The sequence below is a fragment of the Capsicum annuum genome, chromosome 3 (assembly GCF_002878395.1).
Source record: "Capsicum annuum cultivar UCD-10X-F1 chromosome 3, UCD10Xv1.1, whole genome shotgun sequence".
Classification (NCBI taxonomy): Eukaryota; Viridiplantae; Streptophyta; class Magnoliopsida; order Solanales; family Solanaceae; genus Capsicum; species Capsicum annuum.
The window spans coordinates 258,133,735-258,277,913 of record NC_061113.1 but is presented as its reverse complement, the minus strand read 5'-3'; the positions used below and the strand labels follow the sequence as shown (position 1 = coordinate 258,277,913).

General features: G+C 33.2%; 11 protein-coding genes and 1 long non-coding RNA gene across 14 annotated transcripts in view; 7 read left to right on the top strand and 5 right to left on the bottom strand.

The window, feature by feature from the left end:
* The first annotated feature begins 27,876 nt into the window (after positions 1-27,876).
* Positions 27,877-30,160, top strand: LOC107861978 (probable WRKY transcription factor 40). 2 transcript variants are annotated; one of them, XM_016707397.2, is made up of 5 exons: positions 27,877-28,063; positions 28,282-28,347; positions 28,466-28,825; positions 28,910-29,026; positions 29,350-30,160. In XM_016707397.2, exons 1-5 carry the CDS (start codon positions 27,989-27,991, stop codon positions 29,812-29,814), a joined length of 1,083 nt encoding a protein of 360 aa, XP_016562883.2. In that variant the 5' UTR covers positions 27,877-27,988; the 3' UTR covers positions 29,815-30,160. The 2 variants fall into 2 exon arrangements, with proteins under 2 accessions (XP_016562883.2, NP_001311753.1); NM_001324824.1 differs by lacking the exon at positions 27,877-28,063 and having other exon boundaries at positions 28,327-28,347; positions 29,350-29,814.
* Positions 30,161-31,426: 1,266 nt separating this feature from the next.
* On the bottom strand, positions 31,427-39,131 carry LOC107861977 (probable GMP synthase [glutamine-hydrolyzing]). Its single transcript, XM_016707396.2, has 5 exons — positions 38,127-39,131; positions 33,377-33,434; positions 33,063-33,146; positions 32,811-32,952; positions 31,427-31,951 (listed from the first exon to the last, which is right to left on the bottom strand). Exons 1-5 carry the CDS (start codon positions 38,662-38,664, stop codon positions 31,580-31,582), a joined length of 1,194 nt encoding a protein of 397 aa, XP_016562882.2. The 5' UTR covers positions 38,665-39,131; the 3' UTR covers positions 31,427-31,579.
* Positions 39,132-43,603: 4,472 nt separating this feature from the next.
* LOC107861976 (photosynthetic NDH subunit of subcomplex B 1, chloroplastic) lies at positions 43,604-46,380 on the top strand. The gene is made up of 6 exons (XM_016707395.2): positions 43,604-44,294; positions 44,945-45,135; positions 45,251-45,508; positions 45,643-45,748; positions 45,886-45,971; positions 46,114-46,380. Exons 1-6 carry the CDS (start codon positions 43,680-43,682, stop codon positions 46,277-46,279), a joined length of 1,422 nt encoding a protein of 473 aa, XP_016562881.1. The 5' UTR covers positions 43,604-43,679; the 3' UTR covers positions 46,280-46,380.
* A 14,827-nt stretch (positions 46,381-61,207) lies between these two features.
* Positions 61,208-63,474, top strand: LOC107865852 (probable N-acetyltransferase HLS1). Its single transcript, XM_016712046.2, has 3 exons — positions 61,208-61,505; positions 61,706-61,854; positions 62,439-63,474. Exons 1-3 carry the CDS (start codon positions 61,284-61,286, stop codon positions 63,289-63,291), a joined length of 1,224 nt encoding a protein of 407 aa, XP_016567532.1. The 5' UTR covers positions 61,208-61,283; the 3' UTR covers positions 63,292-63,474.
* A 9,834-nt stretch (positions 63,475-73,308) lies between these two features.
* LOC124896901 (secreted RxLR effector protein 161-like) lies at positions 73,309-74,547 on the top strand. Its single transcript, XM_047408778.1, has 2 exons — positions 73,309-73,374; positions 74,014-74,547. Exons 1-2 carry the CDS (start codon positions 73,309-73,311, stop codon positions 74,545-74,547), a joined length of 600 nt encoding a protein of 199 aa, XP_047264734.1.
* Positions 74,548-79,356: 4,809 nt separating this feature from the next.
* On the top strand, positions 79,357-90,602 carry LOC107861973 (putative cyclic nucleotide-gated ion channel 8). Its single transcript, XM_016707394.2, has 8 exons — positions 79,357-79,595; positions 80,303-80,440; positions 80,972-81,554; positions 82,291-82,503; positions 83,199-83,500; positions 88,672-88,783; positions 89,201-89,437; positions 89,548-90,602. Exons 2-8 carry the CDS (start codon positions 80,385-80,387, stop codon positions 90,127-90,129), a joined length of 2,085 nt encoding a protein of 694 aa, XP_016562880.1. The 5' UTR covers positions 79,357-79,595; positions 80,303-80,384; the 3' UTR covers positions 90,130-90,602.
* An 805-nt stretch (positions 90,603-91,407) lies between these two features.
* On the bottom strand, positions 91,408-108,015 carry LOC107864743 (protein TOPLESS). The gene is made up of 7 exons (XM_016711175.2): positions 107,893-108,015; positions 106,742-106,852; positions 106,484-106,663; positions 106,067-106,162; positions 105,230-105,412; positions 104,984-105,150; positions 91,408-91,813 (listed from the first exon to the last, which is right to left on the bottom strand). The coding sequence occupies exons 1-7, from the start codon at positions 108,013-108,015 to the stop codon at positions 91,585-91,587; spliced, it is 1,089 nt and encodes a 362-aa protein (XP_016566661.1). The 3' UTR covers positions 91,408-91,584.
* LOC107861972 lies at positions 101,723-104,536 on the top strand. The gene is made up of 2 exons (XR_001671883.2): positions 101,723-101,927; positions 104,081-104,536. It is a non-coding gene; the product is annotated as an uncharacterized LOC107861972 (long non-coding RNA).
* An 8,399-nt stretch (positions 108,016-116,414) lies between the features above and the next one.
* Positions 116,415-118,618, bottom strand: LOC107861970 (putative pentatricopeptide repeat-containing protein At3g15930). The gene has a single exon (XM_016707392.2). It carries the CDS (start codon positions 118,616-118,618, stop codon positions 116,420-116,422), a length of 2,199 nt encoding a protein of 732 aa, XP_016562878.2. The 3' UTR covers positions 116,415-116,419.
* Positions 118,619-118,909: 291 nt separating this feature from the next.
* On the bottom strand, positions 118,910-123,689 carry LOC107861971 (zinc finger BED domain-containing protein DAYSLEEPER). Its single transcript, XM_016707393.2, has 2 exons — positions 123,327-123,689; positions 118,910-121,114 (listed from the first exon to the last, which is right to left on the bottom strand). Exon 2 carries the CDS (start codon positions 121,103-121,105, stop codon positions 119,072-119,074), a length of 2,034 nt encoding a protein of 677 aa, XP_016562879.2. The 5' UTR covers positions 121,106-121,114; positions 123,327-123,689; the 3' UTR covers positions 118,910-119,071.
* An 8,482-nt stretch (positions 123,690-132,171) lies between these two features.
* LOC107861969 (PX domain-containing protein EREL1) lies at positions 132,172-141,289 on the top strand. Of its 2 annotated transcripts, none has more exons than XM_016707390.2 (10): positions 132,172-132,550; positions 136,268-136,378; positions 136,668-136,766; positions 136,964-137,050; positions 137,346-137,454; positions 137,618-138,324; positions 139,098-139,262; positions 139,348-139,590; positions 139,807-140,025; positions 140,891-141,289. In XM_016707390.2, exons 1-10 carry the CDS (start codon positions 132,335-132,337, stop codon positions 141,095-141,097), a joined length of 2,163 nt encoding a protein of 720 aa, XP_016562876.2. In that variant the 5' UTR covers positions 132,172-132,334; the 3' UTR covers positions 141,098-141,289. The 2 variants fall into 2 exon arrangements, with proteins under 2 accessions (XP_016562876.2, XP_016562877.2); XM_016707391.2 differs by having other exon boundaries at positions 132,174-132,544.
* A 431-nt stretch (positions 141,290-141,720) lies between these two features.
* Positions 141,721-144,179, bottom strand: part of LOC107861967 (signal recognition particle 54 kDa protein 1) — a 33,303-nt gene continuing 30,844 nt past the window's right edge. The window contains exons 8-9 of the mRNA XM_047409892.1: positions 142,330-142,444; positions 141,721-142,228 (exon numbers count right to left, since the gene is read on the bottom strand). Coding sequence (XP_047265848.1) covers positions 141,900-142,228; positions 142,330-142,444 — 444 coding nt within the window. The 3' untranslated portion in view covers positions 141,721-141,899. The remainder of the gene's footprint in view (positions 142,229-142,329; positions 142,445-144,179) is intronic.

Below are 144,179 nucleotides of genomic sequence, written 5' to 3'. Positions count from 1 at the left end.
GATCAGGAGCATTAAGTAAGTAGCGTAAAACATGAATACCAGCCAATAGATGAGGAACCTGAGGAGCCTGAAGAAACTGGCTTAAATGTTGCACAGTAAAAGCAATATCAGGCCTTGTATGCTGAAGGAAATTCAATTTTCCTACCAATCTTCATAAAAGAGCAGCATCACATAGGGGTTTGCTCATATAGGAAGAAGCTTAACAGAGGAATCAAGGGGGGAAACCACAGGAGAAAACTGATCACACTTAAACTCAACAAGTAACTCAGAAGTAAATTTGTGTTGAGTCATAAGATAGCCTTGAGAATGCTTAGATATTTCCAAACCCAAGAAATAGTAAACATGACCAAGATCTTTGATCTTGAACTGGTCATGAAGGAAAAGTTTCAAAGCATCCAGTTCAGCAATATCATCACCAGCTAAGAGAATATCATCCACATAGACAGCCACTATAGATAATGAACCAGCCCAATATTTGGAAAATAAAGAGTAATCATTTTTACTAGCAACATATCCCCTTGAAGTCAAAGCATCAGACAGTTTAGAAAACCACTGTCTAGATGCTTGTTTGAGACCATATAAGGACTTTTTGAGTTTACAAACAATAGGAGTAGCAGAATAAGAAGGAGGAACTTGAAGACCAAGTGGGAGTTCCATATACACTTCTTCATGAAGATCAAGCATTGTTAATATCTAATTGGTACACAGTCCACTGTTTCTTAACAGCAACAGTGAGAAGACATTTGATGATGGTAATTTTCACAACAGGGGAGAAGGTCTCAAAATAGTCAATGCCCTCTTTTTGTGTATCACCCCAGATTACCAATCTAGCCTTATAACTCTCCACAGACCCATCAGATTTCCTTTTGATTTTATAAACCCATCTGGAAGTAATAGGTTTCTTGTGGGGAGGAAGAGGGACCAAATCCCAAGTGTGGTTAGCCTCAAAGGCCTAAAATTCCTGCAACATAACTTCTTGCCATGCAGGATGAGAGGCAGCTTGATGATAGAACTGAGGTTCATGTTGTGGAGCTTCAGTAGAGGATAACTTGGAAGATACATCGGAGCATATGTAGTCTGAAAGATAAGATAGGGCAGAGTGAAGTCTGGTGGACTTTCTATAAGGAATGGGAGGAGCAGTAGGTGCAGAATAAACTGGAGCAGCAGGTATTGGAAAAATAGGCTGAGGGGAAGAAGTAGAAGGAAAGGAAGGGGAGGAAGGAACAACTGGTAAATCAAAAGTTGTATAATCAAAAGAAGGGGGAGGGAAAGGGGAGGAAGGAGAGGAAAAAGAGGAATAAGGGAACAAATGTTCATAAAAAATGACATCCCTAGAGTTAAAAATAGAATGAGTGGTAAGGTTGAGTAACTTATAGCCCTTTTTACCAGTAGGATAGCCCAAAAACACACAAGGAATGACCCTTGGTTGAAATTTATCTCTACTAGGTTTAGGTGTGGCAGCATGACAATAGCAACCAAAAGACTTCATATGATTATATGGGGGACTAAAACCATGCAACTTTTCAAAGGGGAAAACATTGTGTAAAACTGATAGAGGCAATCTGTTGATGATATAAGTGGTTGTTAGTATGCAATCACCCTAATATTTAGTAGGGAGTTTGGACTGAAACAGTAGGGCACGACAAACCTCAAGAAGGTGCTTATGTTTTCTTTCCACTACTCCATTTTGTTGGGGAGTGTGTGGAATGGTAGTTTGGTGGAGAATACCATTAGAGGCAAGGAATTGTGAGGCTTCAATGCTACTACCAAGTTCAAAAGCATTGTCAGTTCTAATGCTCTTGATGTGAAAATTAAATTGAACTTTGACCATGGACAAAAAGGACTTAATAATAGAAAAAGCATTAGACTTAGTGGACAAGAGATGTGTCCAGGTTGCCTGAGTAAAATCATCTACAAAAGTAATAAAATATCAAAATCCATTATAGGTAGGGGTGTGATAAGGACCCCATACATCAATGTGTACAAGGTCAAAGGAGGGTAGAAGTGTGAATGGTGCTAGGGGAGAAAGGCAATTATTGTTGTCTAGCTAATGGACAAATGGAACATTCAAAGAGTTGTTTAGTAGATATTTGAGAAGCAATACAAGGAATAGATTTCATTTTTTTGAAAGGCACGTGTCCCATTCTTTGATGCCAGAAAAGATCCATTTTATTGCATATAGAAGAGCAATTACATGAGGGGACTATGGGAAAGGGATTCTAACAAGTAGAAACATAAGGATAATCGAAAGAGAAATAGGAGAAGAAAAATCTGAAAAACCAAGATGACAATAGTACAATCCATTTTGAGCCTTACCAATGTCTAGTGACCTCTTCAGTGAAGGGCCCTGCAAATAGCATTTAGAAATAGAAAATACAGCTGAGCATTGTAGCTGATTAAGGAGTTGATAAACAGATATCAGGTTAAAATGGAAAGAGAGGACTAATAGAACATCATGTAAGATAATATCATCCCTAAAAATTAGAGAACCAGTGGATATAACTTTGACTTTGTAACTATTTGGTAAGGTAATGAGAAAAGAGGTGGAAAGAGGTTGTAAATTATGTAGAAGGTATTTGTATGGTGTCATATGGTTGGTGGCGCCATAATCAAGTATCCAAGGATTTATACCTAACAATGAAGATGCACAAACAGAATAACCAGTAGAACTAAAAACAGTACTACAATACCCACCTGTAAAATTGGCAAAAGATGAAGAATTGCAGGATGGTCCAGCAGCTGTAACAGGAGAACTAGTCGTAATAGAGGTCTGCTTAAACAAAATAAGATAATTGTGTTATTCAGGAGTGAAACCATGAGAAGAGTCAGCTGGAGGACCACTAGATGTTTGAGCAGACTGCTGATTGCTGAATCCATGCAGTTGATTCGGAACAGATGCAAAAACAGAAGAAAGATGGTCTCCCAATTGAACACATGAAGCTGACTTTTTGCCTTTTGTGAACTTGTTGTCAAGAGAATAACCAAGAAGTTTATAGCATGCATCAATGGTGTGACCATTCTTTCTATAATATCTACAATAAAGTGAGGAATTGGTACTGTGTGGAGAAAAAAATCCTTTTTAGGAGTGAATGGTACTCTTGGTTGAAAGGATCTGACACCATTGTGATGTGTGGATGCAGAAAAGGAGGCCGAATCTCCTGAGAATCCAGAATTAGAGAACTTGGCATCCCTTTGACTCTCATCATGTTGTAGTAAGGAATAGACTTTACTAAGGGGAGAAAGAGGTGACATCATAAGGGTATTGCTCGTCACAGTAGAGTAGATGTCATTCAAGCCACTAAGAAATTGGAAGAGTTGTTGGGCTTGAATGAGTTAAGCTCATCCCAAAGGCCCCTTATTTTTGTAAAATAAATAGCTATATCGGAAGCTCCTTGAGTACAGAAAGCAATTTCCTTTTGTATCTGAATATATTTGGACCCGTTTGATTGTCCAAATCTGTCATTTATGTCTTGCCAAATTTCTTTGACAGTTGTTAGACATATGACACTGATGGCAATTTCTCTAGAAAGGGACTTAATGATCCAAGCCTTAACCAGATGATTACTTCTTTCCCAATAGGGATAATATGGGGAAATGGATTCAGGTTGACTAATTCTTCCATCAACAAGAACTAATTTGTTCTTAGCTGATAATGAGGTAATCATAGTGTTCCTCTACACAATAAACCCAGTTCCAATGAAAGGGACAGTAACTAATTGAAGTCCAGGATTATCAGACGGGTGAACATAAAATGGATGCGAGGGATCGATAGTAAACTCTGCAAATCCCTCTGTGGAAGTAGAACTTTCAGTAGAATTGTTCACTTGGCTTCCCATTGGCACAAACTATGTTAATTACACGAGTTTTAGGGTAAAAGTAGGGAGAAATGAACACTTAAGGTTGAATGCGGAAACAAACAATGAGACTAATGGGTAAAATCACCTAATGCATACAAATTGTCCAAAATATGTAGGGAGTTAGATGAGGATTACCAGAAATTCCCAGAAAAGCAAAAAAAATTGCTGAAAACCTTCATTGTAGAAGCTTCGAGACCTCGGGAGACTTTGAAATCGACAACAAGGGTATAACCGGTCGATAGCCCACGGTGAGATCTTGCTATAACCTGGCTCTGATACCATGACTGAGTCGAAAGCTTGACCACAAGGTTCGAGTTTAACAATGGAGAAAACCCAATTCAGAGGAGACGAAAAAAAAAGTGAAAGAGAAATATCTTTTCTACTTTCCAGAATGTTCTTACACTGATGGAATGAGTCTATTTATATATACATGGTGCGCCGGGTAATAGTAATGGGCCAAAACTAATTAAGCAAATAGAAATTAAAGCTAAGTCTTGTCCATTTGAGAATGAACCAGCCCAACAAAGATCGACTAGAAAATATAACATTTGGCATCTAGTTTTATTCCTACAAACACTTTAGATTGGCTTTTTCTTTCGATTAGTTACTGTTTTGATTTTCAATGGGCTTTCTTGAAGTTCTCAATGGGCTTCAACAACTCATACTATTATGTGGGGCTAAAAAATTTATGAGACCACACTTAACTTATACTACCTACGCCCTCCGTCCCAAATTTCCTAATTTGATTTCTCATTTTATTTATCTTTTTTCATTAATCAAGAAGAGACAATTTTTTTTTCCATGTTTTACCTTTTGCATTAATTACTTTTTCTTCAAATTAAAATGTAAACATCATTTAAGAAAGGTATTATGATAAACTAGGCATGTTATTAATTACTATTTTTTTCTTAATCAATGTGTCATCTCAATTTGGGACAGATAATTTGGGATGGAGGAAGTAACTAATGTTTTTTCTCGTATGAACATTCAATATTAGCGAACTTTAAGGCTAAATAATATGCTTTTTTTCGCCTTTGTATTTAGACAAAAGATTCAGATTAAAATGACCAAAAGGTTAATTAATTTTACATGCATCTCAATAAAAGTGTTTAATGTTTTATCATACTAAACATTAAGTAAAAACGTATGACGTTTAACCTTCGCAAGGCTACACTTTTCACATATGAGTGTCTAAAGCTATCAAGCTTTATACATAATCGTCCGTCTTCTTTCTCAAAGTGAGTAAACTTATAAAAAAAAAAATTATGAAGTGAATATTAGTTGAATAACGACATTAAAAGTGGATATGGGTACACTTCTCCCTTTATTGGGCTTAGACATTGAAAGACCAGTCGATTTACACTAATGTCATTTTCAGGCCATCATTTAAATTTGAGGTATTGCATTTTGAACCTGTTTTGAATTGGTCTTTATTTTTGTTCTTCAAGGCAAATATTATATTTTTTTGGGGTGGAGTGGGGGTGGGGGGCGGGAGGAGGGGGATTGTAAATTTATATTTTAAATCATAGTATCTCACAAGTCACGTCCTGTACCCTTAAAAGAGTTATATACCATTAGGCATAAGTTCGATCTCTAAGGAAAAATATGAAAGACTAACCCATGTGAAGCACAAAAATTGATGATTAGCCCATTTGAAAGACAAATCATGCAATTATATATTCAGATTTTGTCCCTATTTCTAAACATTGTGTAAATAATCCTTACAAATTTATCGTTCAAGATAATATTAGACTCATGTTTGATATTGACTCATATATTTCTCAATCTTACATGAGAAAATTATTAGAAAACAGGCCCCCCAATGCATGGGCTTTTAAGTCTTAAGAACCCATATATTTCCTTTAATAAGAAACTACGACTCACTCCAGAATGAATGTGAATATTTGGCACATTGGAGAAAGTAAAATTAAAATATTAAGTACAAACGAACAATTGGCAATGTTTCTATTTGTCTAAAAGAATATCATCACATGATTTTTTTCTTTTACAATACATATAGCGTCTTGCGGGAGCAATAGGTTTGTGCATATTATGTTGAAGTTGTGGCTCATTCAATTATTCTTCATCTTCCTTCTATGTTCAAGTATCTCATCTCCTTTCAGTTACGTTCTTTCTCTACAATTCTAACGTTTATCCATTAACATTGTTCACTATTATCTTGTTGTTTCAGTTCTTAGACTTTTTTTTTGGATTTGATACGTTAGTATTGTATAGAGAAATTTAGATCGCTACGATCCTAGTCAGTTTTAAGTATATTTTTTCCCAATTGACTTAATTTAGGCTGGTTAAGTTGTAAAACAACTTAATTAACTAGTCAATTAAAACATAAGGGGAAAATAAATTATTATTGGTTTGTGTCCTCCACTTTCTAATTCTGTAATAGATAAGAAAAGCTGTTTTGGTATATGGTTTAGTAATCATGCAAATTATGCAAACAAACCTATTTAGGTCCAAATAATAAACTTTTTTAGGTGAATTAGTTATAATTAGTCAATTTGACCTAGTCCAATGTAATTCTGTTAAATTGACTTAACTCATCCATTTGACATCCTATAAAAGAACTTGCCCAAAGAAAATATACTTTGTTCACACTCAAGCAAATTGCCAAGTGTACTTGGAAAAGTATGAGTTCTCATAAAGATAGAGATATATAGTGGACAATAATGTGTTAATGTGTCCATACTATATACTCCTTAGTCCACATGAATTTATTATAAAGCATTGCTATTGACTTGGCATTAGGTTGAAGTAGCTGCGGAGCAAGAATTTTTACGAGGAGGATTTAAAATAAAATATGTAAAGAAGTACGCACACGAAGAAGCTAAGAGGAAGCCCCTGTATTCATATAGCTCCGCCATTGTCTTGGAAAAAGCAGTAAGAAGCTAAGAGGAAGCCCCTGTATCCATGTATCTCCGCCCTTATCTCGGAGAAGGCAGTGAAACTTCTTTCCTAATTTTGGAAGCGAAAAATGAAACTTTTTTTATTTATATATATTTTTAAAAAGAAAAACACCTAGCTACAAACCACTTCTTACGATTTTTTTTTCTAAAAAAAAATATATAGGTAACATTTTAAAAAAATTAAATAAAAATTAATAGGTGAAAAATTAAACTCTCACCAACATGAAAATTCATATAGTTGACAACGTGCAAACCACAACAGACTAATTAATTTTTTAAGTGTATCATGAATAAACCACGTGGTATTGTCCCATTTCTTTTCTGTATTTTTCTATTATAAAATATTATAGTATTTTGTTTAAAGGACGTATCTTGTCTGCACAACTATTAATTTGGTGACGAAAAGTTTCAATCAACACAGTGCATAAAGATAACTAAAAATTACGTACTAAAGATAATAATCACTATCATGGAAGTTTAACCCATTAACCTTTTCCTTTTATAATCAATTATATTAAACTACACTTACACTAAAAGTACACATCAACTAAAGCAACAAAAGTAGGAGTAACAGAAACTGTATTGAATCCCCAAAGGCAAAACTTAATCCTACTGATCTCTAAGACATTCAAAATATGTTTTAATAAACTTTAATTACCAAATTCACATGTCAAAATCCTCCCCACCAACACCTAGAATATAATTTTAGCTCGAAAATTTTAAATAAAGAAGTGTGCTACAAGTCTTTCACTAAAACGTGGAGTATTGGTTGGCTGGGTAATAATTAACTCCTTTATCAAGAATTTTTATATAAAAAAAGAAGGTAAAGTTGTTGTTGTTGTTTTTTTTTTTTTTTTTTTTGATATATGTGAATTATCAAAATTTTGTTTATAGAGCTTGTCTGCACAACCATTAATTTGATGACTCAAGAATTGTAAACTTGTAATCAACACATTGCATGAAGATAATTAATTAATTATCATGTAAGTTTTATAATAAATTAACGTAGAGTAGACAATCCTTTAACCCTTTGCTTTTACAATAAAGAGAGGATTAAACTAATTCTTCAGTTGAATTAGGTGTCAAATGATGTAATCAATCAAATATAAATAAAGTTGAACCTAAAGATAATCAAGCACCTCACAATTCACTCTAATTATAAAAGTTCGGTTCTGTTTCAACCAAAAGCGATTAATCGTGATCATTAAATAAAACTTTTTTATTCTATCATGATCGCACAATCGATGAAAAAATTAAATGTGACTCAGATAGATAGACTTAGTGGATAATTCTTGATAACGGTAAGCCATTATGCATATATACAAGATGGTAAATGATAATCCTTCTTTATACCACCATACAAAAGCAAATTAAATAATCATGAAAAGCAACATAATGGAGTAATAAACAAAAATTTCATTAAATCATCAAAAGTAAGCTATTACAAACACTCAAAAATGTGCTCGACTAAAAAGCTTTCATCACCAAACATATCAATTTTCCCCCATCAACACCTCGACCAAAAAACAAACACTAACATGCTAAAACTCCCAAACAAAAAACGTGCACAAATAACACATGTAATCTTAGCTAATTATTTTGTCTAGCTAGGTGGTACCTCCAAATCAAGAATCTTTATATACTTTATTTATATAAGGTGGATTTTCTTTTTCCTATTTTTCCATGTGTTGAAAATGAATGGACCATATCCTAATACTACTATTTTATTGTATGTTCACTTGTAATGGACTTAGTCTAGCAGATTATTAATGATGATAAAACGTGGGCATATCTACGTGGTTCCACGTATACAAAAAAATGTAAGGCCATGACCAAAAGTTTCTTATTGACAAATGACAAAGTTGCTTTCTTCCTTATGTCAAACTCTTTACAGTGTATATTTCGTGTTTTTTCTTTCAATTTTTGCAACAACCAAACGTGACCTGTGTGCCTTCCTGTTCCCATTTCGGCTCTATTATTCAATTTTGGCCAAACCCATCGGCAGCCTTGAACTTGACACGATCTTTTACTTAGGCACCTCAATTAATTAAAACTTGTTCATATTTTTGACACCTCAAGTAACATACACGAATGTTATTTTAATACTTTTTACTGAATCAGAAAAATATAAAATAACTGCTTTTGTACCCAATGATGGTTACATTGAAGAGAATGACGACTTTTGGCCCTCTTCAAAGTTGTGAAGGTGTCTGGTGTGTCACTTTTGGCCCTCTTCAAAGAGAAGAAGGAGAAGCCCAGATCTTAAATGCAAGTGTCTTCTGAAGGAGTTTTTATTAGGATCAAAATGCTCTTTGCTTTTTCTTTTCCTTTTCCCTAATCTTCTACTTAGTATAGTTTGTCATGCCGTTCCATGAAAATTTCAGGCCATTTCTTCAACCCTTTTGACAGTGAGCACACTATTGGCTTTCCTTGCCAATATGAAAATTGTCCAATTGCATTCGTAAAATGCCTCTCATTTCTTCTTGGTTCAGAACTGGGCACATCACCATATGTATTTTACTGGTAATATCTTTTATGCAGACCAAACATTTAAGTTTAAAAACCAAAAAACAAAAAAAAAAACGTTCTCATTTATCCTGCAAAATATCTTTACATGTATGTTTGTAGATTTTTTATGTGAAAGTTGCTGACTCGGTTTCTTTTTAAAAAAAAATGTATGTGAAAGTTGCTGGGCGTTGGCTCGGTCTAAGTGTCTGTTGGAGATTGATTATTTTTCAAAATAAGCACTTATTTTGAAAAAAAAAAAAAAAATTAAAAAAAGAGGATGTTTGGTAAATTTACGAAAGTACTTTTAAAAATAAGGAGAAGAATTTTTTGGGAAGAAGCAGAAGTAAAATTAGAAAATATCTCTATCATACAAACACACAAATGTATGTATGTATATATATATATATATATATATATATATATATTCCGTATTAATTAATGAGTAAATGCGTAATTATACCCCTGATCTTATCCAAGATTTGCAAAAAGACACCTAAACTTTCACTTCGATCTATTACCCCACGATTCTTCTTTATTTCATTGCAAACACACCATTTTGATCATGTATACACGCGCCACAGGCGCGTGAAAGGGTTCGAATTTGATTTTTTTTGATCAATAAAAAGCTGTCACATGTAAAATAATTGATATATAATTTATATTCTTTTTTTAAAAAATTAATATTTATTTATTTTTTAAAATTATCCCTACCCTCTCTCCACCCTCCTAATCTACCCCTTTTTCTTCAATTCAATTCACCATTAAAGCTCCTCCATTGAAGTTTTTAAAAAAAAAAAAAAAATCATTCATTAAAGCTAAATTTTACAATTAAATCATATCATTTAACTACCCACCATTTCTTCTTCAACACAATGTCTTCTTCAACACCATTAAAGCTCTTCAACACAATGTCACCTTTAAAACTCCTCTATTGAAGCTTTTAAAAAATAAAATCATATCATTAAAACTCCATTTTCAGTTCAATCATATCATTTAAACTATTTTTAAAACTCAATTCAATCATAAAACTATTTTTTGAAGTGATTTGAAAAAAAAATGGACAAAAATGCTGACCGGGTGGGGGGTTAGGGGGAGATGCTGATGTGGTGGGGGTGGGGGTAGAGGGGAGCTGTTGGACGTTGGGGGGAGGGCAGTTGCTGGATGGGTGTGGGCTGGGGGAAGAGGGGGTGGGGTGGGGTGTTAAATTAAACAAAAAGGAAGATTTTATTAAAAAAATATGAAATTAAACGTATTTAACATGTGGCAGCACCTGATTGGTGCGTGTGGTCACTCTCTTTGTTGTGATTGAGATTCAGTGAAAAATGGCGTGTTTGCAATGAAATAAAGAAAAATCGTGAGGTGATAGGTCGAATTCAAAGTTTAGGTGTCTTTTTGAAAATTTTGATCAACATCAAGGGGGTAATTATGTATTTACTCTTAATTAATTAACATATCTTACAAGTTTGATTAACGTTTGATTTTTAAAATTTACATTTCATATTTACGTCATATTTTTGTATGATTTATATATTGTTATTTACTTTCACTCATTTTATTTAAATAAATTTAAAAATATCATCAATGATGATGACTAAAGAATATATAATTTTTTATTTTTTATAATTAATGATAATAATTGACAGATGAATCACGTTACAAGATTGTATTTTGACAACACATATAAATTTTTTCTCCGATATTTAATTTTAAATAAATAATCATGAAAAGTGACTCATTTGTTACAATGTAGTGTATATATATGAATATGATGATTGTTTATTCGTAGTAAATTTTGACACAGTAAGAATATATTCAAAAAACAAATAGAATTTTATTTTAAACATTTGTTATCATGTAGTTTACACATATGAATGTGATTACTTAGTTTTAGAATTGACACGATAAAAATATATCCAAAAGAAAAGGTGACAAATAACAGATATAGTCTCAGCTAGATATTTGTAAAATGTAGTGCATGAAATTCAAATAAGACATTCAATTTCTTTCACTCCAGTTTGAGATGTACAATTGAACGAATATTTGGAGTTTAGAAAAATAAATTTGCTCTCCTATGTTCAATGTCATCTTTTAAATTCGACACTCAAGTTCATCTTGTCACAACTACTATGGCTATACATTGTAGACACGTGATTTTTGACCCTCCCTGAGTGTAATATATATATTTTTTGATATTAATTATTTATATTTGTTTCGATATTATTTTAACTTTTATTTTATTTTTAATGAATTTTTAGTTGAAAAATTTATAACTAAATGAAGTTAATTTTAGGATATTCTTTTATTTTTATTCCAATTTTAAAAAGTAGTATAAAAAGTTAAAAAAATATATTTCTTTTTAAATAAATAAGTTAGTAGTTTTAGTACTATCTTGATTATATTTATTTTTGGCTATTCTTACACTTTTATTGTATTGTCTTAAATATTAAATTAATTATTTATTATTTTTATTATTTTTTTATTATTTATTATATTTATTGGTTAATATTGTTATTTTTATTATTTTTTATTTTTTAAAAGATTTAAAATTTGAAAAAAAAAAAAAAAAAAAACCCTATCCTATTCTAACTACTTTCCCCATTTTTTTGATAACTACCACAACCGTTCCCTCCCACACTCTCTTTTTAAGTGAAACATTCCAACTCCCCAAATCAGTTTTTATTTTTATGAGAGACACCACAAAGAGAAAAAAAAAATAAAAAGAGGAAAACAATATCAACACAGAACATAAAGTCACAGAAGAAGAGAGTTGTCTAAGGATTTGTGGGTTGGAGTTTGATGTTGAGGTTCTGCATCGAGTTTTTGGTGAAGACATCTTTGCTTCTGTTTTAGTTGTTTTACCACACAGATTTTTATCTATCCCTACAGTATGTATTGTATAAATTTTATTGTGAATCAAAGCGTGAACGAAAATGTTTAAACGATTTCGTGCGTCATTTAGTACGTAAAGTATCTCCATTATTGTGCTTTAGTAGCATATAACTATCTTTTATGTAGTGTTATTCATGCGGCATCAGTATTTGATTAAGTGGCTACATATTGATATGATATTTGTTAAATATATTTTATTTAAATATGCATATTTCACAGTGAGCGGTAATCCACTCAATGCTTATTTTCACTAAAATCTGTGAACAATATATTTTTATTTTTATATAGATAAGTTTAAAATAAAATTTTAGTACAATAACATGTTTGAAGAACCAATCATTTTCTTTAATTATTTTATTGTTAATATGAAATTGCATCTGTGTATTTTAGTAATATACCAACAGTTGAATTAGGATTATAATTTAAACCAACATCATTCGTTTGGATTATTATAGTCATTAGTTGCTCAATTTGATCGACTAAACATGTTTTTTTTTTTTTTTGAGAATATGAACAATTAAAAATTAATATAGGGAAGAAAAAAAAAGGGACGAAATCCCTATTTTAAGGAAAAGAAAGCAAATATTGATAATCATCATAAATTACAGTTAGAGTTTTTTTTTAAATTTCCATTAATATATATAAATGTGAACGGTTAATGAAGATTTTGTTTTCTTTTTGAATCTTCTGCTTAATGCAATTCGTTTGAATTAGTTACATCTATCTAGTGATATTCATTTACATGTTGTCTCCTAATCTTGCTTTTGTTACACAGGATTTTTCTCTTGTTTGATTTTGAATATTGAAATTTAAAATACAATAATAAAATAAAAATTTTAGTTGGGTTTGAAAGTGGACTATACTGTTTTACATGAAATAATTTATATTACAAGGGAGTGTCATTGGCATCTAGATTAAAAAATGACTTGAGTCTAAATATATAAGGTCCAAATAGTTAAATTTGATAACATAAAAAGGGCAAATGAGTTACAGATTTGTTTTAAATCCATGGCATAAAAAAAGAGTGAAAAATTAGTAAGAAAAATTATCTCGAATTTATAAAAGACACACGATTGCCTTTTAACGCTAGATAAGCTTTAGACACATTTAATAGATTTGTTTCCATTAAGAATGCGGCGTATGCATCTTTCTGAGACGTTTAAAAATAATTTGAGGATGCAAAATTGCACTTCCGCAAAGATCGTCTTAAAATTAATTTTCACTAGTTTAATATAAGAGTGTTAAATAGTTTTAGTATATTAAAAATGAGTGAATCTGGTCCCCAACATAATTATCAAAATAGTTTAAATCAAGATAAGTCAACGAAAGCGACTGTGCTAGAACCACGGGACTCGAGGGGTGCCTCACACCTTCCCCTCGGTCAACAGAATTTCTTACCCGGTCTTCAATTTTCACAGACCAACAAAGAGTCATTTCCTTTTGATTAGGGATTCAGCGAGGTGACTTGGAACATCATAACTCAATTTCAAGTGGCGACTCTGAAAATGATAAAAATAATCCCTACTAAATACTGTCACTTTAATTGAAAAAATCCTTTGACTTGATCCCTTCGAGCGAAAAAAAGGTGTGACATCTCTGGCGACTCTGCTGGGGACATGTAATTTTTGACCCTCCCGAATTTAATACATATATTTTTCGGTATTGAATATTTATATTTGGTCCGATATTATTTTGACTCCTATTTCATTTTAATAAGCTTAGGTTGAAAATAAATAAATAGTTAAAGTTACATTTTGAGATTTTTTATTTGTTTATTTTTTTATTATTTTTGGTGTTTAAAATAATATAGAAAATTCAAAAAATATATTTCTCTTTTAATTTTAATAAATAGGCTAGTAATTTTGATATTATCTTAATTATATTTATTTTAGACTATTTGTAAACTTTATTATATTTTTCTTAAAAATAAAATTTAATTAACTAATATTTTATTTATTTATTTATTTTAAATTGTATTATTATTTATTTTATATTAAAAAAATCAAAAGAAAAAATAAAAAGGAAAAAGAAAGTCTTATCCTATCCAACTCCCTCCATTCCTATCTATCTGACACTCTAACTACTTCCCTACATCTCCTTACAAAAAGGAACTTCTCAACCTACGTAGGAATTTGGAAAAAAGAAACCAAAAAAAAATAAAATCAGACACTACAAGCATCAGGAAAAAAAAATTAAAAAATAAAATTCAGTCAGAGAAAATCATCAGTCAAAAGAGAGAAAGGGGTATAAATGAATTTGGGTTCCGTTTAAAGTTTTCGGTGAAAGTTTCTTGCTGCATTATTCAATTTAATTTCTTACAGGTTCTTCTTCAATCCTGTACTATTTTTATTATAAATTTTACTGTGAAAAAATATGTATAAAAATGTTCAAGTGGTTTCCTATATTATTTAATATGTGAAGTGAATTAATTATGTGAATTTTCTATTGTTATATGTTATACGATTAAGTTACCGAATTGTTTATATTTATACGTAGATATGGAGTTAGGATCATAGATGTGTTCATATTTTTCTTAAGTTGGTATATAATTGTCAAATTATTTCAAAAAAAAAGTGGGATTAAGTAAATACTACTGCTTCATCTTGATATTGCTTGAGTATATTTTCGTAAATGTGTATGTTTAGAGTTTTTGGTAGAGAAAAAAAAATGTAACAGTTGTTGAAATCTACTTTGTTTTCTACTTTCTATGGCATCACCCCCTTTGGTCTTTGCATTTTGGTTCGTGTTTACTTAATATCATTGTATGACTTAAGCTTTGGAGAATTTTGACAATTTGCTAGTTAAACAATTAAGAGATTGTTAATTAAGAAATCACTATCGTAGCTATATTAAATCAAAAGTGGTCACTCAAACATTTTATCAAAATATAAAATAAAATATTATTTTATATGTATATAGGTAAAAAAAAAATATTTTTTAGAGATATATATCACGTAATACGAGTTGTATGTTTTTTTTTTAATTTTATGTTCGAGTTAAATAAAAAGGAAATTCGTGACTTTCTTCTTTAAAGATTTTCTTATCATTTTTCTTTAGTATACAAAAACAGAAAAACTATTTGTGTTATGATACTATCTTTTATTTAGAATTTTTTTTCTTTATTTCTACGTATACATTAACTTGGTTTATTTTATTAACCGTGTTTTGATTTTTAAAAAGTTTGTCTTCCTGTTAATTTGATAATCACGATTGGACTTAAAAATATTTACTTTTTATTAGCGTAATAAAAATATAGATTGTTGTTTTATGTATATAGACAATACATTTTTTTTATTATGTTATGGTTTTAAAATCGTTGTCTCAATTAAGAATGCGGCGTACGCATCTTTTTAGACATGTTTAAAATTCAAAGATGCAATAAGGCACCTTGGCAAATATTTCTCTAAAATAAACTTTTCACCGATTTATTTAATATAAGAGGTGTAGGCAAACATTTTCGATATAATTAAAAATGAGCGAACTAAGGCCTACTAACATAATCTGTCAAAATAGTTTAAGTTAAGATAAGTCAATAAAAGCGATCGTGCTAGAACCACGAGACTCGAGGGGTGCCTCATACCTTTCCTTCGATCAACAGAATTCCTTACCCGGTCTTTTATTTTTGTAGATCAATAAAGAGTCATTTTCTTTTGATTAGGGATTCAAAAAGGTGACTTGGAACACCATAACTCAATTCCAAGTGGCGACTCTAAAAATGATAAAAATTAATCCCTATTCAATACCGTCACTTTAATTAGAAAAATCCTTTGACCTCGATCTTCGAGCGAAAAAAGGGGTGTGACATACATAATTTCATACGACAACGCTCTCCTACTGATAAACACATTAACTATTATGCTAACGAAGACATAATCACAAGGATCGAAGAAGCAGACCAGCCTTTTGGTATACCTTCAGAAATACAAGACAGATCTCCTACTAGTATGGAGATATTGCGTGATAAAATTAGGGATGAAATCGTTGAGAAATTTTATGATGTATGAAGGACTAATTATTTTTATCGTTAATTTTTTCATATGTAGTGATTTAATCTATGGAATAATTTTTATATTCATTTTTGTTGGATGTTTTTAAGTAATATTTGAATTATTTAAGTAATGTATCAAAGTACGTACTTTTTAATTAAATAAAAAAATTTAATTAAAAATATTATAATAGATATTTAGAATAAATTTTCTCTATAAATTTATTTTAATAAAAAAAGTCTATTGATAGATGACCTTTTTGGTCATTTGCCTCAAAAAAGCACTTCTTAAAAAAAATTATCCAAACATAATTTGTTTATCAAAAGCACTTTCCAAATGAATTTACGAAACACAAACTGCTTTTTTTTAAAAACACTTTTCTGAAAAGCTATTTTATAAAAGTGTTTCTCAAATAAGCAGTTTTGTAACAACAATCCCAAACGGGCTCTAAGGCATTTTGTTTTTACAATTTAACTTAGTGCATGCATGACAATTGACATCCAAGCCTTTTAGCATATAAATAAATAAACATAAATATATAGCAACACTATAGGTAGGTTAATTAGTTGTCTTCAAATTGCCTTGCTAAAGTTTCTACCAAGTTCTTCATACGAGATTGAAATTTAATTTCTGTATATATATTATGTCAAGTTGCTCAATATCAACAGATATTTCTCAGGTCCAAAAACATTATTGTCTATAAAATAGTATTGAATTATGAATCTAGACGACTTTGTGGAAAAATACTACTAAAACCATAAGCGACGTACGTTGTTGATTGTTTGAGTTGAACTTTGACAAAAATAAAAAATGGGAGGAGACTATATAGTATAATAGTACTTATATAATATGATATCATCCAGGCCATCACAAGTCATAACCAACAAGTGCAAGTGGATTTCTCCAGTCTCTTTGGCACTATGTTTATAAATATATAAAAATTGAAAAAAGGAATTAAAACGTTAATTACTTTGAAAATCCAAAATGTATTTTTTTAAATAAGTAGTGCTTATTGTGTAGTACGTACGCAAACACAAAATCCAAAATTTGGAATCTTCTATTACTCCTTCCATTTTATTTTACTTGATTGTTATTGACTTAACATACTCATTAAGATATTAATTAGATGCCGTATCTTAAATTATTTAATAGTATTAAAAGTAGTATGAGAAAAAAGTTCTAAAACTCTCTTAATTCGTGAAAATGGACAAGGAAATTCAAACATTCATTTTTAGTATAAGAGTCGAGTAAAATGCAACAGAAAGAGATATTTTAAACACAAATATAGACAAAACAAACTCGAGGTAGCAGATAGAGAGAGAGAGAGAGATATGGGGAGAGATTAAAGTAAAAGCAAAGTATTGAGTCATCGTGAATAAGGTGAGTCATCGTGAATAAGGTGAACATTCAGATAATCAAACAACTGAAGTAGGGCATATTAAAATTCTTGAGACCCTACAGTTGAATGCATGCTGGGATAATTTTGTGTTTCTGTACAAGACCCACTAGCCTACTTTTCCCTTGTATATAATAGTCAACCGTCCACAGTTTTGGAAATTTGGTAATTTCATATTTCATATTTTCTTCTTAGAAATTAGAATAAGGTTGAACATTTGGGTTTCCACTTAAGTAATATACGTATTTGTGTATTTCCCACTTCTCTTACTTACTTAATACTTTATTAAGACAAAAAATCCACCATATTACCCTTAACCATATTAAGACAAAAAAAATTAATAACAGTAAATGATAAGAATAATTTTACCATATTATCCTTTGAATATAATAAATTTAATATTTTGAAAAATACAAATAATTGTATTTAATAATAAGAGTCAAATGGATAGAAAAAGATAAACTATCCATTGATTTTATAAATTGGACAAGTAAGTGGTATTGGACATACTAAAATAGAAAAATAAGATGGATGGAGGGAATACATGATTAATTAATACATATTCTTACATCATTAATTAAATTGATTAATTGTATCTCGTTAGATTTTATTCTACTTAGCTAGTCATATGTTTGAACAAGATTACTAGAGTACAAGAATAAAATATTCTAATTTCTTTTTATGTAAATTGGGTCACAATCTCAATATTAAGAAATAATATACTCATTCAGTATTATAATTTACAAATTTTTATAAAATTAGTAAATTTTGTCTGTCCTATGGACAAATAGAAGAACTCACTTTAGAAACCTTGCCCCACATGTTAGCTACTTGAGAGAAAAAAAAAAAAAAAAAAAGCAAATACAAAAAAAGAGAGAAAGAAGAGAAATGGGAAGGACCTTTAGAATGTTGGGATGTAACTGGAGAAGAAGAAGAAGAAGACTGTGACCACCCATAAATTAATTGAATATGCATGGTCCTGCAAGACTTTGGACCTCAAAGATAATCTATTTGCTTAAACATAGTACTTCCACCGTCCATTCTTTCTTGTGTAATAATATAAAAATTAGATGTTTATTTTTGACTCGTACAATTTATTTAATAAATTAAAAGGTAACATACATTTAGTATGTAATTCATCCTTATTACTATTAACTATAGTCATATTTCTTAATATATTTTTACAAATAATTAAGTTTAAATATTGATATAGTAAATTATCAATTTCTTTTATCTGTATCGGGAAGAATGTGTCAAATCAATACCGAATAAGCAGAAATGTACGTAGAATAATAAATTAGGGAGAAGCGTGTCAAAGTTGTGCTTTCGGTGCATAAGTTTCAAACATTGGTCGACTATGCAGCACAGTCACAGACAAATTTTTGCCACCATTTTGACTTCTTAAATAGTCCTGTACAACTAATTTAGATATTTCAGATTTTATGTGGACCAGAAATTAATTAGTGACAGACAATTGTCATTGTAAAATATTAAAGGATTATTGCTAACTTTAGCTAACGATAGATTAAAGATGGGATTATCAAAAATAATTGCTAGTTACGAGCTATTTTGCGATAATTGGCAATGAATTTCATAATCAATTCTTCTTTATACATAATGTTAAGTCTTAGTCTTCTTTTTTCCTCTTGCATGCTGGTTTAAGTCCAAAGCAATTGAGCTACTTCAATTTTGTATGATAAGGATAAAATAATCATTAAAAATGAAACGCAAAAAAAGAAGTGTTGAAGCAGATACATTATTCAATTTAGAATCGCGCTACACGTGTTGGATGGTAATTTACAACGAACCTAGTTTTTTTCTGTCACTTCTTTAAGATTTCAATTAGATACTCAAATTCTTTCACATAATGCTACGAACAACATGAACCGTTGCCTTGTTAGTTTTATTATATTTCTAATATTCTTAGTAGAGCATGAGTTAAAACCCAAAACATGTGGTGAAATCTCTTCAAATTAATATTTAAATCTCCATTACAAAACTATCACATTGGGAACGAAATATTGATACTACTATATATTTTAAAAAGGTGAAATAAAAACAAAGAATAAGACAAGAACATTCAAGTGGGGTGGTAGGGACCAACAAGGAATAGAAAAAAGATAAACAAAATTGGAGGTGAAATAGAGGTCGTAATTCAACAACCCATTTGCTTGCCAAAATTAAGCAGAATCTAATATTATAACTATATAATAAATAGTAGTCTAAGACCTATGTTTTGGAAATATTAAGCAAAAGACCGCACGCTTGGTTGAATTTGAATTTCAATCCATTCATTTATCCTAATGCATATTCTTTTACTCTCCCCGTCCGACACCTTTTTCTTTTTAGTTCGTTCCCCCCCCCCCCCCTCCCCCCTCCAAAAAATAAATAAATTTATTATTATAATTAGAATTTAGAAATAATATAACTTTGAAATTATCATTTTATCTTTACTAAGTTTTCTTTTTTTCCTTCAATTAAGAACGTCACATACGGAAAAAGTATTTATGTTTCCTTCTTCTAGTCTTGTTATTCCAAAATTCAGCAATTGAAAACCGTAGGAGTCTTTATGTGCAATTTTTAGTGCAAAATGGATATGGACGACATAATAATAATAATAATAATTTAGTTAAACTAGCTAGTTCATGAATGTTGAGTGATGTGTGAACATACGTAGAAAATTAAAAGAATTCCATGTACGTAACCAACTAATTATATGAGGGCTTCAATTCAATGAATGCTCACCAACTTAATATAAGGGGGGGCTAATTAATTAGGTCCCCGAAATGACTGAGTCATGGTTCCTGCAGGTGCATCATGCTAAATTATTAGTACTATATTTATTAAATAAGAGTCTTAGATTGGACTTAGGTTTAGTTTATATTATTTTACATTTTTTATTTCACCGTCATTAGTTCATGACCTCACATTATATGACGCATAATTACCACCGCATACTCCAATTTGAGATTTTTTTTTGTACCATTCGAATTGGTGGTATCGAAAATTTATGTATTACTTTATTCGTTTATTTTTATTTGTCACTTATTTTTAAAATAAATTTTTATTCTTATTTATCATGACATATCAAGAAAAGATAATATTTTTTTCTTGTTTTATCTTAATATTAATTTTTTATTCTCTAATTCATTTTTAAGACATAATAATATTCTCACCATAAATTAATTGGGACAGTAATGATCATATCAATACTTATTTTTTTTAATGAATATGTCAAATTAAAATATGACAAGTAAAAGTGAAAATAGGATATTAAATTGAAAAAAATGAATATACAATCTTTAAAACAAATTTTGAACTTTTTCTTACACTTGATCATGGAATTTCCCTTTATGTCTATTAAGGATAAAGGAAATTTATGGTTCAGGATTCAGTTGAACCTCCTTCCTTCTATTTTATTTCACCTTTGATTTGACAAGTATTCAAGTTTCATCAATTCATTAATTTATATTTATATAATGTACGTCAAATTATAAAAATTTTCAAACACTCTTTACGAAATCATTCTTTATTTTCTTTATGAAAATACCAATATTTAATTAAGAGCGGAGAAATTCCTAACAACCCCACAATATTTTACCTATGACTCCATTCTAAATTGAAGTTGTGCTCTTTATATTTAGATGTCTATCGGTTCACATATTCTGCTACGATGAGAATTAAGAGGTGAAATCCAATTCTTACAATTATATTTTTTTAATTTATCTCCACTTGACCATTATATAAACATTAATATACACACACGCCCAAAAAATAAAAAAGAAGGAGGTTCACACTTGCCATCATGCCTGTGATAAATCTATATTATCCAATGGACTATCCTATATTTTTCCAACAAAATACTCTTGGTCTACATTAGTGACATGCACGGGCGGATCTACGGGGTTCACGGGTGTCATCAAACTTGCAAATTTTGATCGGATAACTATATATATATATATATATATATATATATATATATATTGAATAAAATTGGTATATTATTTAAGTGTCACCTGGTGCAATAGTTGAGGAAGTAGTGTCAATGGCAAACGTGCTGAAATTTCACGTAGTATATCAGAGTTCAAATCCAGACGCCAGCAATATTTTGTTACTTTTTGTTCGTTATTCTATTTTGTATAAGTTTTTTTCCTCTTGACTTAATCTTTGTTTAACTCCTTTTTTTTGAGTAATCTTTGTTTAAGAATTTTTAATTTAAGTGTAGAACATAATTGAAGTTTCCTTCTTCCTTTAAATTTATAGTTAACCTCTCCTCGTAAATCATAATAGTGATGCTTGGCATGATGTTATAATTTCTTAACAATAGAATTGAAAATATCCATTGAATGTTGACAACTATTTTGTACTTTCGCGCTGACTGATAAGTTAAATTTAACTCTTGTTTATACAATTTATAGTAATAACAACAACAAACCCAGTGTATTCCCTCATAGTGGGGTCCGAGGAGGATAAAATGTATGCAGTCCATACACTACCTACGGAGAAGTAGAAAGGTTGTTTTCGATAGTATTTATAATAATAATCACATTTTTATTATTTGATCTATTTGTCTATACAAATTGAAAAGACATAATCAAATCGAAAACCAAAGTCTATAAAATCGATAAAATACTTGTCTTATTTGGGACAACGTAAATAGCAAAACGTAAAGCAAAAAATTAACTGATTTCTAGCTAAATACGTAAAAATTAGGTTCTTTGATAATGCTTCAATGAAATTTTCCTTCAAAAATCTCTTACTAACAAGCCAAATTCCAGTGGAACGACCATAAAAATTATCCTTTTTGAGTAGTAGCTTTAACGTTAAAACTGATATGACACTCGCAACTTCAAAATCCTAGATCCGCCTCTGGTGACATGTAAATAGATATATCTACGCAAACTGAATATTTTTTCGTCTTAAAAGAAAATAAAAAGATACACAAAAATTAAAGAAGTACTAATAATCTTTATTAGAAAGTGAAAAAGACAGGAGGTAGTAAGTTAATGAATAAAAACAAATAAAATGAGAAACAAGCGGATTAGTCAATGTCAAAGTCAATTTCAGAGTTGAAAAAACTAATTAGTAACCATAGATATTGTTATGCTCCTTATTAATCTGGTACTAATCCAATGTTTAGCTAAAACTGGATAACTCACAGAAACACGTCAACCAAAATGAATCTTGATTAAGCATATTACTAATTGATTATTAATTGAATGTACTTTAATTTAACTGTTAACCGCACTTAGTTTAAAAAGTTAATTTGTACTTATCTTTTTATTTATTTTAATAATTAAGTTCATACCCCAGCTACAGAATAAACACAACTTTGACACGCTGTTTACCATTCATTGCATCTAATGTCATTTATTTATTTAGTTAATCCCTATGAAATCCATTGTTTTTTCTTGACGATAAAACCTCGTGCTTTTAAAATGAAAATATGACTAAGTATTATAACTGTGTAAATTTCGAGATTGATTTGTATATACCAATAATACAAATTTTATACTATCACATCAAGTAAAAAACATATACAAGTAATTAAACCGTTGTTAGTGGTGATATTTATTATTTGACATATATAAGAGGTGTTATTTATCGATACATATATAAATTAGAACACAAGTCTTCACCTATTTAGTCTAGAAAGCAAAGCATTAAATTTTACTCCCACCTTTTCGGAAAGAATGAAATGTTTTGATTTGAATGAAATTTAAAAGATAAAAAGAAAAGTTTTTATTATTTAGGTCTTAAATTAAAGTTATGTCAAATATAGTACTAAAATAACTTTTAATCTTTTGGTCTCAAACATGCTACGTGAAAAGCTAAAATTAAATTATTATCAAATCAAGAAAGGGATCATTTTTTTTTAAAACAGATTAAAAAAAAAAGTAAGTCATTCTTTTTAAAATACAAATAAAAAAGAAAGAAGAGGAGAAATTCATAAGGAAAAAACTTGCACTTTTAGAAGAGAAAAAGGTCAAATATACCCTTTAACTTTGCGAAAAGATTCAAATATACCCTCTGTTACTAGTTTGGTTCAAATATGTTTTCGTTGTTAAACTTTAGGAACAAATATACCCCTAAACTTTGCAAAAAGGTTCAAATATACCTTCGTTACAAGTTTGGTCCAAATATGCCCTCGCTGTTAAAGTTTAAGAGTAAATATACCCCTAAACTTTGCGAAAAGGTCCAAATATACCCTCCGTTACAAGTTTGGCCAAAATATGCCATCACTGTTAAAGTTTAGAAGCAAATATACCCCTCTGGATGTTAAATGATTAGCTGGAAATTTACAAACCCATTTTTCTTTTTTAAAAAAAAAAATAAATTTAATTACCACGTAAACCAAATAATTGCCACATCATAAAAAATAAATTCACCCGACTCTTTTACAACTTGAACCCGATCCACCAATTTGGACCAACCCATAAACCGACCCAAATTTTGTTTTCCATCATTGAGGGCACTTTTTCCGGCAACAAGACAATATCTCTATAAGTTATCTAAACGAAGATCATTCTTTCCGTCTATCTAGTCTTCGGAGGATAAATTACGAATCTGTTCCGCGAACCTAAACTTGAGACATCAAATCTGTATATTAAAGTGATTCTACTCTGCCCTTCGAGAAGTTTGTTGTAAAAATTGTCGATACTACCCATAAACCGACCTAAATTTTATTTTCCATCATTGAGGGCACTTTTTCCAGCAACAAGACAATATCTCTAGAAGTCATCTAAACAGGATCATTCTTTCCGTCCATCTAGCCTTTAGATGATAAATTATGAATTTGTTCCGCGAATCTAACTGCGTAACTTGAGACATCAAATCTGTATATTAAAGTGATCCTACTCTACCCTTCGAGAAGTTTGTTGTAAGAATTGTCGATGCTACTTTCAAAGATTGAAACAAGACCTATTTCGGATATGACAATCCTTTTTTTTGGGGCCTGTCTCTCTCTTAGGAGCTGAAACAGCTGGAGAAGCCATGACCCTTATTCTTCTACATTTTACAACTATTTTGAAATATTTCAGTAGATTAGAGTCCTTCACGATAAAATCAAACAACATGGAAACAAACCAAAGTTTAAAAAATGCAATATCAACACAATTTTTGAAGTAGAACACACTGGTAATAAGGAAAATACAACATTAACATAATATTTGAAGAGTCATTGGACTGATGAAACATTTCGATAACATTATAAGATTGAAATTTTGATAAACAAAATTTGGGTTGGGTTGTGGGCTGGTCCAAATTGGTAGGTCAGGTTATAGGTTGTACGGAGGGTATATTTAGACCTTTTCGCAAAGTTAAGGGGTATATTTGCTTCTAAACTTTAACAACGAGGGCATATTTGGACCAAACTTATAATGGAGGGTATATTTGAACCTTTTTGCAATGTTTAGGGGTGTATTTACTCCTAAAATTTAACAGTAAGGATATATTTAGACTAAATTTATAACGAAGGGTATATTTGAGCCCAATTAAATTCGAACTTACGTACATGTAGAGCATAATTTTTACAAAGGTAATTATTTTGAAAAAGTCTTCTCGTATGAAGTCTATTGACAATTTTTGGGTTTCTTTTTTCTTTTCCCCCCTATCATTTTCAAGTAAATTCAACTTTTTTGTTGATAGTCTATCATGACGTCCATATATTCTGAATTTTCTCTATCTAATCTAGAAAAAATAAATGTTAATATAAGTGAAAATTACGTTTTCACCCTATAAATCTAGGTTTTCTTGATCAACATATCATTTTGAATTAAAATTAATTATGTATAGGATCAACCAATAGTCAAAAAGAAACAAATAATTCGTCTTCAACTTTCAAACATAGATACGAGAAAATTTTAATTTCCTCCCTTCTTAAAAGGAATTTGAATTAAGTTTTGTCAAACTAGTTTAATTAACTATATCCAAAACTTAGCAAATTATTTAAGATTAAAATAATCTCATTCCCAATGTTGCAGAAGAATTTAAATTTTATACATAGTTAATATAATAATTTTCTTATAGTCAAATTTTCATAGCAAGTCTGATATGATATGAACATACAATAATTAGAAAATATTAAAAAGTAACTTACTATAATAAGTTAAATTAAATTAAATTAGACCCGTGAAACACACATATAGCACGCGTATTGTACACATATCAATTGATGAATTAGTATTCCTGTTTTTCCAAAACAATTTTATGTTTTTTTAAATGGCAAGTCTAAAAGTTCAGACCTTACCCGTGAATTAAATAAGATAATAGTACTATTAAAAAAATGAGATAACGTGGAAAATGTTGTTGGAAACGTGACAGGAAAGTAAAGCCCACATTACCCCCACTTAAAATAAATATATAAATAACATAAATACCAATACCTTCTCCCATTTTTTTAATTACTTTACTCTCTTCCTATTAATCTATATAACATAGCCGACATATACATAACATTCTGTGTATATATTGGAATTTTTGTAATATGTTTAGGAAGTTGAAATTTTTTGTAATATTGAAAATATAAGTTGTGTATTTGTGTAATTTTTAGTTAAATAAATGGAGTATATTACTATAAACAGTATTTATGGTGTCCATTTTTTTTTTATTTTAAGATATTAAATAATATTTATTCAATTTATAAAATTAATAAAAAATTTATTTATTTCTATTCATTTTATATTTACACTAAATACTATTCATTATTTAATTCATTTTCTAAAATATTAAATTTGACAAGTAAAAATAAATAAGACGGAGTACAACTTTATACTCTTTTGTTTGCTTTTACTTGTCACTAATTAATTGAATTTCTACTTTTATTTATCATTTTTGATAAGAAGATAACTTTTTTTTTTTCTATTTTATCCTTATTATTAATTTTTGTTTTTGTAAAACTAAATCCTTATCATTAATTATTTTAAAAATAATTAATTTTAAAATACAATATAAATATTATTTCATGTTATTAATTATTTTTCTCAATAAATATATCAAGATAAAATATGTAAAGTAAAATCGAATAAAAAGAATAGTAATATTTAATTTATAAACAAGTAAGTCGGCTGACGTGACTAATTTAGATAGGAAGATTGAATCAAAATTCTACCTATTCATTTATTTATGCAGACTATTATTATCTTGTCCTCCATCCTCTGCCTATACCAAATTAATTAAGTCACTTTATTATATTTATAACAACAACAACAACAAGAAGACAATGTCATTTTGTGAGATAGGAACAAAAATAATTTTTTTTTGTTTTATTTTATATGATATTATTTGATTTAATATTACATTTAAGAAAAATCAAGATTTTTAATTTTTTTTAAATTAGATATTATTGTGATTGTAAATTATTTTATTAAATATAAAAAGAAAAATTTTAGAGTTAAAATTATTTTTAATTATAATAAAATGATATTTTTTTAAAAACAAATTAAAATAATAGGTATACATAAAATAAAATGAGAAGAGTATGTAAATTCTTATCATGAGAAGATATAAAGGTAATTCCTATAAATTTTTGGCTCAAAGAAAGATGAAAAGAGGCGGTATAATCGCAAATAGAAATAACAATAAAATAATTGAGACCAAAGAAGCAACATACTCCCTTCTAATTTATGTGGCATGTTTTGAATTTTGAGATTCAAATATACTTATTTTTGATAGAGTAGTAATTTTCTTTATATATATTTTAAATATTTTGAATTATTAATTTTTGTGCTATATAATATTTTTTATGTAGTTTTTAGATATATAAATTTTAGGACAGAAGAAGTATGTGATACTTCTGGAATGAAAAAGAAATATACTACCAACAAAGAATGTGGTGCATCCAATGGGGCTGATCCTTCATTAACCAAGGTTTCAGGTTCGAGTTCTGGGTATGAAAAAATTCTCGCTTCCCCTCGAATGAAGCCCCTACACGATATAAATTTGAATTAGTCGGACTCTGATACAGGTATCGGACATCGAATGAAAAATCAAAAAAAAAAAGAAAAGAAATATACTCCTATTTGATTATTTACTAACTTTTTATTATAGTTCTGGTTCATGCACTCGATAAGCTGATAAAACAATTTTTTTAATGAGTTTTGTCTTATGCAATGTGTTTCTTTCTTTCTAGTTTCCTAGTTTCGTTGGTGGTGGCTTGACTTTGACTAATTAGAAAGAAATTCAACAACATGATACATTGGGCCGACAAGAGAAAAGAAAGGCAAACTCACTCAATTAATTAATGACTTTAATTATTTATCCTGAATATCCCAATATTATTAGTACATCCCATCATAACTAGTTCACGTTTTTCACAACTATAAATAAGCTGTTAACAAAGGGCAAAAGCTTCAGTTTCCAAATTATATATCCAATCAGTTGCATTAGAGGAAATCAATCAAATCATCTTATACACACAAGAAGATTAAAGCAATGGAATTCACCAGTTTAGTTGATACTTCTTTGGATCTCAGCTTCAGACCTCTTCGAGTTCCTGATGATATACCGGTGTGTGGAGATCTATAAAACTATTTTACAGTTGATTATTTCTCATATCATCGCTTAACTAATAGTACATGTTAGCTCAGAAAGTCACGATTTAATTTCTTTGTCGAAGAAAATTGGAATCAGGAAGGAGGATCGTGATTTTCCACTGTATAATCAATCATATGCATGAATTAGCTAGTTTGCCTTAATGTTTTAATTTGATTTGCTTTTGCTCTCAGAAACAAGAAGTTGAGAGTAATTTCATTGGGCTTGGAAGAGATCTCATGCCTGACAAAGATGATCAGGTTTGTTATTTCATTTTATGGGATGCAGTTGGACTAGACACGAGTTTAATAAAGACGAAGTTTTATTGAAACATCTGATCTAGAGCAAAAAAATTCTGAGTTTTGTTTTGTGTTGCAGGCAGGTGATTTGTTGGAGGAACTAAATAGAGTAAGTGCTGAAAACAAGAAACTGACTGAGATGTTAACAGTTATGTGCCAGAATTACAATGCATTGAGAAACCAATTGACTGAATATTTGAACAAGCAAAACAGTACTACTAGTACTGCAGCTGATAATAATCATGATCATCATAGCGATGGATCGAAAAAAAGAAAAGTCGAAAACAACAACAATGAAATTGTGAAATCAGTTCAAGGATTACACTCAGAGAGCAGCTCAAGTGATGAAGATTCATCTAACAAGAAACCAAGAGAACAACACATTAAAACTAACACTTGTAGAGTTTATGTCAAAACCGAAGCATCTGATACTTCTCTTGTAAGTTTTATCAAAATATACTACGAAACAGATTAACGATGAATTTCGTAGCTAATTTCGATTCTTTTTGCTGTGTTGTTACAGATTGTGAAGGATGGATATCAGTGGAGGAAATATGGTCAGAAAGTAACAAGAGATAACCCATCTCCCAGAGCTTATTTCAAATGCTCTTTTGCTCCTACCTGCCCAGTCAAAAAAAAGGTATTAAATTAAGTACAATTTTATAGAACAAATGTCTTCCTTCAAATTTCTTATTTGTATAGTAGGCTGCAACTTACAGATATTTTATTGATTGTATAAAAATTTGGTGACCCAACTTTGGAAAATTCGCAGTTTCAACTTGTAATTTCTTAATTTGCAACTTGAACGTACTACGGTCTTTCGTGTAACATACGAAGGAAAAAAAAGAGCATTTGGAATGTACCTATACATAGGATAAGATTACATACACTCGTTTTGAATTCACTGGCTCTAGATCTTTAATTCGTCTTTTTCTAACAATGAGCTACGTGATGTTTTGTCAGGTGCAAAGAAGTGTGGAAGACCAATCGATTCTAGTAGCGACATATGAAGGAGAACACAACCATTCCAAAATGGATGGTTCAGGCCCCGTTACAACTTCCCCGTCTAGCCGATTAAACCCGAAAAATACTCTTGTGGGTGCTAATACTACTACTGTCATGCCATGCTCCAGTACTAGTATCATCAACACACCATCAGGACCAACCTTAACATTGGATCTTACACAACCAAAAAAATTACAAAATGACCAAAAGAAAGTGAACAGCAATACTAGTACTAGTAATGCAAGTGGTCAAAAAAGCAAATCACCAGGAGGACATGATCATCATCAGCAAAATAGACCAGAGTTTCAACAGTTGTTTATAGATCAAATGGCTTCTTCATTGACTAAAGATCCAAGTTTTCAAGCAGCCTTAGCCGCTGCCATATCGGGAAAATTCTTACAAAATAATCATACAGACAAATAAATGATGATTATAATCAAACTGTGAACTTCATTGTTAATGAGCTGTTCAATGTTTTTCAAGTTGACACATTTGAGAAATGTTCCAGAAAAAGATATATAGCCACTAGGATATGTTGTCAAGATGTAAATAATGTTCATTTTTGGTGAACGGTACGTAGGTTGGACTAGGAAGTGCACGTGGAAATGGAATGGGCTAATTTTCTATGGCAGCCTAAATTGGTTAGGTCTCAATTTGTGCCTATGAGTCTCACAAGATTGTGACTTGGGTGGCCTTAAATTGTTGAATTTGCTCATTTATGCAATTTGCGAAAATAAATACTTATAATAGTAGATTTTTGGTCTGTCCGTACTCTTTGTAGACTATAACTCCATTGTGCGTACAAACTACAAACAAAGCCTTATATAGTGCAGGAGTACTCTTAATGGTGTGAATATTTTGGGGAAACAATACGAATTTGAGTCCAAATGAATAATAAATATTATACCAAGTCAAGAATATCTTTAAACTGCTATAACTACAAACTTCATTTTTTATTGGTTTATGTCCAATTCGAGTGCATGTTGAAGTCAAAAGAAGAAAAGACCACACGTGAAACTGAATGTCTGGTGCATTAGAGGAGGGAGAGCTTATCTAGACCCTATATATGAAAATTGTGAAAGGAGGGATATTAGGAGAATAAATTTCTAGAGCTAAATATCAAAAGTAATTCTGGACCATTGTGAGATTGACTATAAATTAAAATAGCCTCTGGTTTCCAAATGTTAGCATCAGCCACTTGATGTCATCAGTAATCACAATCAATTCTTTCAAGTTTTCTATTCCAAGTAATTTCTTCTAGTGGTGGAACAAGAAAGTAGTAATTTGTAGTAATATACATAGTAAGCTAGAGAGCTCACATAACATAATTGTTGACAAGTATTAGTCAATGACCATTCCCTAAGCTAGTTTTAACTTTCAATAATCTTATACATATTGCATTCCAGTTGCCACCAACTTGATTTCCCCTACTAAAAACCTACTCCAACCTTGCCCATTTTGGCCTTGTCCTGTTGCATCAAGGGGTCGTTTGGTAGCTGAATGGAGATAGAGTAATATATGAATTAATTATGAGAATCTATTTATTATTTTACAACAACCACAACATACTCACTATATTTCCATCAAGTGAGGTCTAGGAAAGATAAATGTACTCCGTCCATACTACTACTTCAGATATGAGATAGAGATGTTGTTTCCGATAGAACCCCGACTCAAAATGTTGTTACCGATAGAACCCCGACTCAAAATAAAACAATCCAGACAAGAAATCTATATATTGTTTTATACAAAATTTAGTTATTCCACCATCTATCCCACATAAAATAATATATGGATTCACTCATAACTTATACATGTGCGTGTACTTAAATCGCAAACCTAACACCATTTGAATTATATTATATATACACGTGAATAACTCGCCTCTGACCAGCTACCAAGTGTGATATTTCGTACTTGCATAACTCACCTCCAAACCAGCTACCAACGACCCCTAAAAGTTTAATTTTTCACCTTTTTCCTCCCCGTCCCATTGCAAACGCAACTAGATGCAGATAGATTTTAGTCTAAGATGTACACAGCAATGGTAAAAATAATAAGCAAGGTCATTTGTACACAAGCACTTGCCACCCTGTCAACTGTATCGCAACCAAGGGCGCAAAGCCACCAAATCTACTAGGAGTATAATAAATTACATTGCACTACTACTGCTTTGAACACATTTCCACTACGTTGATAAATTGAAGTCATCAATAGCACTTATAAGCCCCATCTCAGTTTCATCCTTGACTTGGTTCTTCACTTCACTCTTGGTTGCAAGGCCATCATATTTATCCGTTCCATCACTTGCCGCGACACAATCATGAAATCTGAAGCAGCTAATGAGATGATCGTTTGTGATTCCAGCTACTTGCATGAACGAGTACACCACGGTAGGTCCAACTCCTCTGAATCCTCTTTTAACTAGGTCTTTACTTATCCCTTCAGCTTTTGATGTCTTCAGTGGCACCTGCCTTGCATATCGGAACTGACTAACTATAGGTCTGTTGTTCACAAAACCCCAGATGTATTTGTCGAAAGATCCAAGTTCATCAATGAGCTGAGAGGAAGATAATAAATAGCATGATATCAAAAATTGTTCTCAAGTAAAAACTCTAAAAATACTACTCACTGACAGTTACTATTAAGGAGCCAGTGAGAACTTCTCTTTGGACACTATTTAAGCAGCCAGCCAATTATGACTTTCTCTTTGACGACAACCTTCTAAGAATTGCTTTTATATTTTAATTTTAAAAAATGATTTAATACTATGATGTAGTTTGTAAAGATGTAGATTCTATTTCAAAAGATATAGAAAGCCACTACCCAAATTTACAACGATCTTTTGAGATGGGGTGCATTCTTACAAAGTACTGTTTCAGAAGCTCTTTTGACATTTAATATGCCTACTCTCTAGAATGACATACCCCTATTAAAGACTCAACTAATGCCTTATATTTTGTACGCACATTATCTGTAGTTTCTGACTTTAAAAACATACCACATGCAGCTGCCGAATATTTTGAAAATTTTGCACCCAGTACAGAAACTATCAGTTACCAGGGAAACAAAATTAGCAACAGCAAGACTTTCTGCTCAGATAAGGTCTTAGATACAATAAATGAGGACCAGTTAACCCGAAAACTTTTGAGCTTGGAATAACATGTGGTTAAGAAGCAATTTCGCGTTGCTATCTTCTTTCATTTACCTAAATAAGGTTCAACAGTCTCCTTTTGCCATGTAAAGTTGACAGCTATCTTGGTAGAACATCTACTAAGAACCGACATTTTGACTTGTGAAAAGCTCAAGGTTCAAGAGAATTTTTTATCCTAACCAATACAATTTCTCCTAGCTGTACAAGGAGGGTTTTTCTTCTTAAAGATCAGGACAACTCAAGAATAGAGAAAACTTGCACGTACCTTACAGGTTTGGCGTGCATTTTCAATAACCGCCCGCAGCTTTACCTCTGACAAAAGAGTGCTGGCAGGACTTCCTGGTGGTGCTATCTTCTTCTCATTTAGTTTTGAGACTGCAACCGGGTCAAAATTTTGAAAGACTTCTCTGCATAACAAATAGTTCAAATTGAAGCAGCAGCTTTTGTAAGGCAACCAGATATGAAATGATAACCGATTTTCTGATACTCCAGAGCATTGGTGCAGAGCTTAATGTACCTAAACATATGTCTTTTACTGAGAATTGCTGGCCATGAGAGTTCAGCTAATGCAGTGCATAGACTGAGAAGTTCAAAGAGCTTCCTGTAAATAGAAGTAACACTGACTGAGAAGACCATCACATTTAATTGCATTATTTATTGCAAGCGGCAACAGCTATGTTGCTCGAACTCTTCAAAATTGTTGCCACACCGGAATCAGATTTTCCAAGATGCACTACTTCTGGAGTATCTGACACGCACCCGTCGACATTTTGAACAGTCCGAGCAACATAGCGCAAAAGATCAAGAAAATATAAAGTAGGAATTACGTACTTGTCATCATGGACTGGAACTCCCCATTCCTCGTCATGAAAAGCAGCATACGATGGATCTTTTGGCAAAATGAAACCAATTAGCAGAGGGAACTGATAAGAATGTAATAGCTACATTATTACGATAATATATCCTGCAAAACGGATGACCATGGACCAATATAATGGAACTTCCGAAAACAGGATCAAAAACAGAAAAAGAATCCATCACAAACAATGGACTAACCCACAGTAGCGGACTTACTAGGATTAGCTATCTAAGTCTTCTGTGTATTTTCCGCTCCCCAATCTGCTCAATCCACTTTATTCCACTACCAAATTATTTGTTTTTAAGGTCAAAGTTTGGTTTTCCCAAAAGCAGCGATTCTATCAATCTTACACTTACCCATACACAGACATATACTACCAGAATAGGACTCCTGACAAATATTCCTACATGAATCCTTTGCTTAGAATCCATTACACACACGGAAAATCACCATGATCGACTTGTTGGAAGACGTACAACTTATTTCATGATGTACGACAAGAAAATGGAGTTGGAGGGCTAGATCACAGAACATAAAACATGTTTGACAAAATGGAATAGAGATATAGATGAACTTAGTTATGCTCTATGTACCTGTTCTTTTTTAATCTTAGTGATATCTAGGTCAGCTTGTGCACACCTCGACTATTCCATCAGGTACCTACTACCCCCACCAACTACCCCCACCAGGACAGGTATTGGATAACTAACCCATCAAGGCTTAGGAAGATGAAAAGAAATCACCTAGTGTTTTTTTGGTTCCACTGGAATTTCAACCTGAAACCTCATGATTCTCCCACCACTTCATTGGTCGCTAGTCACACCCTTGGGTAATTATCTACTTGTTCTTGTTCTACTATTAATCGGAAACAACCTTTCTACTTCTCCTGAAGTAGTGGTATGGACTGCGTACATCTTAACCCCCAGACCCCACCAGGTGGGAATACACTGGGTTTATTGTTGTTGTTGTCTTGTTCTACTATTAGGTATGGTGCCTAATGCTTTGACCTTTCTTGATTATATTCATTAGTTTTCCTGTCCTAAAAAGGCAACAAGATAATTCTAGTGTTTCGTCTCCTCAAAAAGGATACAGTTAATAGTAGGTTAAATTTCCCTGATTCTAACAAGGTTTTTCTACGCCCACCCCCTTCTAAAAAAAGGCATACCACAATAGTTCTTCTATCTTTAAACTCAAAAATCTCATCATTAGGAGACATACTTAGTTAAATTCTTATTACTCATTAATAATGGAGTAGATGATAATAAGGAGAAATGGACATTCAAGATTTTGGAATTCTTAGTATAGATTGAAGATGCTATATATCTAAATCTAACTGAGTACGTACGATACGTGCAAATAATATAGAACTGTAGGACTAAATAAATGGATTTTATCAACATTCTCAATAAAAAGGTACAGTTAATAATCTTACTGAGAACATTAAAAGAAGCCCCAATTGTGCTCTGTACAGCGGCTAGAAGTTTATGGGTTCTATTCAGCAAATATTTTTGGTTTAAGTTGGGCACTGTCAAGAAGTCTAAAAGGAATTTTGTCATATGGAGCAGTGTCGGAGTTGATGAGTCCATCAGAAGCACATGGAAGATGATTCCCCAATGTATTATTAGGAGCATTTGGAAGGAAAGGAATCAAAGCTGCTTTGAAGGAAGATCAACTACCATATACACATTAAAAGCTAGATGTTTACGATATCTTTATTGCTTGGAATTACCATTTTGTTGTAAATAGTTCGTTAGATCTCTTAGACTTTGTAAGCTCCATGAGCAGTTAGGGTTTCCGCTTATCAGGAGATTTTGCCTTTTTTGTAGTCAATTGTATCCTCTGGATGATTGATCTAGTGAAAGCTTATCTTAATTGATGAAAAAACAACCCCCAATAACAAGGTTTAGAAACAACTCGTTCATCTCATAATAGGCCGCGGACTCAAAAACCACTGTAGAAGTGGCAAATGAGAATTCTTAACAAAAGGGCCAGAAAGTAGCTAAGAATGCCACAAATACTAAATAGAGAGTTCTCCAATGATGGTTTGATAATACTTGGAAATAATTGTGTTCTAGAGCAGGACAGACTGGAACTTCTAAAAGGTTATGCATAGTCAATCACTTAATCTACAAATATCAAACACATGATTCCATCACTCTTCTGACCATGTTTTCACAAAACAAAAGATAAAGAGGAATAAAATTAAGAATGTTAAATGGGATGCAGGTGATGTGGTTCAAGAGAAGATGCTAATGTAAAAATGATGCAACCATCTCTACAAATATTTATCATAAATACACAATACACATATTTATCATAAATACACAATACACATATATGTAATAAGGTTAAATAAGAACCATGTAGTTTCATTGCATTAAAACCTCAACATCTAATATCTTCATTCGATTTCGACCCGTTTCTCAATAAGTTGACATTCTTTAACATCGAAGGTTTCTTTCTTTTAATGTTGATATACAAAGTTCAAAACAGACTAAAATGCCTCATGGTAAATATTGGACCTAACATAAGCATATTCAGTACTATAAGGATTACTCGTAAATTGACATGTTTATGCGGATCTTCAACCTATTCCATCCCTTTTTCTTTAGTCAGGTCTGAGATAGAAAATCTGTGCAAAGTCCAAACCAAATGGTCAAAGTGCTCAACGTGCATGAATCAATAAAGTGTTAGCCAACGTGCATGGATCAATAAACTTTTACGTAGAACCTCACCAAACCAGCATGTGCTCGTACCTTTTCTCCAGCCAACTGCTAGCTAGTCTATGTAGTAATTAGCAATAAGACACACATCAGAATTAGCAAACTCACCAGTCACCACTAATCAGTTCAAAAGAAATTCATGAAGCCAGTGGTCAGTTTACTTAAAGACTGGTGTGACGCGATGAGCCATGTGGGGATACTTAAAGAAGCATGCATGCATTGTGAATCATGGCTAAAAACTGATTGACAGCTCCACTTTTACCAGAGGATTCTCTTTAATGCCTAACGAAATCAAGTTTACAGTTCAGACATGCTCGGTAGGCATATATGGCATCTTAATAATGTCATGTACGGATGCCGATGACCTTCCATTTGGAGAAATTCCACTCTATTTCACCATTTTTCCACATCGTCTGTTCTTCACACAAAAATATTATTTCACCATTCTTTCCCATTGTCTGTTCATAAAAAGAAATTGAAGCTTAAGTGACTTCCTGAGGGCCTGAACAGGTGTATGTCACTGGTTTAGAATTGACTTCACCGTCTTCCCATACTAGGTCAGGTGGCTTTTCTTCATTGCCTCAAGCAACACCAAGAATGCAATCAAATTTAACATCATGAACTCAAGTAAGAGAAAGTTGTCAAAGGGAATGCATCCAAGTTCAGGAACACAAGAAAAAGGATGGTACATTCTTATTAAGAACTGTCAGAGATGAGCACATTCGCTCAGGTTCTTTCTTTTTTTTTTTTGTTTTTTTTTTTTTCATGAAACATATTTTCTCAGATTAATTTGAGCAAGGCAGTTGAGGAAAGCATATAAACTGTCAATAAGAAAATCTGTAAGCCCTAGTTTCTTTTTTGTGCACGCAATGATAACTATATTTGTATAGAAGATGCCAAGATGGAGTGTCTTTTGTAGAGAACCATATTTTTGCAGGTTCTCTACTTTTTTATAATCGGCTAGTATATTGGCTTTCCCACATTTTACTTTAACGACAGTCGTCTTTGAGCAGAATTGTGGAGGTTTTCCCATCATTAATTTTTACTTACCTTATTAAATAAAGAAACGACTGTCAATTAGTAACCAGATTGCTCATACCTTAAACCAACCATTAGAGTGATGACCTTAGTATCCAAAGCTTATCCATTATAAGATATAGGACCGGGATATAATTAGGCATTCAACTCTCATAAAACATCAACTTAGTGGCATAGACGTCCATGATAACTTACCAGATGAAGAAAAAGATTCATAATCAAATTAATAGCATTAATACTAGACTACACGAGGGAATAATAGATGCATGTCAACAACATCGAACATCCTCTCCAATATCAGAGATGGACAAGCAATCGAGCCGGAATCCAACAGCCTAGCGTACATAATCGATGTTGGTAGGCCTGAATGATGACAGCTTGGAGGCACGCGGATTTTCAAAATGATACCCATTGGTTATCTAATACTACGAGGTGGAATCATGCTCCCTAACTCAGTTGAATGAAAAACTAGCTCAGTCCATGTCTGATGTCCCAATGTAGTTGGGAAATCCAAGCCCTATCAACACTTTGAAATATTAATATTCTAGTAAAGACCTACATATCACAATCTTCCAGTGCTAGTGGATTAGTTAGAAGGACCAAAACTCAGCTGTACTTTCCCGTCCCTCGATTTCTGTTACTATTTGTTGCCATTTCTTGTACTTCAACTATCATATTATTTTGTTATAGTACTGTTTTTACACGCTCTCTTGTTTTTGTTACTATTTATTGATTCTTGTACTTCCATTACTATATGTTGTTCTTTTTCTTGAGCCGAGGATCTATGTTCTCTCAGAAACTACCTCTGCATACACTCTGCCCTCCCCAGTACCACTTTGTTCTGTTGGGTATGTTGTTGCTGACCAAGAACACCACTTTAACAATGTCTTTGCCTTATCATAAAACTCTATAACGGTACACACACAACAAACGAAATTCAACATTAGAGAATTACACATACCAGTATTCGGGGTCACCCAAGCACACTTTTTCTTTATCACCAAACCATCACCCGGATTAGAAACAGGAGACAAGCTCTCAACTTCACCAACAACTTTCCCAACTTTCTCAGACTTAACCACTTTCGGGCTACATTGCTTCCTTCTTCCACCCCTCGGCGTCACGCTACCCCTACTCAACTTCCCCGTGGATGCTCTACTCTGAGAAGAATCCGTGGAAGCATCCGAAGAACAGGAAGCATTCAGCGACAGATTCGGCCTCATCAGCAACGTCCTGTGGTCCTGTTGCTGCTTCAAAATCGAGGTGACAGCTCCACATTTCTTCGAAACAGCCACGGGTGACCGTGATTCATGTAAAACATCAGCTCCTTCAAATTTCTTGCCCTTAGACTCTTCAGTTTCGGGCTTGTTGTTCTTAACGGGCTTTTCAACGGGCTTTCTTAATTCAACGGATCTAGACTTGTTACCTGCCGGGCCGAGTACTGATCGGACTTCGGAATCAGCATTATTCATCAATTTAACCCTTGGTCCTCCCGACATTGAACCAATTACTTCAGCACAAAAAAAGGTACAACCATGAATTTCAAAGTTAAAACTTTTGTTTCAACTGTGCTTTGGTTACTTACTTACTAGGGTTGAGGTGAAGAGGTGTGGAAGGAAGAAGAATGAAGGTGCATTGTAACAGTGTGGAGTGAAGAGTAGAGGATTAAAACCCTAGAGAGTAGCACATTATGGGTGAGGATGAGATTGGGGGGTAAAGTAGAGAGGGTTTAATGAATGAGAAAAAATGGTGACTGTCGGATCTGGGAAACCAACGGCGACTTCTTTAAGGATATTTCTAGAGAGAGAGAGAGAGAGAGAGAGAGAGAGGAGGGGAATACTATTGTGTGTCTCTTTCTTCACTTGCATTTTAGCGTGATTCGCCACTCATCTTTTGCCACCTAATACTTTCTTCGTCTAATTTTGATTTGATATAAAATTTAAAAATAATTACTCCAAATCTTATGATGATAAATGTGTTAGTGAAAAGACTATGGAAAATTAAAACAAATAAATTGAATGAAGACTATAGTAACTTTGCAATCTCTCACTTTTCTTTTTATGTTTGTTGACTTGATTATACTTTTGAATCTAAGTTTGATTATTACTAGAATTTTATGTACTTAATTAAGGATAATATTTTAAAAATATTTTCTTCGTTTAAAAAAGAATGATCTATTTTAATTTGACATAAAATTTAAGAAAGTAAAAAATACTTTTGAAGTTTGTGGCCTTAAATTAAAATTTTGTCAAATCAAATTTATCAAAATATCCTTTAATCTTATGGTTTTAAACATGTCACGTGGAAAGTTAAAATTAAAGTATTGTCAAAATAAAAAAGGATCGTTCTTTTTAAAATAGACTAAAAAGAAAAATATGTCATTCTTTTTAAAATAAAGGGAGTAATAAATAAGGGGTAGGAATGAAGTGTGAACATATATACTAGAAAAAATATAACTAGAAATGAAGTTATTTGAGGTGAGAAGGGGAAAATAAATTGAGAAGAGTGAGACTGAGATGATTTGAGTATGTGAAAAAAAATATATAAATGTGATTGTAAATGAATGTGAGTGATTAATCATAGAAAGAGTTGAAATGATAGAGATAGGTCAAAAATGAATTTGGGAAAAGATAATTATATATGACATGATACAACTTCAATTTACCTGAATAGAAATGTATGAAAATCGACGATTATGATAGAAATTTATTAGATAGCCGAGTGTTGTGAGAGAAACAAGGACCCAGCCTCATGTCCCTCGTTTTTACTAGTAGTAGTATTTAATGGTCACGTAGTTTCATATTCTCATATGTGTATTATTGTTTGTTGCTTCATTGTGTATATCTTGATATTTTGGTATATATCTTCTTGCAACCCTGTCAATGATTTTTCTTTTGAGTCAAACGTTTATCGAAAATAATTTTTCTCCTCACAAAAATAAAAGAATACGTTGTAAAGATGGTTTTGTAATATCACCATTAAAAAATAATGACATAAATAAATTAAAATTTTAATATATAGCATAAATAAATTATTTTTAATAGTTCATTGATGTGAAAAAAGAAATTGAGCGAGTGCATTCTTTTATCCTTTTGTTGTTTCCTCTCTCTGAATTATTATTATTATTTTCATCTAATGTTCGATACCCGCATTGGAATTTGATGTCCCACTTGGGGTAGCGCTCCCTATCAAGAATTTTTTTATACTTAAAATTTGAATTTAAGACCTCTAATTAAAAAAGAAACAGTTTCATCCAATGGACCAAATCCTTTGGTGGTTTATCAATTACTATTTCTCAATTTACTTGGTAGTATTTTCTTTTGTGAAAGTAGGTGATGTTATTCTTCATTGAAGTGTCAATCATTACTTTCTGAATTGATATGCTTTGGAATAATAAAAATATTATTTGACTACGAAATTTAGAATTAAGAAAGGATATGCTACCTACTAACCCTTAAAATGTCATTTTAAAATGAGAAACATAATTTGACCAATTTGAAACAAAAAATAATGGGCAAGGAGGAAATGTCGGATTAAAACACAATTTAATTAAGGATAAGCACGAATCTAATTATGGAGCTTAATTATTGCTCATCTATTACTGCGGAAAATGATAGAGAAAATTGAATTTAAGAAAAAAATTTAGATTGAAGTGATCGATAAAATTATTGTCATATAATCCGGAGGTCACAGTTAAGGCCATGAAAATAATATTAGGAGGTCACGATTCAACCATGGAAATAATTTCTTGTGGAAATGTAAAGTGAGACCGCGTACAATAATTTTTTGTAATTTGACTCTTCCCCAAACACAGCATACTCTAGAGATTGAAGCTCAACTTTTCAAATATCAATTTATGATGGATACGTGATGGTGGAGAGGCAGCTACATCTATATTTTCTAAGCAAAATCAAGGAATGTAAAATTTTATAAATTATCTTCTATTTTTTTTTTTCATTCGGTGTTCGGTACCCGTATTAGAGTTCAACTAATCCAGATCATGCCATGTAGGGCCTCATTCGAGAGGTAACGCTCCCTATCAAGGATTTTTCCATATTCAAAACTCGAATCCGAAATTTTTTATTAAGGAAGAAGCAGTCTCATCCGCACCACATCCTTTGGTGTTCTCTTTTCTTTTGTTAGTGTTGTGGAGTCTCTTTTCTTTTGTTAGTGTTGCGTAGGTGGGGGTTCTGATAAAAGTAATTAAAATAACTTAATCTTGATTAAGAAATTAGGCACGAATATCAACAATCAAGTGGTATCTCAATCTCTATGTTTGAAGAGTTATACCTTTAAAAGTAATTAATTAATTAATTAATCACAATTAGCTTGCTGCTAAGTGAGTATCAGCCAATATTTTCACATATTAAGATCATATAAAAGGAAAAATAAATAAATAAATAAATAACAAAAAGCGCAAAAACTGATTTATAGAGAGCTTACCTTATAATTCAAAAAGATTAGTGGCATATTTAAGCTAGTTAGTGAATAAAACAAGGGCTAAGAATTCACTTTTCCCTTTTAAGATCTTGTATGTAATCTTTTTTTCCTTTTGATCTTATCATTGACTCTCTATCTAATTTTACTTTTTTGACTAATTGGAACACAATTTTATTTTGTGCGAGTTCTTTTCCTTTTCATGCATCTTTTCCTCCTTGATTGCATATTAAGCAATCTTTTTTAGGGAAGCTGTAGCTTATTCTCACTATGATGGAACAAATATAGAATTGCTATTTGCTAGCACTTTGTATTTTGACTAACAAAAGTAGTAAAAATCAAGATTTTGGTGGGATGGATAGGATCATGTGAATTCAATTGTTTTAGATTAAATAATTTGTATTAAAAAAATTATTAAATATATATAAATATTTAATTGCACATTCAATTATTATTGCATATTAATCTGAAATCGTTGTAGTAATTAATTAACTTTAAATCCTGAATTCGTCTTCGCCTCCATGATTAATTAGAAGTTTGAGTGCAAGTTCAAAATTGAAAAGAATCCTGGTAAAGAATGTTTTTCTTTAGTTGGGACTTTTTGCGATGCTAATTCGGATTAGCTAGGGTCCTAAAAACAAAAATAGAAGTAGTGAAAGACAAGGCAGGAGCAACAAAGATTGTGGTGTAGTAATAAGTTTTCCTTCATTCTTAACCAAATGTTTCGAGTTCAAATCCTTCTAGGCAGAATCGTCTTTGTTCAGGAATACTCCACCCTCAACATGGGACTTTCCGTGTGAATCCAGATTTGGTTGAGTCATCCAGATTGCCGAGTCACCTTTATTAGAGAGAGTCTTACTCCTAATATGGGACTTTCCATTGTGAATCTAGCTCTGGTCGACAGAGGCGAACCCAGGATTTTAAGTTTGGGGGTGCACTAGTATTGTCAAAGGTGCGCATAAGTTCTGAATAAAGACTCAAATTTATGTTGATCGCTCGCCTCTTTTAATGTGCAGTTTAGGTTTTAATTTATTAGATATGCTTTCAATGAGGCTTTTCTAAAGATACGAACACTAAACAATTGATATTTCACTTAATAAAAAAAACATAAAATTTTGTGTTCATATATTTGTCATTCATGCTTATATTATTAGTCTTAAACTAGACGTATGTTTATATTTTTTCCCCTTTATGCTTATTTTTGTTAAATCTCACGCTTTATTTATAATTTATGCTTAAATATAATGGATCTTGAAGCTTTTTTTGCCCTTTTTTACTTTTGCTAAGACGATGCGAATTGTCTTTAAAACTAGAACTTGGTTAAGGAGAATAATATCTATCAATTTCAAATTTTCAATTCACAAGAATCAATAACAAATTCCTACAAAATAAAAAATTCATCGAGAATATAAATAAAATTAATTATTTATTTTTAATCAAAGTCCATAAACTTAAATAGAAGCAAGAAAAAAAATATAAATAAATTTTGCACACTAACTTTCAAGCAACAAATAAATATTAAAAACATTTATGATTTAACATTATTCAAAGTTAAATAGAAAAATAAAAAAAATAAAGGAAGAGATATATACCTATTACGATCAAATGGAGAATTAAAATTGTAATTCTAGTTTTCACTTTACAGGGAGTTTGACTTTTGAGGGAATTTGGGAAAGGCCAGCTGACAAGAATGCTAGCATGTGAGTTTAGATCCGGTGCACCCAAACATTTTTTGTTATTGAGGGTGCACATTATATATATTAACTCTTTAGTAGGATATCTATACATATATATATATATATACAATTTTTTAAAAAAAGTTATCGGGTGCACGTGCACCCTCAGCTAACCACATGGGTCCGCCTCTGTTGGTCGAGTCAGCGTGAATACAAATTTAGTTGAGTCACCTTTGTTAGTGAGCGCTTAAGAATAAAAAAAGGAAAAAAGAAAGAAAGACAAAGCAGGAACAAAGGGAGAACATTGGGACCTACTTATCTAACAACCTTCACACATTCAAATCCAACGTCAGCTTCTGTTATAGTTCTCTAGCTATCTCCAGAAAAAGTTGCAGAATTTTATGTTAACACTCAAAATGGCTACTACTACTACTCTACTACCTAAGTCCATTTCTCCTAATTTTCACACTAATCCACCATATTTTTTTCCTATACCCCATGCCACAAATGTACCTTTCTTGAACAACAATTCATTGTACACCACATTTTCTGCCAGAAAATCAGGGAGTTTTTGCCTCAATGCCAAGAAAAAGAATCCATGGTTGGACCCTTTTGACTATGGTGATGATCCTGAAATGGAATATGGTTCACTTTTCTCTGATGGTAAACAGGATGAGGACCCAAGGCCACCTGATAATCCAGACAGTCCATATGGATTCCTTAAATTTCCAATGGGATATTCTGTTGAAATTGCTTCCTTGGGTTTGAAAATTAGAGGTGATGTTAGGAGATGTTGCTGTGTTCTTGATGGTGGGGTTTACGAGAATTTGCTGTTTTTTCCAGCAATTCAGATGATTAAGGACAGGTACCCTGGTGTTCAAGTGGATATTGTTGCATCACCTAGGGGTAAACAGACATTTGAGATGAATAAAAATGTGAGGTGGGCTAATGCTTATGATCTTGATGATGATTTCCCTGAACCTGCTGAGTATACAGATATGGTTGGAATTCTTAAGGTTTGCTGCCATTCTATTAACATCCACAAATACATGTAATCATACTGCACCTTAAAATTAGAGAAAACATCAAACACTGTCATTACCTTATGATCGAGTAACCTAGTTGTGTAGATATACATGTTAATCAGACCGTGAATAGAACTTAAATTATTTCCTTAATTGCCTTTTGTGACTTTTAAGATTTGCCTGGAAAAGGCTGTTGTTGTGCTCTCGATAATATCATATATTGAGTGCTCTGGACCTCCATAGTGCGGATGTTTACTACAGGGGGGTGTTTGGTATGAATTCGTACTTATTCTCTCGTGTTTGTTAAGTATAATATATTGTCCCAAGAGCGTTCAGTTATGTAAAATGGAAAGCAACCTTTTGCTAGACAAAAACAGCGAGATCATAGTAAGCTGCAATACTGTATCAGATATATTTTTCAGCAACAACTCCAGATTTAAGATACTTCAAAAGTTGAGCAAACCATGTTTTAAAAGAATCGGTTACACTAGCTTCAAGATATTAATCGACTTTTTAAGTTGGATAATGGAGATTAGAAATCTTACTGCCTGCATTTGAGCTTCACGCATCCTGCATTATAATAGAGAGTTATAGACACTTTTTTGGCTAAGTTATTTGCTCCAATGCATGGTTTGTTGCAGAGTAGGTATTATGATATGATCTTGTCAACCAAACTGGCCGGGATTGGACATGCAGTGTTTTTGTTTATGTCAACTGCCCGAGACAGAGTTAGCTACATTTATCCAAATGTGAATTCTGCAGGAGCAGGATTGTTTCTGTCAGAGACTTTTACGCCAGAAAGCCTGAATCTCTCCGAGGGTGGATACCATATGTACGTAGATGGCCACTGAAGATTCATTTCAAAATAGGGAGTTTAAAAAGTTAAAACAGTTTCACTTCGTCAAAGTTCCTATGATATGTTTAAGGATACACTTTTTTTGATATAGGTACCGCCAGATGGTTGATTGGTTGGGCAGACCAGCTCGTAAAGTACCACGACAACCTTTACCCCCACTTAAAGTTTCAATCTCAAGAAAGCTTAGGGAGGTTGTAGAGGCAAAATATAAGAATGCTGGTGTACAGAAAGGAAAATATATTGTAATTCACGGGATTAAATCAGATTCAAAAGCTTCTATGCAGTCAAAGGGTGATACTGATAGTTTGCTTCCAATTGAGATATGGGCTGAGATAGCAGCAGAGATCAGGTATGATGTCAGTATTTTATCCCTTGTCGGAAAAAAGGCTGACTACTTGATCGTCTAATCTTTTGAGTTCTCGAATTAGCAGATTAATCTTTTTCGTCAAAAACTAATGGATTCTTAACCTATCATTTGATCAGGGGAGTCAAGCTAGTATTTGTCATTCCACATGAAAAAGAAAGAGAAAACGTGGAAGATGCAGTTGGTTATGATGCTAGTATTTTGTTCATAACCACCCCTGGACAGGTTTGTTTTCTCAGCCAAATCATGATATCAATGACCGATGCACTAAGTTGAAGAACCGTAAACAAATAAATTGGTTGGAGCCAGAGATATAATGAGCATTAGAAAACTAACAGTCTTCATAAATTTCTCTGCCTTAGCTTGCTGCTCTTGTTGATGATTCTGTTGGAGTGATAGCTACGAATACAGCTGCTATACAACTTGCTCACGCACGTGGAAAGCCAAGGTAATGTCATGTACTGGGAAACTTTTGACATTTTGGGGTCTTTGTGGAAGGTCTATACACTAGTGTTTTGTTACCATCAGTTTAAGTACCTTTACGGGGTCTGCAACCATGTCTGAAATATGCTTTCGTTTTCTCTGTGCAGCGTTGGGCTATTCTGTTCTGAGGATAAGGCCAGAAGTTTTGTTCCTAACGCAGAAGAAAACAAGTGTGCAGCTATTTCATCAAAGACCGGAAAATTGGTTGATATTGACGTTGAAGCTGTGAAGAGAGCTGTCCAAATTTTTACCATGCCCCTAGCGATCTTTTAATTAAATATTACATCTTCCCCTTCTCTTCCATTTCCATACATAGTAACTACTCTTTCATTCAATTGGTAATTAATAGAAGCTGAAAGATAATTATGTTCTTATTTCTCAACTGCACATAACCCAGTATACACTAATGTGGGGAGCAATTTAGTTCCTGAAATAGTTCCCTGTTCAGCCTCTTGGAGTACTGGTTCCACAACTTTGTTCTGTAAGCAAAACTACAGAAACACGAAGCAATCCAAACAAGAAATTGCATTTAGTTATCTGCAACATTCTCGGGCTTCTGCAGCCTCTACCCTTAGAGTGCACACAAACCAAAACGCCGCTCACAAACCATACAGGTAAACTAGGCAAACCCAGTGTGACAAACTCCAATGATAGAGAGTGATAACACATACTCAATTTATGTGTTGCACTTTTATTTCAAAAGTCAAAAAATTTAATTTTAATCATAAATTTGAACATAAACTCTTTAAAGTTTTTTGAAACAAAATTTACATATTTGATATGGAAAGATGTATCACAAGTCACATACAAAAATGGGCCAGAAATAGAGAAGAGTCAATATCATTGGGCTTGTTAGTAGCCTGCTTCCACAATTTGTGCTCAATGTTTTTATTTGGAAAAATTACACAAAGCCCATATTTGAGGCACCATATTACCTAATATCCCTTAATATTTTAAAAATTACATAAAATCCCTTATTGCATATTTACTAGTGATACATATGCTATAACTTACACACCATATTTTATCTCCCCTTTTCACGTCATCTCTCTCTACAGGTTATGCATTTTTCTTCCTCCTCCCCCCCCCCCCCCCCCCGCCCCCCCACAAATTACTCCCCTAAAATCTCTCCCATTTTAGTAGATTCTGAACTTATTTCAACCATAATCGTTCATCCTTTAACTTCAAAAATTGACATCTTCTTCAACGAGGTTAGCTTTTGGTTTACGCTTTAAAATCCTTTTGTGTTAATTTATTTTATCTTTAATGGCCAATGAAGATTCACCCTCATTCAGCTTGGGGATTTCACAAATTGAAACACAAAAAAGGTGTTCATGATAGTAATCAAGTCTTGTGTTTTACTACGGGCGAATTTGATTGCACCAAATTAGGTTTTACCTAAAATCGATCAAAGCAGCGGAGCTAACCTGAAAAATTGAAATTTGAAGAGAAGATTTTGCTGCTAAAAAAAAAGTTTCCAACGTGCAAATGGTAGATCAAGGTGAAATTGAACATATCCCCAAATTTCCGTCATAGCAGGTATTATTATCACAAAGGCAAAGTCATGCGTATGGTGGTAAGTTGATTTGCAGACTTTTTTTAACTATCTGATAACATGTATCATAGTGATACATCTAGAACCAGATGTATCACTATGATACATCTGCACAAATATACCTCTACTTGAAATCTAGTTCTGCATACAATGCACAAAGATTGAGGAAATTATGTAAGTATGATTAATTAGTGATTCATATATCCGGTGATTCTATATAACTGGTGATTAATATAACTGGTGATTCAGTAATGCATATAACTGGTGATTCATATGGGTGATTCATATAATTGCAGAGCAACAGATTAACTGGTTACTTGGTGATTCAGATTTTCTTGGTGATTCATACGGGTGATTCATATGGGTGAAACATTAAAATGATATTTTAATTGGTGATTCATAGACAGTGATTCATATAAATGATTATGTTAACTGGTGATTCATATGGGTGATTCATATAATTGCAGATTAACTGGTTAATTGGTGATTTAATTGGTTAATTGGTCACTTCTAGACGCATACAAGCAAAAGACGGACCAGCATGCATTCGATGTTCACATTGTTGATGGAATTGTGTAACAATCAAGCTGCATGTTATAAGTATCATTTGTTCTTTTGAATATACTAGTTTAATCTCATGTGCCTTGCACGTGTAGCACTTGATTATTTAAAATTAAATAATTTTATTTACTGCGGAGATTTTTAATAAAGCGTAAAAGTTCAAATCATTTTTCAAAAACCTTTCAGATTTTAATATAATAATGTGAATATAAACATATAACATATAAATTTCACCACCAGAAGTTTCAAGTGGTTGATGGATCATTACTTTTGCGTTTGTCATTTAGTACTTTTTTCCTTGTTGCCACAAGCTAAGAGAGATACATCAATTTAAACTATATTTGCGTTACAATTTTTTTTATATATTTAAAACTTTCCTTGCTTTTAAATTCAAAATTTTACAAAATCATTGATTATATTCTTATTACATACTTAAAACTTTTAAAATCTATATTTCTTAAATTTTTCTTATTCTAACAGTTTTATATTTATTTCTAGATTTTTTAAATCTTCTTAAAATCAAATTTAGTTGATTTATAATTCTTAAACTAATAAAAAAAATTGTTGTCATTAATTTTGATGACTTCTAGTAAGAAAATGTTGTATCATAAATATATTTAATTAATTTTTAATTCTTAAATTAGGAAAATATAGTAAAATTCTAATGACTTATAATCAGGAAAAGTTTTATCATAAATATATTTAATTAATTTTTAATTCTTAAATATTAGAAAAAAATAGTGAAAAGACGATTTTGTCTAAAGCAAAGACTGTTAGTGAAGGGCAAAAAGTTCAAACAATATTTCTAAGACCCTTCACACTTTTAATATATTATAGATATAGATATAGATTATAGATATAGATTATAGATTATAGATTATAGATTATAGATTATAGATTATAGATATAGATATAGATTATAGATTGTAGATTATAGATTCTAGATATGTGTGAATTCAACAAACAACAAATTTCTTAGGCGCTTCACATTTTTAATATATTATAGATTATAGATATAGAAAAAATATTTTTGCATAAGAAAAGTTCTACATAGTAATTGTTATATTATATGTAATTTAGAAAAAGCGAAGAAGTAAAATCTTGGTCATTTTTAGACTTTCCACACAGCTCTAATAAGGAAAATTTAATAATTAAAATTTTCATTGATTTCAATGTCATAATTTAGTGTACCCGATGTTACATTCAAAGCATTATTTATTTAAATAATGAAAAATAAAATAAAATTTATTATATTAATATAATGATTGAATTTAATATCTTTTGAGACATAAATATGATGAAGCTAGTTGGATTAGTATTGAATATATGAATAGCTTGTTATATTAAGATACAAATATGTTAGCGGAATATATCAATATCTCCTTGAAATTGCAAGAAAATTTCATCTAGACACTCAAACGATGATATATATATTCAGTTGAACGTGTGGCCACATGATAAAGTATTCATATCAGATAATTATAATTTATATTTGCTTATTTGTTTGTTCTGACGCGTCTATTACATAATTAAGTTAACCACATGATAGCTATATCGTCAATTAAGTTTTTCACTATTTAAATGTAGTTTATGTGAAGATATTTTCAATACTAATAAATTAAGATTTAGTCCAAAAAATAAGTGCATTCAGCTTCCAAACACAAGAGATCGAACTAATACTAAGAGCAAATTTAAAGCTTGGTGCACGTCCAAAATAAGGAAGCAATTACATGACTCAATAAAATCTTATAAGTGTAGCTTTATGATAACTCAACCAATTAAATACATACTTTTCAAGTGATTTTTAATATTGCATGCAAAGCTTGGCAGTAGGTGTATGCAATTATGAGCAATTGTAGCAAGACTCTCACTTGCTCTAGACTACATGTTCCAACAAATTTTTATCCAGGGTTATGTCTATCCCATCAGAGTACATAATCGTCTTTGTATATGAGATGTCAAGAACAAATAAGAGAACTTAAAAGTAATTTTTCTCATTATAAAGTCTTTTAATTAAGGACTATAAATAAATAGATTAAACTCGATTTACAATGAATAATGTACATGATCCACCTTCAAACGTAATTAATAAACCTACAATTGAAAGAGCAAATTATAATCCTAAATTTATAGGTTCTTCTTCAAAATAAAACTCTCCATATCTTAATTCGAGATTTAACTACAGCCTTATATTTGAATTCAACAAATAAGTTTAACAAAAGATCGAACTATAATATTAACAAATGATATTTCAAAATATAATTAAATAACATAATCAAAATCAACTCACAATTACATAAAAATGAAAAAAAAGAAGAGAACTCTTAGATTTATTGGGTTGTTTTCATTCAGTGACAACATGCTTGATTCATCTAATTTTTCGAACAACATTTTTAACTGAAAGAGAAACACGAGAAATTATCAAGATGGAAGAATTCATTGAGATCAATTATTGATCATGTATAATTTATATATAATCTTTACAATTATTTATAAAAAGAAATAAAGAAAGACACAAAATATGATGATTATGAAGGCAAAAAAAGACTTGAATCAGAATCAAAATAAGAAAAAAAAATAGAAGTATACGAAGTCCTTTGTTTCTTGTTAATTTTGATTTTGAATATTACTTAAATAGCATTGAAGAGATTATTTTTCAAATAAGATAAAATTCTAATTGACTTAAAGGTGTTAAGTGTCATAATTTAGACCAATTATATTTAAAAGTACTAAATATTACTTAGTGTTCGATTTAAATAGAGAAGGAATCAACAATTAATTTTTTTTGATAAAATTATTAATTACTCACACTCATTTTGACCCTAAAAATAAAAGATATTCTACATACGTGAGGTCTAATGTTTGGCATTAAGAAAATTAATAGTTATTAATTGAAAATACCTTAAATAAATGGTTCGTTAAGTTTCTTATATAAAAACTTTTGTTATTTAAGGAAAAGTTTGAAAAAAAGTTGACAAAATTAAAGCAGGCACTCCAACATTAACTAATGCGTAAGATTTTTTTTTTTTTGTTTGTTTGTTAAAGAAATTTAGGTTCAACTATAATTGCTTCATAATTGGTAAAAAGGAAACGTAATTGTTTTTTTTAACAAAAATATTGATAACTTCAAAATTTATCAATAATTATTGTATCTTACCATATATTTTAAAGTCATAATTTCATATATTTTAGGAGACAATATTATAAAGAAATTAAATACTGATAATTAAAAAAATATGAAAAGACTATTTTGCCTATTGAAGAATATTTTAATGAAGGGTAAAAAGTTTAAATCATATTTCTAAGGGTCTTTATACTTTTAAGATATTATAGATATAGATTATTTTAAATAAGAGCTCACGGCAACACATAAAATAACTACTTTTCTGATTTTCAGGGATTGTGGCTTGTTTGTTGCAGCATAAGCTGAATTTTTAAGTGACGATATCAAATACCATCTTCAGAGTTTGATCCAAAAAAATATCATACAAGATACGCATCCTTGTTATGGTACTATGGTGTGAACAAGATATGCACTGGATATGTTAGTGACAACTAGGATCCGCCTAGGCTTAAACGCACCTTCATTCAATCTGAGGATACGGAGATGATTGATGTTGAACCGTAGTTGTGTAGTATTTATTGTGTGACAAAAGGATATTGATTTCTTATGTTTGTGAATTTTTGTTTTTATTTTTTAAGTTAGGGAATTTCTGGATATATCATGACAATGTGTTTTTTTTTGTTTTTAATGTCATGACATTTTATCTTAGAAGCAGTTCTGGTATTAGTACTTTTGTGGGCAATTTAACTTACATAATCTATCACTAATTTTCAGTTTTATCTATTGATATGTAGTATCATCATTTTGTTAACAATCACAAGTGATCTAATATGTATCACCAATATGAAGTTACGTTAATCTGTTTTTATATGAATCACCGTTTATATTATTAACCAGTTTTTATATGATTCACCAAATACCACTTAACATGTTAATCTGTTATCATATGAATCTCCGGTTAGATGAATAACCAGTTAAATGAATCACAAATCATATGAATCACCATTTATCAAATGATTAAAATGAATCACTAGTTAAAAATTATTAAAAATAAATAAACTTTAACCATTATGTTGAAAAAGTATCACCAATTAACATGTTAAGTTTAATTACTAATATGAATCAAATAATTTTTCACTAACGGTTTATATGAATCATATAATAATATTAATTTTATATATATATATATATATATATATATATATATCAATTGAAAATAACATGTTTAAAATATATCACCAATTAACATATTGAGATTAAATAGTTATATGATTCACATATCTTTAACGAACGGTTAATATGAATCATAGAAAAGTATTAAAATTTTTAATATGTATCACTTTATAATTTCATATAGGAAATGTTTCACTAACATTCCTCATGAACTCTAACATATTTGCATAGGACAATAGTACTAATAAATTATAAACAATGATATTAAAAAAATATTTCTCTTTCAATTGCAAACAGAATATATCAAGCAATGAATTTTTGAGTAATTAACTCAAATTATTGAATTCAAAACTTTGAACTATGTAAACATGTCTGATTAAACTCTAAAGAAAAATGTCACATCTCTATTGGAAAGTAGTTGTAAGTGTGTCTGTTATGGCCTTTATACTCACATTTGCCACATAGATTTGATGTTATTGAAAACTTTTCAGTACTTTTCTTTTGTCTATCTTTCTTGGGTATTTCTGGTGGGCATTTATCTTTTGGAGGCAAAATCACATCTTCTAACACCTTTGGTGGTACATGTCAGTCTCGTTTATTGGGCATTGGACGCAGCTATATTTCATAAGTCTTCACCAGTGTCTCCTTCTTGTAGTAATTTGAACAGTATGACTTCATTTTCTTTACATGTTTGCTTCTCAATACAGCAATAGCGTGGCGCATGGTATCTCATCAAGCTGAAATCTACCACAGTTGCATGTTCTATTATCCAACCGAACAATGTATTTTCTTCCTTCTTCGTACACACCATATATGTAGTTAGTTGATTCCTTAATGTAAAAATATTATTTCATGAAGTTTTTGTGTAAATCAACATAATATATGAAGCATAATAGACCCAAATTAATTAAATATAAAGAACAAAAATTCAACGAAAGGCATATTTCAACAGATGTATCAAAATGATACATATGACTCCCAGATGTATCACTTTGATACAGCTGTTATTAGATAGTTAAAAAAAGTATGTAAATCAATTTATATAAGTATAATAAATATTAAATAATTTACCATTAAAAGCGATGATTTTGCTTCGTTCAATTGAAAAATTTGTTGAAATCTATGTCCAAACTAAGTTTCCTTTTAATATCTTTAATAATGTCTCTTGGGGTGATTATTATTTTGTGGTTCACCAACTTTGGAGTTGTTATCCCTGCTACAAAAGCAATTGTTACATGCTGCTACTCAAAAACTCTGTCGATTATTGAACAGGTGTGTTCATTGTTGAATGTACGTACTATGAATGTATCAGTACCAAGCTTCCAAGACGCCTTGAATAACCAACTACATTTCGGGGATTTGCACAACAAGACATAACTGAAATAAACGTCAAAAAATTTATCACCAATATGAAGTTATGTTAATCGATTTTTATATGAATCACCAGTTAAATTAGAATTTGAGCCATTTAACATATGAATAACCAGTTAAAATGTTTCACAAATATAAAGTTAATCTATTAATCTGCAATTATATAAATCACTAATATGAATCACCAGTTATATGAACCAGTAAAGTGAATCACCATTTATATGAAACACTAGTTATATGCATCACCAATATGAATCACCAGTTATATGAAACATCAGCTATATGCATCACCAATATGAATCACCAGTTATATGAATCACCAGTTATACGAATCTGTTATATGAATCACCAGTTATTTGAAACACTATTTATATGCATCACCAATATGAATCACATGTTATATGAAACACCGATTATATGCATTACCAATATGAATCACCAGTTATATTAATCACCAGTTATATGAATCACCGGATATATGAATCACCAATTAATCATACTTACATAAATCCCTGAATCTTTGTGCATTGTATGCAGAACTAGATTTCAAGTAGAGGAATATTTGTGCAGATGTATCAAAGTGATACATATGATTTTCAGATGAATCACTATGATACATCCGTTATCAGATAGTAAAAAAAGTCTGCAAATCAACTTACCATCATAAGTAACTTATCAACTTAAACTATCAGGGATTTATGTAAGTTACTCTTTTTATTTTGGGTAACTTATCTTTAAGTGATATTACATTTTATCCTAACTATTTAGTTAATTACATCTTATCCCAATTTTTGAAATCGTGATACATATGATATAAGGTGATACATATAAAAAATTGATACATTTAAAATTGACTAGATATTTATTTAAGGAAGTAACAGATTCTCTTTTATTCTGTGGAGTAAATCACTCACAATCAGTTACACAATGAATTAATTAGATTCACAAAGTCAACAATATCCCCAATCAACTTTCAAATTTCAAACAATCGAGTCAAATTGAGTTTCATCCTTCTTTCGTGTGATACATTTGGTAAAAGTTTTCTGCCGAACTCAGCGGTATCAGGTAATTCTTCGGGTGCAATGACAACGTTTGCCGCCGGAGAAATGGAACACAATCGTCGGAACTGTCACACTTTTCATCGACGACAAGATGACAAACTCCAATTGTATTTCACGAATGTGCCACGTAGAGCATTGTATGCACTGATCTGTAATCGAGTCACTGCCGTACTGGAATCAACAATTATCGAGGCAACTTTTTTCTACTTTTTCTACATATTAGCCTTATTATAGGATTAAAAGAATGCCGAACAAATGCCCCCAAAAAATTAAAATGGAGGAATAGATTTTTCCAGAAGATTCTTTTTAGATAGAGAATTTTGATATTTTATGTATCAACAATTGTATAAACAAGTTCATTGCATTATACAAAATAAATTTTAGAAGGAGAAATTGAATTCTCATACAATCCTTTACGATAACCACAAACATCTGTATATTCGAGCAAACCACCAAATGACATTCTATTTCGTCAAACAAAAAGATGTACTAACAGTGCATTAAATTACGGACTAAGTTAACGGGTAAGAACAGGTTTGATTCTGATAAAATATACGATTAAAAATAAGATTAAGAAAGAGGAAAACAGTGGCAATCAGTTACAAGTTGGATTTCAAACAGTGGAGCGGCGCTGGTTCACCAGAATAGTGAGCTTCGGTGATGGGATGACTGCTCCATTCTCCTCTGATGTGAACAAAATGTATCACCCATTAACAACATATGAATCACCCAATAATATCATATGTATCACCATAATACCATATGTATCACCCATTAATATCATATGTATCTACCATTAAAACCATATCTATCTTATGAATTACCATAATACCCATATAATGATATCATATTTATCATTCATATGAATCACCATTAAAGAATAAACATGTATGAATAACTAAATAAATTTATACATGTATCAATCAATTTTTAAAAAAAAAAATTGGGAGAAATTTTAGGAGAGGAAATTGTGGGAAAAGAAATAGTTGCATGCATTAATGGATGGGATCAAATCGGGAATAAAGATGTTTTAATTGATTATAATTTGGGAGACACTTTAGGGAAGGTAATCTTTGAAAAAAAATATCTTGCATGAGTTAATGGTGGAGTAAAAATAGAATGTGGAGTTTTGTTGATATGTATCAAGAGTAAAGTTGAAAATCGAGATTTTATGTAAATTTTAAGAAGGTAAGAGATATTGGGTAATATAATCTTTTGAGTTTGAGATTTGTGTAACTTAACCTTTTATTTTTGTTACGTTCTCATTATATTTCCCTTTTTTTAAAGATAAAAGGGTAGGCGAAAAATTGAGAAACATGATGAGATTTTTTCGCCCTTAATTAGAATTCTTGATCTTGTGTCTTAAATATGGAGAGATTCCTGAAAGGTGAATTTTGATCCCTATCTAATGAATCCCACACAACTTGAATTTATCAGACCAATAATATTAGATATCCATATTCTAAGATGCAAATTGCAATACAGAAACTCTAGTCATCATCATAAGCACCAAATAAGTACTCGTAAAAGTAAAAAAAATCTTTTAGGATACTAAACAATAAAACAAAGAAAGTTGTTATTCCATGAATGAAATATCTTATATTACATGAAATTGGGATAATTTTGTAAAGTTTGGTGTCAGCAGTCACTAGTTTCATTTATCATCAAGCTAAAATTTGCAAGTGGGATCAACTTTTAAGAGAAAAGCAAGACATGCAGGAAATAAATAAAAGCATCATTAAGCACCAATCAATAACCATCAATTATCATCATCCATAGGGACTAAGAAACCAAAATACAAAGAAAACAAAAACATTGTGAGACAGTACTGTCCATAAATCATTATCATACGTTGGGACTAAAGTAACTATAGTATATTAAAAAAATTAATAATTAAAAAAAATAATTCTGTGCACAAAGAAGGTGTATTTACATAGGGTTCATGTAAGGACTACATCTAAGGAGTACTATGTAGACGTACAGTTTGTCTAACTACCCTCATACAAATATTATTGACTGCTTTTACCGTTCGAAAAAGTGACATTTTGATCACAAGATGACAACTTTATTATTAATTCGACACCCCGGCCCCTTCTAAAATAACCTTAGTGTAATTAACAAAAATCTTAATTGAACGCGTTTGCAGAAAACATTAAAGAAAAGGTTACAAACCATGATTGGGACATCAAAAGGTGAAGTGGCTAATTAACTAAAAGCTTGAACTTTAATTATATTTTTGGTGTTATTAGTTGTAGCATTACTGAATGAAAACTCAATAACTCCTTGATCAAGATAGCAAAAAGTCACAGGGAAAAATATTAGTAAAAATTAAAAAGACAAGATTTCAGCTTCTTCCACTTTTAGAAAATGAAATCACTCGAATGCTAATAGAATCGGATTACTATTCTACTCGATCCATCTCAATTTATGTGACACTACTTAAATTTTGTGAGTAAACTTGACACTACTTAAATTTTGTGAGTAAACTTGTGAAATGTGAATCAAATATGAAATCTTTAATTTATTAAAAAAAAACAAAATAGATTTACATATTTAAAAATTACGCGAAAATTACTTTTAAGTTTTAACCGTTGATGACGACGTTACGAGTGATGTATCACAATCCAACGACAACAACTGACACTGTGTAATCTAACAAGTACTGGAGTTTGAAGAGGATAAGATAACAGACTGTCCATTTTACCCTCGGCAACGAATCCTTCTTTTTTATTTGAACTTAAAACCGACAATATGAACGAGCTTCTCTATTCTCATTTTTGTTGTCTGTGCAATAGTTCAAAACATAATAATGGTTCAATAATCTTTAGATGAGAAAGTAGCTTTGTTACTTTACTATTATTACAATGATAAGATTCAGCCACCATTAGCATTATAAATTAAGACGATGGCTATGAGGTCATGGTATTCTAATTTTCAACTATATAATATAAACTAAATTAAAGCAACAAGTTGTACCAATGACCTAACTCAGAACATTACAGAAAAGGATGGAAATTTGAAGATCGAAATCTGGAAAAGTGATTAACAACAAGATTACATTAAACATATATATTTATACCACAGAATTATATTCTCTCTTTGAACATTAATTAGAAATACATTGAAATTAAAAAGAATATGCTTTAACCCCAAATGAATATTTGTTTATTTTACCTTATCATATCATTTCTTGATCCTGTCCTTCAACTTTTTTCTTCATCTATTAGAATTCCTTTTTTTCTTCTTCTCATTGTTTAGAGAATTTAATCTAGAATCAATTTTAGACAAATGGTTATTATGACTTATATGCATTCAACTTAATTAGAACATGCTTTTGAGATAAGATAGAACTTAGTTAGACGCAATTATACATAGGCATCATTTTTTTTTAGAGAGAAAAAGGTGGAATATATAGGATGTAGTCATATATATTATCCTCATCATCACGTGCATAATGTATACTCTTTTATATTTTAATTCACCTTCTGCTTTAGTAAATTCAAAAAAAAAAAAAAAAAAACAAACCTAAAACCCTATATTTGTATATTACTACTTAAAACTTTAAGAGTTTTCTCGTCCAGTTTAATTTATACGTGCTACTAATTAATCTTTGCTAAAAGTAAATATATATATAGTTCATCTTCTCTTCTCTTTTCCTTCTACTAGTTATCTTTAAATTATTAATAATAAAGTTTATTCAAATTATAGACATCGACAGTGTAATTCTTTTTATACTATTGGAGAACTTTAATTTGTGAAGCAGCTTGGTTACTATTTTTACCACATTACCAATTAATAAAATATTTAATTTACCTATGATTACTTAATAAGTAACTTAATTATTTAAATATTTCTACATTATAAGTGCATATGATGAGGCACGCATGGCTAATTATCTGTTTGGCGTGCTCTAACTACATAGATATCGTTATAGGCTACTCATATAACTTATATAGCCTTCTATTTCTAGGCTACTTGCTTTAATCACATGTGTATAATTAATGTTGAAGGATTAAACTTAGGGTTAGATTATTATTTATCTAATTAAAAGGAAGATCTTGTTATTGGTAAACTACCCTAGCTACTAATCCAGTAGGTTCAGATTTTTCATGTGGAGAAAATCTTTGTTTTCTAGCTAGGCGGCGTGTTATCATATTAATCCAAATGTTTAAGATTGGACACATGAAGCAATAATGTTTTAGGATAATTAAAAAGAAAGATTGGTGTGCATTGGTCGATGGATAGAGTTTCTTCATTTATAATTAAAGATTTTGAATTTGAATTCTCTGAAAAATGAAGAATACAATGATAGAAGGAGTTTCCTTTTAAATGAGTCAGGTGCGACTCAAATCTAATTAGTCGATTTGTAGGTTTTAGATTCGAGATAAATAAGTAATTTTTTTTAGTGTATATATACTTAATCTCTATTGAGTCATGTTTGCTTCTTCATACATTTTTTTTTTGTTAAATAGGATTTTGCTCCATCGTTAATCAGACACTTTATATTTCAAGTATTAGAATAGAGAGAATATTATTCCAATAGGAAACATTTCTTTTTAAATGAGTTTTGCGTGCGTGAATTTGAATTAGTCGAATCATGAATTTGAAAGACAGAATATTAAAAGGTTTGTGCCTTCTCATCCATCCAACACTTGTCCCCTTTTGGTCATGTCATTAAGGCATTATATTTTGGGCAAAAAAGGCAAAGGCGCAGAATGCAAATGGATTAATTATATAGAACATCATGTGATTTAATTATCATCTAATAAGCCCCCCCTCCACATGTTAGCCAATAAACCCCCTCTCTATTTGGCCACCATTCTCACCAACCCAACCCAATTATTGATCCAAGAAACTACTTTGTTCTCCACATCCAGTAGGAAAGTATGTCCTAGAGCTAACAATAACTTTTTCACTTAATTAAGCATTGTTTTAATCACAATTAGTGCTACACCTTTCCTTTTTCTCCTTGCTTTTCTCTCATGCTATTCCCTTTTCCTTAATTACCTTTATAATATTTATTTTATGTGTACTTGAAAAATGAAGGGACTATCAAAGATATGAATCAGAATTTCTTCATAAAGAATCTTCCTTCCAAAATTTGGAATTAATTATTTAATTTGGTGTAGAGACGGTACTAGAAAAAGGTGTTCCTTATCAATGTTTTCTCCACTTTCATCACTCGAATCCGAAATTTTTTATCAAGGATAAAGAGATCTCATATCATCACATATATCACGCTCGATGATGTTAAAATATAGATACAACATTTGATAAGAGTTGAAACTTAAATCTAATTAAACCCTATATTTCCGACTTGATATCACGATAAGAAAAGAGTATTAGATCTAGCTAACTCAACTCTAAAAATTAATTAGTTTAACAAGTAAGAATTGATGAAAGGCTCAAATCTCATTTCACTACCTATATATGATGTGGTACTCAACAATATTCATTGCCACCATCATCAAACAAAAGATGACAATCTAATGGAGAAACAATTATCGGAACACCATCCGCTAGCTTAACATTAACAATCACCATCAATTGGATAATAAAGTATTAGCTATAATATAGATGCATGCACCTCTTTACCTTTAGCATTAAGAATATATTGATCTATATTAAATCTTTTAAAATATGAATCAATTACGATATATTTTACTCTCGTTTGATCATAAATTTTGAAGTTAAAAATGAAAAAATTTAAAATTCTCTTTGAAATTGTTGTATTAAGACATGTATTTTACTTGGAAAATAAAATAAAGTTTTCTAAGTGAAAGTCCAAAAATCCAAAATTGGTCTGGGCTAGTTTTGGAACTTGAAAACTTTTGGAGGACAAATTTTTGAAATTTGATTAAAATTTATGGTCAACCAGTTATCTGAAGATAAATTTTCAAAATCTGATTCGAAATATGTAGTCAAACATATATCTAAAGATAAAATCTTTATAATCTCATTCAAAGTATATGGTCAAACATATATTTGAAGATAAATTTTAAAATCTGATTTAGAATCTATAGTCAAACAAATATTTGAAGAAAAAAAAAAATTTAAAATCCAATTCAAAAATTTATGATCAAACAGATATTTAAAGAAAAGTTTTAAAATTTGATCCAAAATCTATAATCAAACAGATATTTGAATAAATTTTTTTTAAACCTAATCCAAAATTTACGGTCAAAGACATATTTAAGGAAAAATTTATAATTTGATCCAAAATCCATGCTAAAACGCTAATCCAAGAATCAAAGAATTTTAACAAAAAGGTCCTCCAAAACCGGCGATGGTGCCATGTCATCAGTTAGCAGGTCCACTTCTTTTACTAACATGAAATAAAAATAAATAAAGGACCAAAGTATAGTACAAGCTGCAGGTACTATCTATATATATGGGATGATAGAACAAATTTTATCAGCTCAATCATCAATAGATAGTTTTATCAAACATTCCCCCCCCCCCCCCCCCCCCCCCACCACTCTATACAGGTGAATGTCTCTTCAAATCTCAGAAGAAAATTTGGCAACTTATGATGATAGTAACAAGACAACATTAGTTGTTGTGAGGCAATACGATGAAGAGAAGGACAAGGTGGCTGTGGAAGAATTGGAGGGACAGTGTGATTTTGGACAACGAGGGCAGCCATCGTTGTTCACTGACCTCATGGGTGACCCCATTAGTCGTATTCGCAATCTCCCCTTACATGTCATGCTGGTATATATGTAATTACTTTCTTCGTTTCAATTTATGTGTTCTTAGAGTACGTGGAGATACTAATAATCGAGTCTTTAAATTGATGGTTTTAATAGCCATCTGCCGTCCTTTTCTCCCTTTGGATATAACATGTATTCCATGCAAGTGACTATTACTACATGAATTCATTGCCATTTATGTTAATGATGTATATTGAACAGGTAGCTGAGTGTGGAGAAGATGGAGAAATCGTTGGGATAATTAGAGGGTGTATAAAGACTGTGACAAGAGGAAACAAAGGTTCAACTCCATGTCCAGTTTATGTAAAGATTGCTTATATTCTTGGCCTGAGAGTTTCATCTCAACACAGGTATGACACTACTTCATCACCATCTTCATGTTCTAAGTTATATACATCGTCAATTTTAAAATATTCTTGATCACTCAAATAATCTTCTTGACGCATTGTTAGAATATTTGAATCTATACTAAAAATCTCAAGGATCCACACACAAATGTGAAAACACAATATGGCAAAGGATATGCTTTCCAACCATCCCATTAAGTTCATAATCTACGCAAGATGATGCTCTTTAAACAGTATTTTATGAGAAATAATCATGTCATTATCAGAACATATTCTTTAATTCACAGTATGTTTGAATAGGTTAAATAATAAGCGTGGGCCAAATTAAAGCACCTTTAGTTTGTTCACTTTACAAACATCAATGGGAGACTCTCAAAATGACTAGAACATTGCAAAAAAAAATTGTCTCCTACTTTTTACCATATTTTAAAGACCTTTTACTTTTAAGACTTTAATTAATTATACAAAGTCGTCGTCTTAACATGTTTTAATTCCCATCACACCTTTTCTCTAACTATAGTATATTAGTATTATATTCAAAATATCTTCATTAACTATTTTTGTTGTTATATTTCCATGAACATCAGGAGGCTTGGCATTGCAACAAAACTAGTTGAGAAAATAGAAGAATGGAGCAAAACAAATGGTGCAAAATATGCTTATATGGCCACGGACAGCAACAACGAAGCTTCGATCAAACTATTCACATCAAAATGCAATTACGCGAAATTTCGTGCTCCTTCAGTGCTGGTACAGCCAGTTCATGCTCATTACAAGCCTATTGCATCTGACATTGCCATCGTTAGAGTTTCACCACAGCTCTCTGAGTCATTCTATCGACGTATTTTCGCTAGCTCAGAGTTTTTCCCTAGAGATATAGATGATATCCTTGACAACAAGCTTAATTTAGGTACTTTCATGGCTGTACCAAAGAAAACACTCCTAAATTGGGACCCAAAAAGTGGATCTTTTCCATCAACTTTTGCTATACTAAGTGTTTGGAACACTAAGGAAGTTTACAAGCTACAAGTGAGAGGCATATCGTCGCTAAAATATGCTGCTTGTCTAGGCTCTAGGGTTTTGGACTCATGGATGCCATGGCTAAGGGTACCTTCGATTCCTAATATATTTAAGACGTTTGGGTTTTATTTGTTGTATGGTATTCACATGGAAGGTAAATACGGTCCAAGGCTCATGAAATCACTTTGCGCGTTCGCGCATAACATGGGGAGAAAGGATGGAGAGTGTCGTCTATTAGTATCTGAAGTTGGACTTGACGATCCTGTTAGAGAGGCAATTCCAAGGTGGAACAAGTTTTCATGGGGAGATTTGTGGTGCATGAAGAAACTTGATGTGAGCGAATGTCATGAGGATGATGATTGGGTGGAGTCTCAAGCTTCTTCTTCATCAGCCATTTTCGTTGATCCTCGTGACTTCTAGCTAATTAGGTTTGATAGGTTTGCATGGAGTTCTAGATAAGCTTAATTATGAGTAATTGTATATTCCATCCCCCAAAAAATGGAGAAAAAAAAAAAGTGAGAGGAGGAAATGATTCTATCCAATTTTAACCAACCCAATGTCTCCGACATCATTTTGCCTATTCTAAAACGAATCTCATCTTTTTATATTAGACTATACTTTTATAAACTTTTTCATTTACCTTTAATTGCATGTTTCTTTATTGTCACAAAACCTCATGACATGTTTAAACCATAAATTCTTAACGTCTTTATTTCTTTCTTAAACTCTTGTTCAATCAAGCTTACGTTATATAAAATTATTACATAGGAAGTAACTAGAAATAAGGGCGGATATAGCTTAGCTTGTCAGTATCAGCCATCAGGTTCATATTAACCCAGTACTTTCAGCATGAAATACAAATTTGCATGTAAGAAATTGTTAAGGCTTTTCAATAAAGAGTATATATATATATGAACCCCCTAAATTTAAAAATATAATAAGTTCAACGCTAAAAATCTTGAAAGTTAAACTCATAAATTTAAATTTAGAATCCGCCTCCAACTAAAAAGAAAACTATTTTCTAAAGGGGAATCGTGCTATAAGTATCAATAAATGACATCTGATCGAGCAAGTACATTAAAACCTTCAAGTACTTGAAAGTAATGTGCTTTTGAACTTCGTACTTGTGAATCTTCACAATAGAATGAATTAGTAACTATTAAATTATTTAATTATTCATGTATTATGTTGAATTTATGTTGATACTCCAATTTTTAGGGTAATATAGCTCTATAATCAAATATATTTTTCATAGGAACGGACTAAAAAATTTAAGCACATATTAATCAATTATAAATTACATATATTTAATCAAATATCACAAGAATCAAAGTTAAAATTGTTAAGGAGATAGGTTAATACAAATGTAACAAAGGAGCTACGTATCAGTTAGTTACAAAAGTTAGTTAGGAAGGTAGTTAGTTATCTTCTAGAAGAATACTACTCTATATATACATAGGCTACATGTACTACTCAGATGAATGAAAATAAAGATTGAAAGTTTTCTTCTTCTCTCATTTCACTCTAATCTTCTACTTCTTCATCTTCATCATCTTCATACTCTACTGCTTCTTGATCACTAACTCAGCTGCTTCTTAATCACTAATTCATCAAGGTATCAGAGTCAGGTTGATTCAAATCAGTGCTCACGCTATCCTATATTCTTCTTGATATCAAGAAATTCACATTTCGTTTGAATCTGTTGAGCATTATCAGAATCTCAAGCAATGGATTCAACTGCAGTTCCTACTCAGAGCAGTTCCCATTCCTCTGCAATTCTGGATATCAATCATCCTCTGCACCTATCGGCTGTGGATGTATCTGGTAACTCTCTTTTTTCATTTCAGTTGAAAGGAAGTGAGAACTATGTTGTTTGGAGTAAAGCAATTAGAATTGCATTATTAGGGCGTAATAAATTTGGCCTTGTTAACGGATCTTGTAAGAAAGAAAGTTTCTCTGTTGAATTGGGTAATTAGTGGGAAAGGGTAAATGCAATTGTTCTATCATGGTTAATGAATTCTGTATCTTTTGATCTTCTTGGTGAAATAGTGTATGCATCTAATGCACACCTTGTTTGGCAAGATTTAAAAGAAAGATTTGATAAGATTGATGGTTCAAGAACCTATAATCTCCATCAAGAAATTGCTACTATCTCTCAAGGAGTTCAGTCTGTTTCTATCTACTTTACTAAGCTAAAAAACTTGTGGGATGAGTTTGATTTTATGGTGTCATCTCCTGCCTGCAATTGTGAGAAATCAAGAGAGTTCGTGATGTATCTCCAGAGGCAAAAATTGCACCAATTTTTTATGGGATTAAATGACACATACTCTCAAGCAAGAAGTCAGATATTGCTAATGACACCCTTGCCTACTGTTAACATGGCATACTCCATGATTATGAGTGATGAAAGTCAGAAGTCTGTGGCTTAAGCTATTAATGCCATAGGTCTTCTTGGTGTTACACCTAATATAGGTGATGCTGTAGCCATGTACTCTACGTCCAGTTACTCAGGTGGTGCATATCAGAAATGTGTTATGATTCAGACAGAATAAGCAAACCACAAGTAAAAGAAAATAAGAACAACACATAGATTTACGTGAAAACCCTTGCGGGAAAAACCACGGGCAGAGGCAGGGGAGATTTCACTATAATGGAAAGAGAGTACAATATGGAGAAGGCTGAATTTTCTGAATATCCAAAACAACACACTAAATGCACTTATATAATATGTGCATACAAATAAGTCCTAGGCCCAAAAACATAAAGGTCCATATCGGGTCGGTCGGCCCGATCCCTACGCTACCACCATAGACCCCATTGAAAATCACCAACATGGGTTGCACCGTGAAAATTTCTGGGATGGATCAGTAAAATTTAGGCCGCAACTCTAACAATCTCCACCTTGACACGAATTCTAATTCAGAACTAAAATCCATTTCAAGACAAACTCTCCATCTCTTCCACAAAAGCCCCTAACGGCACATCTTAACAACTAACACTAACCAAGTCCAAGAAATTCTAAAACTTGGCACTTGGTAATGTCTTGGTCATCATATCATCAGGATTATCATAAGTATTAATTTTGGTCACCACAATATCACCACGAGCAATAATTTCACGCACAAAATGATACCGAACATCGATGTGCTTTGTCCTCTCGTGAAACATCTGATCTTTCGTAAGGAAGATAGCACTCTGACTGTCGCAAAAGACTGTAGTGATCTGTAAGTCTTTGCTAAGTTCACCAAATAGACCCCTCAACCAAGTAGCTTCCTTGAAAGCCTCTGTAATAGCCATATACTCTGCCTCAGTAGTTGACAAAACAACCATAGTCTGTAAGGTATCTTTCCAACTAATAGCACAACCACCAATGGTGAAAACATAGCCTGTAAGGGATCTCCTTTTATCATGATCTCCTGTAAAATCAGAATCAACATACCCGATTACTTCATCTCTGTTTCGCCCAAACTGCAAACAAACATCAGCAGATTCATGTAAGTATCCGAATATTCACTAAACTTCTTTCCAATGTTCTTTGCTAGGATTTGCCATGTATCTGCTAACTGCACTGGCAACATAAGATAAATCTGGTTGGGAACACACCATCGCATACATAAGAGACCCGACGGAACTAGAGTATGGAACTCGAGACATATAGTCACGCTCATCATCAATCTTTGGAGATAACGTGGCCGAGAGTTTGAAGTGAGCTGCCAATGGAGTACTAACAGGCTTGGTATTTTGCATATTGAACCTGTGAAGCACTTTTTCAATATATCTTTTCCGACTTAAGTGTAACTTACACTTCTTTCTATCCCTCAGAATCTCCATGCCAAGAATCTTCTTTGTTGCTCCTAGATCCTTCATATCAAACTCCTTACTGATCTAGGCTTTGAATTTTATTATCTCTCTCATATCCTTTGCTGCAATCAACATATCATCAATATACAAGAGAAGATATACGAATGGACTATCACTTACCTCCTTGAAGTAGACATAACTATCATAGCTGCTCCTCTGAAACATATGAGAGGTCATAAAAGAGTCAAACCTCTTATACCACTGCCTGGGCGACTACTTTAAGCCATAAAGAAACTTTTTCAGCAAGCATACATAGTCCTCCTTTCCTGAGACTACAAAGTCCTCTGGTTGCTGCATATAGATGTCCTCCTCAAGTTCTCCATGTAAGAATGCAGTTTTGACATCCAACTGCTCAAGATCAAGATTATGAATGGCCACAATACCAAGCAATGCTCGAATCGAACTATGCTTTACAACTGGAGAAAATACATCTGTGAAGTCAATACCTGAAACCTGACTGTAACCTTTAGCAACTAGTCTTGCTTTGTACCTAGCATCTTCAACTCCCGATGTTTCTTCTTTCTTTTTGAATACCCACTTACAACAGACAACTTTCTTATCTTTAGGCAATCTCACCAGATCCCATATGCCATTCTTATGAAGTGATTCCATCTCCTTCAGCATAGCAATCATCCATCGGCCGGAATTATCACAACTAATTGCCTCTGAGTAAGAAGAGGAATCTTCATCGGAACCAATACCTTCTGCTACACTCAATGCATAAGCAACCAAATCAGCTTCAGCATACTTCTGAGAAGATCTAATATCTCTTCTAGGCCTATCTTTAGCAATAGAATATTGTGGCGCCACTGGTGGTGAAGAAGAAATAGTATCACTCTGTATCTTCGGGCTAGACTGAGAGGTAGGCACTGGTGTAGACTCTGCTCTAATCTGCAATTCAACATGGGTGCTTGAATTTTGCTGATTCATGTCACTAATCTCATTTGAGGGCGAAGCACTAGATTCGGAGGAAGCCCAAAGCATGGCAGTTTCATCAAACACAACATTCCTGCTAATTATAACCTTTCTGCTTTCTGGACACCAAAGCTTATAACCTTTAACACCAGGCTTATAACCAATAAATAAACACTTGACATATCTAGGCTCCAACTTTTCATTATCAATATAAGCATACGTAGGACATCCAAATATCCTCAAATCAGAATAACTAGCAAGAGTACCAGACCATACCTCATGTGGAGTCTTTTTATCAATCGCGACTGAGGGAGAGCGGTTAATAAAAAAACAAGTTGTGGAAGCATCTCCGACCCAAAAAGACTTGGGTAAACCAACATTAGAGAGCATACAACGCACCTTCTCCATTATAGTCCTATTTATTCGTTCAGCCACACTATTCTACTGCGGAGTATGACGAACCGTCAAGTGCCTCACAATTCCTTCTGACTTGCACAGAGCATTAAATTCATTAGAACAGAACTCTAAACCATTATATATCCGAAGACGTTTTACCTGCTTCCCTATTTGTTTTTCAATCATAATCTTTCACTTCTTGAAAGTAGGTAACACATCATTCTTTTGCTTCAGGAAGAACACCCAAACTTTTCTAGAATAGTCATCAATAATAGTCAACAAATAATTCGCACCTCCTCTAGAAGGTACTCTAAAAGGACCACAGAGATCAGAATGAATGTAATCAAGTGTGCCTTTAGTTTAGTGGATGCCTTTAGTGAATCTGACTCTCTTCTGCTTCCCAAAAATGCAATGCTCACAGAACTCCAATTTGGTAATACTCTGTCCATCAAGAAGCCCTTTCTTGCTTAGTTCAGCCACCCCGTTTGCACTCATATGCCCCGGGCGCATATGCCAAAGTTTAGCAACGTCACTTTCTGATAAAGAAGAGGTAGAAACTGCTGCATCACCTATAATCGTAGACCCTTGCAAGACATATAAATTTGCAGACTTTCTCTGTCCCTTCATCACAACAAGAGCACCTTTAGTAACCTTCAAGACTCCACCTTCACCAGTGTACCTAGATCCATTCGAATCAATGGTACCCAAGGAAATAAGATTTCTCTTCAGGTTTGTAACATACCGCACATCAACAAGTGTCCTCACAACCCCATCAAACATCTTAATTTTGATTGTTCCAATACCAGCTATCTTGCAAGGTGTGTTATTTCCCATCAACACAACATCTTTAGAGACTGCTTCATATGTTATAAACCAATCCCGATTGCGACACATATAAAACGTGCAAGCTGAATTAAGAATTCAATCCTCACAGGGTTTGGAGTTACCATTAGAAATAACCAAGAGTTCTCCATCACTTCCGCCATCTTCAACAAAACTAGCTTCACCGAACTTCTCTGGTTGGTTTCTCTTCTGTTTTGGAGCTTCTCTTTTCTCTTTATTTTGTAACTTCCAACACTCGAATTTGATGTGGCCCTTCTTCTTGCAGTAATTACAGGTTTTGTTTTTATTTCTATATTTCGATTTGTTTTTATTATCACCCCCAGAGTTTCTCTCACGATTCCTTTCTCGAACAAGGAGACCATCTCCTTGAGTCTCCGACCTATTTACAAGATGCTTCATCTTCTCCTTAGAGTACAACACATCAGAGACTTCATCTATGGTCAGGGTATCACGACTATATAAAATTGTATACCTAAAGGTCGTGTATGATGCAGGCAACGAACACAACAGAATCAACCCTAAATCTTTCTCATCGTACTTAACCTCTAGAGTCTCTAAATCAGAGATGATTTCTTTAAAGACAGATAGGTGATCTTCCAAAGACGCGCCCTCAAACATACGATGGGAATAAATTCGCTGTTTGAGATACAACTTACTTGTCAGGCTCTTCTTCATACACAACGATTCCAATTTTAACCACAACACAGCGGCAGTGGTTTTCTTCAAAATATCCTGTAGAATCTAATTGGATAAATGGAGGTAGATCTAAGATAGAGCCTTTCGATCCTTACGCCCTTTGTCCTCGTCCGTCAATGATGAGGGCATATTATCAAACCCTAATAGAGCATCGTTCAAATCTATCTGCGCGAGCACAACCCGTATCTTAACCTTCTATAACAAAAATCTGGTGTTGCGATCCAACAACGGAATATCATACTTCATGGTTGTCATCCCCAAGAAAATAATCGAACAGGCTTTGATACCAGTTTGTTATGATTTAGACAGAATAAGCAAACCACAAGTAAAAGAAAACAAGAACAACACACAGATTTATGTGAAAACCCTTGCGGAAAAAACCACGAGCAGAGGCAGAGGAGATTTCACTATAATAGAAAGAGAGTACAATGTGGAGAAGGCTGAATTTTTTGAATACCCAAAACAACCCACTAAATGCACTTATATAATATGTGCATACAAATAAGTCCTAGGACAAAAAATATAAAGGTCCATATCGGGCCTGTCGGCCTGATCCCTACGCTACCACCACAGACCCCATTAAAAATCACCAACATGGGTTGCACCACAAAACTTTCTAGGCCGGATCAACAAAATCGGGTCAAAACTCTAACAAAATGGAAAAGAGGTTATGACACAAACTATAATCCAAATACAGTATGCGATCACTGCAAACTGAAAAGACACTACTAGAGTGAGTGCTTTCAACTGGTTGGATATCCACCAGGGCATCCCAAGCATGGTGATTCCAAAGGGAATATTGAGACAAGAAATAACTATGGTCACAGACATGGGTATAATCACAGATCCAAGCAAAGAAGAACTGGTCCTAGTGCACACAATGCTATAGATGATAATTGGAACTGTCATCCACTGCAAATACAATCTCAGGATGCTACTCAAGCATCACAGTCAGCCTACAGCATGCAAAATACAAGAGTTGTAGTCATGTCACCAAGGTTCACAACTGAACAATATGAGCAAATTTGTCAAATATTTCAGAACTAAGTTGTAACACCCCGTACTTAATTACGTGCATTAGTCATTGTTATATGTGTTGGGGTATATGTATTGATCCTAAGTTAGGTATATATGAGTTTAAGTATGAGTATTGATTATTTTGAGATGGTTTCAAGTGTATAGTTTGATTATAGGTGTATAGGAATCGACTTTATTTATATCGGAATTTTCCCGTCGATGGTTCCATACGAAGGTTATTGAATAATCTTTCCAACGATATAAAGATTTCCAAAAACGGATAAGTTTCGGATATAAGCGAGCACGTTCGAAACTTTAAAACGGTGGCCGGGATGTGAACAGTAAAATGTGCAGGAAAACTACTGAGGCCTGCCAGTTTTTTTGGGTCAACTTTGAACGATCATAACTCCCTCAATATAATGAACTGGGAGGGCTACCACATATCAAAAGAAAGATCTCTGAGTCTTCTTTCCAATGCAATTGGTTTCATCCAAATCCAACATCTGAGTAAGGAGTTATACTCGTTTTACTTCAGCCTCTCAAAACAGATTTTTAGGGTCAACTTCAAACGATCATAACTACTTGTACAGGACGAACTGGGTGGCTTACTTTATATCAAATGAAATACCTTTGAATTATATTTCTAACGATACCAATTTCACCCAAATCCGATATCGGAGCAAAGAGTTATGGCCGATTTACTTTAGCCTATCAAAACAGTCCACCATGGACAGATTCGGATTTACTTAAATTTTTAAGGGCAATATGGTCATTTTCCATCACCTCTTGAACGAAAATTGGTCATTATATACATATACTTAGCCTCATATCCATTATTTATCATCCATTATTGAAAACTAAGAAACCCTAGCCAAATTTCAACTCCAATTATCTTGTGATTCAACCGTAGAAAATCCAAATTGATTCCGTAGTTGTGTTCACCGTCTCAAGGGCTTCGAGAAGCACCCCTTATTTGTGCCAACAGGACTTCGAAATCAAAAGGGCCATTTTTTGGTAAGGATGTAAATTATGTTGGTGTTATTTATATGGATATGTATATATATATGCATGTGAGCATAAGAAGTATGTTATTTGATTGTTGTTGAAAGATGATTGGAAATGATGTTGGATTATTCTTGTGCATGGTTGGATTATGTTAAATTGTGAAGGAATTTGGGGTGATGATGTGGTATTGATGATGTGGTATTGAAATGATGATTATATATATATACACACATAAACCTATTGTTCAAGTTGGTTTTTGGAATGTTTTGCAAATATTGGTAGTATGGAATTATGGAAGAGAATTGTGGTGTTGGGTTGCTAATACTAGATGCCAAACATTTCATTGTAGATAAGTGATTTGTAAAGGCGGGAAGTTGTGTTGAATTGGTATCTGAATCTACAACGAGGTATGTAAAGCATACTCTAACAATGTTCTTTGGCATGAAAACACCAATGTTCCATCAAGTAAGATTCCGAGGTTGTCCTAAAACATGTATTGTTCTACGTTACCAACGAAGTTGTTTCCATTCTATAAAGTGTCAAAATGTTTCATTGATATACCAAAAGGCTCTTATTTCATTGTTGTGATCTTGATGATTCTGAAACACATTGTTGATGTACCAATGAGTCTTTATTACATCGTTATTGTATAGAAGGTCTATTACTTGGTTCCTATTGATGTATCATTGTTTCAAAGTATTAAAAATGTGGAGGTGACCGAAATGACAATCTCAAAGATTAATGGAACTAAGTGATGGGAGTTCTTTCTTATCGGGTGGTATCCCAGGGGCATAAGCCTAGCATGGGTCGATCCCTATTTCATGTGTTTATGGGTGGTATCCCAGGGGCATAAGCCTAGCATGGGTCGATCCCAGTTGATATGTACTGGAGGCATCCTAATGGTCACAGTACAGTACAGTAATGATTACAAAGACGATAAGAACGAAGGTAAAGTGATTGAATAAATACAATGTGGTCCACTCCTATTACGACTTATTCACTTGTTTCTGATTTCTATTAAGCTCCTATATCATATGTGATTATTTACAGCTTTACATACTCAGTACATATTTCGTACTGACGTCCCTCACGGGGGACCTGCATTTCATGCTGCAGGCACAGGTACCTCAACTCATATACCGCACAAGTAGGAGCCAGGTCATACAGCTATTGTTGGTGAGCTCCAGTTTGCTTCGGAGCTTTCCGAGTCGGTTCCTTATGTTTTGTTATTGTACATGAGTCACGTGTGGGCGGGGGTTTGTCCCGACCCTAGTTATGTCATGTATATCCTAGAGGCTTTGTAGACATAAGGAATGGTAAAGTCATGGAAGTTTATATAGTAACGTTATATTTGTATATGTGGTGGCCCCGACGGCCAAGTATTATATATATATTTGTGTGTGTTGTGCTGATACAGGTAATTAGACCTTTCTATATGCAACGACGTGCTGTCCAATTTTTTTTTTTGGTGACATGTAAGTGAAAGTACAGGTATTTGAACGGGTTCTCCCGGGCCTTCTCGGCTTCGGGTGCCAGTCCGGCCCGATGGGATTTTGGGGCGTGACATAAGTCCCAGTGTATAACATGAATACTTCAGCTTCAGGACCCTCAACTAACTCTGCAAACTTGTCAGGTACTTGTAGTGCCCTGCTAGTTACAAATGATCCATAAGAATGAATCATTGACACAGGGGCTACTAACCACATGACTGCAGATATTGATCTTCTGAATCAAGATTCAATATCTGAGTTTATGCACCCTATGAAAGTGGTATTACCAAATGGAAATGTTTCACAAGTTACACACACTGGAACCAGTAATATATCTGATAATACCTCTCTCACAAATGTGTTTTACATTCCATAATTTAAATATAATCTCTTATCAGTTTCAAAAGCTACTAAACAACTTCAATGTTCAGCTATCTTTTTTCCTACCTTTTGTGTATTTTAGGATCTTTGAAGTGGAAAGGTGAAGGAGATTGGTAGAGAAAGAGATAGATTATATTTCTTACTGAATAAGAGACTACCAGAAACTAAAAGAACTAGATGCTTCAATGTGATGACTGCAAATAGTACTAATGTGGAACTATGGCATAAAAGACTAGGCTATGTTTCTTACAAAATACTGAATAGATGGCTAGGATGATAAAATAAAATTACTACATGTAGTATTTGCCCATTTGATAAACAAACTAGGCTACCTTTTTCAACTAGTGCATCAGTTAGTGAAAAGGCCTTTGATCTAGTCCATATGGACCTTTGGGGCCCCTATAGGGTACCTACTTGTGATGGTCATAAATACTTTCTTACTATTCTAGATGATTACTCAAGAATAAAACGGATCTTTCTACTCAAATTAAAGTCTAATGTGTTTGTTGTGCTTAAGCATTTCCTTTCTTACATTCAGAATCAATTTTATACTTGCATAAAAACCTTGAGAAAGGATGCTCTTGAACTCATATCTGAAACTGGACTTAGTGCTGCTAAACCAGCTCCTACACCTATGGACACTACTACAAAGCTAACCACTAGTGAGTATGATCAGCATATCAAAGAAACTGATCAAGATTGTGATGTGCTTACCGGCCAAGGTGCCTATCAAAGACTTGTAGGCAAGCTGTTGTATCTAACAGTAACCAGACCAGATATAGCATATAGTGTACAAACACTAAGCCAATTCCTACAGAAACCAAAAAAGTCTCACATGAATGCAAATCTTAGAATTGTTAAGTATATCAAGGGCAAACTCGGGCAAGGTTTACTATTGTCTAACAACAAAAAGGATGTACTCATAGTCCATTGTGATGCAGACTGGCTGCTTGTGCATTCTCTAGGAAATCTATCACAGGGTACATTATCTATCAAGCTTGGTGATTTAGTCATCTCATGGAAGTCAAAGAAGCAGACTATTGTGTCTAGAAGCTTAGCTGAATCTGAGTAAAGGAGTCTAGCTTCCACAGTAGCTGAACTTACTTGGATTATTGTCCTAATATCAGATCTTGGAGTTCAGATTCAGTTACTAGTTACAGTCTTTAGTGACAGTAAAGCTACAATTCAAATGACAGCAAATCCCGTGTATCATGGGAGGACTAAACACATAGAAATAGATGGTCACTTTACTAGAGAAAAGATTCAACAAGGCTTAATAAAGCCTGAATACATTTCAACACATGATCAACCGGCAGATGCTCTAACCAAAATTCTAAACAGAGTCCAGCATGAATACTTAATCTCCAAACTTGGACTTGGTAACATAATTGCAGTACCAAGTTTGAGGGGGAGTGTTAAGGAGATAGGTTAATACAAATGTAACAAAGGAGCTAAGTATTAGTTAGTTACAAAAGTTAGTTAGGAAGGTAGTTAGTTATCTTCTAGAAGAATATTACTCTATATATACATAGGCTACATGTACTACTCAGATGAATGAAAAATACAGATTGACAATTTTCTTCTTCTCTCATTTCACTCTAATCTTCTACTTATTCTTCTTCATCATCTTCATACTTTACTGCTTCTTGATCACTAACTCAGCTGCTTCTTAATCACTAATTCATCAAAAATAAATCCCAAAGAAGGATAAATCTATATAGTGTGCATAACTATCCCATTCTTCATTTTCATGTTATGGTTTAATTAGTTGTCGATTAACAAGTTGGGAATAATACGGAATGACTAATATGTCGTATGTAGGAAATTAAGGCTTTTATTTATGGTCCCCTCTCCATATGGCATATGCAAAAGAAATTAAAACTTTCGGCTGAAAGACCCGACGGCGCCGGGTTAAATTAATTAATTAATTTAATTTAATTTAATTAAACAACAAAATTATAGTACATTAATGTTAATCAGTAATGACTGCAGGAATCTAGCCACGCGTTAGCTTTAGAGCATATAATCATGAAATTAAAAGGCTCCCCTAGCTTAACAACTGTTAAACCATCCATTTTTATTAATTTAATCAGAATCATAAAGACCACGTTGTACCCACCTACTTATTAAATGTGTACGAATTAATCTAGCTATACACCTGATAGCGTGAACAATCCAGCCAAAGGGGAATCCAGAATATGAAATCTGGGGTGCACTAGTATTATCAAAGACGCGTATAAGTTCTGAATAAAAACTCAAATTTGTGTTGATCGCTCGCCTTATTTAATGTGCAGTTTAGGTTCTAATTTATAAGATATACTTTCCCTTGTCAATGAGGTTTTTCTGGAGATACGAACACTAAACTATTGATATTTCACTTAATAAAAAGAAAACAATTTTTGTGTTCATATATTTGTCATTCATGCTTATATTATTATTCTTGAACTAGACGTACGTTTATATTTTTTCTCCTTTATGCCTTTTTTCGTTAAATCTTACGCTTTATTTGTACTTTAATTTGTGCTTAAATATAATGGACCTTGAAGCTTTTTTTGCTCTTGCTAAGGCGATGAGAATTGTCTTTAAAACTAGAACTTGGTTGAGGAGAATAATATCTATCCATTTCAATTCACAAGAATCAATAACAAATTCCTACAAAATAAAAAAATTCATCAAAAATATAAGTAAAAATAATTATTTATTTATTTTTAATCAAATCTCATGAACTTAAATAGAAGTAAGAAATAAATAAATTTTACGCACTAACTTTCAAGCAACAAGTAAATATTAAAAGCAATTAACATTACCCAAACTTGAATAAAAAAATTAAAAAAAATGAAAGGAAGAAATGTGTACCTATTAGCATCAAATAGAAAATTGCTTCTTTCTCTTTGTTTGGGTACTATTAATTTGTAAATTGTAGTGTCCAGCAGTCCAGGAAGTTTGGAATTGGGGAAATCCGGGTTGGAAATTGAAATTTGGGGGGAAATATGGGGCTTGGGATTGGGGAAAGTCATTTTTCATTTAAATGTATATAAAAGAGAAGTAAAATGAAAAAATCAAGCGACTCGATCAAGAATCGAACACGCAACGTTGGGCTAGAAGGGCGTCAGCATTTGAGTTCCAAACTAGTGCACCCACACAAGTTTTATTACTAAGGGTGCTCAATTAAATATATTAACACTTTAGTAGGATATATATACGTATATATACAATTTTTTAAAAAAGTTACCGGGTGCATGTGCACCCTCGAGGCACCATGTGGGTCCGCCTCTGAATCCAACAAGTTCTCACTCTATTACTATGTTGCTATTAGTATAAAAACAACAACAATATATTCAGTGTAATCTCACAAAGCGAGGTCCGATATGTTGCCATCAATATAAATTGATATGAAGAGCTATCTGTTACTGTAATTCAGTTTTATCCGATGATATAAAGATTATATGTTTATCGGTGCGTAAAGCATAAATTTCATGGTCTCATTTGAAATGTGTATTTATATTGTGATCTGCACGACTGCACCATTTACTAGTCTTACTATGACTTCATAATTATATGTATATAATTCGATGCGATGCACTACTAAAAAAATAATAATAGGTTTTGGTATTAGTTTGACATATATTTTTTCTCACTTTCAAATTGTGGTTCGGTAATGTTAACAACAACAATTACAATAACAGTGTACTTTTACTGAGGGGTATAATAGTACATTTTACCCATACTTATTTTGTGGGGATAAAGTAGTGTCGGAATAACGAATTTTACTAAGGGATGTCAATTTTTTTTATTTTTTTTTAAAATAGACATTCATTAAGAAAATAAGGGGAGCTAAAATATGGAGTAGTATTTATACATAAAATTGAAATTTTAACTTAGTTAAACAGTGTAATATTTCAACTAAGGGATGTTATTTGACACCACTTAGCATGATGTAGCTTCGTCACTGGGGTAGAGATATTATTTCGGCCAATATAGACGTACTCGATCGATCCAAGAGAAGTGTAATTAAAGCAACATACAAAGGAAGTAATTGAAGACAAAAGAAGAATTGCATTGAAGTAACATGTAGAGGTAAAAACAAAGAGAATAAGAGATTAGGTGAATACCATAAATTATTATTTTTCTTGCAAAAGTAATCACTCAGACTTTCACTTCCTGCGTTATTGTGGGGTTTGACATAGACCCCTACCTTAATTATAAGTTATAATAAATAGTTATCCAATTAATCAGATTAAAGTTAATGATAAAAATGAATAATTTAGAAGTCGGAAGTTAAACACTAAAAGAAGCATAATAATATCGAAAAAGAATTATCCTGCAAATTTATGAAAAAATATTAAACAAGCAACGAGCTAATACTTGTGTCTCTCATACCTTTCTGGACCATTTGGCTAATATTAATACTTGCCTTGGAGTAACTGGTAAAGTTGTTTTCATGTGACCAGGAGGTCACGAGCCTCTAGCAGAAATGCAAGGTAATGTTGCGTACGATACACTCTTGTGATCACCAGGCTGCCCTTTATTAATTTAATATCTGTGTTTAGGGTCATTAGTCCATACGATATATCAACTCAATTTTTTAAGGAAAAAAATCCATTAAAATAGCTTGCATACTCATAGGAGATTGTTGTTTTCACAATTATGGTAGTTTTAAATTCTCTATTCTAAAATTTCTTAATATAAAATTAATTATGATAAATGTATTATCCTTTCCTTAAGAAAAAGAAAAACCCAAACATATATAGAACAAAAATCTAAGACAAAGAACATGAGTGGCATCAAATGTGTGATCAATTAGGGGTTGAGCATGTGTAATGTTTTGCGTAAGTGCATGGCGCTAATTATCTTAGGATATTTAATTTATACCCACAAATTAAATTAAACAAAACCAAATCGAATGCAGCATGAAGTGTTTAATTAATGCTTATAAATCAAATTATTCTCCAAAGATATATTTCCTTTGAGAGAGAACAAATAAGTTTTTACAAAACAATCTTAGTTTTAATATTATTATCTTTATTTTTATAAAATTTGAGATAATGATATGGACTGAATATGTTGTTGTATTTTTCTTATATTTTTTGAGTTTAATTTATTTCCACCATCAATGAAAACATAATTTTACACTAGTTTAATAGGTAATAGGTAATTACCACATTATTTCCTTAGTTATTTAGTTTTTTTCTCTCCACTCCTTTTATCTTTGGTCTTGTTGTTTTCTGCTATTCCTATTTTTTCTCCCCTAAACCAAAAATTCTATAATAACAGTTTTATTAGCTTAATTTATTTGATGATGTTTGAATTTTGAGAATCAAACGAGTTAACTTTTTTAGAAGAAATTTATCTTTGTTAAATATTTTAAATTATTAATTATCATAATTTATACTGTGATAAATTTTTAAATATACAAATTTTATTTAGAGAAAAATAAAAAGGCTTCAATGTCGTCCAATTGTACGATCAAAATTAAAAAGTTTGAATTACAAAAAGTAAAAAGTATCATATAAATTGAGACATAGAGAGAATTATATCATAGAAATTAGAATAGTGATGGTGATAGTGATTGCTTAAATTTATTTTGTTAATTGCTTTGAAGGTTGATGTTATTAATCGATTCATATTCAATGATTTTCAACGAAAACATGACGGATTGATCTTTCCTAATTAAAACATAGAGCTCAAGTTGTGTTCTACAACTATTTTTCTTATTTAATTTAAATATTAAAAAGTTAAAATAATTGAAACTTACCTGTAATAGGCTTAAAAATACTTACTTGCGTAACAAATAGTTTCCACAGACGGTAGATATTAGTTAAACTGTGTCTTTTAACAACCCCTATTTTCCCGTTAACTAAGGTTGAAAAAACAAAGAAGAAAACCAAACTTTGTCCGAAAAAAAAATTGGTTATAACAAAATTCCATTTTTCAGTTTCTTCCCTATTTGGTACACCAAAAAAAAGTTCCTTCCCTTTTTTTCCTCCCTCTTTCTCTTTCACCTTTTCACTTTTCTCCTCCCTCCAAAAGAAAAAAAAAAAAAGCTATTCTTTGCTAATTTCTCCAGCATTTTTTTATTCACTTGGTAAATTATAATCTTCAAGATTAATCAACATTCGAGTAAGTTCCAATTTTTTATTTTTTATTTCGCTTATGCTGCCACTTTTTGTACACAAAAAGAAATTGTGTCGTATAAATGCCTACAAAATTAATCAAACTTCATGAAATTGTAGACTATTTTATTGACATTTTTGTGTTGTCTTGTTACGCATGCATGCATGCATAACGTGGAGTGTGGTATTCCTTCGTCGAAAGATTACACTATATGTATCAAGCCGGAATTATTTTTTTTATGTATACATATAGCAAATGTTTAATCCCCTTGTTTCTTCACTATTTACCTCTTTATATTTCGAATCCCTTAATAAAAATCCTGGTTGCCCGTTGGTTTTGAGACCCTTTCTAATTGTCATTAATCATCTAGCTATAACTATCTATATGTTTCTTCCCTTTCACATTTGATATCAATTTTTTGGTGGTAGAGGAAATGGAAAGGGGTGCATTGCAAAAGAAAAAAAAAAATAACATGAAATTCTGAAATTTCTAGGTGTTGTAATTCATTTTTTTCACTTTTTGATTGACGAAATGCAACTCATCTGAAAAAGACCAATTGCCATAGACCGTAGTAGATAGAGAGGATGAAGGAAAGACAGAGAAAATTTGTGTTGGAACAATTGGAATTAATTAATACTATATGTTAATATGTTATGGATGGTTATTTACATATTGTTGTTGCTTTTTTTAATTTGTATCAAATTGGATTGCAGTCAAAACATAAGTGTTTGGACGTGGCTATATGCCTGATGTTTTGATGAAATCGTTCACTCCCCATGCAAGAGATTAAATACAATGTTTAATAGTTACAAATCACAGCTTATTGGAGGACAGAAAGAAAAGTTTGTAAGGTATGCATTTAATTCAAGAATTTCTTTCCACATGGATCTGTATATTCACATATGGAGGAGGACTTTTAACTAGTAATTTCACAAAATATTGTGCTTAAGAGTATTGGCGGAGCTTGGATTGCGCAAGGGGATTCATGTGAACCCTCTTTGCTAAAAAGTTACACTGTATGTATATATAAGGTTAAAATTATATTTTTATGTATATATAGTAGACGTTGAGTGAAAGTTTTAGCTGATACCTTTCTGTTCTGAGACGGACTTCCAGGAGTTCATTATGCATCACTTCCATAGTATTTGCTTGTCTCCTATAATTTCATGCATCAGTGCAAGTAAATTGCTGCATTAGGCAACTAGTGTGTTCTTTATGCTCCTCTTTAATTTAAACACATGTTGGCTGTTGCATACCGATACTTAAATTGCATCGCAGAATGTTTAAGTATTTATTTGGTGCAGTATTATCACTTCAATTTTCTTATAGTGCCTGAAGTGAACTAATTGTCTTATTATAAAGTCCCTTGTTGTTTGTTGCAGGTTGGAGGACGCTAATTCTGACTTATCGTTTAAGTCGCATATGGCTGGAAGGACAAAGTATGGCTTTAATATAGAGGGAATGAATACTGGTGGGCAGCCAAACAACTCATCCAAGTCAATAAAACTGGGAGTAAAAAAAGGATCTGAAGGACTAGTGACATTTGGCCGAACATTGAAATCTGGTGTTACCCGAGCAGTTTTTCCAGAAGATCTCAGAGTTTCAGATAAAAAGATATTTGATCCTCAAGACAAGTCTCTCCTGTTCTGGAATAGACTATTGGTCATATCATGTATTTTTGCAGTATCTATTGATCCTCTATTTCTCTTCCTTCCTGTTTTTAAGGATGAAGAGAGGTGTCTCCACATAGATGAAAGTTTAGCTATTATAGTAAATTGGATGCGGACAGCAATTGATATCTTTTACCTTATCCGCATGGTTCTCCAATTTCGAACGGCTTATATTGCTCCCTCTTCCCGTGTTTTTGGCCGAGGAGAACTTGTAATAGATGCCAAACAAATAGCAAGGAGATACATCAAACGTTATTTTATAGTCGATTTTCTTTCCATTCTTCCTTTACCACAGGTTCCTACTATATCTCTGACTATGTAACTCATGTGCACATTCAGCATTCAGCACACTTTTGGATGTACAGTTTTCTCTTTGGAACTCCCTTGAAGGGAAGCCTCGGTGTAACTGGTACAGCTGCTTTCATGTGACCGAGAAGTCACGGGTTCGAGCTGTTGAAACAGCCTCTAGCAGAAATCTCGGGTAACTCTGTGTACAATAGACCCTTGTGGTCCAGCCCTTCAACCGACCCCGTGCATAGCGGGAGCTAAGTGCACTGCGCTGCCTATCTATAGTATATATCTTTGGAACTCCCTCTCTCTCACTCACTCTGTCACAGGCTCACACACACGTGCGGATAGTGAAGCTAATATGCAAATAACCTCTTTTAGTAATTGTAACAGCAATATACACATACTATCTATTTTTCTCTATGCACCTTTTGTTCCAGCAATAGAGGCACACAAGCAGAAAGTTAGAGGGGGGGAATGCATATAAGTAGTACTGGCAGCCACAGTAGACAGATAATATCTATTCTTTTCCATGCACTTTTTGTTTCGTCGTTTGAATGCTAGTACCGTGTTTCTAAAATCACATAAGATCAGTTTCACTGTTCTTTTTATCTTATCCACATCACGAACAAAAACGTCTTGATTTCCTTAAATGGAAGCTTCAACCATATTTTACCGTAGTTTCTTTCTCCACAAGTGGTATTTGTTTGATTTATGCCTCCTATTGCATTTTTTCTCTTCAGATTGTGATATGGAGATATCTTCATGGATCAAAAGGTCCTGATGTATTGAAAACAAAGAGAGCATTAGTGATCATCATCATCCTTCAATATATTCCTAGATTTTTGCGGTTTATTCCATTAAGTTCAGATTTGAAGAAGACAGCAGGGGTGTTTGCAGAAACTGCTTGGGCTGGTGCTGCATATTATCTGTTATGGTTTGTGCTGGCTAGTCATGTAAGTCACTTTTCATATTTGATCGTCATTGCATTTAATAATACTTTTTATGTGCTTTTGCAAATTTCTCTATGTAATTTTACTTCTATGGCAAGAATTACTAGCTGTTGTTACAAGTTACTGTGAAATTCTTTCACCCGATAAGGTTCGACATAAAGTAACCAGTACATAGTAGCAAGACAAAACATCATGCTACCATATTCTAAAAGGAACCCATTTAGTATTTAGTCAAAATTCTTATTAGAAGACATCCTTTAGTGGTAGTTGATTTTCCGCTCCTCTTTTATGGTCCTTTGCCTAGAGTATGAAAATTCTGCAACAGTTCTAAATGGCATCTGCAAAATGATCATTGACAATATACTCTTCCTTTTTTTAGATTCTATGGTCCAAATAGCTCTGTGTCTCGGATAAATTCCTTAAGATGACTCATAAGACACATTTGTTATGGGCCATCATTTGGGACACTGAATTGCAATCTCTTCATCTCCTTATTGAACACGAGTTGTACATCCTTTTAGTCCCTTTTCCACTCAGCATACGTTTTATCATTATAACCTGAGTCGTATTTGATTGTTTATGGTACTAAGAGAAACTAAGGTAACTCCGGTTAAGTAATCAAAGAGTCTCAAACATGATCAGAAGGCCATCTTTCGAGAACCCAGAAATGCTTAAAGTTTGTTGTTTATGACATGTAGATATTTGGGGCCTTCTGGTACCTGTTATCTGCCGAACGCAAAAATACATGTTGGAATGAAGCATGTTCCGAGAATGACCAATGCAAGGAACAATTATCTCATCTGTACTGTGCACGTGACACAAACTTTAATTTTACAGAATGGCAGAACATTGGTAAGAAAGTTCTTGATGAAAAATGTACCAAGGACGATAACTTTAAGTTTGGAATATATGACAGAGCTCTGAAAAATGGTGTTCTTGACACGGAGGATTTCGTTGTCAAATATTGTTTTTGTCTGTGGTGGGGCTTGCAGAACTTGAGGTAAAACTTCAGCTATATGATGTGTCTAATGATATTGTTTCATTTCCCCTCCTTTTCACATTCTGTCTATAGTTAATAATTGTCTGTCTCAAAGATCTTCCCGGTTTCTGTGTGAAAATTATGTTGCTCCACATCGAAACATAGTCCAACAAAAAGTAGAAATTGAAAGCTAACTAGGTTTAATCAAAGTTTGTTTTCTTAGTATACTATTCCATTCAGTGGCATAGTATTGTGTGATTAAATTTCAATTCACGAAGATAAAATGGTTGAAGGGCAAGAGGTTTCTGTGGAAGTATGCTGTCTGTAATTCGGACAAATATGTTCTGTTGCTTTCCTTTATTGAGGTTGTTGGTTTAAAACCGTTAAAGGGAAACAACGCAGGAATTCAATTGAAAAACTAGCCACAGAAACAGAGATGGGAGTTTAAAGAAGAGAATACGCAAAGCAGTTATTTTTTCTTGTAAAAGTCGTATGTTATTGATCATCAATTAACAACTTAAATAGTTGCTATTACAACTAAAAATAGGACAAAGAAACAACCTACTTCTACCAAAATTAAAATAACTAATTAGTTTCCTACCAAAGATAGAACTCCTAATTTAACTAGGATTGTACTTAAAAAAAAACTGCCGGAGAAAACAGGAAAAACAGTTGCATTCTTAAAGCAACTTCCAACACTCCTCCTTGCTTTATGAAATGCAAACACCAATTCTTTGCCTTAGAAGCTCGAACTTGCTGATTGGAAGTGGCTTAGTGAACAGGTCTGCTAGCTGGTTTTCAGACTTAGAGTAGGTTAGAGTCACTTCTCCCTTTTGTTGCACTTCTCTTAAGAATAGAGCTTGATGTTGAAATGTTTGGTCTTCCTATGAAACACCGGATTGTTTGAGATCGCAATAGCGGCTTGGTTGTCGACTAGAATCTCAGTACCGTCATTCTGTTCCATATGTAAATCACACATGATCTTTCTGAGCCATAGGGCTTGGTTTACTGCTGCCGCTGCTGCTATGAATTCAGCCTCTGCAGTAGATTGTGCAACAACTTCCTGTTTCTTAGATGACCATGAAAAGATTCCTGAACCTAGGCTGAAACAATGTCCAGAAGTACTTCTCATATCATCAACGGATCCAGCCCAATCTCTATTCGAGAAACCAAGCAACTTGAAGCTTTGAGACTTCTCAAACTTTACACCATAGTCAACCGTCCCTTTGATATATCTTAATATTCTTTTTGTTGCTCTTAAATGTGTCTCACTTGCACAATGCATAAAATGGGATAAGTGACTCACAACAAATAGAATATCCGGTCTTGTCGTAGTGAGATACGTTAAGCATCCGATCAAGCTTCTGTAATACCCTTCATCAACTTTATCTGCTCCATCTTCTTTACAAAATTTCTCTTTTTGATTCATTGGTGTGCTCATCGGCTTGCAATCCTCCATTTGAAATTTCTTCAAAATTTCCTTTGCGTATTTCTTTTGGCAAATGAACACTTCACTTTTGCTTTGCTTGATCTCCATCCCAAGAAAATAGGACATAAGACCAAGATCTGTCATTTCAAAAACTTGCATCATTTCTTTTTTAAACTTGTCAATCAACTTTAAATTATTTCTTGTTAACAGAAGATCATCAACATAAAGAGACACAATAAGAATATCATTATCTTTGTGTTTTACATAAAGAGTGGATTCCGATAAGCTTTTTTCGAAACCCAATCCTAACAGATGATCATCTATCCTGCTATACCAGGCTTTTGGTGCTTGCCTTAAACCATAAAGAGCTTTCTTTAGCAAATAAACCTTATTTTCTTGTCCGTTGACAACAAAACCATCTGGTTGCTCAACATAAATCTCCTCCTAGAGAAGACCATTGAGAAAGGCCGACTTAACATCTAGTTGATAAAGTTTCCAATTCTTTTCCGCTGCAATGGCTACTAGCAATCTGATTGTGTCAAGGCGAGCAACTGGTGCGAAAGTTTCAGAGTAGTCCACTCCGAAGATCTGAGCGTAGCCCTTCACCACAAGCCTCGCTTTTTGTTTGTTGATAGAACCATTTGCATTCAACTTTGTTCTATAGACCCATTTAACACCAATGATCTTTCTGTCATGAGGTTTCTCAACAAGCTCCCACGTTTGATTTTTCTCGATCATCATCATCTCCTCCTTCATTGCAGCCACCCATTTTTCATCACCTTCTGCTTCCTCATAACTTGCGGGCTCACAAATTGTGGTATTGCATCTTTGATAGATATCAGTGATCAACCTCGTGCCCCTAACAGGAGGTTCATCTACTAGATCTTTTGGACCTAAATGAGTGATGATTGTTGGATATTTTTTAGGCTTCTCCCAGTTCCAATATTGGTCTTCAATAAAGTGAACATCTCTAGTTACAACAATTTTCTCCATTTGAGGTTGATAGACCTTATATGCTTTGCAAACATTACTGTAGCCTATAAAGATGTCGGGAATCGCCTTCTTGTCAAGTTTGTCGCGTTTAACCTGAGGAATGTGAACAAAACACACACAACCAAACACTTTAAGAAAATTTAGTGAAGGTTTAAACCCATACCAAGCTTCAAATGATGTTTTATCTTCCAAAGCCTTCGTTGGAAGTCAATTTTGCACAAAGACTGCAGTATTTGCTGCCTCTGCCTAGAATTTTTTAGTCAACTCCATCTCATGTAACATACACCTGGCCATCTCCATTACCCATCTATTTTTTCTTTCACTGACACCATTTTGTTCTGGTGTGTATGGAGTTGTAAGTTGATGCACAATGCCGGTCTCCTCACAGAATGAATCAAATTCCATTGAGGTATATTCCTTTCCATTATCAGACCTCAAAACTTGAATCGTACAACCACTTTGATTTTTCACCAGTTTCTTGAATTTCCAGAATACACCAGTAACTTCTGACTTGAATTTCAAGAAAAAAAATTCAACACATTCTTGCAAAATCATCAATGAAGAGAACGTAATAGATGCTACCTTTTAGTGATGGAGTTCTTTGAGGTCCGGCTACATCAATGTGAATTAGTTACAGCTTTTGTGAAGCTCTCCAAGTTGATTCTGGAAAAGGCTTTTTGTGTTGTTTACCGAATTGGCAGGCATGACATTCAGTAGTGTTAACATCCAAATCGGGTAAGTTCTCTACCATATTCAATTTCTGCATTTTGACAAGCCCTTGATAATGATAGTGCCCAAGTCTCCTATGCCATAACTCAACAATGTTTTCTTTTGCTGAATACACCATCTGCTCTTATTTCAATGGATTTAATGAGAATCTTCTGCCTCTCATTTTGACTTTAAATAGGTCTTGTCCAGATGCTTCCTTGATCAAGCAATGTTTATCTTCGAAATATAATTTGAAACCTTTTTCTAATAACTGACCAACACTTAACAAGTTCTGGTCCAAATCAGGTACATAAAGAACATCGGAAATTGTTTTAGTGCCCGATTGTATTTCAATTGTAATGGTTCCCATTCTTTTTGCTGGAATATAACCACCATGGCCGATTCTAACTTTTGTAACTTGAGTAGGCCTCAAATCTTTAAAAAGATCTTTATCACAAGTCATATGATTTGTGCATCCGCTATCGATCAACTACGACTCGCTTGAGACACTACTTGTAAAACATGATGCGACAAAGAGTTGATCTTCTTCCTGCTCATTAACAACTTGAGCCTCTGCATCTTACTTCTGCGTTTTGTTTTTGCAGATGATCGCTTCATGCCCAAGTTGATTGCATTTAGTGCACTTAGCATCAGGCCTCTTCCAACACTTGAAAGGTGCATGCCCGAGCATGCCACAATTCTTACAAGGAGGGTAGTTTCTTTTGAAACCACCTGTTTTGTTTTTGTTGCTTTGCGCTGAACCTTCTCCATCAGTTGGTTGGTACTTCTTATTCTTCTTCTTCTTAGAACGTCCATCATCGTGATGCTTGGCTGGTAAGGCACCTTCGACAGCTCCTCCTTGTCTCATAACACGTCGTTGCTCTTGCGCTTGAAAAGCACTTAAGAGCTCTGCAAGTGTGACCTTAGACAAGTCCTTAGTATTTTCTAAGGTTGTTATGGTAGGCTCAAATCTTTCAGGTGCCGTTACTAGGATTTTTTCAACGATCCTTAAATCATTGAAAGTGGAACCCAACAATCTGATTCGATTTGCTAAATTAAGAAGTCTGTCAGAGTACTCCTTTATGTTTTCACTTTCTTTCATCCTTTGCAGCTCAAACTCACGTACCAAATTCAACACTTGCGTCCCTCGAATCCTAGCATCACCTTCATACTCAGTCTTGAGATAATCTCATACCTCTTTCGCTGATTGCAGAGACATGATACGAGTAAGGATGTTAGATGAAACTGCAGTAAATAAGCATGCCATTGCCTTTGATTTTCTTGTATTCTTCTCCTTGTGAGTTTTAATTTGCGCCACCGTGGGATTGTCCGGCAAGGGAGCTATCTCATATTCAGCTTCAACAGCTTCCTAGAGATCTAAAGCTTGCAGATATATTCTCATTCTAACTGCCCAGATTTAATAACTTTCTCCATCGAAAGTTGGTGGTGCCATTGAGGAAAAATTTGCTTCTCCGTTCATGGTATCCACTGGATCGGATTGATGCAAACACTCACAGGTCCCTTAAGATTACAGCTTTGATACCAATTGTTGGTTTAAAACCGTTAAAGGGAAACAACGCAGGAATTCAATTGAAAAAATAGCCACAGAAACAGAGATGGGAGTTTAAAAAAGAGAATACGCAAAACAGTTATTTTTTCTTGTAAAAGTCGTATTTTATTGATCATCAATTAACAACTTAAATAGTTGCTATTACAACTAAAAATAGGACAAAGAAACAACCTACTTCTACCAAAATTAAAATAACTAATTAGCTTCCTACCAAAGATAGGACTCCTAATTTAACTAGGATTGTACTTACAAAAAAAAACTGCCGGAGAAAACAGAAAAAACAGTTGTATTCTTAAAGCAACTTCCAACAGAGGTAGCTTTTAAATTGTCCTAGAACAGGATATTATCGATGTTCTTGGAATCGTGATTCTCCCTGTTCATGAGAGTCAGAATATCACCCTATGGACAATGCCATTGTGAGCCTTTAACTAATCACCCTATGGACAATGCCATTGTGAGCCTTTAACTAGTTTGGTATTTCATTTTTTACAGCACACTTGGTCAGGGGCTTACAACCAGTACCTATACTGTGGAAAATCTCTTTTCGATAATATTAGGCATTTCCGGACTCCTACTATTTGCTCTTCTCATTGGAAACATGCAGGTGCGTAGACTAAAGAGGCCTTCTTCTTCGTTTTTTTGGCTGTCAGATTCTTTAGAAGATGATGCAGAATAATACATAAGTTTTCAGTGTGATACTTCATGATACTTCTTATACCTTCTTTTTATTATTTATCCTTCTAATATTATTGTTTAGTCAGAGTGGATTAAAATTTAGTCTTTCCCCACCCATATTGTTCCTAATTCAGATTGGTTCAAATGGAGGGCTTGCAACCCACCTTGTTACTTCCTAAACAAATGGGATGATTTATAACAACCTATTAATTGCTTGATTAAAGGAAATGCTTGTATATATTAAACTGCAGGAACATGTAATTTTTTAACAAGTACAGGTAGTGCTTGTTGGGTTAGAAAAATATTTAAGTTCATATTTAAAACTTTGGCTTTGTGTACCCTACAGACCTATCTTCAGTCTCTGACAACACGGCTTGAGGAGATGAGGGTCAAAAGGCGCGACTCGGAGCAGTGGATGCATCATAGAGTACTTCCTCCTGAGCTAAGGGAGAGAGTTCGGCGTTATGATCAGTACAAATGGTTGGAAACAAGAGGAGTAGATGAAGAGAGTTTAGTGCAAAATCTTCCCAACGACCTTAGGAGGGATATTAAGCGGCATCTCTGTTTGAATTTGGTCAGAAGGGTAAGTACTATTATCTTGTTGATAACCCAAAGTTCACATTTTTGGGCATGATCTGGAGTACTTATTTTATATGTTTGAAACCTTAATATTGTGAATGGCCCATGTTGAAGGTGCCCTTGTTTGAGAACATGGATGAGAGGATGCTTGACGCCATATGTGAGCGATTGAAACCAAGTTTATGCACAGAAAATACGTACATAGTTAGAGAAGGAGATCCGGTTAATGAAATGCTGTTTATAATCCGTGGTCGTCTAGAAAGTGTAACAACTGATGGTGGAAGAAGTGGATTCTTCAACAGAGGTATCCTGAAAGGAAATGACTTCTGTGGTGAGGAGCTGCTAACATGGGCATTGGATCCAAAATCTGGTTCAAACTTGCCACCATCAACTAGGACAGTCAAGGCCTTGACAGAAGTAGAGGCATTTGCCTTAGAGGCAGAAGAAGTGAAGTACATTACATCACAGTTCAGGCGGTTGCAGAGTCGACAGGTACAACATACTTTTAGGTTTTACTCACAGCAATGGAGAACCTGGGCTGCTAGCTTTATACAAGCTGCATGGCGCCGACATACAAGGAGGAAAACTGCAGAACTTCGTCACAATGAAGAAATGGAAGAGGATGGATATGACAACGATGATGGAGAAAGTGAGTCGACTCCAATGTTGTATAAAACTCCAGAGAGACCACATTAGTCTCTTCACATTTTTGCTGTGAATCCTATGTATGGAGTTCACAGGCTTCGGAACTCGAGTTCTAGAGGATTTGAGCCTGGCTTTTAGTGTCCATAATCCAGATTTAACTTCAGGAAACCTTTTTTGTTTTGAGTGTTTGAACTTTAAATATGAGTTGAGTTGTTTTAGATTGATGATGTATAAGAGATTTAGTTTTGGATTGTGTATTCAAAGTGTCTTAACTTTTGTAAAAACAACAGTTGATACAACAAAAGTATATTATTTTCTTGCCAAACGGGAACCTATATTCCCTATCGAAAAGGCAATTGCTACGTCTTCGTTACTTTTGTATTCTCTTTTTCTAATTCCTTTGATATAAGTTACTTGAGCCGAGAGTATTTCGGCAATAGTTTCTCTGCCTCATGAGGTAGAGGTAAAGTCCATGTACACTCTAGTGTCAAGCGATTTTAAATATTTGAATTTCTAATTTTGTTTCATTTTTATTAAGGTCATTGTGGTTATATTCCACTAGATATATGTTCTCTCATCTTATCTTTAGTTGCCTTAGCACTCTGTTTTGTAGGATCTCATTTTGTGTACTTTTCACTATTCTCCTCCTTGTGTGTGATTTCTTCGTACACCTTTTATGGCATTTATTTAGTGAAAAAATTCCTTCTCGAGCACTTTGCTAAAGAATTTTACTTGGCATATTTTATCAAGCGTCTAAGCAACAAACTTATATTGTAGGTTCATTAGCCCAAAATTTCAAACAACTAATTTTACTCTTTGTAATGTCCATTTGACTCCATTACTGTTCTCTAACGTTTCATCGTTTGAATCATGAGAAAATTATACAAAATATCCATTGAATCAAAATTTCTTACCCAAAATAACTCTATCATTTATATTGGCCATTTGACCCACTTAATTGCAACCAGGGCAGTTCCAAAAAAAGGAGCATCTCGTGGAACATTCAATTCATGAGTTCATGTGTGGTGTTTGCAAAGACCATTGTCACCCTTTTGAATCTTTAAGAGAGCACCTTATTCGTATGGTACCTGCCCAAATCTTTCTCATCAGAAATAGTTGAAACTTTTAGTTTAAGCTCTTCAGTATGGTATTGATATTGAGAGCTTAAAAGCTCAAATCGTATAATTCGACCTGCCGCGATAATTAATTTGAGTCTCAGATCTTCGATATCCCATTGAAGAGCTTTGAAACTCAAATTTTTAAAACTTGACCTGCCGCAAACATAAATAATTTGAGGGAATAACATATCAAAAGACACGAGACATAAAAAGAGTTCAAATCTGAAATTTGGGATTGTTTATAAGAGATTTGAGTTGATCGGAACAGAAAAAAATTCCAGCTAGTTTAGGAAGATAAACTGTTGCTCCTAGAACGAACATTTAATCATCAGTCAGAACTGAAATTTGGGAAAGATTCATGAGAACAACACACAACACTACTGTTGGCTCAGTGCCTTGTTTGCCATCTTGATGCATGACCGGAGCCTGAAGCACCAACATATGGAGCGGCTGGCATATCATTTGCAAATCCATTTTCAAGTGGTGGAGGGTCGCCACATTTTCCTTCAGATTCAAGTGGTTCAAGAACAAGAACACTATCATTCGACAGACCTAATGCAAACTGGTTTGGATCTTGTGGATGTGCTGCAACTTCAACTGGGTGGATATTTGCATTGCTGCAGAGAAATGACAGGGTTTTTGAAAAATTACTTGCAAATACCAGAGATGAAATCTGCTTGGTGAATTGACTATATCACATTACTTACTGAGCCACTGAGGGATATCAGACAAATAAATTTACTTAATTGAATGGACACAGGGATGCAGAGAAGTTGCAAAAATCAAACACCTAAAACACAGTACTCCGAGGGATATTCCAGTGATGCTAGGAATGTTAATCCTGGCAGTCAGATGCCCGCGTCATTGCAATAACATGATTTTACATCATACCCAGTGTAATCCACAAAAGTGGAGTCGGGGAGGATAGAATGCATGCAATCCATACGATTACCTCCGAGATGAGGTAGCGAGGTTCCGCTCAAGACAAAAACAGTCTAGAAAACAACGTAATAAAGGAACAAGAAACAATAGGTAGTACCAAAACAGCAGATAACAACAAAAACAAGATAATACTATAATCAGTCTACTCGAAGCACACAAGCATCACCAAAATCCAAGAACAAGACACTACAACTACTAGTATAGACCACAAAACAAAGTACTCCCAGCCACTAGTATAGACATACTCCTTCCTACTAACCTTCTACCCTAATTTGCAACCTCCACCCCTTTCTTGATAAGTTGTAACTACTCAATGTACTACCTAATCATCTTCTCCAATATTTCTTCTTCTACCCCTACACCTCATGAACCATCCATCGCCAAACCTCACACCTATGCATTGGGGCATCAGTGCTCCTCCTCATCACATGACCGAACCATCTTAACCTCACCTCCTGCAGCTTGTACTCCATCGAAGTCACTCCAACCTTATCTCGAAAAACCTTATATCTAATCCTATCTCTCCTACTAACCCACACATCTATTGCAACATCCTCATCTCTGTCGCCTCCATCCTTTGGATCTGAGAGTTCTTGACTGGCCAACACTCCACCCCATACAACATAATAGGTCTAACTGTCACTTTGTAGAACTTACCTTGAAGTTTAGGAAGCGCCTTCTTATCACACAAGAGTCCGAATGGGAGCCTCCATTTCATCCACCTTGCACCAATACGGTAAGTGACATCTTCGTATTGTATGGGGGTGCAGATAACTTATGTTTGTTGAAATGTTATGTCATAGCATTCCTTAGTTATTTGTTTTAACCTTATTAATTCTTCTATATTATTTTTAAGGTATACTATATTCTTTATGTAGTCAAGTAGATTCTTTTTCATTAGTGTTCCTATTAATCTTATTTGCTCCATATCTTTTTTCCAATATTCTAACTATTCGTAGTTTATCATTTTATCCAATTGTAGTTGTAATTTTACAAATTTTTGTGTAATAATTTATTCTAATTGTGTTATATTTGATATATAATTCTATGTGGTCAATTAACATTTGTTGTTCATGTATAGATAATTTTTCATATGGATTACATAAACTATCATTTGTACCTCCTTTTTTTTAAGGTTAGCTTTATGCCAAGTAATCTTTCTTCTAATTGTCTTCTTTCTCTTCTAAGTTGATTTCTGTAATTAATTTCTTCATATAGCCAACTTTGTCTTTCTCTAATATATTCTAACATTTTTTAATCTATATAATATCCGTCTAAATAGTAATTATCTAGGTATGAATAGTAGCTATCATCATTTAAGTGTATTTGTTCTAATTCATCTTCTATCCAATTTTCTAATTCTTCATCTTCAATATCAAATACCTTTTCCCATATAATTTTCTTTATATCTACTATCTCTATATCCTTAAATACATATAAAACAAGTATCTTAAATCCATCTATCATTTCATTAGGTAAATAATTATTCATTTTTCATATGATACTATTTTTCAAAATATTCCCTCCAATTATATACATAACAAAATATGATCATCTTAGATCACTATATACTAGATTATTCTTAAATAAAATGTTATTCGATCACTATTAGCATGGTAATCTGGATATTTTTCCCCTAAACAGCGCCTCTACTCTGGCTACTCCCCTATCGCGGCTTCTCTGCTTTACCGGCTTCACCTTTAGAATGACATAGTTCTAGAAATTTTTCTTCTTTTCCACTTTGCTAATAAACTTCTTAACATGCTATTCTTCGAATAATTCTACTATAAAATAACTAACATGAGTTTATTTTATTATACTTATGATTGTCAGGAATTTATGAATTTAGCTATTCATAATTATAAATGAAAATACCTGTTCTGGTAGATTTGACAAATCTGTGTTTTGCTCATCCATAGCTTAGTGTAAAACTGAATATCTTTATTGATTATATGAGAGAAAATTTTATTGTGTACAAGAAGGCTTTTTTTCCGTGTAGAAAGTCTTGCCTTAACTTAGCAAATGCTTCTGCTATTTATAACCTAAAAAAAGAAAACGTGTATACTATTTTATACTGTTCCTACTTTACATTTGTCATCTTTACAAAAGTAGAAAGTAACTTTACAAAAAGAAAGTCTTAAAGATATCCTACAAAAAACAAAACTAGCAATGGCTTTTCGCCAAAAAAGTCAACAAAGCTATTAAAAGCTAATAAATGTTACATAACAATTTACGTATCTAAAGTTAAGAGAAATTATCTAATTCTTCATATGTCATTTTCATAACTTTAATGCTTTGTCTCCTTGCTTTTATTATTTCTTCATCGGTCCGTGTTGCTTTATATCTTTTGTCGTTTATCTCCTAGCTGGCCTCTTTTGTTCTTATCTTCTTTCATTCTAGCTGAACTTCTGGAATCACATTATTTTCTCAATTACATTTCAAATATTTTGTTCAAGTTCATATTTGGGTTCCTTCTACCTTCTTTGCTTGTACCTGCAGAAGTAGATTGATAAACGTTATGGGTTTTTTGGAGTGTCCCAACGTCTCCTTCTATCTCTGGAATTTTATTGTCTTCCGATCGACATTTCTCTGCACACTGTTGAGTTATCTGTTGAGTTATCTGAATCATAGCTTCAGACTTCAGTTTAACTTCATTAGTCTTTAGCTTTTCTATCTCATTTCTCATACTATCCACTTTCAGTGAAAGCGTAGTTAGGATTTTGAATTTCTTTTCTAGAGTATCGTCTTCTGTAATATCAATTTGGGTAGCTTTGTCTTGATATGTAATCTGCAATAACATTCTTGTTAGTCTTGATTATTTCAATCGTAAATGTAAAATTTAATATATTCAATACTAATCTCCGAATTTCCTTCATTGTAACTAAATTTTGTACTTTTCTTGTTAACCACCATCGTACCTGTGTGTTATCTGTTCATATAATGAACTTGTTATATACGATATATGGCTCAAATGCTAATAAACATTTATATAATGAGCATAATTCTTTTCTATTTATTTCCCATTTTATTTCTGTTTCATTAAACGTTCCCGAGTAGTATCTACAATGATATTCTAATTTTTCTTCTTCATATTTATATTTAAGTACTCCTCTATAATTATATTCACTTGCATCTGCTTCTACTATATATGTAAATTTTTTATTTTCGTCTGTAAATAATAATTTTGGTAATTCTTTACAAAGTATTTTTATTTTATGTACTTGTTTTTTATCTTTTTCGTTGTAATTATACTCTACATTCTTTTATCTACTTGATAGTGTATAGATCATGTTGATATATGTATTCTAGACTATCTATTTGTGATTCTAAATATGATATTTCCTCCTTTTGTGCTTTTATTGATTATTGATTTTTGACATACTCCAACAATTATGTTATATTGTAGTCTTTCTTTTCTTATTTTTAATTCTCTTCGTTTCCCAGATAATATTTATTTTAGTTCTTTATATTTTTGGGATTGGTATATATTATTCATTAGTATTTATAATATTTTGGTGGATCTCTAAATCTAGTTCTATCATAATATGCATTCCTTAAATAAATACATACATCTTCTCGTTTTTTAAATAACATAGCTCTGATATAAGAAAATAGGTGAACATTTATATTTAATGTTAGAAAAAGAAGAATTAAAATTAGAAGATAAATTAACAGTTATGGTAAGAATAACAAAAGAAAATAAAGAAATAGACAGAAAAAAGAAAATAAAAATAATAAAACACCAAACTAAAGATGAAATACGGAAAATAGAAGAAATAGAAAATAATAGGATTGCTGAATTAGAAAAAGAACTACAAATGCTAAAAGATCTGAATGAAAAAAGACAGAAAGAAAAAGAAAAAAAAGATAAAGAACAAAAATTATTAGCTCAGACAAATCAATTTAAAGAAAAATTAGAACAAAGAAATAAAGAATTAGGAACTAATGAAATAGAAATAAATACAATAGATGTTGAAAAAACAGATAATTATGATTCGGAAAATAGTGAAACATATACAGAAATCTTAACAAATATAGAAAAACTAGAAATAAATGAAAAACAAGAAGTAATTAATAAAGAAAACTTAGAAAATACAAACACGAAAATAAACACCCTTGATAAAAAGGACGATGAAAAAATAATACCTAGTACATCAGAAATAAGAAAACCTACATATTATAATAAAGATGAGTTTAAAAAATATAACCTAAAGGATGAATATAACAAATGGACACCAAAACAAATAATCAATAAAAATTATAATTTCTTAGACTTAGACTGTGTAATAGATGTAGATAAAACGATACAATTATGGATAGGATATATAAAAAAAATTATTAGACAATGGTATAAATGCAATAGATACACCAGAATATATAGAAAGAACATTAATAAGAACAACAAAATTATGATTTTTAAATTTAACTGAAGATAGTAAAAGGTATTAAGGGCTGATAAAAAAACAGAAGGAACAACAGTAATTAAACTAACACCTATAGACATATTGAAAAAATATGAAATAGCTCTAAGAGATGAATTTAGTAGTATGGCAACAGAAGAAGAAGAACAAAACAAAGAAAAACATACAAATAGAAATTTAATGTTAAAACTAGCAATATGTAATATGTGCTATATAGATGAATATACGTGTGCATTTAAAGAATACTACTATAAGAGAGCATACAATACCAAAGAAAGTAAAGAAGTAAGAAAATTATATTTTAGTAAATTACCTGAACCATTTAGTTCAAAAATAATAAAGAATTGGGATGAAGCAAAAATAGTAGATACCCTAGGAGCAAGAATAAAATTTCTACAATAATGGTATAGAAATCTATGTAAAAAATACAAAGAAGAAATAAAAATGAAAAAACATTAATAAGAAATTTAGCATGTTGCAAGGAAAAAATAGCACCTCAATTTGAATGTGAAGAAAAATATTATAAGAAAAGAAAGAGACATAAGAAATATAAGAAGTATAGAAAGTCAAGATATAAGTATAAGAAACCAAGAAAAAGATATTATGTAAAAAAATTTAAATATAAAAGACCATATAGGAAAAAGAAATCAATAAAAGAATGTACTTGTTATAATTGTGGAAAACTAGGACATTTAGCTAGAGATTGTAAAATGCCTAAAGACCCAAAAAAGAAACAAATATCAGAAATAAAGATAGAAAATGCAGAATATATGCAAATAAATTATATAGATTACAAATTGGAAAGTGAAGATAGTATTTATGAAATTTCAAAAAATGAAACAGATAATGAAATAGATAGTAAATCAGATGAATCAAATGACTGAAGAAGATATAAAAATAATAACAAAGGAAGAATATTTAAATGAAGAAGGAACAGATCAGAAAATAATATTTGATAATAATATATTTGACGAAATAAAAGAAAAAGAATTAGATCTAAGTGTACAAAAAATATTTAAAATACTAACAATAAAAAACATATTTAGTAGATGAAAAGAAGAATACTACGTAGTAAACCAAAAAGAACATATAATAGACTGTAGATATACAAAAAGGTAAAGCTAGTATACCACCAGTAACAAAAAAAATAATAAATAAAGAAATGAATGATATAAAAAGTAAAGACCCAATAAAATACGTACACCTTGGAGGAACGAAAATATTAATAAAAACATGTTTTAGAGAAGGAATAGATACATCAATAGAATTATATTTAGCAGATGATAGAATTATAAAACCTATAGCAAAAAGTATAATAACTGTTATAAGAGGAAATTTAATATACCAAAAATTTAAATTTATAATAAGTGCGAATTTTTCAGTAGCAATAACAGATAAATCATTAGTATTATATTGAAAAATATCAGGAATAGAACTAACCCCAGGAAGTAAAATATTTACAGCAAGATGTAAAAATCTATATGTATTAACAACAAAACATAAAATAACGGGAAAAAATAAAATTAATAAAATACAAATAGAAAGCCCTTTTGAACAATTTGTAAAAACAATTGATAACAATGATTATAGTTACAAAAACATAGATATAGAGGAAGATTTAGAAATAATAAATGATAGAATAAGTACAACGAAAAGAATAGCTTTTGAAAAACCAAAATCATCAGGATCATCGAAAAGAACAAATTATGAAATTACTTCAACAGTTAATTTAACCCAATATTATATAACAGAAACAATAAATGAAAAAGAATATTTAATACTCCTAAATACAGGACAAGAAGAAAACTATATAGCAAAATACCTAGTGAAAAATAAAGAAATAAAATCTAATAGTGATATATGCCTGACCTACCAAGAAGTTTAATAATTATTAAAGATACAACTGAAAAAAATAATAATAATAGGAATTAGAAAAATAAAAATAAAATTTGAAATAAAAGAAGATATGCAAAAAGCAGATATAATATTAGGGATAAAATGGTTAGAATAAGTAAAACCCTACAATATAGAACATACACAATTAACCATAACCTACAATAAAGAAAAATTATTAATAAAGAGAGTTTTAACATGAAAATATATGTACTTATGAAAATAATAGTAGAAGGATATTATAATAGATACTATACACCTATGATAGATACAGGAGCAGAAGTCAACTTATGTAGATATAATTGTTTATCAGAAGACAAATTGGGTAAGCTAAAAACATCAATAGTAGTCAAAGAATTTAATAATGAAGGAAGCTTAATTACCTGTAAAGCTAGAAATATAAAAATACAAGTATGGGATAAGATATTAACAATAGAAGAGATCTATAATTATGAACTAACATCAAAAGATATGCTTTTAGGAATGCCATTTTTAGATAAACTATACCAACATATAATAACTAAAACACACTGGTGATTTACAACACCATGTAAACAAAGGGTAAGAGCAAAAAGAGTTATTAATAAAATAAGGAACAAAGCTGATTGGATAAAAGGAAGTAAAAAATCACACAAAAATTAGAAAATATAAAAAATATTGAAGACACAATAGAACTAGTTATATTTTCCTTAAATAAAGAAGAAATAACTATATTTTTAATAGATAAGGTAGAAATAATAAAGAAAAAAATTAAGACAACTATACAGTGAAGAGGATGGGAAAAACATAAAACTATTGTAAAAATTGAGCTAATAGATAAAAATATTATAATAACCCAAAAACCATTAACCTATAACTTTGATGATTTGAAAGAATTCGAAATGCATATACATGAATTATTAAAAAAAACAATACATACAAAAAAGTAATAGTAAACATATCAGCCCAGCATTTATAGTAAATAAACACAGTGAACAAAAAAGAGAAAAAGTAGAATGGTTATTGATTATAGAAACCTAAATGCAAAAACTATGACATATAATTATCCAATGTCAAATAAGATATTAAAAATAAGACGGATACAAGGATATAATCATTTTAATAAATTCAATTGTAAATCAGGATTTTACCATTTAAAGCTAGAAGAAGAATCTAAAAATTTAACTGCATTTACAGTGCCACAAGGATTTTATGAATGTAATGTGTTACCATTTGGATATAAAAATGCACCAGGTAGATACCAACATTTTATGGATAATTATTTCAAGCAATTACCTAATTGTATAGTATACATAAATGATGTACTACTATATACAAAAACTAAAGAGGGACATTTAAAATTATTAGAACAATTTGCACGTATAATAGAAAATTCAGGAATAAGTCTAAATAAAAAGAAAGCAGAAATAATGAAAAACCAGGTAGAATTTTTAGAAATATAAATAGATAAAAGTGGAGTAAAAATGCAATAACATATAGTACAAAAAATAATAAATTCAAAAGGAGAATTAGATATAAAAAAGAAATTACAATCATTTTTAGGATTAGTAAATCAAGTAAGAGAATATATACTAAAATTAGCAGAAAACCTAAAGTCATTACAGAAAAAATTAAGAAAGGATGTAGAGTATAATTACAACGAAGAAGATAAAAACAAGTACAGAAAATAAAAATACTTTGTAAAGAATTATCAAAATTACAATTTCCAGACTAAAATAAAAAATTTACATATATAGTAAAAGCAGATGCAAGTGAATATAGTTATAGAGGAGTACTTAAATATAGATATGAAGAAGAAAAATTAGAACATCATTGTAGATACTACTCAGGAACATTTAATGAAACAGAAATAAAATGGGAAATAAATTAAAAAGAAGTATGCTCATTATATAAATGTTTATTAGCATTTGAGCCATATATCGTATATAACAAGTTCATTATATGAACAGATAACACACAGGTACGATGGTGGTTAACAAGAAAAATACAAAATTCAGTAACAACAAAGGAAATTCGGAGATTAATATTGAATATATTAAATTTTACATTTACAATTGAAAATATTTGACAAGTCATTTATACCAAAAACACCAAAAGACCCTTTGTTTATACCCTAACAAATTATTACAAATTTAGATAGCCTAAACCAAGACAACAAAGCTTATAACCACATAACCAGAGCATATATTAAAAAACATCCAACGGATACAAACCTACTTAAACCATAAACCCAGAGCTACAAACATTCAAGAACCAAATACGAATTATATAACCTAAAAGCTACAAGGATACAATAAGTTAATTGCATTACCAAAAATTAACCCAAATCTAGTTAAAACCTGTTTCAGTTATGGACTACTCAATACTGTATATACCCAAGACGAAAGTGAATTATCTGCTATACCAGAAATATATAAAGCAATTACCACTTACAAAAAGTTAATCAAAGGCAATCTATTTTTTGTAAAGTTCTATACGGCAACAGCGGAGATATTGTATGATGAAATTAAACCAGTTATACAAATTGTGAAGATAGGAATGACCCAAGACATGATCATACCCGAAGATATTAAACAGCAAGTTGAAATACCCAAGATAGATATACCAGATTTTTATGCGAAAAAAAGAATTATTGGAATATCTACAATTATCCAGGAGTTAGCAAATAACTACCTAAATGGAAACCCAATATGGAGTTATTATTCAAGAGACCAGCTAATGATTTATTCAAATTCAAGAGAGTTAAGAAAAGCAGATATGGAAGAAGTTAGACAATGGATTATGACGTTGCTCAATCCAGAAAAACGACCAACTACCAGAGCAATTAAAGAAAAATTTATTTCAGACGAGTTATTAACCAGATACGGTAAATTAATAGGACATAAATATCCAGACCAGATATCTATGTTCGAAATGTAATGGAGAAAATAATGTGATTCCAGAAGTTCAGCTAGAATGAAAGAAGATAAGAACAAAAGAGGCCAACTGGGAGATAAACGACAAAAGATATAAAGCAACACGGACCGATGAAGAAATAATAAAAGCAAGGAGACAAAGCATTAAAGTTATGAAAATGACATATGAAGAATTAGATAATTTCTCTTAACTTTAGATACGTAAATTGTTATGTAACATTTATTAGCTTTTAATAGCTTTGTTGACTTTTTTGGCGAAAAGCCATTACTAGTTTTGTTTTTTGTAGGATAGCTTTAAGACTTTTTTTTTGTAAAGTTACTTTCTACTTTTGTAAAGATGACAAATGTAAAGTAGGAACAGTATAAAATAGTATACGCGTTTTCTCTTTTTAGGTTATAAATAGCAGAAGCATTTGCTAAGTTAAGGCAAGACTTTCTACACGGAAAAAAAGCCTGCTTGTACACAATAAAATTTTCTCTCATATAATCAATAAAGATATTCAGTTTTACACTAAGCTATGGATGAACAAAGCACAGATTTGTCAAATCTACCAGAACAGGTATTTTCATTTATAATTATGAATAGCTAAATTCATAAATTCCTGACAATCATAAGTATAATAAAATAAGCTCATGTTAGTTACTTTATAGTAGAATTATTCGAAGAATAGCATGTTAAGAAGTTTATTAGCAAATTGGAAAAGGAGAAAAATTCCTAGAACTATGCCATCCTAAAGGTGAAATCGGTAAGGCAGAGAAGCCGTGATAGGGGAGTAGCCAGAGTAGAGGCGCTGTTTAGGGAAAAAATATCCAGATTACCATGCTAATAGTGATCGAATAACATTTTATTTAAGAATAATCTAGTATATAGTGATCTAAGATGATCATATTTTGTTATGTATATAATTGGAGGGAATATCTTGAAAAATAGCATCATATGAAAAATGAATAATTATTTACCTGATGAAATGATAGATGGATTTAAGATACTTGTTTTATATGTACTTAAGGATATAGAAATAGTCGATATAAAGAAAATTATATGAGAAAAGGTATTTGATATTGAAGATGAAGAATTAGAAAATTGTATAGAAGATGAATTAGAACAAATACACTTAAATGATGATAGCTACTATTCATACCTAGATAATTACTATTCAGACGGATATTATACAGATTAAAAAATGTTAAAATATATTAGAGAAAGACAAAGTTGGCTATATGAAGAAATTAATTATAGAAATCAGCTTAGAAGAGAAAGAAGACAATTAGAAGAAAGATTACTTGGAATAAAGCTAACCCTAGAAAAAGGAGGTACAATTGATAGTTTATGTAATCCATATGGAAAATTATCTATACATGAACAACAAATGTTAATTGACCACATAGAATTACATATCAAATATAGCACAATTAGAATAAATTATTACACAAAAATTTGTAAAATTACAACTACAATTGGATAAAATGATAAACTACGAATAGTTAGAATATTGGAAAAAAGATATGGAGCAAATAAGATTAATAGGAACACTAATGAAAAAGAATCTACTTGACTACATGGAGAATATAGCATACCTTAAAAATAATATAGAATAATTAATAAGGTTAAAACAAATAACTAAGGAATGTTATGACATAGCATTTCAACAAACATTAGTTATCCGCACTATCCACACACCCCTACAATTGGTATCAACTTAAGGTACCTGAAACTACCTCTCTTTTGAATGGCATGAGTATCAAGCATCACTACCACGTCAGCCTCATGTGTCACCTCATTGAACTTGCACTCCAAATATTTCACCTTGGTCCTACTCAACCTAAATCCTTTAAACTCCAGGGTATATCTCCACACCTCCAACTTAGCATTAACTCTTCCACGAGTCTCATCAGTCAAAACTACATCATTCGCAAATAACAAACATCATGTCACCTCAACTTGAATTTGTCGCGCCGATACATCCATCACTAAGACAAATAAAAATGGACTAAGGATCAATCCCTGGTACAACCCCATCAATACAGGGAAATGCTCTAAGTCCCCTCTCATAGCTCTTACTCAAGTCTTGGCTTCATCATACATGTCCTTAATCGACCTAGTATACATTATAGGTACATCTCTAACCTCCAAACACCTCCACAGAACTTCCCTGGGACTTTGTCGTAAGCCTTTTCTAGATCGATGACCACCATGTGTAAGTTCTTCCTCTCTTTATACTGATCCTACAATCTCCTTACGAGATGAATGATTTCTGTAATCGAGCATCCTGGCAAGAATTCAAACTGATTCTCGCAAATAGCCACGATCCTCCTCACCCTCAAATCCATTACCCTCTCCCAAACTTTCATAGTGTCCCACATGGTCAAATTTTTAAAAAAATAACATGGTCTAAGAATGAAAGACTGAGAGGTTAATGAGTTTCATAGGTTACTATCTCTACTTCATCAGCATTGTGAGCCAATTGATAGACCCAATACACTACAATGGAAGTTGGGGAGTAATTGGGTTTTTTCTGTCAAAGTCCTTCTATGAGATGCTTTTGGTGAGGGAGGTGAGGCTTCCTCATAAAGTCGATTTGGATTCCTAAGGTGCTTAGAAAGGTATGCTTTTTCTAATGGTTAGCTGAAAGAGGAGCGATTGTAACGACGGAAAACCTTAGGAAAAGAAAGTTCATATGCATTAACTGGTGTTTCTTATGCAAGGAGACAGGTGAAGAAGTTGATCATCTTCTACTACATCGCAATTTGACTTCAAGACTGTGGTGGGATATGTTTAGCTGATTTGGTATGTCTTGGGTGATGTCTAGATCTGTGAAGGATACGTTAGTCTTGCTGGAAATCTGGAAGAAGCAGGAGAAAGTGCAAAGCTTGGAATGTTGTCCCTTTAGCTTTGATGTGGATTGTTTGGAGTGAGAGAAATAGGAGGGCTTTTGAAGGGGTAGAAAAATGACTTTTGGGTAGTTGAGGAGTAGCCTCCGGTCCCTTATTAAATTTTGCTGCACCCATGTAGTGTCGGGTTGTATAGAGGATTGGGTGTCTTTTGTAGAGAACGATGTCATGTGGTAGGTTCTTTACTTTTTGGTATATATCTTGTATACAGCTGTTTTGGCCCTGTGATTAATGAAACTATTAATCTGATCTAAAAAAAGACTGAATTTTGTAGTCCTCTTGTATGCTTTAAATGTTCATCAAGTTTCAACAAAGCTCATGCATTGGTTGATCTCTTTGTACCAATGGCCAAGCTTGTGAATAAGTTGCAGTTCAGACTTCAGGCTTGGATATTGTTCTGATACCAAAGTTCACTATTCTAGCTCATGGAACTATTAGAAAAATGACGTTTTTTTGTCTTCAATAGTGGATTGCAGACAACAACAACATACCCAATGTACTCCCACAAAGTGGGGTCTGGGGAGGGTAAAGTGTACGCAGTCCATACCATTACCTCATATGAAGTGGAGAGCATGTTTCCGATAGACCCCGGCTCAGGACAGATAACAGTATAACAAACAAAAAACATAAAAATAAACAACAAAATGAGATGACACACCGCTAGCTAATAAATGAAACAACACACCCCCAGAGTAATACTATAAACAGGACAGCAAAAAAATACCTAATACTGGGTGATAGATAAGCTGAGGGAATAATACGGCATCGCCTATAGAGGTTCCTTGCAGCGAATACGCACACAGTTGCATCCAAGAAACTGGCATATATGAGCTGGCTATCACATGAGAATGTGGCATGAGAAATTGGGGCAGCACTTTCACACGGAACCCACTGAAGAAAAAAATATAATGTACTAATTGTTAGATCTAACGGCATTTAACAACCAACTGCAGTCGGTGAGAGGACTTACCTGCTTTAAACATTCCAACTCAGTTGTTTCATATATTGCAATCTGTGCCTCATGCACAACCAGGAAATGAGTTTGATTATGATGAAACTGCACTCTGGTATCTGATTGAGATGTCGATCGCCCCAGTAGATGCAAGGATCTGGCCCTCTGCTTTTCCCATCCATCAGTGCTCCAAACACACAGCTGTACAGAAAAAGATAATGGTGATGAATACCAAAGGATAAGAACACAAAGAAAAGTAAATAGTTACCCCTTTAAATAGTGTCAGAAATGCTGAATTTAACTTTCTATAGATTAATGATCATTTGCGACGGATATAGGCTTAGCATTTGTCACCAATAAAAGACATTTAAAATGCCAAAAAAAAAAAAAAATTAATCGTGACTGCAGAGAGGAGATTATGCAAAATTGGAAAACCTGCAATATACTCGGCTCATCTGTAGGCTAAATATTTTAGATTTTGGCGTCTTCCAAAATGCTTGAAACACTTCTGAAACAACAAATTCATGTGCAATTTTCGGAAATTTTCAAAACGATATGAATTCATTTAGCTTTTATTTAGAGCATGAAATGATCTTATTCTTCATCTACTTTTAGATATTTTATCATCATAAAATATGACATGCAGTGAAATTACTTCTCATTCCCATGCCCAGTCGATTGGCTTAACATTGAATGGGATGGAAAGTGTATGATGCACTATATGCAAAATCGTTAGGAGAGAGATGCAATATGTCATAAACATGTATTTTCGACATTAATCATGAGAATAGTTTGACAAAACACTGAGAACTAAGTCAAATACTACATGATAGCGAAGAGTATCAAGTCATTAACCTGAGAATCGGCTCCTGAGGAAACAAGCACATTGAGCACATGAGAGAAGGCAAGGCCAGTTATCCTTTTAGAGTGTCCATTAAGCTTGCATTTAACCTTCATCAAGAGACTGACTGCTAGTCAATAACGATATATGGTACTGGCCCAAAAGCATGAAATTCTAATGACTACCAATAACAACAAAAACTTCTTGTTTATCTTTCTTTATCTTACCTCATTCACTCAGATATTAAATATCTCTATGGTTGAGTCATCCATGCCAATAGCGATAATGTTGTTATCTGGAAGAAATGCAAAAAAAGTTGCTGCTGGAGGCGGAGGCTTGATGGTTCTTAATGTCTACATCCATAAGATAATAATTCAGAATAGGATCTTTGAGTAAAGGATAGAAATAAAAAGAAGACAATCTTGTTGTACATTGAATGTCCTCATGTTGAACACGGAGATCTTTCCACCAGAAGCTGATAACACATAGCAATCATTCTTGGACAAAGAAAAGCAGGAGACAGCTTCCTCATGGATTGGTTCGCGCACATCATTTGTCATTAAGATGCCACTTGAAGGTTGCCACAATTGAGGAGAAACACTGGCTGTTGCCTAAACAAAGATTCACACAATTCTCAGAATCAATTCTGTACAAAATGGAGGAAAGCAACGATTTTGGTGTCCATTTACCTTGCCACTTGAATTTTGTTCATTTCTTCGCCACTTCCAAAGCAGGTGAATAGCATTTGATGTTAATGCTAAGATGGCATCACCAGAGTTCGTATATATTAACCTTGATATCTGGAGTAATCAAATTGAATCAAACTCAGAAACTGTATCACCAAAACAAATACAGTTGAAACAAACCAGGGAAGAAATATTGACAGCTAAACAAAATCTCACGCTAAGTATTGTTTCCTAGTGAGAATAACCGTGAAATTTTCTGTTCAATATCTAATTACAATGCCCTCGCATCCTTGCTATTCAGTCACGGAGAGTCGGAGACACAACAGCTTCCAAATTGTGTGGTAAGGGGGAGGAATATGGCTAGAACTCAGTAGAAAGCACTTAAGACGAGAACTTGAAATACAAAGCAGATATTTAGTTACTATTGCTAGACTGAAGTTGGACACTATTAAAGTTGTCAAATCATTGCACACAAACTTCAGAGGCATTTTGCTCTAATCTAGACGATCTCGAAGGCTAAAACAGAAGCATCTCTGAAGGTGCAGAAAGTGATACTTGAACGTCCACTCTTCTTTACTATAAGTTGAAAAATTTAATAGGGAAAAGAAAAGAGACTAAAACACAAATGTATAGGTGCTAGACCTCATTTAGGAGGCCTTAAGCCTCCCATAATGTTCTGAATGATCACCTTTTTTGGAATTTTAATTTCACTTCAATAGAATCACATATGGTGACCAAGATAGAGAAAAGAGACCAAACGCAAAATTAAGAGCCTTTCCCTCCCAAACAGGAGGAGAATTCATATCTTCATAAGGAAAGAGAAGAACAACACTGCTGGATCATATGGTTGATTTCCACTCAACTTAACCTAACAATTTCATTAGCTGATGGCATGTTCTGATATCACACACCTTGATCATGTCAGATTGTGCACAAAGACGTAGTGACAAACATTATTCCAACCTCAAACCTGAAGGAAAATGAGCTATGGCTTAATGAGCATCAGTTTGTATGTTCAATGGAAAAGTTTGTTATCTCATTCTATGCATGAATTATCTGCTATCACTATGTTCAATGGAAAAGTTTCCAAGTCTTGAACTGAGATAACAAATACAATTAGATATTTCATGAATCAAGAGACATGGAAATTATACCTTAGTCACTCCGAGGTTCTCAGGAAGCTTCAACGACCGGCACTGTGATGATTCACTAATTTCAGTGAGCTTCCATGGGTTGGAATTAAGCTCTTCGTTAAGACAGGGTTCTACATCCACCATATTTCTTGCATTTCCATTCTTACAAAGTCAATAGGATGTAAACTATACATTAGTAAATGATATCGACATGATAAGTAGGCAAGACTTCTAGGTGTGCCCACTTTTAAACATAACGAGTACCTATCGATCTATCTATCCATTGTCTATCTTATTCTACAAGAAGAAAGAATTAAAGTTAAAAGCTACAACAACAACATACCCGGCACAATCCCACAAAGTGGGGTATGGGGAGTGTAAGATGTGCACGACCTTACCCTACTTTTATGGGGTAGAAAGGTTGTTTCCAATAGACTCTAAGCTCAAAAGAAAAGTGGAATTCGAAGCACAATCATAAGGAAATAAGAGAGAAAAAGCGATACAAAAAAATAGAGCAACAAACAATAATACACACCAAATAACGCAGAAAACGTGTGATTCCTAAATACGATTACGAGTAAGGAGAGAAGGCTAGCCCCGTGCCTCTCCCACATCATAATATACATGAAAGGCAATAATTACCATTAGACAAGAAAAGCCTAGAAATTAAAAAGGAAAAAAGAAATTACATTATTGAGGTGATTAGGTGACGCCATTGATGGAATTAATTCAACAGGTTTAAAGTCCAATTTGGAACCCTAAAGCTGTTGAATAATTAGGAGACTCCAGTTAAGAGAAAGCAGGGAAGGACGAGGAATGATTTATGTAAAGAAATTGGGCCTAAGTCAACCCTAAAAACCACAACTCATGAGGATAGGTTGTCCAAGTCCATATAAGGAGTCCATAATTCCTTCATGCCACCAATGTGGGACTTAATACCCTGCGACATCTAGTGCTAGAAAATTTAATACGGGGACCCAACATTGGTAAATCATAAATTGAGATGGGCCTGGTCTAGTACCATGTAATTAGGTCTTGGACCTAACTCACACCCTAAGAGCTAGCTTTTGGGTTGGGTTAGGTCCAAGATTAATTTCTTTACAATTTCCCTCAAAGTTGAAAGTTAAAAGACCAAAATAGCCATCAAAAGTACGCTGGTATTGCCCTTGTGCATGCATTATAACAAATACCGTTTTGTGTAAATATGTAAATCTACATTGTAAGAATCACATGGATAAGTTCAATTTGAACTTTTGAGTTACATTGTCAAAAAAATGTAAAAATTACTTACACAAGTCATTATATATCATAAATCTTACATGCCTTTTTGTATCTCCAAAACTGAAATTGTAATGAATATAAAAAATAAATAATTTCATCGTTCAAGAAAGTCATTACATACCAACTTAAATTGCTAATAACTTATTTCCTTTAATATGGGATGAAATGATCAGCTTATATAATTGGATTTTAAATCACTACCTTTATAAGCATTACCTTTAAAGTTTACTTTCATCTAAGTTTGCTTCATCTCACAATAGGTATTTAGACAATGAAGGAAAGAGCACTAGATGGTAATATCCTAATATCCTGGATAAACAACGAAGAAATGTCATTAAAGTAGTTGTTTTAACAGGTTTATTCTGTGTTAATTCCTATTAGTATTACCATCAAATGTTGCAGTTTGTTCATCAAGGGTATGATCTAGTGGTTCAATAAAGAGGGTTGAGCACTATGAGATCTTAGGTTCAATTCCCAACAGAGACAAACACTAGGTGATTTCTTCCCATCTGTTCTAGCCTAGGTGGGCAGAGTTACCTGGTACCTGTTGCTAGTGAGAAGTAGATGTATCCCGTGAAATTAATCGAGGTGCATGCAAGCGGCACCACGATCACCAAAAGAGATGTTGCGGTTGGCTGGCAAGTACCTTCCACCCTTAACAAAATTCAGGGTTTGAGCTTTGAGAATAGAGTTATTGGTAGGAAATGCTTTACTATCAACGTGGGACTTTCATGTGCAAATTTAAATTAGTCGGATCTCAAACCAGGCACCAGACATCAAATAAGAACAATAAAGATCCTACGAACATTTACTATTCTTTATGGTAGTGTCAGTTCATTAAGAAGCACCCGCTATGATATATTTTTCCTTTAGTAATTATACATACGTTTATAATGGTAGTGAAATCCTTTGCCGTGGAATTTTCTTATCCCTCATAAATGAAAAATAAGAACAAATGACGATAAATTGTATGCACAAATACAATGGAAATATCCTCATGAGCTGCTTTTTTATGGACTCCTTATATGGACTTGGACAACCTCACTCGTGAGCTGGTTTTTAGGGTTGAGTTCGGCACAAGATTCATTTCTTTATATAAACCATTCCTCGTCCCTCCCTGCTTTCTCTTAACTAAAGCCTCATCATTCTTCAACAACTTTAGGGTTCCAAATTGGACTTTAAGCCTGTTGAATTAATTCCATCAATGGCATCACCTGATCACCTCGACAATGTAACTTCTTTTTACCTTTTCAATTTCTAGGCTTTTCTTGTCTAATGGTAATTATTGTCTTTCATGTATATTGTGATGTGGGAGAGGCACGGGGCTAGCCTCCTCTACTTATTCGTAATCGTATTTACGAATCACACAATTTCTTTGTTATTTAGTGTGTATTACTGTTTGTTGCTCTATTTTCTTGTACCGTTTTTGCTCTCTAATTTCCTTATAATTGTGCTTCGAATTTCACTTTTCTTTTGAGCTGAGAGTCTATTGGAAACAACCTTTTTATCCCATAAAAGTAGGGTAAGGTCGGGTACATCTTACACTCCCCATACACTACGAGTGGTTTAGGTCTTTTGTCTCCTGCTTCTACGTGCACATGTACCTATCTTATTGTATATAGTTGGCTTCCTATGTACGTATATACATGCATTTCTTTAGATGCATTACTAATTAATTGATTTAGATAGTTGTTTTTTTTCCTCAACCCCTTAAAATAGAGGCTTGGTAAAGAGATGAGTAATCTATGTTACTTACTACAAAGATTTGATCCAACATACTTCAAAATATATAAAGTCTAAAAATGGACACAAGGTAAGAATTCTTACATCTTCCACTATTAATTAAACTTTAGTCCTTGCCATTTTAGCTTAAGCTATTAAAACTATCCATTCACTTCTTTTCACGCAAATAAACTTTAGTATGTTAAAAGACTGGAACAAGTCAAATGGATAAGATGCTTATACTACAGAACTGAGCAAGTTTATTTCATTCCTCGCTAGAGGTGATAGCCTTATAAGAAACAGCATCTTAAGTTAATGAGCACTTTTAGGATCCACCCTTACGCATACACTCATTTAATTGATGTCAAAAAAAATCTTTTCAAGCCAAATGTACAACTGCAATCCTTAAGGCATGAGATACCAAAGAATATCCTTTATGAATACAACTTATATCATGCTCAACAACCTTTGGATGTCAACAGATTATCTCCTGTCCATCTACTCCGAAGGGAACAACATGCTTACGCTTATTAAGTTTAGAAAAAACTTTTAGGGTGAAAATGCTACAATACCCTCCAACATCTACAAATGTGCGCTCTCCCTATTATCTTATCTGAAAAATCACAAACAGGACCATAATAAAGTCATTTTTTTGTCTTGATGGCAACAAAAGGGTTTCATGCGCTTTATCTATTTCCCTTAGTCTCTTACAATCGCGCTTCCACCCCCCACCCCCCTCCCCTTCCCAGAGAAAGAGAGATGGAATTCTCTTCGGTATCATAATGGATTTAACATAGAGTAGCTCAGAGCACTGGTTATTGAAAGACCATGCTAAGATATTAACTAGTCACAATGCATAAGAACTTAGTTAATCCAACCTTCGTTTTCATCCTCAAAATCAAAGTCCAATGTATTCCTCATAGATCAGAAGAATTTGGTAACAGTACTGCCGGGAAAATAATCCAATGACCCAATAGTTATACCATCAATCTGAAAGAGTGGAAAAAAAAAGAATCATTACCAAATTCCAATAAAACGACAACTTCATTTGAACAGGTCAAATGCACATAAGTCGCAGAAGAATCTACTTCAGTGAGATTTTGGAGAGTTGTGAAAGCATAGAATGAAGTGCAACCCCTCCATGCTCAAAGAGAAATAAGATGGATGTAACTTAATCATGAAAATCATAAATTTCAATCTGGAAATACTTCTCTTCTCCCATATAACTCAACAGTATGCTTATATTTGCACAATCATCCACCATCACAGATAAGCAACAAACTTCAACAAGAGAAATGAAAGTTGGAAGCTAAAATGAGTTACTCCTTACCAAATCCAGAGCTGTTTTGAAAAACTTGGACGCCCTGTGCTTTTTAGGCTCATCAGCAAACACCTAATTTTTTTTTTGGAACTGGTAACATTTGTATTAGAGCAGTACTTGGGTAGTACTGAAGAAAATCATATTTACAAACAAACAAAAGGGAGTATGATCTTCCCCAGAGCTAAACCTACTCTAGATGGATCCTAAAACATCTAGAATTGACTCAGTCTCATTAGAATAGACATTTGTACACCAAAAACAGAACAACAAAATACATTTAAGTTTGAACTCCTGTAAGTTGTTGCTCCTATTCTCAAAACATCTATCATTTCTCTCTCTCCATGAAGTCCACCAAATACAGGCCGGAATCATCCTCCATCTGCTTCTGTCTCTAGCTCCGAAACCAGCCTCATCCCAACTGAACAAAGTATCATCAATCTTGCTAGGCATAGTCCAAGAAATGCTGAGATTTAGAAAAATCTGCCACAACTGGTTAGTCAGATCAATATTGTGCATCGAAGTGGATAAAATTTGAATAAAATCTAAACAATGATGAAGTTTTTCTTACCACATGAGCTGTAGTTTCCTTCTTCTCCCAAAGCTTCCTAATAACAGCTAGAGCAAGCTGGATATTTGCATCATTGAAGTCGTCGGATGATCCCTTCACAGAAAAAAAAACTTAAAGAATACCAAGTAGCTGATTGACGTGTTACATCATAAGCCAATGAAATGCCATTGTAGTAATTGGATGTACGCAGTGGTACACAAGGTTCATGAGAAATTATAAGAAGAATTGCACTCTTAAAATGTTAAAAGAGTTACCATAATACCTTATAAGAAGACAAGTTGCAGGGTAAGGGCCTGAAAATGCAAGCAGATGAAGGGTTAAGTAAAAAGTTGTCATTAACGAACAAACAACATAGACTAATTACGAAATGATGATGACGAAAAGCAAACCATAGAAATGGTTATATTATCAAACTTCATGAACATAATCGCAATTCAAAGGCAAAGAATTGCTAAATGCTAACACCGGCTTGAAAATCCCTTGATATGCTTTTGCTTACAACAGGATCCAAACTTGAAATTTGGGGAAAGGAGCTTAATTTAACATGAACCCAAAAATAGATTAGGACATACATAATGAGTTCCTATTAAGGATAAGGAAACCAGTCCATAAGAGCAAAAGTGTAACAGAGTACTATTTTCAGAGAAGTTGCACAGTGAGTACCGCTATCTTTTCCAATGTAAAGTACCCACAATACACCTTTTCAACATCATGCTGTGTACATCATACTTTATTGTCCTCCTAATATAATTCTGGTTGATAAAACAACAACAACAAACCTAGTGTAATCCCATGGGGGGGGGGGGGGGGGGCACCACTATCTTTAGTACGTCAATTACTAACAACAAAATTCAGCATACAACTCTTGAAAAACTAATGATAGTAAAGTACAAGTTTCAATGTTATCCAATATCATTAATTTGGTATTAATATAACAAAAGTACATCATCTACTCATACTTGAACTAGACGCGTTTTCATAATACGTAACAGGGGAATCACACCCCATTAATCAATAGCTAAAAATGAATGTGTACGGCGGCACCTGTTTCTGGTAGACCCTCGACGAAAGAATAAAAAGAGTCCGTAGCAACAAGCAAAAACAACAGCGAGATAATAAGGTAACCGAGGCTAAAGGAAAACAACATGTAGTAATGGAAATCAACAAATAATGAAAAAAACAAGAAAAATACTAATATACCGAATTCTGGATGATTAAATATGATACACATATATTAAAGTAAACGTAACCAATACTGAGTTCATTTAACACCATCCGCCTCCTTGTATAGGTGTGAAGGGGACATGCAGCACAAATGAAAGAATTCAACTTTTTGTTCCTTTCTCCTATTTTAGTCGGAGTGTCGAGTGATTTTGTTGTAAAGAGAACTACACCCCAAAAGCTAGTTGTTTAGGTGGGAGCGCCCAAGGCTATATAAACCCCACATCAATTACCTATACAACCGATGTGGGACTTTTTGCAATAGGATCATAAAAAACAAGCACTCTCCGCAGCCATGGTTGGCTCAGATACCATTGATATAACCTTGGGAGAACCACACCCCAAAATCTGGTTGTTAAGGTGAGAGAGTCCAAGGTTATATAAGCCCCCCGTCAATTACCCATATAATCTATATGGGACTTTTTGCAATAAGATCATAAAATACCACCACGCTCCACTACCATGGGTATAACCTTAGGAGACCACACCCCAAAAAGCTACATATAAGGTGGGAGAGCCTAAGGTTATATAAAGCATCAGTTCCCTATATAACCAATGTGGGACTTTTTGCAATAGGATCATACTAATATTTTGATAGGCAACAAGTTCAACTTAGAAAACAAGCTTTTTTCGCAAGGATTACTACTTTAACAGGCCAAAAAAAAAAAAAACGTAGCAATGAAAATTGAAAGCAAATAGAAAGGAGTATGAAATAGTGAAACCTAAAACGTATATTTACATCTTGAAGGACATAACAACAGAATTGGCGGAATCAACAACCGACTACATCATAGGATTTAGGCTAGCCTTGAAAATGGACATCGCCGGAGAAGGAAGGGGAGACGGGTGGCTATGCGGTGGCGACAAGGCAGCGCGTACGGCGGCCATTGATACAAATGACTGGCTTTTTTTTTTTTTTTTTGGGATGAAGGAGAAATACATTGGAGGGAGGACTAATAACAGAGTCCCTTTTCTTGGGAAGAATTAAAATATTACTAAAAATGGACTTGCAAATGGTACACTGCATCCTTGTTTCATTTTACTTTTATATCTATTTTATTTTTTTTGGGTAGAATACTTTTATATCTACACTAAAAATAGATTTTTGAATTGAGTTTTATTATGTGTTCCTCATATTATTTTTAGAATGACACGTCAGTTTCTTACCGCTTAGTGCGCTGACAGAGAAATAAATGATTAATTTCACAGCTGCCGGCTATGGGAATACTTTGGGAAACCAAAAAAAATTATCTAATTTAGAGTTCCAAAGTATTATTTATAAGGTGAGTTTAGTAAAATATATTTTTAGTTAAAAGTTTTAAAAGAGTGTGTCAAGTTAAAATGGATCAAATAGTATGACAGATAATGTACTTTTGCCGTCCAACAATATTTATCCATGTTGATAAAAATAGATGTCTATCAATATTTGTGACTATCTAAATTGATTCGTTTATGCCGATAAGCCCCAATTGCATCATAGGAATTCGAAAAAAAGGGTTCTTTCGTATACTTATAGTAACTATTGTCACTTCTTTTTTTATTTTGATAGTTTAAGTCAATTCCTTAAACGGACATTCAACTTTTAGAAGCATCCACTACAGTAACTTTTGAATTTTTTTAAACAAAATATTATCACCAAACTTATAAAAATATCTTATTAGAGTAACTTTTAAATTTTTTTGATCAATATGATCATTGAACTATTGAATTATAATTCAAAAGTTACTTTAGCGGGATACTTCTACAAATTGAACGACAATTTCAAGAATTGACTTATACTTGTCTAGCTTGAAAAATCAATGGATAATTTGTCCATTTGTGCCCGTTTTACTCTTTGATATTAAATACTATTCATTATCTAATGTATTTTTCAAAGCATTAAATTTAAAGGGTGATATAATAAAATTATCTTTATTATTTACTGTTATTTAAGTTGTATCAGATCAACAGTGGACAACTATTGTTTGTACTGCACTAGATAACTGAGCACCTCCCGGACAGATACACACCGGACCTTAAGTGGAAAAACTGTTAATTTGACAAAAAAAAGGCCAAACACATCGACGGACACCACAATTTGGCATGATCTTTCATTTTGACACCATAAGTGGACGGTGTTCATTTTAAACACCTATAGTAGCCATAAACCATGTCACTTTGAAATAACCTTTTAATCTTACGTTTAATAACAAACTTTTATAGTCGCAAAAATGTCATGTACGTATTATATTACTACAAGTTTCAAAAGTTTTATTTTCATTCATAAACTTCATGGTCGTATCACATAAAATGAAACGGACGGAGTATGTATTATTTGGAGAAATGATAAAAGTTCTTGAACTGAAAATAGAATAGCATTAGAAAACATTGAGATTCTAACTAGCTAGGGGAGGCTTTTCTTATCCAGAAAAATTTTAAACAAAAATGATAGAAGATCACCAATAATCTTTACAAGAGCATGAACCTTGTACAAAATGGTGGAACCTGGTCCTATCTCTAATAATTAGTTTCCTATTGTAAAGTTTTGATATTAACTTTGCTACATGGTGGCAATCTGTACATATTCTAAGGTTTTTCACTATCCTAATAGTAGATCCAGGTTGGGTATTGATTAGAGCAAATGCAATCGCCAACTTCTCACTGTGTCGATGAAGGGAGTTCTCTTTCTCCTCTTCTCCTATGTCGAGAGAAACCTCTGATGTATCAGGAACGTAGCCTGCAAACTTTAATTCTTCAATCAACTCGAACAACTTCGAATATATGCTTTTAGATTGAGGATGAGACTTATCCCCTGCAACGAATTCATGAACAATTCCATGCATCTCTATCAGACTACAACCTGGCGTCTTCTTGATTCCATGATCTGTCATTATTCTTCTCGTTTCGTGCAAGTTTTCCCATTTTTTGCAAGCTGCATATATATTACACAAGAGAACATAGACGGCCCCATTTCCAGGCTCTAGCTGAAGAAGTTGCTGAGCTGCAATTTCAGCCGTTTGAACATCCTTGTGAACTCTGCAAGCACCAAGAAGAGCTCCCCAAACAATTGAATTTGGTTTCACTGGCATGTTCTTTATAACCTCATAAGCTTCCTCCAAGCGCCCTGCTCGACCAAGAAGATCAACCATACAGCCATAATGTATAACATTAGGTTGAATGCCATGCTGAGAGGTCATGCTATCAAAAAAGTTTTTTCCTTCGTCTACCATACCCATATGAGTACAAGCACTAAGCACACCAATGTAAGTCACATCATCAGGTGTTTCTGAAGCTCTCAGCATCTCAAAAAACATATCTAGAGCTTCTCTTTCATGCCCATTAGTTGCAAGACCGATAATCATGGCCGTCCACGTGAATTTATCCCTACAAGGCATTGTAGAAAACATCATCAATGCCTTCTCCACATTCCCACACTTAAAGTACATGTCTATGACAGCATTAGCCAAATGTATGTCAACCTTAATCTTGTGATTGTCAATGTAAGCCTTAATCCACTCTCCAAGTTCGAGAGCCCCAAGATGTGCACAGGTGGTAAGGATACTAACCATAGTGAACTCATCTGGTCGTATCTTTGCTGCTTGCATTTCGCGGAAGAGCATTAACACATCTTTAAATCGGTTTTCTTTGACATATCCATCAATCATTGCTGTCCAAGAAATGTTATCCCTCTCTGACATCTGATCAAAATATTTCCGAGCCACGTCAACTTGTCCAACATTAACGAAACCTTTAACAATGGTGGTCCATGATATAACATCTTTATGCTTCATGCTCTGAAATAGGCCAAGTGCAACATCCATCTTTCGAGAACCCGCATACAGGTCTACTAAAGCATTGTCCAACACCAAATTAGACTGTACCTTACCGTCCTTAACATATTGATGAACTCGATAGCCAGTATCTAAATCCTTAAGCTGCGAGAGAGCTGATATAACCGAGACAAGAGTCACCAAAGTAGGCTGCAATTTCCTCTCCTCCATCGCATAAAAAAGTCTTCTTGACTCTCCGAATCGCTTGCTCCTGTTGTACCCAGAAATCATAACATTCCAAATAAGTACATCACTTTTACCACTCAAATCAAAAACCCCACGAGCCATATCAACTTGTCCACACAAACAATACACATGAATCAAACCATGCCGAACAAACTCATTTAACTCAAACCCGAATTTACATATATGAGCATGCATTTCTCTCCCCAATTTCGACGACACTTCACGAGTAAAGCCCTTGAGCAAGAAGGGAAACGTATAACTATCCGGACGTACATTGTTCTTTAACATCTCTCTGTAAAATGACACTCCACTTTGAGGACTATTCTCCCTTGAATAACCCCTGATCATCGTATTCCAAACGAAGACTCCTCGTTCAGGCATTATATCAAATACAGAACGAGCATATCTCATCTCACCTGATTCATTACCAGAACAAAAAGCTATGATCTTGGTGCAGAGTTTGGGGTCAAAAATAAGGCCATTTTGGACTATTACTGAGTGAATTTGCTTAAGTTGGTTCATGGATTTGCAACTTTCTATGAGACTGTGTAGATGAGCAAGGTGGAAAAGTTGGCTTGGATTTGGACATAGTGAAGCTTTTAAGAAAGGGAAAGTAACAGTAGCTTTATGTTTGAACATGGAAAGGTCTAACGAATTTCAAGTGGCTAACGACATTTTTATATGTAACGACAGTAATGTCGTTCCTAAATCAGTTAGTCCAAGATTGTTACTAGCTGGACATTTTCACTTGTTGCTTTTAACTTATACTCCAGATGATTATACAACTGGTCACTCAATAATAATATGACTGAAGATAATTGGTGTTTGTTTAGTACAAAGAAAATTATCTTTTAGAGAATATGTGGAAACTTGGGAATGTCAATAGCTTTCATGCAAACGTACTTTTATCGAAAGGCAACGCAAGAGACATTGGTGAAAAAAGAGTCAATTTTCTTTTTTAATGAAGTTTGGTTAAAGAATATGAATATAATTGACCTATACGCCTTTGTGTGCACAAAACTGTTGCTATAAAGGGGAGATCAAAAGAAAATTAAGAAGCAACTACACCAAAAAAAATCTTTACTAAGAAATCTAAAACTCCATTTTAACTGTTGCTGCTTCGATTCCATATGGGTTCTCCCAAGATTCATATTGAAGCCAATCCTTAGCACAACTGAGAGCCTCAATAGCTACTGGTCTCAATGAACTCCGGTGTTTATTCAAATCTCGCGGTGCAGTGTCAAACACAGAATCTGGAGCGACAGTGCAGACTGGGATGGATAAAATATCAGATGCCATTTTGGAGAGTGTAGGGTACTGGCATCTGTTTATTCTCCACCAACCCAAAACATCAAAATCCTGTGAGCGAGGCATGAGAGGTTCTTCAAGATACTGATCTATTTCCGTTTTCATCTGCTGATTGTTCATAATGTCATGGAGATAGACATCAAAATCTGCAAATGTATCACCATTAGAAAGTAAACTATCTTCCTGACAGAATTCTGATTTTATTACAAAATTGTCATTTTCATCCACAAAATTAGCCGGAGCCGGAGGAAGTGACTGCACGATGTAATCACAAAAAACTTCGTGCACTCCCTCATCGACAATCTTGATCCAATTTCCAGCTGCTTCTTCACCGTAGATCTTAATAAAACTGAACTCGACTAACTTCATCTTGAACCTAGGATCCATAACAACAGCAGCTGCTAAGACCAGGTTGCAATCATTCCAGTATTTGTCAAACTTCTCCTGCAATGGTTTCGTCAAATTTCTTACGAAATGATCCTCACTACAGGCTGCCTGCATCAGGTCAAGCTGAATTTTCCACACTTCATGAAATAACACATCGGCTGTTGAGTATGTGGGGGAAGTTAAGATGTTGGCTGCATCAAAGAAAAGCTTCAGGTATCCACAGAGGATGTCAACCTGTTTCCACTCATCCATTGTAGGTGTCAACTTATAATCAGGATCAGAAGTATCCAAGCAAGAAAATACTTCTTTCAGCTCAGAAGCGATCAGCAGCATTTGATATGTGGTATCCCATTTTGTTTGGTCATCCACAATGAGCTCTTTTATACTGGGAACTTGAAGTTGTTTCTTGAGCTCAAGAAACTTTTCTTCATGGGCATCTGCAGTTTTCACGAACTTAACACTTTGGCGGACTTTCTCAACGACTGGTCTAATGGAATCTAATGCAGCCTGTGCGAGATGGCTCAGAACACGAGCACAACAACTACCAATTATTAGCTGACCATTGAGAATATGTACTCCCTTGATCGACAGTAGATGTCTCAGGTTTTTTCTAACATTGACATTGGCAATGGATTGATCAAGAGTGAGCGTGAATAGCTTCGTCTCTAAACACCAATCTGTCAAACATGCGGCAACAGCATGATTGAAGGCAACCTCTGAATCAAGAAAAGGTACCATGATAACATTGAGAAGTCGGCACTGCAATTTCCAATCACAATCAACAAAGTATCCTGTTAGGAAGACATAGCCTATGTTTTGATCTGAAGTTCTCAAATCGAGTGTCAGGTGAACACGTCCAGGAATTGCACCAATAATGTTCAAAAGGTTTTGCTTTTCTCTGACATAAATGTTAAAAATGTGCTCTTGGATGGTATCGACACTCATTGAACTAAACAAAGGCTGAAGATTTCGCACAAACTTATTAAATCCAGAGTGTTCCACCATATCAAGTGGATAGTCATGCTGAATTATCATCTTTGCAATATCATAACAGCAACGGGCTTGATCAAATGGGATACTTGTTGGTCCTGGAGTAGCTCTATACCGCTTTCTTGATTTAGCAGTAGAACTAGCAGAACCATTAGTTCGCGTAGCAGAGTTAAATGGGGTTAATTGAGTCTTATCCTGGTTGGTCCGATTCACTGGGCAAATACCCAAGGCAATATGCCGCTTGAGGTGGCTGGTGCCTGCTAACTTTGAACCAGTAATATAGGCAAATGACTTCTTGCACTGCTTACAACAGGCCCTGGTACAATCCGCATCAATTGTTTCGATTGTGAAATGTTCCCAAACTATGGACTTCTTGCGCCTACGCTTATTCGGTAGTGCCTCTGAATCAACTATCTCATTATGACTAGTTAGGACATCCATAGTAATACCCTGCCAGCAAAGCAAAACAAACAAAAGATCTATGAAGATACTTTATCATCAGTTAAAATAAGTTCATCATTCAATGACATCCATGTATTGTCATAGATACCCAAATTAGTTGCAATTTTTCATTGAACTGTACATCTAGTTTATATAGAAAAACGTGTTAGATGCCTTCTCTTTCAGTTTCTGCTGTACATTATTCTACCAGTTATACGAGGATAATATAGAAGTAAGGTAAAAAGTTCAAAATGTTTCGGGCCATACAAATGTGTTAGAATACATGAACAAATGAAGCAACACTTCAATATAAGCAAGTCTTTCTCAGGCATAAACAACACAACAGTATTAAATTCAATAAAATAAATGAACCAACACAGCAAGGATGCAATATGTCTTAAGGGCTTAGATAAGTTTTTCTCAGGCATAAACAATACAACAGTATTAAATTCAATAAAATAAATGAACCAACACAGCAAGGATGCAATATGTCTTAAGGGCTTAGATAAGTTTTTCTCAGGCATAAGCAATGAACATTAATGAAAATGGATGGATGAAACATGGTGATTAGAAATTTATCCAACAATGATTTATTACTAATATAATAAGCTAGTTAATTACCAGGCAGATTCAACAAGGTGCCATAAAATAGAGATGATTAAAAGTAAGGCTGAGCCAGCATTGTCTATAACAGGATCTACAGGCTCTTTTCCAATAGAATTGTATTTAGAAATTCTCAAAACTACACCCCCTACATGGACGCTGTGGCCATTGACTTATTTCCAATGAGCTTCATCCTACTCCCTAACCCATCAAAAAAGTTTTCCAAGTACATGAGAAAAATTAATCTAAATCCCTAAGAAGAGTTAAAATCCTACTACAATATGTTTGGAAAACAAAAGAGATATTGGAACATTCTTCTGGCTACAAACTTTCTTAATTCCAATCCAAGAACTCGCAGTCACACGAAAAGACGCCATTTTTTTTAAAAAGGGAACTAGAACATATCAAGAAAGCACATTTCTTTTTTCCCCTATGGCTTAGTGGAGTAACCATTCCCAATTCACACCATGGTTTTTCAGGATCACAGAACACGCTTCCCGGGGAAAAAGTTAACAGGAAATTCAGAAACAAAACAAAACGTGAACTCCAAAACAATTAGAACGTAGAGATAAAAACAAATTCGAATGAATGAATAAATAAAGACAGGAAAATTTTGTAACTTTCAAATGAAATACACATAAAGAAAGCATACTTCTTTTTCCCCAGCCTAATTCATTCTAGTTCGCTAGTTGATATACACTCTTCTATTCTCGAATACTTATTCCCCTATTTACATTGTGTTTATTCAGGATCATACAACAATTAAAAAGATTAACAAGGAATTCAAAAGTACATACAAAAAGTAAACTCCAAAACAATCCGAATGTAGAGAAAAATTAAATTCGAATGAATACATAAGTAAAGATTAGAAAAGCTTGTAACTTTCAAATGATACACATTAAAAAACAGATAAACAACAGATATATAAACAAACAGGTGCAATTAATTCGACAACAACAACAACAATAAATACAAAAAAGTGAACTCCAAAACGATCGAAATGTAGACAAAGCACATATTCGAATGAATGAATAAATAAAGACAGGAGCAGGTATCTCATGGAATTAGTCGAGGTACACTGGCGCCCCACACACAACAGTTATCAACAAATAAAAGAAAAAAAGCTTGCAACTTTCAAATGATATACACATTAAAATCGGATAAACAACAGATACATAAACAAGAGCAACTAATTCAACAACAACAAAAATAAATACAAAAAGTAAACTCCAAAACAATCGGAATGCAGAGAAAAACTGTACCCCATACACAACAGTTATCAAATAAAAGAAAAAAAGCTTGTTACTTTCAAATGATTTACATAATACGTATAAAAATGGGATAAACAACAGATACATAAACAAGAGCAACTAATTCAACAACAACAACAATAAGCACAAAAAGTAAACTCCCAAACGATCGGAATGCATAGAAAAACGATCAGAATGTAGAAAAAAATATATTCTAATGAATAAATAAATAAAAGGCAAAGGCACGTATCCGTGTAATTAGTCGAGCTGCTCATAAAGTAGCCCACACAGAACCGCTATTACAAAAAAAAAAAAAAAAAACTTATACATAAACAAGAGCAACAAATTCAACAACAAAAAAGACTTACTTTATGAACAACTTGGAAAAGGAACGGTGAATCGAAAACCAGAGTATGTACGAAGCAGGGGTTTAGGGTTTATCGTTTTTATGATTTATTTATTTTTATTAAATCGTAAATTCAAGAAAATTTTGTGGAGGGAGAAGATGAAGATGGGCTTGGAAAGCTCTGAGGTTCAAAGCTCAAAACCCTAATGGACTTTGCGGCCTGTGAACAGTGAATGGGTTGTTGGACCTTTTTGAGGGTTTAGGGTCCATTATATATAGGCTCCCCTTTTTTTCATGTATTACGCCGCCCCTGACGTAGACCCTCTAGGTTTCAACCAATCAGAATCCTTTATTTGTTGGGTTCCACTATTTTTTTTTTCTTTTACGGGGTGCTTTATAATATACTAGTATTGTTTATCTTGACAAAGAGTCCTTCTGTGTGTATGCTATTTAAAGAAAATGTGTAAGTGCAATTACTTTTTTCACTATTGTTTTTGAACAAAAATTGGAGAGAAAAAAAAATTGACCAAATAATTTAGGACTGACCATGCGTGTAATCTTAGTCCATCTTTATTTACATTTATTAGTTTAGGTGTCGGTTACTCGCGCGTACCTCACTATAATAAATTTAAACGCTACACTAAATACGATATTTATTTAAATAATAAGAGAATTTATTTAATTAGATATATAGTAGTTGTAAATATCAAAAATACAAATAAGATAGGTGTAAAATATATTGACAACCCCTTAAATTACGGTTGGTGTTTTAGAAAGAAAAAATAATCATAATATTTTATATGACTCAAAATTTTGATCATTAATTATCTATATCATCATAATCATCATTCATCTTCAAGATACAAAATTGAAAAGAAAAAAAAAACTACGAAATCAATGCATCTAAATAAATTAAATATTACAAAAATATATTTCTTTGACGTATTTGTTGGGTTCATAGTCGATGAAAGAAGTGTGAATGAAAAATTGGAGAGTAAAAGGGTGGAGGGAAGGAGACACTAAAATGGAAAGTGTACTCCCAAATTGGCAAGTTTACACTTTCTCCCATATTGGTGGAAGAAGAGAACTTGAGAGTGTATATTAATGAATACTTACTCCACATGGCAAGTGAGCCAAGAAATAATAGATGTCTCACGCCGTCGTTGTCGTCGCTCGCTCGGCTCCGGCTTCGTTGTCAAATGATCAATCGATGAGATCTATATTTTTGGACAAATTTTATTTGACAGAAATAAAATAAATAAATTCAATCCGAAAAGTGTTGTGAAACTCCATTTAAATATACATGCATGCAATAATAACGGATGCAATATTCGAAGTGAACTGGTGTCACTGTTTCAACAAATCGTTGCACTATCTTGCGAACTGATGCACTGCTTCTGTGTTTCTGTTTCTGAACTAGTGCAGATTTTCGAAATAATGTTTCCTGAACTAATACGTTGGTTCGAACAGATGCAACTCTTTAATGAAGTGATGCATTGTTTCGAACTAGTGCACTGTTTTAGCAAAATACTGCACTGTTTTGGGTAAGCAGACATGCATTTTCAGAAACATCACACCTCTAAGATGGACCATTGTCTATTTTCAGAAGAGGCATCTCTTGGTTATAAAAACCTGATTTTATCCAGAGGTTTTGTAATAGAAAAAATTTCAAATTACAAACTTCTTCTTGTCTTAACAAAAACTCTGTGTATGATCATTCAAATCGTTGAGTGCATTCGAAGAATCTGCCTATTTGAGGTACCGTTATAATCGGATTGAAGGCCATTTTATCCTGGGAGGAAGATTCCATAACCTCGGGTACAGTGAGGGGAATTATTCCTTAAGTAAAGTCCGTGAATTCGGACGACTTGGCCTTAAACATTTTTGTTTCATCTTTATTTTTCTGAAAAAATAAATACACCTCTTGAAAATGTCATTTTAATCTTGTGTTGAGGGTATTTGATATTTCATTGTGTTCTTATTTATACTTGAACTCCAGTTGAAATTGTTGTTTTGCTATATAGATTTCTGTGTATCTGAATATATTGTGAAAAATAACAGTATCTTGGCGACCAAAAAAGAAGAAAATTCAAATCAAATAATAAAAAATCATTTAAGAACAAAAATAAATATATCATGTTCCATATTAGATATTATTGTATTTTTCTAAAAGAATTCTCAATTTGTAGAAGTTCAAAACTTTTTTCTTCAATAAAGAAATTATATAAATATGATTGATTTTTACCTTTTTCATTAATTATTTATCAATAATAGAATATTTTAAATTCCAAATAAACTAAACTAATATTTTAAATTCCAAATAAACTAAACTAACACAAATAAGAGTGATTTTTTTTAACCCTTTTAAATTTTTGATAGACTTTTGCTTCCTTTTATTTAATACAAAATAGAGTTCATTTTTTTAATATATATATATACACGTAGTCCTAAAAAAGAGAAGGGTGGGGTGGGGGGGAGAATCCAATTTTAGTTGGGTTTGAAGTCTTAAAATTTATTAGATAAATAGTAAAAAGCCCTTTTTGTCTAAATGACAATTTTTTAATAAAGGGCAAAAAGTTCAAATTATTTTTTTAAGGGTTTTCACACTTTTAATATATTATAGATATAGATATTTAACTTAGCATATTTTTTAAAAGATACATAATTTTTTCTATATCAATATATTAATTATTCGCTCATTCGCATTTGTATTTTAACTTGATACGAAATTTAAGAAGAAAAAAAATTTGAAAATTATCATCTAAATTATTTCATTAAGTGTAGAAAGAAAATTTTAAAGCTAAATTGTTTTTAATTGACATTCATTTTAGCACTAAAGAGAAAAAAGTACCACATAAAATGAGACAAAAAAAAGTATAAATTATCTAAATATTGAAAATGAATAGTATTTAATAGCAAGGATAAAATAGACACAAAGTGATAAATTATCTCTTGATTTTTTAAACTAGAAAAGTAAAGTTAGACACCTATTTTTCTATATATTCGACAAGCAAGATCAACAGAGAGAGTACAAGGACTTCGATATAATTTCATTAGCAGTGACTTGAAAGATTTATGTGTAGGTTGTTTTGTTTTACCCTTGTAAAGGTAGAGAAGATATTTACCACGTTAATGCGTAACATTATGGATGAATTTGGGGTATTGAATGGGGCTTTTAAATCGTAGTAGCTTTCGCTCAAATCATGTATTTGTATTAAAAAATTTAACGAGCATAGGACTCAATAATAGATTATGTCACGATCAAGGATTCAACTCGACCGTAACCTAACTTGAGGTCCCGACCAGGGACCAATCTCGATTATGACCCTGATTCGAGACTCCATTTCCGACAAACCAACTGAAGACCTGGCTCTAAATTCGAGTCTCGACCCTAATTTGATATTCCAATTCAAACCCCGACACATAATGCATGATCATGCATAGTAGAAATTAATAAGCCAAATTTTCAGAAATATACAACTTTTTTGTAGCGGATGCCCCAAAGGAACTCAAAAATCATACAAGCAAATAAAAAATATTCTGACACGAAATATTCTGACACGTAATTTAATATAATATTATACAATTTTGTCATGTAACATTAAACCCAGGGAAAGTACTATATACAATGTGTCAAATGCCAACCTTGGATAAAAGTATTTGATCTATGTGACATGAATATAACATAGAGGGTGTGTTTGGTATGATGAAAAATATTTTTCATGCAGAATATTTTCCTAGAAAATATTTGTATAGAAAATAAGTTGGTGTTTTACTTATTTTCTTATGTTTGGTTGTTGAGTGAAAAATATTTTATGGTGTTTGGTTGGTGAATATAAAATATATTTTTTCTACCTAAATTTTAACTTTTCATTAGCGTGTGACCCTCTAATTAAAAATATAATATATTTTTTAAAACATAATATTTAACTACACATTTTTAATTATTCGATCAATTTGTATGAGATGTGACATCAACAATTATACACTCATCTGACCAAATTTAGAAACTAATGTAATTTTTTATTACGTATTAATAAAATAAATTTATAATTATGTTTTTTTTATTTATTAAAAAGTAACTTCTTAATATGATTTATGAAAGAAAAATAAAAAAAAAAAGTGCGTTAGGTGGTACTTGATTTGACAAAACGAAACAACTTTCAGAAAAATGGTAAAAAATGTAATAAAAAGTTATAATTTATAAATTGTAGTAACAAAAAGTTTTAATTTATAAAATTTAAAAAATTTATAAAGTTTTAATTTATATATTTAAAAAAAAAACTCAGTGTACTATCACATCACCTCTTTATTTCAAATCATGTAAACGTAATAAATTATTACGTTTTACAAAAAAAATTATAAAACGTAATAAATTATTACTACGTTTTACTAAAATTTTTTTACTGTATACATCCGTTATCAAAATCATTAACAAAAGGTATAAAATACAATAAATTATTACGTTTAACCAATTTTGATAATTTATTAAATAGATGACATATTTTGATCTCTTTATTCATATTTTGGTTTATTTTGGTTCCAAGTTTCCATAAGTCACATCTCAATATTTTATAGAAAATGACTTCCCTTACCCATGAAGGAAGTCATTTTCTTTCAAATGTAGAAAAATGAGTTTCTTTAAAAAATATTTTTCCAAAGTTATATTACAACCAAATAAGGAAAAACAGAAAAATATTTTTTCATAAAACATTTTCCATCATACCAAACACACCCAGGGTGTAATTTCTCCTATTGTGCTATTATTTTTAATACCATTTCTTTTTTTCATCCCAACACTTTCTGTTTCATTAATATTATTACTAGTTATTATTCATTTTGTTCACTTTTAGTTGTCCAATATTTTAAAAATATAATTTCCTTTTTGCTTATCACTTTTAATAAAAATGGCAGTCTGGTGTCTAAAGAATTTTTACGCAAAAGGATTGATTGTAAGATTTGAATCTGTAACTTTTTAATCACACGATAAAAAATTTATCAGTTATTCAAGATTATCCTTCTGCTTGTCACTTTTAATATGTGAAGAAAATTCAATCATATTTTTTTTCAATTGTTATGTCAATCATTGTTTCTTAATGGATGTTAAGTTCAAACGTGAAAAGTGAAATTCTCCCTTCATCTCATGTTATTTGATATGCTTATCAAACGAAATTGTCTTAAAATAGTTGACATGTTTAAAAATCAAGAAATAATTGAATATTTTTTTTTCAACTTTATCTTTAGTAATCTAATGAAAGTAATTAACTCAAATAGATTATCACAATATTTAATGTGAATTTAATAGGAACATATTAGTCAATTTATAACTTCTCCATAACAGTGTGGTAAAAGATAAAGGCGAAATGATCTATTGGACCCTTGTACCTATTCTTGTTTGTAAAATGAATACTTATACTTAGCCATTTGTCATCTGAACCCTTCAACCCGTCAAAATACAAGATTTTAGACCCTTTTTACGCATATATGGTATTAAATTGTTGAATTGAAAAAAACGCATGGCATTAAATTATTGAGTTGAAAAAACGTGAGTGAGCACGCATTTTTTAAGCGAGTGAATCAGTATTTTTCATTTTAAAATATTTTTAAAATGACAAAATGACCTTCTGGACCCCTGTACTATGCCGGTTTTATAAGTTTAATACTTCTACTTACATGTTTGTCATCTGGACCCCTGAACCCACTAAAAAACAATATTTCAAACTTTTTGACCGTAAACTTTGTCTATGTGACATTAAAATGCTGACTGGGACTTGGAGAGTGTAGTCACTCACCTGGAGTGCGAGTTGGCTCATTTTTGTCCAATTTTATATTAAAATATTTTTTTAAAAATTAAAATAATATTATTATTTTTTTAAAAAAGTATTTTTTCCCTCCATCTTTTTAAATTTAAAAATAATAAATAAAAAATAAAACTCCCCCCCCCCCCGTTCAGCCCCTCCCCACCCACCCCACCCCAGCTTTCGTCTAGCACCCCCTATTCCCCCAAACCCCGCCTTCTCCCCTACTGCCCCCCACCATTTTCCCAGCATTCTTCCCCAAGCCCCTCTCCCCCATCCCAGCCCCCAACCCCTTTCCCCCGCTGCCCCACTAGTTCCCCAACAACAAAGAAACTTTCATTCAACCAATTCACAAAAAATTCAAGAATTTCCAACATTGAATTTTAACCAATTCACAAAAATATTCACATTAAATTTCAAGAATTCCAACATTCTTGAATTACCCAAATCACAAGAAATCCCAAGAAAAATAAAAATTGAATCTCTACTTTGAATTTCAAGAATTTTCAATTTTCTTGAATTACCCAAATCACAAAAAATCCATAAACATTGAGTTTTTACATTGAATTTCAAACTTTTTTGAATTACCCAAATCACAAAAAGTCTAAAGAAAGCATAAAAAATCAAGTTTCTTGAATTACCCAAATCACAAAAATTCTTTCTTTTCATACTTTTTAAATTTTTCGTAGAGCAAGAAGAATAAGAAGATGATAAAGGAAAAGAAAAGAAAGAAGAAGAAATTGAGAAAGAAAGAAGGCAGTCAAGAAAGAACAGGAAAGAAAGAAAAAGGGGAAGAGAGAGGAAAGGGGGTTGTTTATTTATTTATTTAATTATTTATTTTAATATTTAATATTTAATTTTTTTATATAAAAATGACGTGGAAGATGTGATAATTGACGTGGCAGCTGATGTGGCGAGAGTGTATTACACTCACCCAAAAAGTGTTTAAAATGTTACTTTTTAGTGGGTTCAAGGGTCCAGATGACAAACATGTAAGTATAAATGTCCAACTTACAAAACTGACACATAGCACAAGGGTCCAGAAGATCATTTTGCCTTTAAAAATTAAAAAATAATAAACTTTTAAAAAATGAATTATTTATTTTTTTAAAAAAACACCACCTCCCCTTCCCCTCCCCCCATCCACCACCCTCCTCCGTCCCCCTCTCCCACCCCATCCCCCCATCCCCCATCCCCCCTCACGCAGCAGCCAACCTGCCCCTTCCTTTCCAGTCGTCCCCGTCCCCCACCTCCATGCAACATCACCATCACCATACCAACGAACCTTTTCCCTTCCGCCCACCTGTCCCCATCCCCCCACCCTACACACCACCACCACTACCATCATATCAGCGACCCCCTTACCCCAATCAACCAGTCCCTCCACCCATTCACCACCCTCCCCCTCTCCAACCTATCCAACACCCTCCTCCATCCGCCCACACCGTCCACCACCCTCCTCCGTCCCCCAACCCCATCCGCCAATCCCTCTATCCCCTCAAATTTTATAATATATAAATTTTAATTTATATTATAAATAATTAAATTATATCAATATAAATAAATTGTTATTTTTATTTTTAAATTTTGGTGGAGATGAATTTTATTTTTATTTTTTTAATTTATTATTTTATTTTTAATGGTAGAGATGAATTTTTTAAAATAATGGTAGGGGTGATTTTTTTTGTTGTTGAAGTTTTTGATTGTATGATATGGATAAAAAATATAGGACGCCCACATAGTTTAAGTGTCTTTTTACAAAACTCGGATAAGTTCAGCAGTGACTCTATGTCTTTTTTATATGATATATAGCTAAATTTCAAGTCAAAATCTCACCTTGGTTGTTGAAGTTTTTGATTTTGTAATACAAATTACGAGTTGTTATGATTTTGAATCATAATTTTACGATATATAAATTCTGATTTATATTATAAACTAATTAATTTTTATCGATATGATATAAATTGTTATTTTTAAATAATGATGGAGATGAATTTTATTTTAAAAATATTTTTTTAATTTATTATTTTATTTTTATTTAATATTATTGATTAGTAATTTTAAAAATTAATCAATGAAGATATTATGACTTGTCAGTAATTTATGTAACGGGGATATGACGTGAATTTTTTTTTTAGGGAGAGTGAGCCACACACATAATCAAAAAGTTTAAAATCTTATATTTCGATGGGTTGGAGAGTTCAGATAACAAATAAATAAGTAGAAGTGTCCATATTATAAACGGGAAATAAGTACAAGGGTAGACCATGCCAAAGATAAATACGCGAAATAATATTAGACCGAGGGTGTGTTTGGTATGAAGGAAAACATTTCATGCTTGGTTGGCTTAAAAATTTTGGAAAATATTTTTCAAATAAACTCATTTTCCTCAAATTTAAGGAAAATAACTTTCCTTCAAAAAGTAAAGAAAACTTTTTCTAAAACTCTCCTTCAACCTCACTCGAGTTAAAATATTTTATACAACTCTCAAAATCACTCATCCATACTCCGACTCCCAATCCCTTACCCCCACCCCACCCCCTACCACCTCCATCCAAAAAAAATTATTTCAATTTTTCTCTTACCTTATCCCCCTACCCAAAACCCAAGCCCCTACTCCCACCCACCACTCCTTTCAAAAAAAATATTTTTTAAAAGATTTCAAACTTTTTCTTACCCTTAACCCGACCACCCCCTACCCCCCTTACAATTTTTTTTAAATTTATTTTATGAAAAAATTTAAATTTTTCTTTACCCACCTTCACTCCCCTACCCCGATCCCCACTACGTACCACCTCCATTCAAAAATACTATTTCAATTTTTTTTCTTTCCTCATCTCCTAACCCAAAACTCAAACCCCTAATCTCTTAAAATATATTTTTATTCTTTAACTAAACACTAAAATATTTTTTCATTCACCAACTAAGCACTAAATAATATTTTCAATACACCAATCAAACATAAGAAAATAAGTAAGAAAACAACTTATTTTCCAGAAAAATATTTTTGTATTTTCTCCAGAATATTTTTGTATTTATTAATCAAAACAGTCAAAACTAATTTCCAGGAAAATGCATAAACATACTTTGCACAGAAAAGAGTTTTGGCCGTATAAAATACACGAATTTAGCTACAGAATCAGGACCGTTACTTCGGCAGTTGAGCTAAGAAAATCAACTAGACGACAAGCCTCGCCGGAGCAGCGTTTAAGCCTCACCGGAAAAAAATCAAATGGGCACTTTGTTACCGGAGATGAACCTGTACGGTAATTATTCCTATCTAGATTTGGGATTTAACGATCCCGCTTTCATCGAATCCCTTTCGCTTTATCGCAACGACGATGAATTACAAGGTAGGAAAAGTCGAAAGAGTCCGCCCAAGCACCGGCACGACGGTACTTCGCCGCTTCCTTTAGGGATGGATTGGAGTCCTGCTCCTCGCGTATGGGTAAATTAAAAAAAAATTCTCTTTTTTTTTTTCTCTTATTCGGATTTGTTTTGAATTGTTACTTAATTTTTGGTTGAGATTGTTTATGTTTGTGATATTTGATGAGTACATAGCAGTAGTTGTTCAGTTAGTTTGAATTGTACTTTGGCTAGAAAAGTGTTGTAGTTAAATACGCCCTCTGTTACATTTTATGTTGACACCGTTTGACTTGTCAGGAGTTTTGAAACTTGTAGTGTAAAACAATTCTTACATATTTGGGTGGTCATAAGTTACTTTATTAAGGATAAAGAAGGAGTACAACAACAACAACAACAACAAACCCAGTGTATTCCCACTTAGTGGGGTCTGGGGGGTAAGATGTACGCAGTCCATACCTCTACCTCTGACGAAGTAGAAAGGCTGTTTCCGAAAGACCCCCGGCTCAAGTCACGAGATATCACACAAACACATAGTACAGCACAGCAGCAGATGACATAACATAAATACGGCACCCATAGGGAATATAAAACAGAGTAAAGCAGGAATGCAGGAATATAAAGCAGAGGAAAGCACACAGATTCGTAATGAACATGGAACACTGAACACGAAACACTGAATACAGGATCATAACAGGAATACACCCCCGCCAATTAATTCCCTACACTAGCGACCCGAACTGGCCCTAATCCTCTGCCGTAATTCGCATCTTCCAAACCTTCCTATCTAGGGTCATGTCCTCGGTGAGCTGTAACTGTTCCATGTCCCGCCTGATCACCTCACCCCAGTACTTCTTCGGTCTACCTCTACCCCGTCTAAAACCATCCAACGCTAGCCTCTCACACCTACGGACCGGGGCATCCATGCCCCTCCTCTTCACGTGTCCGAACCATCTCAATCGTGCTTCCCGCATCTTACACTCCACTGAAGTCACACCAACCTTCTCCCGGATAGTCTCATTCCGAACTCTATCCCCTCGGGTCAGTCCACACATCCAGCGCAACATCCGCATTTCTGCCACCTTCATTCTTTGGATGTGGGAGTTCTTAACTGGCCAACACTCCGCTCCATACAGCAAGGCCGGACGGACTACCACCCTATAGAATTTGCCTTTAAGCTTGGGCGGCACCTTCTTATCACACAGCACCCCCGCTGCGAGTTTCCACTTCATCCATCCCGCCCCAATACGGTGCGAGACATCCTCGTCAATCTCACCGTTACTCTGGATCACGGACCCGAGATACTTGAACTTATCCCTCTTCCCTACCTCCTGTGCTTCTAGCCTCACTACTACCTCATTCTCCCGCCTCACGTCATTAAACTTACATTCCACATACTCTGTCTTGGTTCTGCTCACCCTGAACCCTTTAGACTCCAGAGTTTGCCTCCACAACTCTAATTTGTCATTCACACCCCCTCGAGTCTCATCTATCAGGACTACATCGTCTGCAAAAAGCATACACCACGGCACCTCCCCTTGGATACGCCGCGTCAACACATCCATTACTAACGCAAACAAAAAGGGACTAAGAGTAGATCCCTGATGCAATCCTGTCAGGACAGTGAAATGCTCTGAGTCTCCTCCCGCCGTCCTCACCTGGGTTTTCGCTCCCTCATACATATCCTTAATTACTCGTATATATGTCTGCGGTACTCCACTCACCTCCAAGCATCTCCAAAGCACTTCCCTGGGGACTTTGTCGTACGCCTTTTCCAGGTCGATGAACACCATGTGCAGATCCTTCTTCCTCTCCCTATACTGCTCCACCAACCTCCGTACCAGGTGGATTGCCTCCGTCGTCGAGCGGCCGGGCATAAATCCGAACTGATTTTCCGAGATAGACACTATCCGTCTCAGCCTCACCTCGACCACTCTCTCCCAGATCTTCATAGAGTGACTCAGTAACTTAATCCCCCTATAGTTATTGCAACACTGAATGTCCCCCTTATTCTTATAGAGGGGGATCATGGTACTCCACCTCCACGCCTCGGGCATCTTTGCCGTCCTGAAAATTTCATTGAACAATGCAGTCAACCACCTTACACCAGCCTCTCCAACGAACTTCCAAAACTCCACCGGTATCTCGTCCGGCCCCGTCGCCCTACCCCTTCGCATCCTGCGGACTGCCTGTCTAACCTCGTCTACCTTAAAACGTCTACAATAGCTGAAATCCCGACACTCCCCTGAGTGCTCCAGTTCCCCTAACACAATAGCTCTGTCCCCCTCGTCATTCAAGAGCGTATGAAAGTACGACTGCCATCTCTTCTTTATGTGACCGTCCTCCACCAATACTCTACCGTCCTCCCCCTTAATGCACCTCACCTGATCGAGGTCACGACCCTTCCTCTCCCTAGCCTTAGCGAGTCGGAAATAAAGTTAAATTATTTCTAATTCTAGTTCAGTGACATTAGAATGGGCCGGACTAAAAAGGAAAGGCTGTCATATAAAATGGGACGGAGGAGTAGTATTTATCTTTATAATTACTGAGGAGAGCCTTGACATAGCTAGTAAAGCTGTTGTCATGTGATTAGAAGGTCAGGGGTTCGAGTGGAGGAGGCAACCTCTCGTAGAAATGCAGTGTGAAACCGCGTACAATAGACTCTCGCGGTTCGATCCTTCCCTGTACCTTGCGCATAATGGGAGCTTAGTGGACCGGGTTGTCCTATTTTTAGTTTCCTTTATGATTATATTATCTAGGAACAGAATATTGGTTATTAAATGAAAAATTAGCTGGTCTGCAGTGGCATCAAAATGTTCTCTAGTTTCTCATGGAAAGTTAAAACAATTAAACTCTTGGTTGGCACAAATATGAACTATGAAATACTAATAATATCCATGACCTGCATAACCTTTGAAACGACAAAAGTCACCTTAGTTTAGATATTTCAAAGCGTGATGACCAGAGACAAAAGGAGCTAATCCTTATTTCTTAAGGGAGGTGAATTACCAGGATTATGGATAAAGACACTGAGTTATCCAGACAAGATAAAGACACTGTTTCAGAGTAATTGAGGAGTATGTTATGTGCTAGCTCCGTTTTCTTTAGTTTTGGGTATCGACGTAAAAGTGTGATCCACGGGGTTTTGCTGGAAAAGTTATGTCAGAAGAACCTTGCTTTTATTGCAGGGTACAAGAGAAAGTGAATCTACGTCCATGTATATGAATGATAATAATGCATCACTGCTTGTATCACACTTGAAAAATTATAGATTATGTTGTGTGCATACAATGCTTATATTGTCGTCAGATATTAAGTAACAGTTACTTGACTGAAAACATGGACATGGGATTTCATCTAGATTTGTAGTATAGCGAAAAGAGCTGCTCTAGCTTTAGCACACCCTTTCTCCTATGAGGCCGGTCAAAATCCTGGTTATCTATAAACAGTAGTTTAATGCTAAAATCTTTCGGAAACCCGAACAAGGTATTGTTAGTTTGGTGTGTTATATTTAAATATTCTATTGACAGTTTAATCTGATTTGCAATTTTTCTTATACAACAACAACAACAACAAACCCAGTGTATTCCCACACAGTGGGGTTTGGGGAGGGTAAAATGTACGCAGTCCATACCACTACCTCCGGAGAATTTGTCTTATCTGTTACTAATATTTATCTGTTACTAATATTCATGGGTCCATGATTAGTTGTGAAGAAAAGCTTGAAGAGATTGTCATAGACATTTACTTTTACAAGAACTTTCGGTGCATGTTCAAATGAGTGCTCCCTTATTTTACACAGGTTGGACGTGATACCATCTGGCCACATGATTCACATACAAGATGGAGTTACTGTGCCACTATTCCCTCTTGGACTATCTCGTTACGTCCCAGAGGTTCAGCTACTGTAGTGGTATTTCTCTATGATTTTTTTGAGACAGTGTTCTTGTATGCATTGAGCACTGTAAAAGGAATCAGCTATATATGCATCGAAATGTGCTGTCACCTCCATCTAGGATTGGAGTTTGACTTTAAGATCGTTAGGTGTCTTTTTTCTCCTTTCTAGTTTTCAGCTGTACCTGGTCAATGTGGGATTACCATAGTGTATTTTCTTTCAGAAATGAATAGAAGATCCATAATAACTTGTATGGCTTATTATTTCTTGCTTGAGTTATCGAATGATGACATTTGTACGGGAACAGTTTTACAGGGTTCAAATTGGTATACAATCACCTGATGGGTTCACAACCATGCGAGAGATACGACGAAGATTTAGTGATTTCTTAAAGCTATCTTCAGAGGTATGCTAGTTTTTTGAGATCATGCATAGGGTATAGAGTACAAGTAGGATAATGTTTCTACTCTCTAACTTTCTTGTATATAGATGACATCTACGGCTTCAGTAAGAATTGGTTGGTTCTTGGACTGAATCTGCATACTTACAATATATGCTATTAGTTTATCCATATGATTGCTTCACACCTCTCGTTTGTTGCAGCTGAAGAAAGAATTCCCAAAGAAAAAGTTGCCCCCCTCTCCTTCAAAGGGACTTCTGAGAATGCAAAGCAATGAGCTTTTGGAAGAAGTTAGTAACATTCTGTTTCTATTGTTCTCTTTTGTAAAGATGTGGCACTTGGGCCTAACTCAACCCGAAAATGTAGCTCATGAGGGGAGGATTGCCCAAGTCCATATAAGCAAACCACAGTCCATTCCCTAACCAATGTGGGACTTTTACCTCTGTAACATCTTTTATTTCAATTATAATTGCATGATTGTATCATAATCTGAAAATTGTTATTGAGGAAATCGCTGAATAATGCAGTTATAGTTCTTTAGTATGAACTCTATCTTGCTATGTGCTCAAGTTGATTTCATTTCAGCGTAGGTGTTTACTGGAGGATTGGATGACGAAAGTGTTGTCTGACATCGAGTTATCAAGAAGTGCTCCCATAGGGATCTTTCTTGAGCTTGAAGCAGCCGCAAGGTCGTGTAGGTGTCTCCTTGCTGCTTGTTGAATTCTTGTGCTTTTTTTCCTTGTACTTCCACCAAACACTTGGAAGTTATCTAATCAATCCAGTATGCTATATTTATGTATCAAGCAATCTTTGTTGAATTAATGTAAACATTTTTTTCCCTTTTATGAATTTTTCAGCATTCTATGAATTGAATCAGAATGTTGTAGATGAGAATTCATCCATCAGTGTAGTTCCATCGAATCAATTCTCAAATAGTTCAGATGTTTCTTTGCTTGCTGGTCCGTCATCATTTGCTTCTGATTGCGGCAATGATTCTGCATATGGGACCCCTGAGCTGGGATCTCCAACAGAGGGTATGAGCCGGTTTCATGAACTTGACAATGCAGTGATTTTCCAGGGTTTCACCCATTCAGGGGAAGTAAATTCTGAGGATGCCAGGTTAAAACATCATGACAGCAAGCCAATGAAGGATTCTGAACAAGGGAACCGGGAAAATCGCTTAAATATGCCCTCCACAGGAGGTGACACTGATGATTCCACTAAGAGAGTCATAGATAGTGCTCATGTTAAGCAGACTCTCGAAACTGATATTGCTTCAGAAGAAGTCTCTGACATTTCAAATTTCTTGAAGCTTGAACCATTGAAGAATACCTCACATGACCCTGCTGAAGGTGCTGATTTGTCAGGACTAAATACACCAACAAGCTCCAACCGACAGTTCCCGGGCCATTTACAAGCTGTTATTCAATTGGATGAGCAAAATAAATTGAATAGAACCCTCAGTACTATGCAACTGAGGCTGGCAACAGCGAAAACTGACATTGAAGATCTCTTGGCGAGACTGAATCAAGAGCTTGCTGTGAGACAGTACCTTGCCACAAAGGTGTGGTTCCTATTCCCGATTCTGCAATTTAAGCATGCATTGGTATATCTATTTCTCTGATCCTGTTAGCAGAGCTGCTGCAGTATGTAAAATTGAGATTAAGATGTGTTAACTTGGATGGTAGCGTATAGTTTTGTACGTTACTAAGCAGAATCCTCGTTTACTTACTGTAGTAATGCATTATGTAATGTCCTTCGTGTGCCTTTTCTTATATCAGCATTGGAAATTTGGAATATTTTGGCCATATATTCATTTAATTCTTGTGAAATTTCCAGAAAAATTGGTTCAAAGAATGACCCAGTAAAACCAGTCTTACCAACTTGTCTTCACACATCCCTCTCCTGTAATATCCTACCCCCAGCTAAGTTCTCTAATGACAAGCTCCCTTGATATGCTCATAAATTGTCAGCCCGTACATGCTTGTGTACTTTTCCTCCTTCCCATCACTCTTTCCATTGTAAAAAAAGCTTCATTCTTCCTTACATTATACATAGCCTCCCTCTTCCAAAAATAGAAATAGGGTTATGAAAGGGCTAGCCGCTAGGTAATTCTTATGGATACATATTTAGCAACCATTTTGCAACTTGGAAGCTTATCTCAACTTTTAGATCCAGACTTTCTATGAAAGCTTTTTATACCAAAGAACTGAGAGTTAATGTTACGGCTGGACTTCTCTGCTTTATGAGCCCGGGTTTTGTTACTGCTGCCTGCTGGTCTTCTCTATCTTGTGTTGTGATAAGGATGCTAATAATAGCATTTGTGGACTTACACAGGTCAGAGATTTGGAAATTGAGCTTGATTCTCTAAAACAGAGTGGCAAAGAGAACCTGCAGCAAGCAGTTCAAAGTGAGAGGGAAAAATTTACTCAAATGCTTTGGGATATGGAGGAACTTAGAAGCAAGTGTGTGGAGATGGAGTTGAAGCTGACGTCTGAGCAGGTATACTGTCACTCTCTTCTATTACAAAATGTAATCTTTCTTCTATATTTCGTACAGTGAGCAAGTTGTTCCTGAAATTGTAAAGGCTGACAAGATTAACATGGAATCAACGCAAAGATTCATAGTACAAAAGAATGAAAGACTGCATGAAGAGTTGGATGCTGCTCAACAGCAGGTCAATAGCTTGCAGAAACACCATTTGGAGTTGGAGTCAAAGTCAAATGCAGATGTCAAACTTTTGGTCAAGGAGATTAAATCTCTAAGAAGTTCCCACACAGAACTCAAGCAAGAGCTCAGCAAATTGGCAAAAGAGAAGGCAGATGTTGAAGTAACCATTCACTTAAATTAGTTTTTATTAATGCATATTCATTCACTAAATGAGATGGAAGAGTTAAAAGTGCAGTTAGTATGCAGTTGATTCTCTAGTAGTTAGGATTAAGCCAAGGATCTATTTTTTTTTCATCATCTTTTCCCTAGGGGAGGGTAGGTTGTAAAACATCTATCCTTCCATAAACTGTGGAAATTTGATGTTCCTTTCTTTCAGATGATTCTACAGGAGGAAAGACAACGTAGGGAACACGCTAATGCTGCAAATATTAAGTTGCTGCATGAATATGAAATTCTTCGCAATAGACTTGAGGAATGCAGTGTCAGTTTTCTCATCGAGGAGGAAAATAAACTGGTCCTGGATGCTGCTAACCCTTCTGATGCCATTGATATACTGTCAACATCAGATGATCGAATAGGTGTACTTCTTGCAGAGGTGTGTCTCTTTAACTTGAGCAGTTAGGTTTTTGGGCTGTTCTTCCTAAATGCTCTGAATTGCATATAATTTCTCTAACAGAAAATCTACATACAATATATGTTCTACGTAGATGCTTGAGATCCACGTTTTTTTCTTAAGGTCAAGTTCCAGTCTTTTGTACAAAAAGGATATAAATAGATGTAGTATCAAACATCTTAACAAAAGGGCAAAAAATGGGAAGAATATGAAGAAATCAATACCTGCCTAAAGAGTATTGGTGATTAGGTTTATAAACATTTCTTTTGCAGCTTGTGTGGTCCCAATTATCAGTAGAGAATGGTTTGATTATATTAAGGTATCATTGTCTCATTCTTTCTGTTCTAAGTGCTTGGTATCAAGAACTGAAGTAGATAAAATGTTGACAAGAAAATAGAGAGCACTACCATGTTTTCTGTGGGACCAAGAAGTAAAGTAGTTGAAAGGCTGTAAATGTTAATAAGAAGAGCTCTACCACCATCGCTGGCTTGCCAATTTTTTTCATATGTTCTTCTCCAATTAGCATCTTTTGCTAATCCGATAAAGCAAGGACAAGTGACTGAGCTTTTCATAACTGGCTTATAAGGACAAAATAATATCATAGTATTATATGGTGTGATGGTGTGCATTTGGCATTTCTAACTTAGACCTGCCGATCTAGTAATATGGTTGTCTGTATCGATCCCTAGGTGAATTGAAGAGGCTATACCTTTCTTGTAATGTCATGTGTTTCGAATCTTGTTATGTTTGCACTAGTAGCTTCTGTTGGTTGGCTGAGTTAGTATGATAATGAAGGAAAAACTTGTATGAACATGCTCATAATCTTTTATTCTCCTCTTTTAAACAGTCCCAGCTGCTAGCACAAGATGTTGAATCTCACATTGATGGAGAATATTCAAGGACAGCAGTGGATGAATTGAGGAAGCAGCTAGCTGTCGTTTACATTGACAATGCCAAATTGAGGAAACAAATGAATTCTGTCATACGTTATGCACTACAAACAGCTAGTGGATCGGAGGAAAACGAGGAAGAGAGCCCTCCATCAAGTTGTTAGACGGATAATTTATAGAACTCAAGACACCTATCTATAATGTTTAATATGTAGAAGCTTGTGTAATGTTCTCTCTTTTACTTCTCAAATACGCTTGTATATGTGGCTTACTTCTTTATTATGTAATCTTTAATTGGAGAACTGACATTTGAAGATATAAGTTTGAAATAAAGCTTTCAAATGTGCTGCTATAAACCCCAAGATCGCCGAGAACCACCAGTATCTGTGAAAGACCTGGGACTTTTTATGCTTTGTCATTTGATTGGGAAATAGTTATCCTGGGTGATCCCAGGATAATTTATCCCATCACTATGGTGCAAATGGTGGAATAAGTTATTCCGGTATTGACTAATACAATCAAACTCCTTTATTTTATCTCGGGACTACTTAACCCTTGTACCTCACACCAAACAAAACTGAAAGGTTTAAGAAGTTGGTGCTATCCTCGAAATTCAAGAGGCTTTACCACCAGCTGCAGGAGCTATATCTGTACAGGTCAAAGAGCAGCTTGTCTGCCCATTATAAATCAATGACGGAATGACCATGCATACTAATAATTTACAAGCGGAATGATAGTACTTTCAAAAGATCACAACTGTAAAAACAGAGCATCAAAATCGAGAAGGTACAGCAAAACCAACGTTTCATTCTAAATAAACTAAATTCACCAATTGCATCTGATTCCAAAAATTTAGAAGATAGGGAATGATAATGATCAGGTTATATGCTATTTCCACCAACTACGGATTGATAACTGTTCTTTACATTTAACCCCGTAAACTGTACTTTGATTGTGATCACATTATTACTCTCCACCACCACCAAACATACCCATCATGTCCTTAGCAGAACCCATTTGCTTCATTAAGTTTTGTAAACCGCCCATGCCGCCTATCTGCTTCAACATCTGAGGGGGAAGGACTTTGCTCATGTTTTGTGCATTCATGTTTCTGGACAGGGAGCTCATATCTCCCTTCTTTGGTATCTTAAGACCCTTCATCTTGCTGAAAATCTTGGCAAGTCGTTTGTATTCTTCCAACATCTCCATCACCTCATGCACTAGGCGGCCAGATCCCCTAGCTATACGCATGATTCGAGATTCAGTCATAATCTTTGGGTTGGTACTGTCCAATTCTGCAATTATGTTACCAATTTCAAATCAAAAGGTTGAACAATATTCTAAATACAGTGTACAAATAGCTTAAACTGAACTCCATAAAATGTAGCTCACTTGCCTTCATTAGTCATGGAGTCCATCATTGTCATATACCGTTTAAATTTTGCCTGACTTTCCTTTTCACGACCTTTTGGCATCATCTCTGCACTAAATCCTGGAAGCATTGAGAAAACCTATACCACCAAAAAAGAACATCAATGATGAGCAACCAGAATGGTATCGAGCAAGGAAAGCAAACAGGCATGAGGGGGGAAACAAAAAAAAAAGCGGTAGCAGACAGCTCACAAGTTGCCGTCCAATCAAACTAATGTTCATGTGTTAAAATACTTGAGCTCTTGTTTATGTTATTAATTGTGGTGCCAATACCTAATGTTTCTTGTTCCTATACTACATCTTTTCTAGAGTTTTCTTGTCTTGAGCTGGGGATCTATTGGAAAAAACCTCTCTATCTCACCTCTGAGGTAGCTGTATGAATTGCGTACACCAACCGTCCCCAGACCCCACTTTGTGGGAATATACTGGGTATGTTGTTATTGTTTTATTACGATGAAAACACATTAAGATACTTGAAATATTTCCACATGTAGCAACGACTCTCAAATTGGCAAGTCAAGCTAAAAGCTAGGTAATCTGAGATCCATATTTAATTTGAGGCACATATTAACAAGACTATATTCCCATTGCTAAGTATGTGGCCATGAATAATATTTCATTATTTGCAAACACCGAACTTCAATATTTGAAATATGTATAAACTTTTGAAAAACTTCTTTGACGAGCATTCCAAGCGAAATAATGGTTCACTCCGAGAAATTTTAACCTTTTTTTAAGTGAAATTCTTGTCCAACCACAATTAACTTCCACATATATTTCATCCACTTCAACTTCAAACACTCTTACTCCAACATAAACCAATTATTGTCCAAATACAATTTCAACTTCCAAATAATTTTTTTTTCAACATCTACTTCAAAAACTCCTTTTTTTCTCCACCAAATATAGGAAATTAATATCTTTATTATGAAAAGGTTATTGCATAAACAATATAGTTGCCTACTAACAAGGTTATACTCTTGGAAGAATTTAAAATCTACCAATCCAAATAGATTCTAAATGAACCAGCAGGTTCCAAATGATCTTCAACTTGCTCCAGTTACTAGATCAGAATTTTTAGGTTCGTAAAACAGAAGATTAAGAACATACGGAAATTGGAAACAAACCTAAGAGATTTTCTAGAAGAACTATGAGCAATAACAACATCGTAAACTTTTGTAAAAACCATATGAAAGCTGATTCTTTCAAACGAATTGTACAAATAATGAAAATTCTCCTAACAACAATTCTTCTTTTGTTTGGTTGGGAATTTGTTTTGGAAAAAAGCTTTTAGTTTGGGTTCCAGAAACAACCGTGTGTTTTGTTTTAGAGGGTGTTTGGATTAGCTTATTTTAAATGTTTTTGGTTTTTAAGCTCTTTTTGGATTTTTAAGAGTGCTTGGGAAAGACAAAACGTGCTTTTAAGCACCTATTTTTAGGTTAAAAAGGTACAAAAATAAGCTAAAAGCCAAAAGTTGGGTATTTCCAAATTATGACTTTTAGCTTTTACCTTGTAAGCTATTTTAAAAAGCCCAATCCAAGCACCCCCTAAGTATTGTAATTTATAGAAAAGTTGTCTTTTCAGATTTGAACTTCTGAAAACGTATCATTGAATCCCTAAACCATAGTAAGAAATTTCATACGGTTACCGATTTCAGAAACAGCAAGAAATCATCTTTATGTGCAACTAAATTTGCTTTTGAAATAGTTGAAGGCAAAAGAAGAAAAAAGGGAAGAAAGAAACCAGAAGAGAAGAGAGGGTGGAGGGAGCAACTTGGGAGGTTAAAAAATGAGGACTGAAATCAAAATTTTAGAA

Excerpts from the sequence above, each read along its gene's own strand:
- LOC107861978 (XM_016707397.2), top strand. The coding sequence starts at position 27,989 with ATGGAATTCACCAGTTTAGTTGATACTTCTTTGGATCTCAGCTTCAGA. Across the intron at positions 28,348-28,465 it reads TGCCTGACAAAGATGATCAG|GCAGGTGATTTGTTGGAGGA; the intron begins GTTTGTTATTTC and ends TTTGTGTTGCAG. Across the intron at positions 28,826-28,909 it reads AAGCATCTGATACTTCTCTT|ATTGTGAAGGATGGATATCA; the intron begins GTAAGTTTTATC and ends GTGTTGTTACAG.
- LOC107861977 (XM_016707396.2), bottom strand. The coding sequence starts at position 38,664 with ATGTCGGGAGGACCAAGGGTTAAATTGATGAATAATGCTGATTCCGAA. Across the intron at positions 33,435-38,126 it reads TTGGGTGACCCCGAATACTG|ATCCATCGTATGCTGCTTTT; the intron begins GTATGTGTAATT and ends TTTTGCCAAAAG. Across the intron at positions 31,952-32,810 it reads ATGCACGCCAAACCTGTAAG|CTCATTGATGAACTTGGATC; the intron begins GTACGTGCAAGT and ends TCTTCCTCTCAG.
- LOC107861976 (XM_016707395.2), top strand. The coding sequence starts at position 43,680 with ATGTTAACACTCAAAATGGCTACTACTACTACTCTACTACCTAAGTCC. Across the intron at positions 44,295-44,944 it reads ATATGGTTGGAATTCTTAAG|AGTAGGTATTATGATATGAT; the intron begins GTTTGCTGCCAT and ends GGTTTGTTGCAG. Across the intron at positions 45,972-46,113 it reads CACGCACGTGGAAAGCCAAG|CGTTGGGCTATTCTGTTCTG; the intron begins GTAATGTCATGT and ends TTCTCTGTGCAG.
- LOC107865852 (XM_016712046.2), top strand. The coding sequence starts at position 61,284 with ATGTCTCTTCAAATCTCAGAAGAAAATTTGGCAACTTATGATGATAGT. Across the intron at positions 61,506-61,705 it reads TCCCCTTACATGTCATGCTG|GTAGCTGAGTGTGGAGAAGA; the intron begins GTATATATGTAA and ends TATATTGAACAG. Across the intron at positions 61,855-62,438 it reads AGAGTTTCATCTCAACACAG|GAGGCTTGGCATTGCAACAA; the intron begins GTATGACACTAC and ends CATGAACATCAG.
- LOC124896901 (XM_047408778.1), top strand. The coding sequence starts at position 73,309 with ATGACTGCAGATATTGATCTTCTGAATCAAGATTCAATATCTGAGTTT. Across the intron at positions 73,375-74,013 it reads TTATGCACCCTATGAAAGTG|AATCAATTTTATACTTGCAT; the intron begins GTATTACCAAAT and ends TCTTACATTCAG.
- LOC107861973 (XM_016707394.2), top strand. The coding sequence starts at position 80,385 with ATGTTTAATAGTTACAAATCACAGCTTATTGGAGGACAGAAAGAAAAG. Across the intron at positions 81,555-82,290 it reads CCATTCTTCCTTTACCACAG|ATTGTGATATGGAGATATCT; the intron begins GTTCCTACTATA and ends TTTTCTCTTCAG. Across the intron at positions 89,438-89,547 it reads GTTTGAATTTGGTCAGAAGG|GTGCCCTTGTTTGAGAACAT; the intron begins GTAAGTACTATT and ends CCCATGTTGAAG.
- LOC107864743 (XM_016711175.2), bottom strand. The coding sequence starts at position 108,015 with ATGGTGGATGTAGAACCCTGTCTTAACGAAGAGCTTAATTCCAACCCA. Across the intron at positions 106,664-106,741 it reads AACAAAATTCAAGTGGCAAG|GCAACAGCCAGTGTTTCTCC; the intron begins GTAAATGGACAC and ends ATCTTTGTTTAG. Across the intron at positions 91,814-104,983 it reads TATCTATCACCCAGTATTAG|CAATGCAAATATCCACCCAG; the intron begins GTATTTTTTTGC and ends ATTTCTCTGCAG.
- LOC107861970 (XM_016707392.2), bottom strand. The coding sequence starts at position 118,618 with ATGTTCAAACATAAAGCTACTGTTACTTTCCCTTTCTTAAAAGCTTCA.
- LOC107861971 (XM_016707393.2), bottom strand. The coding sequence starts at position 121,105 with ATGGATGTCCTAACTAGTCATAATGAGATAGTTGATTCAGAGGCACTA.
- LOC107861969 (XM_016707390.2), top strand. The coding sequence starts at position 132,335 with ATGGGCACTTTGTTACCGGAGATGAACCTGTACGGTAATTATTCCTAT. Across the intron at positions 136,767-136,963 it reads TCTTAAAGCTATCTTCAGAG|CTGAAGAAAGAATTCCCAAA; the intron begins GTATGCTAGTTT and ends CGTTTGTTGCAG. Across the intron at positions 139,591-139,806 it reads AAGAGAAGGCAGATGTTGAA|ATGATTCTACAGGAGGAAAG; the intron begins GTAACCATTCAC and ends CCTTTCTTTCAG.